General features: G+C 42.2%; 3 protein-coding genes across 11 annotated transcripts in view; 1 reads left to right on the plus strand and 2 right to left on the minus strand.

Annotated features, from left to right (window-relative positions):
* PDCL3 (phosducin like 3) overlaps positions 1–1,719 on the minus strand; it is an 8,479-nt gene extending 6,760 nt beyond the window's left edge. The window contains exon 1 of the mRNA XM_045771744.2: positions 1,580–1,719. Within this exon, the coding sequence (XP_045627700.2) occupies positions 1,580–1,585 (6 nt within the window). The 5' untranslated portion in view covers positions 1,586–1,719. The remainder of the gene's footprint in view (positions 1–1,579) is intronic.
* Positions 1,720–40,111: 38,392 nt separating this feature from the next.
* On the minus strand, positions 40,112–84,812 carry NMS (neuromedin S). 4 transcript variants are annotated; one of them, XM_045771823.2, is made up of 18 exons: positions 84,493–84,801; positions 74,897–74,921; positions 72,450–72,634; positions 68,397–68,597; positions 66,978–67,214; positions 57,173–57,230; positions 56,240–56,327; positions 55,738–55,904; positions 50,280–50,627; positions 47,835–47,890; positions 47,491–47,529; positions 45,727–45,750; positions 45,577–45,630; positions 44,172–44,249; positions 42,923–42,958; positions 42,293–42,334; positions 41,171–41,220; positions 40,112–40,270 (listed from the first exon to the last, which is right to left on the minus strand). In XM_045771823.2, exons 9-17 carry the CDS (start codon positions 50,416–50,418, stop codon positions 41,182–41,184), a joined length of 507 nt encoding a protein of 168 aa, XP_045627779.1. In that variant the 5' UTR covers positions 50,419–50,627; positions 55,738–55,904; positions 56,240–56,327; positions 57,173–57,230; positions 66,978–67,214; positions 68,397–68,597; positions 72,450–72,634; positions 74,897–74,921; positions 84,493–84,801; the 3' UTR covers positions 40,112–40,270; positions 41,171–41,181. The 4 variants fall into 4 exon arrangements, 1 of the variants encoding a protein (XP_045627779.1); XR_015725121.1 differs by having other exon boundaries at positions 42,293–42,958; positions 84,493–84,806; XR_015725119.1 differs by lacking the exon at positions 74,897–74,921 and having other exon boundaries at positions 42,293–42,958; positions 44,115–44,249; positions 84,493–84,812.
* Positions 84,813–84,838: 26 nt separating this feature from the next.
* CHST10 (carbohydrate sulfotransferase 10) lies at positions 84,839–114,693 on the plus strand. Of its 6 annotated transcripts, none has more exons than XM_087863292.1 (8): positions 84,839–85,074; positions 87,003–87,072; positions 96,145–96,243; positions 96,805–96,932; positions 103,077–103,168; positions 108,709–108,943; positions 111,236–111,341; positions 112,832–114,693. In XM_087863292.1, exons 3-8 carry the CDS (start codon positions 96,197–96,199, stop codon positions 113,367–113,369), a joined length of 1,146 nt encoding a protein of 381 aa, XP_087719418.1. In that variant the 5' UTR covers positions 84,839–85,074; positions 87,003–87,072; positions 96,145–96,196; the 3' UTR covers positions 113,370–114,693. The 6 variants fall into 6 exon arrangements, with proteins under 6 accessions (XP_087719418.1, XP_045627714.1, XP_045627715.1 ...); XM_087863293.1 differs by lacking the exon at positions 84,839–85,074 and adding an exon at positions 85,109–85,322; XM_045771758.2 differs by lacking the exon at positions 96,145–96,243 and having other exon boundaries at positions 96,801–96,932.
* The last annotated feature ends 29,486 nt before the right edge of the window (positions 114,694–144,179 follow it).

The following is a 144,179-nucleotide window of genomic DNA, read 5'->3' on the forward strand; positions in this document are numbered from 1 at the left end:
CAAAGGGCCCAAGAGCAGAGATAGGAGTATCTCTAAGTTCTAAGTGGCTGCAGTAGAATCAGCAGGAGGAGAGCCAGAAGCTATACTGACAAATTCTCTCATGGCCCAAACCTGAGAGGGAGAACTGAGCCCCCGAAGAAGCGCTCACAATGCCTAACACTTACTGAGTACTAGGTGCTGGACGCTCTGAAGCCCTTTACCTATACCTACTTAGTTAATCCTCACAAGCCTAGGCAAAACATGACATTTAGGAAGACGCTGCCATGTTGGAACAAGACAAATTTACCAGGGTCAAATGTCAGAAGGATAAATGTCAAAGTGGGCTCTAGCTCCCGAAGCCAGCTCGCCGAACACTGATTTTGCATGACTTGGCAGGAATACTGCTAATGCACCTGGTTTGGAATAAGAAATCAAGGAGAGCTGCGGAAAGGGCACTGGGACAGCCAGGCTCCAGCCCCAACTCCATGTCACTGTCTTGCTGAGACATATCAAAAGAAAATGAACAGAATCTTTTCAATAGGGTGGTGAGGGAAGGCCTCTGAAGAGATGACATTTCAAAGCAGGGTCCTGAAGGATAGAAAATACAAAGGAGGCCAGAGCAGCCCTGGAGCTTCCTCTTCACCATTCAAGAGTGTCTGGCTTCTGGCAGACACACTGTATTTGTAGATGCTTATCCTCTCCAGCTCCCAGTGCCTCCTGTCCCAAGCAAATCCCCACTAACTCCATTTCTCATTGGCCACTTCGCCAGAGACGATTTAATCAGAATTCCTGCCTACAGCAGTGAGGTCTGGGAAGCAGCAGAATGACCTCTGACAGAGGGTCCTTCGACAGTGACAGAATTTAGTTGTCACAAATTTTTGTTAATTCCCATGACGTCTTCATTCATTTTCTTTCGCTCTGTTTTAGTCCAATTCCATTAGAAAATTCCTAATACAAAAAAAGGGGACAAAACTAGGGGATTCGGTTTTAACTATTTTAAGACAGAAAGTAACACAGGAGAGGGACCCTAGAGATGAGCTCTGGGAGCCACGGAATCCAAGAGGGAGCGCACCTCAACCCGAACATAAACGTTAGGGGTGAAAAGGACGTAACTAAACCCTCACCCAGCTCTAAGTGGAGTCAGGAACACAGGTTCCGCCATTGTTTTACATTATGGGACCTCCAAGGGGGACCCTTCCCTTCTTCGAGCCTCAGCGTCCATATCCACACAACGTGCCCGTAGCACACCTGCTCAGGAGCTAAGATAATTAAGGAACAGAAAATAACTCTGTCAGGTGGGTTGCTGCGAGTCCTTCACAGACTTCAGGGATCCGACCTTAAGGCGGGATGGCCCCAAAAGACTGAGATTTGGGGGGTGAGACACAGAGAGGTGTGGAGACCCAGCCCGCCGGGTCTCGCCGGACCACGCCCGCCCTCTCGCAATGCGCCTGCGCTGGGCCTAGACTCGCGTAATCTTTCGCGTGCCGGCGGCACCCGGCGGTTCCCACAGTTCCAGCCCGGACGGTCCGCCGCTGCCACGGACCCAGCGGGGCAAACGAGGTGCGGCAGACTCCAGGCCTCGGACCCCCAGGTTCTTTACCTGCATCTTGACTAAAATCGCTCAAGCCAGGCCGCAGCGGCGCCCCCGCCCCTCAGCTCTTTTCCGCGCACGCGCGCAGCCGCTACCCCGCCTCTTCTCCCAGCCCGGCCTTCGCCCCGCCCCCTAAGAGTGAGCAGGGCGGAGCCAGGGAGTGAGCGAGGCCTCTGAGTCGGCCCGCGCCCGCTCCTCAAGAAACGGGGCAGACGCTATGCGCATGCGCAAGAGGGTGCTGCCTGCTGTCTGTTGGTGCCGCCGGCTTCACGTGATCCGGAGCCAACTCTCGTTGCTACCTTATTAGGGCTGGTCTCCGTGCTTGGAAAGGTGGAGCTGGATGAAGGAGGTTCTCTGTGCTATAGGCCATCTCCTGCCGCAGACCCAATCCTGATAAAAGAGGGCTTGGCTCAAGAAGTCAGAAATAGAAATGTGTTTCAGTGATCCAGTGTTACAATTAAAAATGATGCAGGGTCATCCGGAATTCACTCGCAATCATTTCAGCGTCCGATAAAGCAATTAATTCATAAGACACATGTTTATCAAGAGCTACTACGTACCAGGCACTGATCCAGGCTCTACGGATACAGCAGCGATCACAACAAAAACAAAAAGTGAAAGTCATTTCACCTGGTTAAGCCTCAGGCGGTCTATATTTGCAAAAGTGCTTAGCCCTATCCAGGCACACAGGAGGCAGGAGTAAAAATCAGCGGAAGCTGAATGGTAAAATGCAGGTGCTGGGCTCCAGGCTTCTGCCTACACAGCGCTCCGATTTGAGTTAAGAAAGCAATATCCCGCCAGGGACACCTGGCCTAACTTGCCGCCCCTTGGCAATGAAGCAGACACAGATAATACACATCCGCACATCTGTGGAGTAGGCATACGGCTCCCAACGTTGGCAATGAATTAGAACCACCTGGAAAACTTCAACCACTGCAGTTATGCTGGGGCTCCATCCCCAGGCAAATTAAATTCTTGGAGAGGAAGCCTGGAACTGGTATTTTCTTAAAGATACTCAGGTGTTGCTAAAATGCAAAACCATTGATACAGAGTGAATAAAATGATTCCTTGAGGGCAAAGAGCTTTGATTTTATAATTTATAAGGATTCTTAATATTTACCTAACTACTTACCACAGAATTACAGGTCTCCAGAAACATGTGTTTATTCATTTATCTACAGCAAACTGTGAATGAATTGTCCCTGGTCTTACTTCCAAAATCAGGACCCAGGCTAGTTCGGGGTGGGTTTGGCTCTCTGCTAAGCTTTGTGTCCCCTCCACAGTAACAGAGTGGGTGCTATTACATCCTTTCTTCATTCCAAGCGCTAGCTATGTCCTGAGCCCAAGACCCACCCCCACCTCATGATCCCTCTCTCCAGAGGAGATTGACAAGCCAAAGTCTCAGACTCTACCACCTCCTCTGCAGAAATATGCCTCTCCCACTTTTGTCAAAGACTCTTCCATTGCTCTAAATCAGTCTCTCCCACCTCCCTAAAGACCTCTGTCCATCATTCCACCCATGACTCTTGAATCTGGAGAAAATAATTAGGGCTCAGGAGAAAAAAATTAGAGCCATAAGATTTGGAAAAGAAAAGAATTGGAAAATAATTTACTGTTTGTAGGTCATATGACATGAGAGCATGCTTGGAAAACATGAAAGAATTAAGTCCAAAATTCGTACTACAATATGAGAATTCTATATAGGAGCAGGATATAAAATTAACATACAAAAAATAGCCTTCGTATTTACAATGACAAACTAGAAGATATAGACATTAATTACAATAACAACACAAAAGAAAAAAGCACTTAGGAATAAACTCAAAAAGTGTACAAAAACCTACATGGAGAAAATTATAAGACATTGCTGAAAACACAAAAGTAGACCTGAACACATGCAAAGAAATATCTCCTTTTTGGATAGGATGACTCAACATCACAGAGATGTCAATTTTCTCCAAGTTCATGAGTAAAATTTAACACAATCTTAATTTTAAAACCCAAATATTTTCTGAGGCTTGACAGGTTGATTCTCAAGTTTTTATGATGAAATAAGCAGCAGGAATGGCAGACTGAGGGGACAGCCAGCCTCTACCAGATAGTAAAACAATGTGGCATTGGTGCGCGAACAGAGAAATCGATCAATGGAGCAGCACGTTCAGAATTAATCTGCGAATAGAGCCAAGTACGTACAAACATTAGTGTATGCTTAGGATGACATCTCCTCTGCTGGGGGAAGGGGTGGCGTTTTTAATAAATGGTGTTGGGGCAATTGGACAGCTATTTGAAAACATAAAATTGGATATGTACTTCATGGTGTATATCAGGTTAAAAATTGAAAACTTAAAGTGCTAGAGGAAATAATGAGATAATTTCTTTATAACCCAAAAGGGGAAAAAGGCTTTGATGACTATTACAATAAACCCAGAATATCAAATGAAAATAATGATAGATTTGACAACTTAAAAATTGTTTTCTGCGTAAGAATAATGAACACCAGCATGCCACCTTTGGTGTAAAATAAAAGGTTAAATAAGAATACTTATGGGGGTACCTGGGTGGCTTAGTCAATTAAGAATCTGACTCTTGGTTTTTGCTCAAGTTGTGATCTCAGGGTTGTGAGATCGAGCCCCACGTTGGGCTGCATACTGATCCTGCTTAAGATTCTCTCCCTCTGCCCCTGCTCCCCTGCTCATGCTCTCTCTTTCTTAAAAAAAAAAAAAAAAGAATACATATGTGTATATATTCATATTTGGTTAATTTTGCAAAAAGAATCACAGAAAGAGGAAATCCAAAATTAATGAAATGGCTAATTGTGGCAGTAAGATGGGATGGGGGTGGAAATGAAGTGGTAGCAACAGAGAATTAGGAGTAAGAATCCTCTGGGAAACTTTTATTTAGGGGCAAACAAGTTTTGTGGGGCCTGAAACACATTCAGTCTTGGAGAATCTCTTTAAGAATCTATCGCTTATATGTGGAACCTAAAAAAACAAAACCAAAAATTCATAGAAAAGGAGATAAGATCTTTCTTGTAAGGAGAAAAGTTTTTTCCTTTTTTCTTTTTTTCTTGTTGTATCTGTGATAGAAGATGGATGTTGGCTGAATCTATTGTGGTAATCATTTCACAGTATATGTAAATCAAACCATTGTGTTGTACGCCTTTAACTTATACAGTAATGTGTGTCAATTATTTTTCAATAAAACTAGAAAAAACTACAGGGAAAGAAAGAGTGTAAAGGGGTCCTGAGACCCCATTTGAGAGATTTTGAAAATTTTTGTTTAGGGATTAAATGAGATTTTCTCCTAGAATAATGACTATACAGAATAGGCAGGCATTCAACAAATTTTTTTTTTAATGACGTTGACTGTGATGTGGCAAGAACAGTAAGTTTATTATGCTATCTTTCCTGTCCTTATAATTTGTTAAGTAATACAATGTAAACATACAAAAAAGGAAGAAATATTGTTTCTGTGTTGAGTAGATGTTGGCCTGTATAAATATTATCATGACATTTGACCAAATAAAAATAGAAAGTTAAAAAACACAAAATTATGACTATAAAAGTGGGCATGAAAGCAGACCTTTATTTAGAATGGAGAAATAGTAACAAATTACCAATTTTAAAAAGCTGACAAATGCCATAAACATCACAAAATCCAGAGAAATATCATAATATTTCTATTAATTAACTCTGACCCATCTGTATGATATCATAGATTAACTTCTGGCTTGTGTATATTGTTGGGGAGAGAATTCCTTCTCTACCCCACTTCCCAGTGTTATTCTCCCTAGTTTAGGAATTAAATTGACATGAGACAGATTAACAAGAAAAAAACCGAAGTTGTATTAAGTGCGCGTGAAGGCCCAATATTGAAATTGAGACCTAAAGAAATGACCAAGGCCGGCAGTTTTTATACATTTCGAACCAACAGATAATAAATTTGTAAGAAATTGACAGGATAAAGAAAACAGATGTTTGGGAGCTATAACTAGTAAGGAATTCTAAGCAGAATTTGGGCTGAGGTAGTCAGAATAAAAAGTAGCAAGGTTGGGGTGCCTGGGTGGCTCAGTCAGTTAAGCATCTGACTCTTAATTTCGCCTCAGGTCATGATCTCAGGTACATGAGATCGAGCCCTGCATGGAGCCCAGCTTCAGGCTCTGCACTCTCCACAGAGTCTGTTTGAGATTCTCTCCCTCTGCCCCTCCCCCTGCTTGAACCCTCTCTCTCTCTCAAACAAATAAATAAGTAAATAAATAATCTTTTAAAAAAAGTAACAAGGTTTATTTCCACAGTTTTCTCAGCTTTAAAGTCCCTACCTCTGGTGATAAGGATGTCATTTTACTTCTTAGCTTGGGGAGGGTATTTTTCATATGGGAGATTTATTTCCCGCTATCAGGGGGACAAAGGAGGGTCAAAATGTCCTGGTACTGGCTGATTCCTAAGTAACTTTCACTTAAAATAATCAATATGCCAAAGGGGCACATTTTGGGGCAGCCTGCCCTTGGCCCCTACAATATTAAGCCCTGTTTCTACCAGAACTATCTATATACCTCATTCAAAGATAGACTCCATAGGGGCACCTGGGTGGCTCAGTCGGTTAAGCGTCTGCCTTAGGCTCGGGTCATGATCCCAGGGTCCTAGATCGAGCCCTGCATTGCACTCCCTGCTCAGTGGCGAGCCTGCTTCTCTCTCTCCCTCTGCTGTCACTTCCCCTGCTTGTGTGCATGCGCGCTCTCTCTCTCTGGAAAATAAATAAATAAAATCTTTTTAAAAAAGATAGACTCCATATATTACATTTATATCACATTACGTTCACTGGCCCTGCAACTTCATGTCACATCACTGGGTGAGAGGCAAGTATTCCGGCAAGTCATTTGTCTCCTGGATGGCCAGCAGTAACTATGGGTGGAAATGACTGCAGGTACATAAATGGATATCAGTAACTATATCCCCCATTCAACTTTCCCTTAGCCAAATTCCAAAAATACGTGTGACTGCTCTAATACCGTCTGACAAAGAGATGTCACTGTGACTACAACTGGTACATATGTACACTGATACTATATGTTGCCTTGGTAACTGAACTACAACAGGCAGAGTGAGGATTTTCTAAAATAGTGAACAACTTGGTAAAATTCCAATCAAAACAAAGCACAGTCTTCCCTCAGTTTAAAAAAGAATTGCCATCCTAGTAAATTTGGTGTATTCCTAGAAAAATTCAGCTAAAACTGGACAAAAATATATGCTGAAATTTAAGTAGATTTCACAGCTATGTGACAGTCCTATGCCTCGTAGAACATCTAGCTTTCCTGAGCCCCATGGATACCAGCAACATTCCTTTCCCCATTCAGTCATTGATGTGACCAAAAAATTCCCAGTAATTTCTGCGATGTGTCCTAGGGGCTGTCCCTGCCCTTCTTGGAAATCATTGCCAGAACCCAAACTTGTCAAGCTGACATATTCTAAATCAAGTTCACTGATATTAAGGTCAACAAAGAGGACATTTCTTAAGTATAAACAAATGCTAAGAAGGATATGATATTTTCCAAAGCACAGGATCCTTATCTCATTGGTGTAATTTTCCACAAAATGAACAGCCTACCCCTTCCATAAGCCCTTTTCTACTACATACAAGGAGAATTTTGTGCCGTATCGTCACTATAAGACTACTTGCAAGAAACAATGATCATGGCTTGTACATAAGAATTCACACATGGAAAAAGCCAGTTAATCTCTTTTACCAGTGTTCTCAACTGCAAAGTGAAGACAACAACCTCATGGGGTTGTTGTGAAGATTCAATGATTTGGTATATGTAAGGACTGAAAACAGGGCTGTTCCATGAAAAGGGTGTGCAAAGTGACCTCCAAAGGCCAAAGGAACCATAGGACTGAAGGAAAATGCAAGCCCAGTTTGATAAGAAATGGTTTCTTAAAGGGACCGATACACAGAAGCATGTCTTGGGCAGCTGTCAGACCAGGAGATCTCTACAACACCACCTCTCGTAAAACCTGCTGTTATAGCCGTAGAGACTGGGGAATAGTCAAGGAAAACTACTGGGAAGAAATGTTTGAGAATCATAGATATATCTCCAGAGCAGATCAAGGACATTATTTTCCCAGGGTGTACTTCAAGGTGTGATTAAACAAAAAGAAAGAATGGTGGAGGGGATGCTGTGCTCAAGAACACCTCAGGTCACAGAGCGGTCATCATGGCAGACTTGTCCAAGTTGGCATTAGGTTCACGCAAATGCCCAGCATGTGGTAGGTGCTCAGTGTTAACTGTTTTTATTATGCCTTGCTACAAGACTTACATTACAAATAAACAGGTTGAGGACTTCTTAAACATGAAGTGGAATATCTCATGGAATGCTCTTGGCTTTATATTGTCTGACAGGCTTGAAAGACACAGAGCTTCCCCTGCTCCTTGTAAGATGGCCCCCCTCACCCATACCTCACCCCAGACTCAAGCAGGATCTAAGTTGGCCCAGAGAGCGCTACTTCCTGAATATCAACTCTTACCTTTCCCTTTTGTTAAATAATAAAAATTCAACCAAGTAAATTTGATGATCTAATTGGCTATATTAAACAATTTGTGTATCAACAACATCCCATCTAGCAAGTAGAGGGGAGCTCTGAGGAGGCATACAAAATGGAAGGTCTTTCTAGAATAAGGATGGAGCAAGAAAGTAATTAGTAGAAGAATTATTCCAGGCAAGGTCACTTTCCCTTAGGGGGAAGAACAGAGGGTCTTATCAAGCTGATTACCTTATCTTTCTTTTCTTTTTTTTTTAATTATTATGATATGTTAGTCATCATACAGTACATCATTAGTTTTTGATGTAGTGTTCCATGATTCATTGCGTATAACACCCAGTGCTCCATGCAATACGTGCCCTCCTTAACCCATCACCAAGCTAACCCGTCCCCTTACCCTCCCCCCCTCTGAAACCCTGAAGTCCACAGTCTCTCATGTTTCATCTCCCTCTCTGATTTTCCCCTCTTCAGTTTTGCCTTCCTTCCCCTAATGTTCTCCGTGCTATTCCTTATGTTCCACATATGAGTGAAACCAGATTACCTTATCTTTCTTTGGGGGATGAAGAGGGTCCATGTGGCAGACTTACTGGTGCCTATCAAAAAGATTCCTGACTGGCCTAGTAAGACTACATTTTGGGGGAGGTTGAAACTGCAATTAGATTATGTACTAATTCCCAGTTTGGGGACTCAGCCTAAATGGCACCATTTTGGGACTCTGGTTTTCTTTTTAACACTCTGCTATCTGCACTCCAACCATTTTGGGTCCCTTGGCCTGTCACGTTTTTGCTGTTTCTCAGGTCCTTCAAGCTGCAGGGAGGAAAGTGAAGATTCATGTTTCGTGACCCTTCATTCTGATCACTCCAGACTCCTTTGCTCTCTTATCAAACTTTCACACCATACCCCAGTACTAGTTACATCCCATCCCTTGCCCACTTGGGGCCCAAACATAGCTGTAGAAACACATACCACCAACCCGATTTGCTTTGCTTTACATTTATAACCACGCACTGCCAGTAGGTGCCCAGGACTTCATACCCTAGTCTATTCACTTTCCCTTTCATTAAAAAGGAAACCACAGGCCCAAAATGGCATCACTTAGATTAAGGCTCCAAGTCAGTAAACCAAGATAGTACCTAACCCGACTGCAGTTTTCACCTCCCACAAATGGGACCTTTAGCCAGTTAACATGGAATTTCCTGGTCAATACTAGGAAATTTACTGATCGACCCCCTCTGCTCTCCTCTGGAGGACAACCTTGCCTAAACAATGCATTCCTTGCTGAGAAATTCTTTTTCTTTTTTTGTGCCCTCTCTCTGCCTTTAAAAACCTTCTTTTATTTGGCTCAGAGAAGCTCCCTTCTACTTGATAGTTGGGATGCTGCCCAATGTATAAATCATTTAACAAAGCCAATTAGATCTTCAAATTTACTTGGTTGAATCTTGGTTTTTTTTAATGCCCTATTCTAGAGAACTATTTTACACCTCCTCTTTTCTCAAAATCGCATTGCCCTGTTCCTCTCCTGGTTCTCAAAAGATGATGTTGAATCTGTTACACCTAGGTAAGGAAAGAAACCAGAAAAGAATCCCCATGCTCCCACTGGCAGCTCTACTGAAAAAGGGACGCACCCTCACCCCCACCCCTTTGTGCAGTGGAGCCGCTGCCATCTTTTGTCCACAGCTGGACTTTGTTCCAGCAATATCCCCCCTCCCACTCCTGTGCCCACAGTGGATTTTATCCTCCCTGGTGGCTCATTACATCAACACATAAACTTGCTGAAATATTTCTAATGTTAAAGACAAAAAACCCTTCCTTGACCCCACATTCCTCTCCAGCTACAGAGCTTTCCAGCAAAGCTCCTGGAAGACTATGTTCATTGTGTCCATCCCCTCCCTCCCATTCTATTCAACTCACTTCTGTCAGGCTTTTGTTCACCCGTTAAATATGCTTTTGTTGAGGTCACCCTTGACCTCCATGTCAGTCATTCTCTATGCCCTTCTTCTTCAGCTTTCAGTAGACTTGACTCTGTGTTTCTCATTCTCTTCTTGAATCCCATTCTTTGCTTGGCTATCCAACTCTCTGCTGTCTTGATTCTCCTACCTTACTGGCTGCTCCCCTTGCTAGTTCCTCTTTTCTTCCTAAACTCTCAGCTGGGATTTCACAAAGACTCTGTCCTCAGCTCTCTTCTCTATCTATAAAGATGGGGGATCTCAAATGGTACAGTGTTATAAATATAAATGCCATCTATATGCTGAAGGCTTCTGAAATGAACTCCCCACTTCATCTCTCCCCTGAACCCCAGGCTCATAGACCCATGGCCTACCTGGATGTCTGTTGGGTGTCTCAAATTTAACAAGTTGACCCCAGAATTCGGGATATCCAACTCCCAAACTTCTCCCTCTAGTGTTCATATCCTGATAGCGTTAGGCTCAGCCCTAATCCCTCAATTAATCCAGCCTTAAATTCTGCCACCCCCTCTCCTTCCTTTACCCCTCTTATTCCTATCAAGCCACATTCATGATCTCCTGGACACTGCAATGTCCCAGTGGATTTCCCTTCTCCTACCTTCACTCTACTTCCTACTCCATGGTCAGTTCTCCCCAGAGAAGAAAGGGACCTGTCCTGTTATAAAGTCAGATAATACCACTTTTGTCAACCTTCCTTTGGCTCTATGTCGTAATTAGAATAAAGGCCAGAGTCCCAATATGCTCAGGCCCCTGGCCCTCCCTGACATCTCTGCCACTCTCCCCATCTTTATGCTCCAGCCACACTGGCCTCTTGCTGGTCTGCATACATGCCAAGCATGATTCCATCTGGACTTTTGCATTTGCTATTTCTACTTCCTGAAAACCTGGTCCCAGATTTCTGTGTGGGTCACCTCCTCACTTTTTTTAGTTTTCTGCCCAGATATCGACCTAGAGAAGACTTCTCTGTGACTCTACAATTGCAGCTTCCCCCCTCACCATCACACCTGGCTCTCTTTTACTTGTCTTCATAGAACTTACCTGCCAGTATGTTTTAGAGTAATTGATCCAGTGGTTTTCTGTGTCTTGTGGCTGTCTTGGTAATTGTGCCCCTGAAACCTAAAACAATACTTGGCACATCACACTCGTTGGTAGATGGGGATTCAAAGTGACGGTGGCTTTCCAGTTTGGTTTTAACATTGAAATCCTTTCTTTCCTTCCACATCAAGGCTGTCTATCTGGTTGACTTGGGATTTTCGCAGTGGCTAGAGGATGGGGTGAGGGTTCCAGTGAACAGGCTAGGGCCTGTGTGGTTTGAGCTGCCTGCTGGTACCAAAAAAAGAGAACGTTCAGGCTTTCTTATCAGCTTGCAGAAGTGCGAGGCAAAAGGGGAAGAGGAATGGATGTGGCTTAAATCCCTTAGCAGTCAAACATAAAAAATGGAGTCAGACTCTTTATTATAGGGGAGAAGAGCTGTTCACGAGGTAAGACTGGCAATTTGTCCAAATTAAAGGTAAAAGTCCTTGGATTTCAGAAGCACAGGGAGTCCTAAGCTGGAAAAATAAAGATAAATCCACACACAGAGATACTATAGTAAAACACACAACACAAATATGCTAAATAGTACGTGTTCATACTCAGACTCTCCCACTACCCTTTCATGAACTTACCTTTAGCACTGGGGTTGGAAGGCTGGAAACTACATTTCACATTTCCGAAACTCTCTTGCCAGCTAAGGTTCTAAGGAGAGCCTCCCAGTCTAAAATGGGAGGCATAAGAAGCTCTTCTGCTTCTGGTAGTGCCTCTGTCAGTGTTGGAGGCACTGTTTCCCACTCAGTAATGGCAGCAGTACCTCCAGCAGCATCAGTGGAAAGTGTGGACCAGGGGCTCCAGCCCAGGGGTGTTAGCAGCTTATGATCAGGGGGTAATACCCCCTTACCCTGTTGTTCCCTTTCCCTTCTAATTGTTTTGTAACCAATTCTCTGTTTTAAACCCTTTTTTTAAGGGGCACCTGGGTGGCTCAGTTGTTAAGCGTCTGCCTTCAGCTCAGGGAGTGATCCCAGGGTCTTGGAATTGAGCCCCACATTAGGCTCCTCTGCTGGGAGCCTGTTTCTTCCTCTCCCACTCCCCTGCTTGTGTTCCCTCTCTCTGGCTGTCTGTCTCTCTCTCTGTCAAATAAGTAAATAAAATCTTTAAAAAAAATAAAAATAAACCCTTATTTTATTGAAATATCTAGGACAGTGGTATCCAATAGAACTTTCTACAATGATGGAAATATTCTGTATCTGTGATGTCCTATACAGTAGTTATAGCTACTGATGGCCATTTAGTACTTGAAATATGGCTCATGTGTTTGAGGAACTGAACTTTTAATTTTATTTAACTAAAAATTTTAATATAAATAAGCACACCCAACTAGTGGCTACTCGATTGGACAGTACAATTTCAATGAAACATGCTGTGTTATTATTGCAATGAAAAGGTAGAATATGGGAAGACTCCCTTCTTGAGTCATAGGACTTATACAAAAAGTGGAAGACATATGTTAACAACTAGAGAGAAAGGATCTATAAATCAAAGATGAGAGTCATAACAAACACTTTAAAACCCCCATGACCATCTTCCTAGGTTAGTTTCCTGTCATGCACTTAGCTCAGGGTCCTGCACAGCCCAAGGTGCTCCCTATCACAGGCTGGAACCAAAACCCATGTTAGAGAGACCTATGAAGGGCACGGCAGTTGACACTTGGCCCAGCCAAAGCTGAATCAGGTGGAAGACACTTGGCTTTGTCACCTGGCACCAAACACCTGTGTCATTGGTTGGAAGGGTGAAGATTAAGAGGGTAAAGAAGGAAGCTTGCTGAAGAAATGAAATATGTGGTTGCCAGTGTAAGCATTTGTGCCAACAAACACTATGAGATCTCTGGTGGGTGAGGGGAGGAATTGAGGAAAGACAATTCACTATTAAACTATTTTGAATGATATATGTATTTATTGTTTGAGATGAACATGAAGGTAACCTAGCTGTTTCCCCTCATGTCAGTCATCTCAGACAAGGCTTTTAAATCAATGGAAATTCATACCTACTGTGAGAATTTTAACAAGCCATGTTCACTGCTTTGCAATTCCAGTTTACCAGGAGAATGACTTAAATGTCTCTTACTCATTTGTTGTAGCGTTTGTGCAGATTCAATAAGGAAATGTGTTTAGTTGCCTTTGAGAAGGAAGAAACACTACTTGGACTCATCATGTCAAAATTTGAAACTTTTCTCAATATTCTTAAAGCACATTTCCATTCTATTCAAAATAAAGGTATTAAAGGGATTAAAATAAATTTTGCTCATTTTTGAAACAAGAGTTTGTTACTTCTGATTTCTCTTTAAGTGAATGAAATAAGAGAGTCAGAACAAGGATGTTTATCTGTCTATCCTGACTACTGGATTGAGAGGCCAGAGGCCTGCTGGAGACATGGCAGGGCCTTGAACTACATGTTGGAAGTTGTTGCATCAAGTCTACCCTGTGCTGCAATGGACTGCAGCAGTGTTCTATGGGATGGGGGGTCTGAGCCAAAGTCAAAGCGTTTGTGAACTGAAGGAAGCTGATACTAGGGAAGGGTCCAGGATCTGGAGGAAGTGGAGGAGTGTTCTTTCTGAGCCAAATGCACCCATGACTGCTGCAGGTTTTTCTGTGATGTCCCTGGCCAATGACATTGGAGCACCCAATGACATGGAGCAAGGGTGGTCCAACAGAATAGACAGATATAACCAAACTCACTGGGGGCCATTCTTTTTCAAATTCTTAGTTCTTTTGTAGAAAACAAAATCTGGAAATTTAGAAGAAAGAAAGGGAGCCTTAAGTGCTGTTTTTCATCTTTGTATAACAAATCACCTAATCAATAGCTAATTGATTAGAAAATTTCCATGCTCCTTCATTTAAGAACATAATGAATATTTATTGAGCTCAACATTTACCAAGCTTCTACCTGCCATGTGCTATACCCAGTGGTAGATGCTAAAAATCCAAAGATGACTAAAATACAATCCCTACTTTCAAGGTACTCACTATCGAATAGGCAGTCACGTAAATGAATAACATCAGAATACTGGTATTTTGTAACGTAATACTATTAGTTCAGGGTTTTAAAAAACTAAAATCTGATTCATTTAAATCATTAAATCTTGAGACCTACTTAGAGTTTGGGGTTACACTGACACTTAGAATAAAAAGATGGCCTTCGTCCTTCTCACCTTTTAAAACTTTTCCAAGTTTTCTTATTCCTGAGTCAGATCATCCTTACATCCTCCAGGCCACCTTTGAGGTCAAGAAGGGACTGTTTGAGAAGGAAGGGGATGTGGGAGGGGGCTGGGAGACTAGATGGGAGGAACAGGGAAGCAAAGGTCTCAGGCCCAGTGGTGCACATGCCTCTATAACCACCTTTTTCTCATCAGAGTTAAATTGCTCTTCTTCCTCAGCCTCTTTGTCTTCTAAGGCCAAATTCTATTCTCTTTATTATTTTTAATAACAATATTTTTTATTATATTATGTTAGTCACCATACAGTACATCCCTGGTTTCTGATGTAAAGTTCGATGATTCATTAGTTGCGTATAACACCCAGCGCACCATGCAATACGTGCCCTCCTTACTACCCATCACCGGTCTATCCCATTCCCCCACCGCCCTCCCCTCTGAAGCTCTCAGTGTGTTTCTCAGAGTCCAAATTCTATTCTCTTTAGCAGGGCTTCTCAACCTTTAAAGTGTATGCAAACCATCTGGGGATCATGTTAAAAGACAGATTTTGATTCAGCAGGTCAGAGGTGGAACCTAAAACTGCATTTCCAACCAGCTCCCCGGTGAGACATGCTGCTGGCCTCCAGACCACACTTTGAGTGGCAAGGCCAGCCCTTCTCAACGTTGACTGCCCATTAGAATAACCTGGAAAGGTTGAACATGTGCAATGGCTGGCATCTATCCCAAGGGCTTCTTTTAATTGGCTTGGACGGGGCGGAGGGGGAGGTAGTGATTGAGGCTGGCATTATTTTTAAAACTCCTTGGGGGGGGGGTCAAAATGCAGCCAGGGTTGGGAGCCACTGTTTCAGAATCCACCATCTTCCTGTAGTGTAATAAGATTCACTTCCCCAATCATGCTGCTTGGAAAGACTCACACCAGAAGACACAGGAACCTACTTCGGGGACACTGGCCTTCTTTTAGGTATATCAGCAACCGAGAAACAATGTATAAAGGAAAATATACTACTGTTATGTGAAATAAAAACCAAGAAAGGTATTGTCATTTTGGTGTGTTATTGCAGTCCCTAGTGATTGACTGAAAAACTGTTTGTGCATATCTGGGTGTGTGGTATGATGGAAAGCAGGCAGAAGTGGAAGACAAGAGACCTTTCCCACTTTCTGGATTCAAGCTGCTTCATGGTAAAAATTATATGATAAATTAAGGACTTTGTAAGGCTCAGAAAGCTGTGTGTGTTTGGGTCATTGGCTATTGTCTGATGCAGGATGTGTGACCATTCTTCAATTTTGTATGGGATTTGGCTTTTAAAGCATTTTCAATAAATAGTAAATATGATATGATATTCCATCACAGCAGCCATGTGAAATAGGTATTTTCATTTTATTGGGTTACTGGTCAATGTCTCGCAGCTGAGGACAAAAGATGGGGAGTGGGAAGAAATATAACATCAGGGTCTTCTGAAACTAAATCTAGGGCTATTCTCACCATGTGATTCTGTCACTAAAGTTCCCTGTGAAATTTGTTATTGGCTCAAATTTATACAAGAACAGTGGCAGGACTTGTCTGGGGTTTTTTGTTGTGGTTTGGTTTTTTTGAGAATCTAGAATCCATTTTATAATAATGAACACAAGCCCCTTTGTTGCATGAAGTGATTCTCAAAGTCTCACAAGTGCTTAATATTCCATTATCAAGCCCTGGGAATTGAGTGCAAAGGCTTCGTTATAACTTAACAAATCAAGATGAGTCATGGTAGGATAGACAGCAGGAAGGCAGAGAATCAGAGATTATTACTGTAAGTCAGTCTCAAAATATAGTTCAGACCTTACCATATCGAGCTCATCCCAAGCACTGATTCCTTGTTAACCCACTTCTTTAGACTCCCAAGAAGACTTCCTCACAGCAAGGATAAGTCATGCTAGGTTCTGACTGCTCCCCTGGCAGTGATGTTTTCAGTGCAAGAAGTGGAGTGGGACTTTTCCTGGTGTCTAGAGATTGGTGCTTGAAGCCCAGACAAAGGCCAGAGGGAAATAAACTCCTCTGGTTTAAAGAGCTGATCAGTTGGGGCCGGGCTCCTCCCTTGGACTTTCTAAGATGTGGGTTACCTGCCTTTGCATTTTATTAACTAGCTAGATATCTGCTGACACTGTGGACAAGCATGTTTGCCCCTATGCCACTCTGAGCAGGGAATTAGAGAAGCCTATATGGCCATCGTTTGGTTGCTAAGGAAACACAAGTTTCTGGGAGCCTGGAAATAGCCAGACTCAAGTCCTTGTGCTTGAGGAGTCTCTGGAACTTAAGAGGTGCCCAGGCTTCTGCTGGGGTGAACAGACCAGTAGGAACAGAAGTTGAGCCAGCTCTCGGGGAGCTGTTCAGAAAGGCTGTTCACCATAGATCTCTGAGTTTGTGGGTGACAGAGAACACTGGCAGGAAAAGAATGAGAGAACACCAACTGCTGGTTGTTAGGTAAAAAGAAGTTTACCCTTCCCCCACTGTCATTCCAAAACCCCAATGCTGGAGTAGTTAGGTGCTATTAATGAGGAAGAGGTGGTATCCCAGAACCAGGCCACCTTCTCCCCTTTCCCAAGGCACCTCCTCATGCCTGCACTTGGAAAAAAAAGAAAGGTATTGTAGGCTGCACTGTGTCACCCCCTCCAAATTCATATGCTGAAGTCCTAATCCCCAGTACCTCAGAATGTGACTGTATTTGGTCATAGGGTCTTCTAAGAGGTCATTAAGGTTAAATAAGGTCATTAGGGTGAGCCCTAATACTCTATGACCGCAATCCTTAAGAGAAGAGGAGAATAGGACACAGACACACACGGAAGGAAGACCACGTGGAGACACAGGGAGAAGATGGCCATCTACAAGCCAATAAGGGTAGCCCCAGAAGAAACCAATCTTGCCGGCAGCTTGAGCTCAGACTCCCGGCCTCCACGATCGTAGGAAAACAAATTTCTGTGGTCAAAGTTGTTCAGCCTGTGGTACTTTGGTACAGCAGCTTGAGCAAACTCATACAGAGCATGTGGGATCTAAATCAGAGGGGCAAGAGTTTAACCAGGCTGGATTTAAATAGCTTGGTATATCTAGAAAAAGTATATTTGCCCAAGAGATAGGGAAGGGGAATTTGTAAGAGCGCAGTTAATATCAGTAATTGACATGCAGTAGTTTGAGTTGTTTCAACCCCCCCCCCCACTGAGTTTGGACAGCTCGCTCCCCACTTAAAGTCTGGCTTCTCCTGTGAACTGAGGCAAATGCTGCTTTCTTTAAGACTGGTGGGGAAACTGGGTCTGTGCTCTCTGCTAGTCCCCTTGTTGAGAGGGCCCAAATGTCCACCCTGGGCTGGTTCAGGTGTCAGAGATGCAAGGCGAGAGGACCAGCAGAACAATGTCTGGGGTTCTTGAATGGTTCCCTGCTTTTTCTCTTGTCTGCTTTGAGGGCCGACCCTGGCCACTAAGGCACCTGAGTCTTTGGGCCAGCAATCGGCAGGTAGGCGAGGAAGCAGCTGTCATCTATCCCTGTCATCAGCTCATACAATGGCATAACACAGAGAAAGTGCTCTGTGCCCTGAGATAAAATACCCACATCACCTTGTGAGCTCCAGTCCCCCAAATAGATTACACCTTGAATATTATCTTGTAAGTGACTGACTTTATCCTTAATTTTCTTGGTGCTAATGACTAAAGATATGTGATGGCCTTTGTAGACATGATCATTTTGTGGGAAAACCACAGGAGTCTCCTAGTTTTCATTGGAAGTATACTTTTAGAAAGTATGTTTTTGTTGAACTGTAGTTGACACAGTGTTACATTAGTTTCGGGTGTACAATATAGTGATTTGACAAATCTATTCACTATGCTGGAGAAAACCACAGTTTTTTGCTACATAATCAGAAATTTGTGTATGTGTGTGTGCGTGCGTGTGCGCGTGTGCCCGCACAACCTGTGTACCGTTCTCTGAGCTTCACAAATCTGTCATTAACTTTGGAAAATTCTTGGTCTCCTTTTTGTCTCGGTTTCATTTTGGATGGTTTCTCCCTCTATGTCTTTAGACTTTCTCATCTTTTATTCTGCAACATTAATCTCTTCTTAACCTCATCTAGTGTATTTTTCTTGTTAGGTTTTATAGTTTTCATCCCCAGAAATTTGACTTCAGTCTTTTTTTTTTAAGTTATGTTATGTCAGTCACCATACAGTACTGCTTTAGTTTTTGCTGTAGTGTTCCATGGTTTGTTATTTGCGTATAACACCCAGTGCTCATTGTAATATGCGCCCTCCTTAATACCCATCACTGGGCTAACCCATCCCTCCACCCACCTCCCCTCCGAAACCCTCAATTTGTTTCCCGGAGTCCATAGTCTCTCATGGTTCATCTCCCCCTCTAATTTCCCCCATTAGTTTTCCTTTCCTTCTCCTCATGAACTCCATGCTATTCCTTATGTTCCACATATGAGTGAAACCATATAATAATTGTCTTTCTCTGCTTGACTTATTTCACTAAACATAATCCCCTCCAGTTCCATCCATGTCAATGCAAATGGTGGGTAATTCATCATTTCTGATGGCTGAGTAATATTCCATTGTATATATGAGCCACATTTTCTTTATCCATTCATCTGTTGAAGGGCATCTTGGCTTCTTCCACAGTTTGGCTATTGTGGACATCGCTGCTATGAACATTGGAGTGTATGTGCCCCTTCTTTTAACTACATCTGTATCTTTGGGGTAAATACCCAGTAGTGTAATTGCTGGGTCATAGGGTAGCTCTATTTTTAACTTTTTGAGGAACCTCATACGATTTTCCAAAGTGGCCATCCCAACTTGCATTCCCACCAACAGTGTAAGAGAGTTCCCCTTTCTCCACATCCTCTCCAACTTTTATTGTTTCCTGCACAGAAATCAGTTGCTTTTCTATACACGAACAATGTAACTGTAGAAAGAGAAATTAGGGAATCGATTCCATTTACTATAGCACCAAAAACCATAAGATACCTAGGAATAAACCTAACCAAAGAGGTAAAGGATCTATACTCTAGAAACTATAGAACACTTTTGAAAGAAATTGAAGAAGACACAAAAAGATGGAAAAACGTTCCATGCTCATGGATTGGAAGAATAAACATTGTTAAAATGCCTATGCTGCCCAGAGGCATCTATACTTTCAATGCCATCCCGATCAAAATACCAATGGCATTTTCAAAGAGCTGGAACAAACAATCCTAAAATTTGCATGAAACCAGAAAAGACACCGAATCACCAAGGAAATAGTGAAAAAGAAAAACAAAGCTGGGGGCATCATGTTGCCTGATTTCAAGCTACATTACAAAGCTTTGATCCACCAAGACAGCATGGTATTGGCACAAAAAAGGACACATAGATCAATGGAACAGAATAGAGAGCCCAGATATGGACCCTCAACACTATGGTCAACTAATCTTCGACAAATCAGGAAAAAATATCCAATGGAAAAAAGACAGTCTCTTCAATAAATGATGCTGGGAAAATTGGACTTCGGTCTTTTCTTCCCTTCTGGGTCACTCCATTTCTCTACATATAATGCTCAATCTTTCCTCTTTCCTTGTGGTTTATCCCCATTTGTCAGTCCTTTACCAGCACAGTACTTAGGGGAAGGGGCACTAAACACAAGTGTTCAAATTACCATGTTTACCAAAAGCCCAGACCTTTTGATTTTGAATTAGAAGGCAACTGATTAATTACCTGATTTCTCAGCCAACAATAGAACAAAGAAAGGAGGTTGCTGCCATTGCTGCAAAAGTGACTGAATGAGTAGAGGGAATTCTTTCCTCCTCCATGCAACTAAGAGTGACACAGTCAAGACTAGCCTCCTGTCCCAAATCTTGCTACTTCTACAGTAAAATCACTTGGTCTTTAGTCAGTTTTATAAAGTCATCACCCAAGTGGTCCAGTCTTGGAGAAGGGTCAAAATCCAAGAAACAGAGTCAATATACCAAAAAGGAAATCCAAAATGACGTTGCCCTTTCTTGTCCTGCCCTGCTGACCACAGGGAAACTTATAAAACACCGTTTTCTCTCCCATCAACTGCTCTACTTTTGCAGCTGCACCCACAACTCTGTCTTCAAAGTAGCATGGAAAACACCCCACCCAGCCTCACTTTAAGATTTTTTGCCTTTTTCTTCCCCATTTCCTTCCAATTCTGTATCCCCAAAAACCAAGAGAATAAGTTGAAAAAGGCAGGACCCTCCTTAGGCTGGTTAACTAAGGAGTCTCTTTACCGTAACAGCTTCTTGTGGTAACGGTTAGATGGAAGGTGGGGCAATCAGAACATAATTACATTTTCTTTCCCCAGCCACATAAATATTCACGGGGGTGAGTTTACTTCCTCTAATTCTGGTCCTTTGGAACATCCCTTCAGTCCCTTCATGATGGCACTTCTTCCAGGGCCTTCATGTTTTCATGCTTGCACCCCCGCCCCAAATAAAATCCCTTTTACTAAGTTATATGTGAAGGATAAGGCTAATTATCTTCCAGGGGTATTTACATTTTCAGGGGCAAAGCTTTAATCCAAGGTCCCCTCTGCACCCAGCAAGCCTAGGAATGGGGCAGAGATATCATCCATCCCTAGAAGAAATTAGACCATAGAAATATCCATCCACCAAGAGACATATGGAGAACTCTGCCTGAGGTGCCCCAGGGATACATAAACTGGAATTAGAAAATCATGTTGAAGGAGCAATGGTTGAGCTCCTTGTGCTTCTTCTCCAGAGAAATAAAGCTCCTGAACTCAAAAGAGCGTGACATAACTTGGAAAGAGCTGCTCAGCATTATGCTTGGAGAGACAGCTTCTATAAGTTGCTCAATGACTGGTCAAATTCATGTATCATTTATTTTCATCTTCCTCCCATCCTACAGCTTAGCGAGGTCATTTTATTCTCTAAAATGAATGAGGAATGAAGATTCATTTTGTCTTAATGTACAGAGAACCTGGGTAAAAACCTCCTAGGAATTAAAATAAAGCAACCTATTTATTGTCAAAGACACCATAGGGAATTAGATGCAGGTATGAGTAAAATAAAAGTTCAGAGCTCATATTTTAAAGACACAGGCGTGAGCAGGAGGCAGAGCTATTTCACAAGTCAACTAAAAGGAATTACATACTTTAGATACTTAGGGATGCAATCCTAATTTAGGAATGAGCTGCTCCTTATTTAAGAATGAGTATCTGCCAAGTATCATTCTATGTGTTTTTACAAATGTCTTTAAACTATCAAAGTTATTGTACAAAAACAGGTGATCTTATCCTTCTTTTGCCTATGAAGAAACTGAGGCACAGAGAGGTCAAATGACACCCCTAGGTCACACCATGGCTAAGGAGATCTGTGTTCCAGTCCATGTTTTCTGAGGTTAAAACATGGGTCCTTCGTCCTACATCATTAATCCCACTTAATGAAATCACTATCTGAAAGAGATATCTATACCCTCATATTCATTGCAGCATTATTCACAATAGCCAAGACATGGAAACAACCTAAGTGTCCATCAACAAATGAATGGCTAAAGGAAATGCGGTATATGTAATGGAATATTATTCAGCCATAAAAATGTCCTTTGTAATAACATGGTTGGACCTTGAGGGCATTATGAGTGAAATAAGTCTGACGAGGAAAGACAAATACTGCATGATCTCACTTACAGAACTCACAGAAGCAGGGTAGAATGGTGGGTGCGAGGGGCTGAGGGGTGGAGGAAATAGGGAGATATTGGTCAAAGGGTATAAGATGAATAAGTTCCAGGGACCTAATGGAGACTATAGTTAACAATACAGTGTTGCATTTTTTAATGTTGCTAAGAGAGTATTGTTTTAATGTTCTCACCATAACGACAACAGAACAGCAATTCTGTCAGGTGAAGGATGTTACCTAACCTTACTGTGGTAAACATTTCACAATCTATACATGTACTAAATCATCACATTGAATCCTTAAACTTACATGGTGTTATATATCAATTGTATCTCAATAAAGCTGGGAAAACATACAACAAAAAATATGGGCCCTTGCCATTCTACCATCCTACCTTGTCTTTGGTACCTAAACATCCTAGGGGTCCAGAAATATGTTAATTTAATTCATACTTATCAGAAAGGACTTCTCATCATCTCTAACACTATTAAAAATTATAGATTACAGGGGCACCTGGGTGGCACAGCGGTTAAGCGTCTGCCTTCAGCTCAGGGCGTGATCCCGGCGTTACGGGATCGAGCCCCACATCAGGCTCCTCCGCTATGAGCCTGCTTCTCCCTCTCCCACTCCCCCTGCTTGTGTTCCCTCTCTCGCTGGCTGTCTCTATCTCTGTCGAATAAATAAACAAAATCTTTTTAAAAAAATTATAGATTACAGGATTTGGGGCTATGATTAGCTATGTTTTATTTCTGTTTTTGTAACACATATACTCAGATCTACATTGTATCTACCAATTTCTCAGGATTGTGGTAAGAATTGTAATTCTATTAGCATCAAAGAAAAGGAATATGATTTTTAAGAAGCAACTTGACCTTTCTGTGGAAGAGTTGTTCTTCTTAAGAACACTGGTGAAAACACAGGGCTAGTGCTTACCATTTAACATCTAAAAAGAAGAAATAAATGTATTAACTCTGCCTTAACTACCACGGCAGGCATATTTCATTGTTCAGCATTTCTTGAAGTTGTAGAAGCATTTTTTAGGCTGATGGGACTTACTTTATTAATGGAGGCACTTTGATTCAACTCAAGCACATGGCCCTGAAAAATGACACTGTTGTTCCTAACTGCTGACATGAGACCTTCTTCCCTGTGTTAACCACAGAAGTGGTCTGAACTCAGCTCTGAGGCTGCATTAATCTGTGAGTGGAGAAGGGGAAAAAATCCATCATGGGACCTGAGAAAACTGCAAGATCACTGGGGACCCTATGATTATTTCTTAATAGTTAAGACCCAGAAAAGAGATAGGCGCAACAGAAGATAAAGCAATGCCTGGGGCCCATCTCTCTCCTTCCAGCCTTTCCATAAAAATGTGTATGTGTGTGGGAGCTGTAAATGATTTACTAAAGCTGAATGAGTCTGTATGCACTCTGTTCTATTTTTCACCTCCACACCGGGCTCACTTTCACCCTTCTGTCACGAATCCCTTCTTCATCTCCCAGACCCCCTGCTGCTCACCTTCTCCACCTTTGCTTGGCCGACTCCCATCCAACTGGTCCACTTTTCCAGAAGCTCCCACTCAAGTTGAGACTGTGCTTCCCTCTATTTGAGTGTACATCTTATCTCTGCCTCATTGCCATATAGTGTGTATCTGTCTCCCACACTGCAATGGGAATTAATTTGGGACAAGACTGGGCTTCCATTTGTTCTTCAAACAGAAAGCATAGAGCTTGGCATGCAATCGGTGTTCAGTAAATATTTTGAATAAATGACTAAATACATGAGTAAGTCTATTCCAAAGCTAAACATCAAAGCTCGTTCAAAAATGTCAATCAAGAAGGAATCGACATGGTTTTATTTCTGGATGGGAAACTGCCTGACCTGCAGGAAAAATGGGGCAGGGGCAATCTAAGAACCTGAAGGTATGTCTTTGCAGGAGCTGAGTCCCAGGGAAACAATTTGAGTCCAGTGCTCTAGCTGTCCTTCTAGGAAAAACTGAGGCTGAGTGCGTGCACATGAAATTATCCAAGGAGTTTCAAGGGGGGCAAGAATAACTTAATTGATTTAGAATAAACTAAATGTTGATGTCACCCTTAAAGCCTTTCTAGTTTCCTTCCCCAGCAATTTGTTCACCTTGTCTTGCTGCTCGTCAACAGATTGACCTGCTTTCTGTCTTCCGCTGCTCTGCAGCAGACATTGTGTCCCCTTGTACATCCTTGGCCCCCAGCTCCTTTAAGTACATAGCACTCAGGAGAAAATGAGTATAAAGCACCAGGTATGACTGGGAGTCGTAGCTGGAGATTCATGTCCAGTGATCTTGATCCCAAGTGTGCAACTTTCCCCATCAGGTCAATAATTGAAAATATGTCTATCACCCAGAAAGATATTAAAAATCAGAGATAATCGTCATTCTACCTTGGTCAAAAACCTTAATAATAGAAATGCTTAATGGAGTGTTGGGTACTCCCTTTCAGAGAAACATCATGGAAATGAAGTGAATCCAGAAAAGGGAAACAAGCTGACATATAAGGTTGTTGTCAAGCCACATTTCCAAAGCGTATTCCAGAATGCACTAGTCCCTTGAGATGCTATATGAAAAAAAATCCCCCAAGTCAAATACATTTGGAACACTGTGGGCCATATTCCTTATCTGACTATTCATAATGTATTTCAGTCCATTAAAGGTGCCAAACTGTTCTTTAATAAAAGAAACCACTATTGTTTTATGTAGCACTTGCCAAATTGATTTAGCGATGGAATCTTGGTTTCTCATAAAAGTCTATTAGGACCCCAAAATTACACTTTGAGAAATGATGTATTACAGAGACAAGTCTCTTCTCACTGTAATCATGACTGCAAATATACCTCACGGTTAAAATCATGGACTTTGGGGCAGGTATATCTGGGTTCAGGTCAGGTTCTGCTGCTTAATAGCAGTGTGTCTTCAGTAGTCAATAAATATAGAGTGCCCAGCACGGTTTTAGTACGTAGTCGACACAAACAAATGATAGCAGCTTTCATTAAAACTGTATGATGTTTAGACAAATGTTAACATATCGGGAAGCAAGGAATAGGGAGAATCTAAGTGTGTTCATCAAATCCACATCAAATCCTAATACCAAGCTTGGAGAGACAAGTTTTCAGATAATCAACAAGCAAGGTAGGGATCTCTAGGAGCTCTCCACAATGGGCTTGTGCGATGCGGGAGATAGAGGTTTCAGAAGATGTGGTTCCTGTTCTGGGAGATGTACTGGGAGAGAAAAGAAACAGCGAGTGATAAATGATGGCACAAAGGGGCTGATAAGTTTCTCAGAGTGAAAATTTGCCATTTGGGTTTAAAGCAGAAGGAAATCAATGGACTGGAGCTCAGTTTTCAGAGACAGGGAAAGTGTGGAATTTCAAGAGAAGAGGCTGTCCAAGGAAGAAAAAGTGTAAGTGGAATAGGGTTTAAAGTGGGGATGAGCTCAGTGGTGAGAATGCAGAGCAGAGGGGCATGGAGGGGAGTGGGAGTCAGGTGTGGGATTAGGACAGATGATGGAGAGCTTTGAAGGGGCAGACAGAACTGAGATGTGAAGAATTGAAAACAGGGAGCCATTGGAGGTTTTTGCGGAGGGAAGTGGTGTTATTGAAATAAGGTTTAAGGCAGATGAGGCCGACAGCTGGGTGCAGACTGGGTAGGAAGAGGAGAGATCAGGGGGGTTGCACTACAGGTTAAAATAGAGTAAAACCACCGTTAACAAACTAGTGAGCATGATAATCCTAAGGGATGGCTGAGGCACAAAATAACTTCTAAAGGTTTTGGTTATAAAGTTAAAATGTCAGGTCCACAGTGGGTTGTTTCAAAAATCAGTTCCTTGGATTCACACCTTCAGCATCCCCCATCTGAACACAGAATTGCAAATGCTAAGTGTGTGTTCAACTTCCACCTTCATAACTTCGATGTCTGTCTTTCTCTCAATTGGTTCAGAACTTATGAGGAAAATAGAGAATCGTATATGTTGACCCATGCTCCCTCAAAGGGAAGCATCATGCTCTTGACCATTTTGTAGGCCTGGTTCTGGAGCACCGGTGAAAGCCCAATGTGGTCCCCAATCTTGGGGATCTTCCTCATGGTGATGCTCCAAGGACAGAGAGGAGGGGTGTCACATTGAAAGACTCTACAGACCTTCCATTTCACAGCTTCAGGCTGGTAATGGCAGCTACCTCACACCTCAGCCACTTCTAGAATGTACTATCATGGCTTTGCTGTATTAGGATCATGGAGGAAGGAAAGGAATTTGGTAGATGAAAGTAACTAGCACCCATCACATTCTGCTACACAGAGGAAAGAGGGTTGTGAAATAAGGTTTCCAGATAAAAATATAGGATGCTCACTTAAATTTGAATTTCAGACAAATAATAAATTTTTTTGGAATAAGTATGGCTCAAATGCTGCATGTGACATACTCACACTAAAAATTATTCATTGAAATTAAAATTTAACTGGGTGTCCTGTATTTTATCTGGCAATCCTGGTTTGGAGTCAAAGTCCTGGTTCTCAGAGTCAAACTTAACACTCACCTAGATGTATGGACTTGAACAACCAGGTAGCTTCTTTAAGCCTGTTTTTGCAAGGAACACATAGATGGAAAGGCATCTTGTAGGTTTAAAGTTCTGTAAATGTATTTGTTGTTGTTGTGCTTTTGTTATTTGGCCCTTCTACTTTGCAAGCTTGGTGAGAAAGGCCATGTGTTATTCAGTTCTGGCTCCTCAAAGCACTCCAGAAGGGCCTTGACCTGTGGAAGGAAGTGTCACGTGTTTATCAAGACAATAACAACATTATTTTCACCTGCAGTCTATCACCTGTTGGAGTCTCACCCCAGATGCTCTAAAGACTCAGTCTATCTGGCAAAGTGAGACAGGAGCTGTCTGTCCCCAGGTAGCAAGACATTGGAAGTCATGCTTACATGAACCCAGGGAGGAGCTAGAGGTAAGACTGTAGAAAAAGTTGGAGACACAGCTGCAGGTTTCAGACAGTGAGATCATGCAGAAGTGTGTTTTACACCAGCGCTTCTCACACTTACATGGTCATAAGACTCACTTAGGGATCCTGTTAAAATGCAGACTCTGATTGCAGAGCCAATCTCCACTTCTTCAGGAGAGGAGGATCTAACACAAAGTGACTATGGCAATCAGTGTGGGCTATTCACTGCAGTGTCTCTCCAAATGAATGATGACATTATTCACAGGGGAGTTGAAGCCTGTGATCCTCAGGAATGACTGCACATTGGAGTCACCTCAGAGCATTGAAACTCCACCTGTGCTCAGGCTCGTCCCCAACCAATTTACTCAACCTCTGGGATGGGACCTGGGCATCCTTTCTTTGTTTCTGTTGTTAAATCTCCCCCTTTTTAAAGCTTTTTATGGTGATGTCACCTCCCTTCCCAGGCATTGATTTGGACACAAGGTAGGATTCCATTCTGGCCCACAACACGCAAAGAGCTGGGTGGTTCGGGGTAGGATTTTGGTGTTGACAATATAGGGAAGGAAAGACTGTTCTTCAGCTCAACATTGTCCTATCTGCTTTTGATGCCATCTCTTAAACCCAAAACGTAAGTCTCAACACACTGAGGATAGAAGAACCCAAAAATCCTGGGTCTTTGAGGTTAAACTTTAGGACTGCTCTTCTGTGAGGCAATAAATGTCCTTCTGTTGAGTTTTCTGCTACTTGACAGCCAAAAATATTTATCTACCAAGCACCGGACTGAATACTTTGTACACATCATGTAAGTTAAGCCTCACAATAGTTCTTCAAGATAAGGACGATTATCTCCATATTACAGCAAGGAAATGAAGGCCCAGAGAAGAATGAGCTGTATGCATACCTCAGATTTAGCTGGTGTCATGGTCATGGAGAAGGCTCAATATTTTAGCAAGGGTGGAGCTATGGGATATGTAGAGTGTTTTCTCTGCACCTGGATCTCCTCTTTCATCAGCCCGAAGAGCCAACAGATGCTGACCTGAACTCCTTTACCTGTGGTTTTCACCCCAGGGTGCACATTGACTCCCCTGGGAAATATTTTAAAATTCCAATTCCCAGGCTTGAATCTTTTTCAATAATTCTAGAAGTTTGTCGATAGCAATGATTTTTTTTTAAAGAGCCAGATTTTTGTTTCTTTTTGTTTCTTTTTTTTTTTTTGCCCACTTTTTGTTTCATTAATTTTCTCTATTTTTCTATTTTCAGTTCCATGATACCTCTCCTTTATCATTTTCTTCTTTCTCCTTGATTTGGGCTTATTTTCTCTTCTTTCACTATGTTCCTGGTTTCTTCAAGTAGAAACTTAAATTATTGATTTAAGGCCTTTTCTCTCTTCTAATCTAAGTATTTAGTGCTATAAATTTTCCTGTTAGCTTTGCTTAAGTGCATCTTAAAAAATTTTAATATGTTGCTTTCATTGTCATTTGGTTCTATTTACTTTTTTATTTCTTTTGAGACTTCCTCTTTGACCCATTGATGATTTTTTTTGAGTAGGCTACATGTCCAACGTGGGGCCTGAACACATGACCCTGAAATTGATGGTTGCATGCTGCTCTGACTGAGCCAACCAGATACCCCACGCATTGATTAGTAAGAAGCGTTGAGGTCAGACACTTGGTTCCTGACCTGTTTTGAAAGCATAAGCATAACAATGGTTGTGTTAGGTGCATTATTAACTTAACGCCACATTCTATGTACCCCTTAACCTCATGCTTGATCAATCATTACCCCTACTCATGTAGCCAGTGGTTGTAGAAAGCTAATGGAAACAGGATGGTATCATTTGTCTTGACATATCTGATCTTACCAGGTCCTAAATAGTGCCCCATTGTCCAAAAGAATGCTCATCTCCAGACTGTTTCAAACTGCTCCCTTCACCTCCAGTTTCAAGAAATCCCTTACTTTTCTCTAATGTATGTACGCTGTCCATAGGCTCAACAGGGCAAGACAGATTTGGGAATGATTCCCTGCCTTCTCATTGGACTGCTTTTCTGATAATAAAGCTTTCTTTGTTTCAAAACTGATATCTCAGACATTGCCTTATTATGCATCAGCTGCACAGATAAATGTGAGTTTGGTAAACATGTGTTGTTACTTTTTCAAGTGTTTGGAGATTTTCAAGTGCCTTTTTTATTATTTATTTTTAGTTTGATTCCACCAGGAACAGAACATACTCTGTATAATTTCAGATTTTTAAAATTTGTTAAGGTTTGTTTTATGATCCAGGATATGGTCAGTCTTGGTGAATGTTCTGTGGGCAATTAAAAAAGGTATTTCAGATCCTGCTATTGGGGAACTCACTCGTGACTGACTGCTCGACCTGGATCCTCCTTATGTAGCAGGAGCCGTGTGTACTGACAGTGGGGAGTGAGTGCTGGAAAGTGGCCCCTTGCCAGGCTGCTGCCACTCCCAAGTTTGTCCCCAGTATGGATCTTCTGCAACACAGGTCCAAAGAGGATGAGATCTGAAATTTACTGGTTGCCGAATCTACCCAGAATAGGTCTTTAGTCCTGGGAAGCTAGGGAAGATGGGAGCTATCGTTCATCTGCTGAGCCCACCAAAGCATCTCTTCCTCAACATAGAGCTGTGTCGGAAAGGCAGGTTTTACTCTTCAATAGCTGCCCTGCCAGGATTTTCTCTACATAGTGGAAGTTATGAGTAAGAAAATGAATGCCACCTAACTGCCACCACTCACTTGCTATAGACCCTTTACAGCACGGAAATATAGAAAATGGAATCTGTCCATGTTCACTGCCTGCCAAAAGCACTGTGAATATCTGTCCTAACCCAGAGAGCTGGGAGAGACGTGAACTGCCATGCGATTGCTGAGTTCCTCCAACAGTTCTTTCATGAGGCAGAACTGTGGGAAGATGGGCTTGAATACCATGAATTTCTACTGTTCCTGCTAAGTTTCCACAGATTTTGTTGAATTAATGTTTCTCCATTTGTTGTAAACCCCTCCATCTCCAGAGATTTTGAACAATTGAATGTATTAATTTGGACCAGCTTAATAAGGGTCTCTTTTGGGGAATGGTTGTCCTGAACACCTGATACTACCATTCCAGAGGTCCTCACTGGGGTCATTTGTCACGCAGTAATAAATAACTAATAACAATGGCCAAGAAGGAGGTATAACAAATCAAGACAAGCAATCCATTGGATGAGAGCAGGGAAGGCGTTTCAAGCAGAAAGAACAGAAAGTGCAAAGTACGGAAGGTGGGAGTATTGAGGAAGCTCTGGGTGAGAGAAGATGTCCTCAAATGTGGTCCCTGCACCAGCACCATCAGTATCAACGGGGAACCTGTTAACAAGGTGAATTCTTGGGCCCTATTGAATCAGAATCTCCACAATCTAGGTTTCAGCAAGCCCACACGTGTTTCTGAAGCACATTAAAGTATGAGGACCACTGGAATATGAGTTGTTTTTCATCAGCCACGATAGCTGGGCTCCCCTTGTGTCCAGATTCTAAGTGGTTTTCCTTTTTTCCCTTTTTCTTTAAGAAGTGAGAGAGATAATGAGCTATTAAGCACTTTCTCTGAGCAGATGCTTTAGGGCCTTATTAGAGATAACAATTTCCTGACACTAGTCACAGGAAGTTGATCGTGCTACAGCAAGCAGATAGTTCACTCCATTTTTTGCTGGGAATAAGTCACCTCTGATTTGAGCCCGAGTTTTATTTGACTCCAATTGTTTTAATGAACCATCCTGCAGGTGCCCTGAACATGGCTGCATCAGGCTTTGTGGGGCCTTTGATCCCGTGTGTGGTTGGTGGTCATCATGGCAGAGGGAAATGTGGATATCTGACTTAAGCATGATTTAAAAGAGAATACTTCAATGGGCAAAATCCAGTTACCTGAAAGAGTTAAAAAAATATCCAGGCCTAAAAGAACGAAGATAAGCTCAGACTGAAAAGGAGTAAAAGCAGCTCTACTGTTCTCCAGGCTGGCAGAACAGACCCAGATAAAGCCAAATGCAAAGTTCATAGAAAACCACAGTTCTTCCAAAGTCTGGCTGTGGCTGTAAAATGCCATAACAACCCTTGCTTTGAATGGCCACTGCTTTCTTTCTAGTGATGCCCTTAGATCTATTTTATTACACCCATCTTTTACTAGGGATATCCAGACGCCAAGTCATCCTTGCTCACCCCAATACCCAACCTCTGCTTAATTCTACTTTCTCCTAATCCTGCCTCAGAAACTGCCACCAGCACAGACATGTTCCTTCTCTTCCTTTAGGCTCTCCTAAGATCCTTCAGTAGGAGCCTTAACCTTACAAACCTCATCCCTCTTATTGAGCTGAGTTCACAGCTTCTTTGAATTGCCTCCCTCACTGCCTCACATCGATAAATCTGATTTTGTTGGCTTGTCCCTGGAGGACTTTGTCTGAAGAAGCTTTAATAGAGGGAAAATGGCCCCTTGGCCCTATATTTGGTGGAGGGGTTGGTGGTGATGTTTGTTTTTTTTATTTAACTTCATTCCCAATTTTAGATCCCAGGTTACAGAAAGGAAGCCAGAAGACTAAAATTGTCAATGATGACTTCTCATCACCTTTCAGATTAGACCCTACCTCTGTCTCCCTTTATCATTAGTATTTTTGTATAACAGTCCCACACAAAGATCTAATATTATCAGCTCTGTGGATGAGGAGGTCAAGAATTCCGAATCCTGAGTGTCAGATATTCACAGGGGCTTTGAGGATGACACAGGACAAGAGGTGGGGAGGGAGATTGTGAATGCATTCCTGTATCCCTCAAGGGAAGAGAAAAGCGCAGCTGGTGTATCTGTAGATGACAGAACTGAGGAGGGGCGGGATGGCTTAGCGGGAAGAAACAAGCTGCCAAGAAGTACTGAGTTTTAGGGGAGGATGGAGGACGACTGGTCTGGAATTCTAAAGGTAGTGAGGAGGACCTCCCCAAGAGGCATCCCGGAAAACCTGGTGCTGGACACTAAGCAGTCTCTTCCACTTCACTTTCTGTCCAGGAAGTCCTCAGGGAAGAGAAGGGAAGTGGAAGTACAGAATTTGAGGAAGAGATTGTGGATAAAAAGGGCTTTTTATCCTGGTGCAAAAGTGCAAAGAGCACAGAGGGAGTGGTGTCCCTGGGGGACAGGGAGGCAATGGAAGACAGCTGGGAGAAAATTCCAGGGTGCTGTGATGCTTGTCTCCTCTTCTGTGAAAGCTACTGGCAGCATGTGCAGAGACCATGTATGTGGGGAGGGAATGAGTCCATTGGGTTGGGCTGCTCTGAGAGATCCTAATGGCTGAGACACTGGGCTGAGTAGTCATGAGCAGCTAGTAGTGACTGGCCTGAGTGGGTGCTCAAGGCCTCAGTAGATCAAGTACCCTGTCTAATGTCCTGAGGTTGATGTAGGGAGATGCCAGAGGTGGCTCTGAATCCCTGGGAGGGATCTCAACTACATTAAACTGTAGTCCCTCCATTTGTATTGTTATAAGCCCTTCCCTTGTTTGGCAACAAGCCATAGGGCCTGGAAGAAATTCAGTTCGGTTATTAACTGAGCACCTACTATGTGTTGAACATGTATTAGGAACTTTATGTACAGCATAGACCTAGAGAGTTGGGGTCCATGCCCTCAGGCCCTCGTGCCCTCATGGTGTTTTAATATCTGGATGAGAAGACACATTAAATCAGGAATTATGAGTAATGAATCATTCAAGGGTGAAGCACAGCCTATTAGAGGAGAATGTCAAAGAAAATCTGCCTTGTGTGGGCCAACAGAGTCCCCGTAGAGAACCTTCTCACTAAGCTAGAGAAGCATAGCCCCACACTATGCTCCTCCCACCCCCATTACAGTAGAAGAGAGTGGACCAGTCCATCCCTAAACAAGTCACTCAGGGTCCAGAAGGATCCTTTTTCACTTCAGCCATGTCTTCTCATCCTTTGAGAGAATATTCACAGGAATGTTTGGGAAGAGAATCTTTTTACCACTCAACTTACCTTCTCTTACCAGGTATCTCTTCAACAGACACAGTTTTCACTTCACTTCTGGGGCAGCTCCACATATCCATCCCTTCTTGTAGCCACTGCATCATTGACCCCTCCCCTTTACATCCTCTCTCTTCCCTTTTCTGGGTGGGTGATCTTGTCTGCAGAATCCCACCTCTCCTCCTTGACCTCCAATTCCAGTAGACAGCCATTAAATTCATCAAATTCCACTCAGGTGAGGTGGAGAAGAGGGCACGTTGGATCCTACTGGTAGAGCACCTACCAGCCTGTGACAGGCTTTTGCACTATCGACATTCTCTTCCCCCTCATATATCACAGCATTAGTACTTTGCTAAAAGAATCACTTCCCTCTCCTTGACATAGGGTCCTGTGTTAGTCAGCTGTTTGCCCACAAGGCACCCTTCTTCTCTTCTTCTAAATCTAAGGCAGCAGAGTTGTAGTGGGACACGGCCACCCAGGTATGGACTACATCCCCTGAGTGTGGCCCTTTTGCTGATTTCTCTCCAAGGGAGGGAAGCGGTGTTTGCCATTTCCAGGCCCAGGCCTTAACACATTGTGACGTACCTCACCAAGCCAGAGCACAGACTGGTGGCAACTCAGCTTTGATAATGCTCGGTATAGTGCGGCAGTGATTTTCAGGGCCCTGTATCTCTGAATGGCTCACAGAACAGAGTTGCTCCACAGATTTGGGTCATCCACTCTGAGTCTGTAAGCTAGAGAGAAAAACTTTCTTGTTCTTCAAATCACAATACAGTTGGGTCTCTCACTTTAAGTAAAACAAGTCTCATTTACCCAAAGGTCCTTGTTTTCTAGTTCAGTGGGAGTGGTCCCTATCCCCTGATAAAGAGGTAAGTTTTGCAGGGCTATCCATCACTTAAGCACCAATCAAGCACAAAATCTAACTTTCCTGTGGCTTTCCTTCCCACAAATGTTCCTCACACTTCTTTCACTGCTTGAGGTCATGGTGAGTTTTCCTCGGGAAATGGTGACAAGTGGTAACTTTTCCCTTTGGCCACCTCTCTTTCTGAGTCTGCAGTCACATAGCCTGTTGCCCACTGCCCAGTGCTCCAGCATCCCTGTAGCTGCTTTGCAGCGCAAGCCTCTTCTCCTGGGCTCTGCTTTATTACAGCAATTTCCTAAGTTCCATTTCGCCAATGTCTGGAAGACAAAGACTGAGTATAAATAATGTAAGTCCTATTACCTTCTCCTTCAGGGTTTCTATTGATTGTGACTTAATCTCTTGAGGCAAATTGATGGTTTTAATATTAAACTGAAATGCCAAGAGTTAGCAAAGAGATCAGAGAATCAAACAACAACAACAAAAATTGTCCAGAAGTGGAATTTTTCCAACTCTCTTAAGGGGTTTGTTTGGGCCAGCCACATCTGTTTCTTTCAGGGATTGAGATACACAAGAAAAATAACTTTATAAAGACTAATAAAGCCAGAGTCTCTAAACATCTTGAATTGGGAAAGAATTTGAGAGCCCAAGCCAAGGTGGGGAGGTCCCTGCCCAACCTCCCCCAATTCACCCAGATCCCTCCCTCGGCCCCTAATCAGACATGGCCCTGGAATTACTTGGCTGCAGTGAACTCAGGCTTCACTCCGTTTTTGCACTGGGCACATCATCTCTACCTAGCAAGTCAAGCGCTGAGGTAGCAGCAATTATAGCTTTGTAACTTCATGTACAACTAAACCCTCTACCCTAAACCTACCCCACTCCTGCACCCAGCCAAGCTCTAATACTGTGTCCCTGAGAGACAGCCAGCAATGGTGAATCATGAGCTATAACTATTGGAGCTACTTACTCCTGGGTTTGAATTCTGAATCTGCCATTTAGTGAAAGACCTTGGGCAAGTATTTAATATCGATGAGTATCAGTTTTCTCATGCCCTAGAGATAATGTTTTTACTACAGCAGAAACCGAGCAGCTGCTTATCAAATCTTACCTTCTTCTTCCAGGCCACTAAGCTAGGTTACATTTTCAGCCTCCTTTCCAGTCAAGCATGGTCACATGTCTGAGTTCTACTAAAAGGAGTGGGCTGGCCCCTAAAAATCCTCCCTCCTGTGAGCCTCTTATCTTTCCTCATCTACCCATGGAATAGGCCTAGAGGCCCTTGAGTTCATCCTAGACAAAGCCTATAATGGAGGAGAAACCTGGAAGAGTCCAATAATAAGGAGCACTTGCAGTGGACTAAGAGTTGGAAATGAAATTCTACTGGATTAAGCCAACAAGTGTATAAGATTTTTCTGTGGCAGTAACTAGCATTTCTCTAATATACTACTTTGTGGGACTGTGAAGATTAATATAAAGTACCCACCATAATGCCCTGAAAGTGTGCATACTCAGGAAATATAACTATTTCAGGTCTCCACAAATGGAAATGCACTGTACAATATCTATGATATAACATTAGCATGTACGTACATGTTTGTAAACTGTGCGTGCACTACACTTACCAAGACCTTACGCTCATTCCTATGTTTAGTCGCAACAGCACAATTACATAGTAGATTCTACCATTTGTCCCATTTGACAGATGAATAAACTAAGGCTCTTAGAAGTTAAGTAAGTTATCCAAGATTGTAAGAAGATATTATACACAGGGAGTAGCTAATGACAGAGCTGAGCCCTTAACCCAGTTCTCAGTTACTCAATTTTTTTAAATCCAGAAAGGAGAAATCTTTAGGGTACACAAAGGCTAATCACTAATCTGATGTAGGAGAGAGATTTTAGAGCCCAGTCAGGGTGACTTCCCTGGCGTCGGGTCTCAGACAGTCTCCTTTGCTTGTGTTGTAATAACAAAATGAAGATAAATAACAAATATCAACAGAATACCTGTGAGATATCAGGCACTGTTCTAAATTCTTCGCAAGTACTAACTGATTTAATACTCAGGACAACCATACAGCATAGGTTCTATTATTGTGCTCACATTAATGGTAAGGAAACTGAGGCACAGAATGGTAAGTAATGAGCCAAGACTACACAAATAGTGAGAGGCAAAGGTGGAATTTGAACCCAGGCAGTCTGGCTGCCAGGCCATGCACACTGCCCATATAACTCATCTATGGCTTGTCATAGCACCTCAACATGGGCCATAGCCTGATCTCCCAGTTGCTTGAAATCTCGCCTCACACCAGTTTCAACAAGTGATACATCGCCTAACAGGAAGGTTGTACATGTGTGTGGGCTGGGGTGGGAAAGCAGGAAGATACCATCCTGCTACTTGCAGTCCCTTGAACATGCACTTTCCCACGTATGTTTGTTTTTCTTTCTGTCAGGGATGCTTTTTTCCATTACCATATAGAAATCTTACAGATGCTTCAAGACCAATTCAAGAACCACCTCTCTCCTTGATTTCCCTGGACACAAACAATCTCTTCCTTCTCTGTGCTTCCACATAAATTCATGTATAAATTATTACTTTTTACACAATTAATACCCAACATAAAGATTACCAATATAGTTGAAACCCTACTGTGGCTCTCCTGGCTTGTGTCAGTCTTCCCACGCTTAGGAATCACTGGTCTCCTAAATTTGGTATTTGTTCTTACCGTAGTATTCAACTTATATGTTATCTTGCTATAAAAAGCATCTTGCTTGTTTCACTCGATTCACGATTTTAAGACCCTTCTAACTTTATGCAAGTGGTTCATTCATTTTTGTTGCTATATAAATGTCATTTATATGAATATTATAATATTTCTTTCTTCTCTTGTTAATGGACATCTGGGTTCTTTCCAACTCTTTTGCTCTAAGAAACCACGTGAATACTCATATCTGTGTCCTCATAGACTTTGAAGACTCTCTGGTACATAGGTATCAGGAAGGATAATGTGGTGGTTAAAACTTATAGGGCCAAGATCTGATTAAGATTTAAGCCCAGACACAGTGGTTAAGCATCTGCCTTCGGCTCAGGGCATGATCCCGGCGTTCTGGGATTGAGCCCCACATCAGGCTCCTCTGCTATGAGCCTGCTTCTTCCTCTCCCACTCCCCCTGCTTGTGTTCCCTCTCTCACTGGCTGTCTCTATCCTGTCGAATAAATAAATAAAATCTTAAAAAAAAATATTTAAGCCCAGAAAGGTAAAATAACCCTTTGAGGATAGTATATTTCTTATATAAATACCTGAGGGTTTCAGGAAGGCAACTGTGAGACTGAAAAACTGGGCAGCAGTCTTTGTCATCCTCTACGGACCAGGGGACAAAACTGGAGTCTAGGGTGTGCAATGGAGGAGCCCATGAGAAACTCTTAGCTATTTCATCAGGGCCCCTAAGAACTATACTGTAGGAGTAATAGTGAATAACAAGCAAAAATCAAGATAAACAGCAAACAGTGAAACAGACATAAAGGGAACCTAGATAATTTACTCACCAGAAAGATTCTAAAAATATCTATTTTCACTATGTTTAAGGAGAAAAATGACAAGGTTGAGAATCTCATCAGAAAGCTAGAAAATAATGAAATTAGCAAATAGAAATTCTGGAACTGAAAAATATAATAACCAAAATTAAGAACTCAGCTGGTGCCTTTAATAACATAAGAGATACAGCTGAATAGAGATAGATCAAAAGAAAATACCCATAATGCACACCAGACTGACAAAACAATATGGAAAATCTATAGACTGCAGTGAAAAGAACTAATATAAATGTGATTGGAGAAGGAAGAGTAAGAAAATGTGTGTCAGTATCAGTGTTTAAAGAGTATCTGCATAAGGGAAGAGAAAGGGAGAAGACAAAGAAGGCAGGCCACACGAGGACAGAGGTAGAGACTGGAGTGAAACTGCACAACCAAGAGGAATACCTGGAGCCACCAGAAGCTAGAAAGGGTGAGAAAGGATTCTCCGCTATGGTCTTCAGAGGGAGCGTCGCCCTAACGATACCCTTATGTTGGAGTTTTGGCCTCCAGATCTATAAGCGAACACATTTCTGTTGCTTAAAGTCAGTGAGCTTGAGAAAATTTGTTATGGCAATAGTAAAGTCAGAGTGAAGAAAGCAATTAGGCTTTATTTTTTAAATACATTCTATTTATTTATTTATTTGAGAGAGAGAGAGAGCACAAGCAGGGGGAGCAGCAGAGGGAGAGGGAGAAGCAGACAATCCGCTGAGCAAGCAGCCTGATGCGGGGCTCGATCCCAGGACCCTGGCATCATGACCTGAGCCAAAGGCAGATGCTTAACCAACTGAGCCACCTAGGCACCCCAACAATTAGACATTAATGGAAAGATGTGAGCTTTGTTCTGGACATGCTTCCCAGTAGCCTTGCGGCCCTGAGTCAGTCACTTGGCCTCTCTGGGCTGCTTTCCTCAGCAGTCCACAAGAAGGTGGGCCCGAATGATCAGCGAGGCCTCTGCCCACTCCAAGGTTCTGAGAGTTCCTTTCAAATTCTGTTCTGACTAGCCTCAGACCCCTGATTTTCCTGAGGCTCTCAGGGGCCTGGACAATGGGCTGAGGCATGGTCTCTCCCTACAAAGTGACCACCAGGGCTAAGAAGGTGGGCATCCTCCCTCTAGAGACCAACATTGGGCCTAGGACTCGGTCTTATTTAATGGGACACCTGGATAGAGTGATATCATAAGGCTTCTTTTCATAGGACACCAGGCTAAAAATAGCCCAGCACTGTACATAGGGAGGACCAGTTGTCACCGTGTGGAAGCTGAAGCTTAGATCACAGTCTACTTTCCTCTCTGGATTTACTGGCATTGGTGGTGCATCACTGGTCACTGCTGTGGGGGAAAGGAGTGAGGCGATGTCTGAGATTGCAGTCTGTCTCCATCTTCCCATCATCAGAGACTGGCTTGGCAAAGGAAGAGTTTTTAGCTCAAGCTGTGTTCCCTAGAAGTAGTGGCCCTCTTTGTCCACCCCTCGCCCCCATTACCATCGTCTTCCAGGCTGGCCTGTGGCAGTCCTGGGCTGAGTGTATGATCCTCCATGGGGGTGGAATCAATTCTCACTGATTGAGTGAAGAGGATTCTGGGGCTTGGCTTGGGGTAGAAACAGCCATTCTTGGTCACTTCAAAATGGTGAGACTGTTCCTGCAGACTTGTACTGGAGCATTGCACACCAACGCTGTGCTCTGCTCCCGCTATTACGGAGGTGTGAGGTTGAGTCAGCATGGCCTGCGCTCCTAGGACCTGGGATGCCCCAGGAGGCCAAACCCGCCTTGTCTCCTACCTCCTGCAGGGTCCTGGACCAGTGCCTTGATCCCTCTGCCTGCAGCTGGTGCTCAGCAAAATGTCATGTGGAGTCAGGTCTGCTCAACTTATCTCTGCGGGTAAGATCTACTGAGCAGTCTTAAAATATCCTATTTGAGAGAATAAGCTTGAGAATTATTACAAGGGCGTATAAATGCTAAAAATAAAAACTAATCCTAAAGCGTGACATCTACGTTACATTTTAAAAGGAGGGCTTTTCAATTTGATGAGAAGCTTAAAAGAAGGATGTTTTAATGCAGCTTGGGTTCCTTGCCTCTATCAGTAGGGTCCCTCCTTGTGTTGCTGCCCGTCTTCTACGCCATCTACTCCTTCGAATGATCTTTGGAGGTCTGGAAGTCAAATACTCTTTACAGAGGAGGAGCCTGAGAAGGTAAAAGGCCTACGTCTCCTGGTTTCCTGAGGACTCTGGAATTGTTATACAGTAACTTGGTGTTGTAACCTCAAGTCCCTGGTCGGTGAGACAGAAGCAGCTGTCATTAGGGCAAGTTGCTCTGGTAATTTTTGTGTCATGAAAATCATTTCTGAAGTGTCATTAGAGCCAATGCTTATTGAGGGCTATGTATGACCATGCTAAGCCCTTTCATAGATGGTCTCCTTCATCATCACAATAATTATGTGACGGTACTACTACTACCAACCGCATTTTACTGTGGAGGAGAATGAGGCACAGGAATGGGAAGTGACTGGCCCACAGTCCCCCAGCTACAAGATGAAAGAATCAGAACATGAAGCCAGCCAGTCTCTCCCTAGCTCGGGCTCTCAGTTCTCAATAATAACAAGATATCTGGGACATGCGAAAACAATACCAAACACAGCACATTTTATCTATCTATCTATCTATCTATCTATCTATCTATCTATCTATCATCTAGCTAGCTAGCTATATCTCATTATTTTAAAAATACATCTAATCCCTCCTGCAAGACTTCCCAATAAGAAATGAAAATACTGTCTCCATGCTACTTTATTTTTTATACAACTGAATAGTCTAGTGAATATAGAGCAAGAGAATTATCTTTTGTTGTTCACTGGAAGAAAGTTGATATGTGTTCAAAATAATTGCTTGGTTTCTTTATCTGATGCAGTTTCTCTTTGCCACTGAATTCTGAAAAAGAAGAGAAAAATGCACCGCTTGGATCAAATTATTATCAGAATCGAGATGAGGCCGGTGGGCATGTTATTGTGCAACATGTTTTAAAATTATGCCTCATTTTGACAAGTCATAAATGCCCCAAATTGGTACTTATTTATTTTTGCAGTATCTAATTGGGCCATTCGGGCTGTGTGAGTGCTGTGGTCTCAGGGAAACGCTTCCCCTGTTTTCACCTGGGGAGCTCTGTCTCCCTGCATCTGGACAGCTTTCTCAGGCACCCTGACCCGCCCAGGCTCTGGCTGCTGCCAGCAGTTCAGGATCAGGCTCCAGGAGGGAGGCTATGACACCTCCAAAGGACTGCCACTTCATGTCCCTGGAACCACACCATCATGAGAGACTGAAGAGGCCCAGAGCTGCCCTCATACATGGACTTCACCTCCATAGGTCTGAAGACCAAGGAATCTCCTCAGATCTAAACTCTGGGTCTCAGAACACTGTTGAATGGAGAGAAGAGCCTTGCCTGGTTGTATTCAGAAATGTTCCCACTATAAGGCACTCCTCCTCCCCTGCCAAGCCTGCACGGGTGGCTTTTCCCATCAGAAGGGTCAGGTGACAAGTCCTGAGGATCAGCTGGGCCACAGGGGGCTCTCATTCCCTCATAGCTCCTGCTGGAGACACCTGCAAGGAGCCAGCATGGGCGCAAAGGCTGCATTGTGTGCTGGGGACAGGTTCTACCGGGCTGCGGTGGGGGTCTCTGTGGCATGGAGAGCAGGGAAGGGAGGGGGTGGAGGGCCCTCAGAGGTTCCACATGGCCCCCCTCCTTTTGAGCTACCACCCCTCTGGCTGCCTCTCACTCCCCCTCAGTCAGACAACGACATTTGTTTGGAGGAGAACAGCTGCAATGGTGCTGACCTTGGACTGTCCTAGTGGGTGTTATCTTCAGTGTTTCTTCCATTCCTTGGCTGGAAAAAAAAAAAAGGAGCAGCTTGCAGATACTGAGACAACACTGCCTGGAACCTGTTTCTGGGCTCCAGATTCTTCCTCAAAGGGGCCCTAAGGCCTCGTTCTCCCAGCCGGGATGTCAGCAGCCTCCTTGGGAGCTCACCTAGGAAGCCCTCGCCCAGGGCTAGTATGTAGGCCCCCTGTGGCAGTGCTCCAGGACCCTTGCTGCCCCCTACCCCACCCCTCCACCCTCCAACCTCTATTTATGTGGCAGGACGGTCTTCAAACCATTTATCACAGGACTCTTCACCCTAAGGACATCGTGAACACCCACTGTTTCTCAGAGTACTTTCTAGAGAACACCACTAATAGGTCATACGGGCAGCATGGTGGTAGAAGAACTTCCATGATCAAACACGGTGGGAACTACATAAGAAAGCTGAGAAGAACAAGTTGTTTCCTGTAAGACATGCTGGTGTGCACTGTGAACTTTTGAGAGTGTTGGGTGCAGTGTTTCCCAAGCTTGTGTGATCTCTGCAGAGTAACCTCTTAGCACCAATGACTCACAGAACACAGTTTGAGGGGCAGGAGTCTGTCGGATTTGAAGTCTGATTTTTTGGATGCAAACACTCAAGGAACTAGGGGATGAAGCATAGCTAGTGAGTGGTGGATCACAAATTAAGACAGTTTCTGATTCTGTGACCTTTGCAAGAATCTTGGAGACCCCAGGGAAGGAGGAGGGGATGGCGCCTATACTATTTGGGGGCATGTATCCTGAACCTTCATGCTCAGGAACACAGACGCCAATTCTGGTTGGCCCCCATGTCTGTCCATCAGCAGCATTCCTGCTTCCCATCCATGCTCTTAGGGCTCTGGTTCTCTCAGCCTATGCCCTTTTGCACCCTTTCTTTTATAAACATCAGGTTTCTAGGAGGCGACTTTGAAAGTCACCCCTAAGGAAAGGGTGCGAGAGTCCCCATAATTATTCACCAGCTTGCCATGGGGTGCTGGGCTGTGCTCATTCTGGTGGAATTCACAATTGCATGGCAGGAGAGAACTGGGGTTAAAAACAGAGAAAAAGAAATGCTATACCCTGAAAAGGAAGAATGGTCGTCCCCGGGGGGCAGTGTGATCCTGAAACAAAAACACAAGCCATTACGCAACCACTTTGTGCCAAAGGTCTTCTGAAGATGTCTATGACCTGCAGTTTTCAAAGTGTGGTCCCCAGACCAAAAGCATCAATGACAACTGAGACTTGGCTAAAAATACAAATTCTCAGGTCCCTACTGACTACCTGGAGTGGGGGCCCAGCCATCTGAATTTTAACCAAGTCCCGAGGTATCGATGACACATGGCCAACTTGGAGACTCGCTGGTGTATGGGGCTTATGCACTCGCAGCACCTCCCCCAGGTTTGCACAACTGCCATGTAGGCCCCTGAGCCACATGAGGCTAATCCTCAGGAACGGATGGCTCCGGGTGACTCATCACAAGGCTGGCGATGAAATAGAAACAGCCGGAAGTACTGCCCTGTGAGTCCCTTCTGCCCCGGGGACAAGCTCGGGAAAACCTGAAAGCCAGTGCTCGGCCTCAGAGATTTTCAGGGGCATACTGCGGGACCAGTTCTTTCCAGAAGTGATCTAAAGGGGCGACAAGATTGCCCAGCTCCAAGCACTTCTCTTGTATATCTTCGGGAGTTGGGTTCTCCCCAAGGCTTCCATACCTTCTTGGTGAAATTCACCACGGCAGTCCCCGGATCCTGTGAGGCAACAAGGCACAGGTTTATGTCACAGGAACCGCATCCCCCAGGTTTGCAGTCATTCCACTGTGATCCTATGCCTCCCTGGCTCCATGGTCAAGTACCAGAAATCAGGTGCAAAAAAGCAGTTCAGGGGAAAGGCTAACCATGTAGCCAATTATAATTTCCTATTCCGGAAGACAGGCATGGTTGCTTGATTGAGGTACCATTTGTGAACAGGACAATGTTAAATCGGCTTGCTCTTCCCAACGGCGTCAACTTGAAATTGACCCCCCACCACCACCACCAAGAGTTTGCCCTGGCAGCTTCCTCAGCTTGACTTTGTGGGTCTGGCCTAACAACGGATCAGACTCAATCTGGAAGGCTGTGGGGAGCAGTTGGATCAGACAGGACACACGGCTGCCTGTGCTTAAGACGACTGACCCGTTTTCCAGGAACTGAGCAGCTTCCTGGGGGTCTTGGGATTTTCAGAGCTAAAAGCAAGAATGTCCTGGGCAAACTGGGATGAGTTGTCAGCATTCGAAAGAAATTTTCTTTCTTTCTTTCTTTCTTTCTTTCTTTCTTTCTTTCTTTCTTTCTTTCTTTCTTTCTTTCTTTCTTTCTTTCTTTCTCTCTCTCTCTCTCTCTCTCTCTCTCTCTCTCTCTCTCTCTCTCTTTCTTTCTTTCTTTCTTTCTTTCTTTCTTTCCCACCATGCAATAAAACTTCGATTAGCATTTTGAACTATACCTATTACTGAAGCTGGGAATTTCTAAACCCAAAAAACAAAAACAAGACAAAAAAAGAACTGTTTTTAAAGAAACAAAATTCTGAGATAGGACAAAAGGGCAGGTGGAGCAACCACGGGGAGCCCAGGAGATCACCAAGACAATGCCCATGTCAACAGGAAGAGGAAGTGAAAGTGAAAAAACAGCATGGAAACTAAAAGGAAACATGGAAGATGAGAGCGGAAGAGAAGAGGAAGTCTTTGTCCTGGGGGCCTTCCCCGGCCCTGCAGCCAACCCTTCCCGGGGTTCAAGGTAGGGGGCTGTGGCGCAAAGTAGGGCCAGCTCTCCTTCCCAAGGTGGAGGCTTAGATTCAAAGCTGCCATGCAAGGGAGCCCCCCTTACCCCTGCTCCCCCCTCCCCCCAGCGACCACACGCATTTACCAGCATTTACCACGGTTAAGTGAACTTGGGGTGGCATAAAAACACAGCCGAAGAGAAAAGCACCTACTCGCTGTTGCGAAAATCTTTTCACCATCTGGTTGGCGAGCTGCGAGGCCAGGCGCATTAATGGGTGCACAGGCGGAAACTGCAACAGAGGGAGCAGGATGGGGGGCGGGGGCGGACGCCCGCCAGGACACAGCCCCGCTATGCTGTCCTCTCCACTCCCTCCCTTAAATGGGTTTAATGTCCAGAATAAAATTCACGTCCACGCCTAAGCTTGAAACTTTAGGTTTTCAAGAACTGCTTGCCTTTATAGCAGGCTACAATTCCAACACACCACTTACAAATATTCCCTTAGGGTAAATCAGACTTTTCTCTGCCTTATTCCCAAGTGTTCTGTCCTTCTAGGGTGCAGTGCCTTGTCTTTTTCCGCCCCAGGTGTCTCTCCTAGTCTAGGCAAGGAGGTGGAAGGACAGCATCCAGAATCCCCTCTCCCTAATGCATTTGATTTTGCTGCACTGCTTGTCCGTGACTGCCCCGCACACACTCAGACACACATACCTTGTTTTTGTGAATCCTCCGTCAGTATTTTGGCTCAGAGTAAAGGTTTGTTTGTGTCACAGAGTTTATCTTTCTCCTTCCATTGTCTTTTCTCCCTTTGTAGTGCCCTTGGCGCTTCCTGATACTATCCTTGTCCTCATCTGATCCTCATTCTTAAACCCATACTACAGATGAGTCTTTACCTCTTAGGGGAAAAAACACTTCACTAGGTGTTTTTTTGTTTGTTGTCTGTTTGTCTGTTTTCTTAAAGGGTGTTCTTGAAGACTTGGAAAGCCTTGATTATATAAATAAGTGACTTTCTAATGGTAGAATTTCAGTTACTGTAACAGAGCCCCTGAATTAAAATTTTTATTCTATGACCTTCCTAATATTCCTCAAATCATACCCTGCAGAAATTCACTTACACAACCTGCTTCTGAGGGTAACTCTAGTTTATAATAACAAAGTAGAGGTGATATATGTTACTCCCATAGCATATATACACAGTGATGGTTATAGAAGTGCACCTCCATGGGTCACTATTGGGGATACGGCACATTACACGTCACAAAGCACTTCTTAAAATTTAAAAAAAAAAGTAATATGATAAATGTAAATTGAGCTCAGTATTTATCAGGTCTTTCAAACATCTGTTAAAGTGCATAATAAAAAGTTACTCCTCACTTATTTTTCCTTTTCTAGAATATATTCTCTAAGTTTTCAGATCTGTCAGCCTCCCACCACCCCCAGTCCAGACCAGGAGAGAGAGAATCCCTGAAGCCCCAGGAAGAAGCTCTTAGAAAGCTATTACACAGACAGTGTCTGCAAGCCCCCTGCTTTTCTACTTATCTGCACATATTAATTAGGACAGGATAAAAGATAAGTAGAGGAGAGTCACTTTTACAGAAAGGTGAGCATGGTAAAATACTGACCCCACTTTTAACTGGAAGTGTTGGCTTCTGAGTTCTGGAGTAGTGAAATAAAAACTGAATAAAAAAAAAAAAAGTTGAGTTTAGTGCGTGTGTCACTCGCTATCAACCTGAAAGTTGCATGCCTGCGTTGCCGGACTGGGTGGTACTCACCCTTTTGTATATGTCTTGATTATCCTAGAAAGAGAATTGGGAGGGTAAGTTACATGGAATTTTACTGGGGTGGGCAGTTGATGAGGCTTTCAGTATAAGTTACACCAGGGACCTTGCTGAATTTATCTGAAATTATGAAATAAATTGGCATTCTAAAAAGCAATCCAGACTTAATAAGACTCTGGTTGATGCAAGGTCTTACAAAAAAGCAAGTTGCCGGCAATACATCATTATTTTAAGACTGAATCTCATTTTACTTTTCCAATCTTGGGACAATTGTTTTCAGACATGTGCATAAGGATAAACTGAAAATAAGAAGAAATAGGCATGATATATTTATGAAGTTTAAGAGAGAAAGTAGGGGCGCCTGGGTGGCTTTATTGGTACAGCATCTGCCTTTGGCTCAGTCATGATCCCAGAGTCCTGGGATCATGCCCCGCATCGGGCTCCCTGCTCAGCGGGCAGCCTGTTTCTTCCTTTTCCTCTGCTGCTCTCCCTGCTTGTTCTCTCCCACTCTCTCTCACTCTCTCTCAAACAAATAAATAAAATCTTAAAAAAAAAAAGATTTAAAAAGAGTAATGTTTGAGTCTTGAGGAATGGCCACTACTTGCATCAGGGACAATGGTAGCAGTTGGCACTTAAGTGCTGTCATTTATTGTGTTCTAGACACTGTTGAAAACATTTCACAGAGATTCAAGAACTCAATCTCCACAATAACATTATGAGACTCATATAACTATTATTCCCATATTACAGATGGGGAAACCAAGACACAAAGAGATTAAGAAACTTGCCAAAGTTAAGGAGATCTGGGTTTTGAACCCAGGTACTTTGGTTTTAGGGTCTGAGCCGCTAACACAGCCTGCAAAGGCATTTTTGGCTAAGGAAAAACCTGTGCAAAGATATAAGGGCCTGGTGCCTTTGGGGAATAATGAGAAGTTCAATGTGGCCCGGATGCAGTATGCTGTGGCTTGGGAGACGGGAAGGAGGAAGAAAAGATATAGCTCAAGGTGAAAACATGATAAACATGAAGACATTCAGTTTACACTTAAGAATCATGGAATCCACCCTAACACCACCCTCTTGCACTTTTGATTGAATCAACATTTACGTTGTATCCACTGAAACATTTCTGTTGTGGTTACTGTCACTGTTGGGTCCTTTACATGAGATCTGTTGTTTTGAAGAACTATAATATTATAGTATATCAATTTGTAACATATGTCACAATATATCATAACATACATAATTAATGTAATTCTACATGTATATATTATTATGATAAAGAATATACATGAACTACCAATATTTTATGGTATTTTATATTTGAGAGATTGACTTGTTATTTCCTAAAACTGCATTCTTACCCGTGTACTTAGACATACACATGGATTTCTCCTGGAGGTGGCAAAAGAGTGTGCTTATTACAGATATCAATTATGGTATAAATATGTGCACTTATAAGATTTATTATATGGGGGTGCCTCGGTGGCTCAGTCAGTTAAGTGCCCGACTCTTAATTTTGGCTCAGGTCATGATCTCAGGGTCGTGAGATGGAGCCCTGCAGTCAGGCTCCATGCTCAGTGGGGAGTCTGCTTGAGATTCTCTCCCTCTGCACCTCCCTCCCCCACTCACACACGCACTGTCTCTCTCTCTCTCAAATAAATAAATATATCTTAAAAAAAATAAAGATAAAAATAAAAGAATTATATATATATATATATATATATATATATATATATATATATATATATAAAATTTTACCTTAGGTTGCCTAGAAAGAGTTGCCCAATATGCCAGCTGCTAAAGAAAAATACAAAAAAATGAATCAAAGATCAGTATAAATTTCTTAGTCACTAACAATCTATTAAAACACTATAAAATTCTAAAATTGTCCCATTTATGAACCTTGCATTATCTTCTCACACTGTGGCAGTGAATTTCAACACAACTCTTAGGATGCCTTAAATGAGGCCATGAAAATGGCAACATGAGTTCCTACTGCAGCCAAGAATCTGATCTTAAAATAGTTTCAAGTGAATATTATCCACATGATATTTTCAAGGCCAAGACTAAATAAAAATCTCACATACTGAACAGCAGTATACCTCAAGCTTCGTGATATCCGAGCCATCTGGGGCATTAGCTAGAGGTCGAGGAAATCCTATTGTGAGAAATCATAAAAATATTAATTAGGGGGGAAAAAAGGTCATAGCATTAACTTTTAAATCTTTACCATGAAAAAACATACAGAGATTCTAGAAATACAATATTTTTAAAAGGATTTACAAAGAAAACACACTTCTACCTACCAATAATAATTCGAGATTTGTACCAAAATTAATTAAGAACAGTGTTTTTTTTATTTACCAGGAGTTAACAGTATAAAAGTTAGTAACTCAAGAAAGAGGGAAAAGATACCTGGGTAACAACTTAATTTGTATTTTGATGGAATTTATGAAGATAGAATATCAGGAAATCGTGTCAAGAAAGTATGTCCATCAGAATTACTCTTGGAAAGTTTAAGAAATTCAGATACTCGGGGCACCTTGGTGGCGCAGTCGTTAAGTGTCTGCCTTTGGCTCAGGGCATGATCCCAGCGTTATGGGATCGAGCCCCACATCAGGCTCCTCCGCTATGAGCCTGCTTCTTCCTCTCCCACTCCCCCTGCTTGTGTTCCCTCTCTCGCTGGCTGTCTCTCTCTCCGTCAAATAAATAAATAAAATCTAAAAAAAAAAAAAAAAAGAAATTCAGATACTCATTTCTCTGCTTCATCAGACTCTTCAGTGGTAGGTTCTGGGCAAGGTTGTTACCAACACGCAGCTGTACCCTATGCCAGTCAATCTTTATCTGGCTTAAATGAAGTCTTCATCTCATTTGTGCATGATACAACACTTGGGAGAATAGCTAATACAGCAATTGAAGGAATCAATTGGATAGATGAAATTAAATGGGGTACATGTAAAACTCTGAACTTAGAGTTTTTAAATGTGGGACGGGGAATATCTGGCCCAAGGGTAGTACATATATGTTTTTAAAATACTGATATTTTGCTTCCTGTAATCTATTAGCTAAGAAAAAGCTAAGAAAATCTTGTGCTATACAGAAATAATAGTGTCCAAGCCTTGAAAGGTAGTAATCCTACTTGAAATGATAGACTATGCAGTAGAGTTAGAGGAACTGAGAATAGTTTTCTTTGGTAAAGAGGAAAATTAGGAAATGTATGTTAACTGGCTTCGATTATTTTGAGAACTGTCATAACAGGTATTAGTCCTATTCTGTATTCCCAAAGGACAGAACTAGGGCTAATGGTTAGAAGTTACATGTGATCAGATTTCAGTTTAGTGTAAAGAAAATTTTGATGATTGGAGCCATTCAAAATGCAAAATAAATTGAACCAATCCTATAAGGATTTATTAAGAGGTTCTGTGTTAACAGTACAATGATAAAGACCATAGGGACCTACCCTCAGGAAACATAAAATCAAAGAGGAAAAGGGGGAGGTGGATATAAATATATAGACAGATAAAAAGTAATAACAAATTCCCAAAAGTGTAACACAAACAGATTGGAGCCCAGAAGAGGCAGCTACCGGCTCTCAGGCTGGTATTGAGTTGGGTGACACTGAAAGTAATCAAATAGGGAAATCATAGATGCCTGCTCTCCATGAAAGGTTAGATGACTTCCAGGGTTCCTTGTAATGCCTAGGTTTTGTGATTACACTACAGGACACAGCAAAACAAACATACTGTTTGAAATATATTTTCTGTTTGAATATACTTTCAAAGATTTTCTACACCCCTAGATCAAAATTCTAATGAAAAAAAATCTGAAATTTTGAAATAGTCCCTGCTTCCAATTGGAGCTACCACCACATGCTTCCCTGCATCATTTGGCGAATCACCTTGAAATGGACGATGCATTCCGACTACTCAGCCCATACCCCACCCCTGGTTCCAACCTGCCATCATACTGGTTCTCAGAAGTTAGGGAAGCAAAGCCCCTGTTCAGCCAGCACCTCGGACAGCGCCCAAGCCCAGGAAGACTTGGGGCCTCCGCAGCTCTGTCAGGGATCCTGCCTCCTGGGAGCCCACAGAAAGGCTATGAAAATATTCCATTTTTCCTGTTTCTGCTCCCTCCCCGCCCCTTTCCAACTGTCCCTCAATCTTCAGTCTTGGGTCTGTAAACTCAGTTTCACCATCTCTGTTCTCTCTTCAGAATTCTGGGAGTACAGATGGCTAAGACTTTGGGGTCCCCAACTCATATCCCTCACAGTTTTAGTGGCACATCTTTGGGACAGCCCTGAGTCAGGAATTGTTTCAAGAGTTCCACAAGGGGAAGTTGCCTCCTTTGGTAAAAGGCTGCAGCATCTAATTCTGTCCACCCTCTCTTAAATGTTAGAGACAAATGGGAAGCCATTTCAAAAGGGTGGAAATGGGGTAGGTGAGGGGATTAAGTTTGATTCCCTCCAGAACCGCCCTGAAGGATCAAGGTCTGTCTCAGTCTTCCTTAGAGTTCATGCTAGCTGGGGTCTGATGAAGCGGTCCCCTTACCTGAAGAGGGAATCTGTAGCATGCAGAAGCAATAGATGACCAAGATGGAAGGGCATTGAGGAGCAAGGTGTTTCATCTTCAAAGTCCAGTTTGTCTTTGCTGACCACAGATGTAGTCTGCTAGCACAGGGGTTGAGCATTTCCTGAAGTTCCACAGGCAGAGGCAACACTCTGCCCTGCTTCTGATCAAGCCCAGTGGAGAAGGTACCTTTATTTGCAACACTCCGGAGCCCATTGGCTGAGCACCAATCAGTTCTGCGCAGAAGGACCCCAGCTTTCTCATAAATGTCACGCTGGGCCCTTATTTGTAGAATAATATCCTCCTGGTGTAGGCATTGTAGAGAGTCATCTTTTTCAATCCAGCAGTAAAAATAAAAAGTGGAGAGTCATAATTGTTATTCTATAGTGGTTTGAGAAACATTTCTGACTCCAGAAAGGCTTTTTCTCTTTTTTTAATCAAAGAACTGGACATAAATCTATATACTCTTGCATGACGAAGTCTTATTTCCTAAGAAGCTGTTTACTTTCCACCATTAACAAAGGATGTTTTATAGCCTTTGGTGCATGTGAGAACAAAATTTGGAGTCCTGGATATAAAATTACAAGAAACTCAAAAGTTCAAGTAGATTTTTTTAAAATCATGGTTGGAAATTAGACTCCTTAAGGTTTTTCCAGACTCATTTCCATGAACAAGTTAAATATTTCAAGTTAAATCAGTATGAAAGAAAATATGACAGTGTTTAATAATAATAATATAATAATAATAATACTATTTCATCTACAGAGTTCCTATTTAGGATTTCACATAAGTTATTTCATGTAGTTCTCACAGAAAATCCATGAGGAATATATTATTATCCTAATTTTATGAATTAGGAAAATTGAGGATGAGAGAGAATAAGGAACTTGCCAAGGTCACCAAGCCATAAAGGTTGCAGAGCAGGGATTTGAACTTAAGGGTATCTGAGTCTAGTTGTGCCTGTAAGTCTGAGATTTTAGTCAAGGTATTAATTTTTTTGTAAAAAGATCCTCTTTGATAGGGAATTCATTCAATTTCTGGATCGCTTTGCATAGCATGGACATTTTAACAATACGGTATTATCCTTGGTGAAATAAGTCAGACAAAGACAAATACCATATAATTTCACTTATATGTGAAATCTATAAAACAAAACAAACAAACAAGTAAACAACAACAACAACAAAACCCAGAAACAGAGACTTATAAATAAAGAGAACAAACTGGTAGTTGCCAGAAGGAAGGAGGGTGAAGGAATGGGAGAAACAGGTAAAGGGAATTAAGAGGTACAAACTTCCTGGGGGCGCCTGGGTGGCACAGCGGTTAAGCGTCTGCCTTCGGCTCAGGGTGTGATCCCGGCGTTATGGGATCGAGCCCCACATCAGGCTCCTCCGCTATGAGCCTGCTTCTTCCTCTCCCACTCCCTCTGCTTGTGTTCCCTCTCTTGTTGGCTGTCTCTATCTCTGTCAAATAAATAAAATCTTTAAAAAAAAAAAAGAGGTACAAACTTCCAGTTACAAAATAAATAAGTCATAGGATGAAAAGAATAGCATAAGGAATATAGGGAACAATACTGTAGTAATGTCGTATGGTGATAGATGGTACCATGGTGAACATTGTGTAAGGTGTAAAGTTGTTAAATCACTATCTTATATGCCTGAAACTAATATAATATTGTGTGTCAACTCTACTTCAATAATAAACAATTTTTAAAGAGCCTCCTTGAGATTGGATATGGAGTAGAAAGGAGAAAGAATGGTTTTCTGTCTTGCAGAAAGGGTAATATATCAAACAAATACCCTTTTATCATCATGCATATCTTTAATTTTTGCTCTTTTATGGATTAGGAGGTAACTAACAATTGTTAAATGTGTACGATGTGCTTAAAACATGTTAATCCTTTACCTAAGCCATCTTATATCATTTTGTTCAATGAATGAAAGTTTTAAGAATAATTTTGGGTGGGAGTTGCTCAGAATGGACTGTTTATTTATGACTTAAAACGTGGTATTTTGCCAAAAATTTTCTAATTCATAAGAGAGTGGGAATTATAAATTACTCTATAGCCATAATATTTTGCCTACTTCCTTGAGATTGCAAGAAATAGAGATTTCTATTTATTACAGTATTTACCACTTTAGTTCAAGGAGAATAACCGAAGGTCTTCAAACACTAGGAAGAGATGATATCTTTGTATTGAAATGCACCCACTGTCCAACTGCAAGTGTTTATTAAATGAGTAGGAAAAAATGAATGATTGTTTTTTGAACATAAACCACCTAGATATGGTATTAAACACAATTACTTATGGACATTTTAAGACACAACACACGCATAATAGCAAAGGTTTGTGGCAGTTCTACTATCAATAAGTATTTTTTAAACATTCGGTCTGTCTCCACCATGAACTAGGTGCTCTATGCACAAATATACATTTTTCAAATAAACCTATGTGATAACTCTGATTTATATCAAATTGATTTTGTTTCTTTTGCACATTTTGCACACATGATTGCTCAGATATTCAGAATGGAAAATAAAAATATTATTTTTTAAATCATTTTTTTAAGATTTATTTCTAAGTAATCTCTATCTCCAAAGTGAGGCTTGAACTCACAACCCCAAGATCAAGAGCCACATGCCTCAGTGACTGAGCTGGCCAGTCACCCCTAAAAATATTATTTTTAATGCTAATTCAGAAATAGGTTATGTTGCTATCCCAGAAATGGAATTTGCTGAAGCCCTGATCCCCAGTGTGACTGTATTTGGAGATTTGGCCTTTAAGGAGATAATTAAGGTTAAATGAAGCATAAGGATGGGGGCCCTAATCTGTGAAGACTGGTGTCTTTATAAGAAGAGGAAGAGAGACACCAGAGCTGTCTCTCTGAGCACACACAAAGAAAGGGCTAGTAGAGGACACAGCAAGAAGGCATTGTCTGCAAGCTGAGGGGTGAGGTCTCATCAGAAACAATCTTGTTGGCACCTTCATCTGGGACCTCCAGACTCCAAACTGTGAGAAAATAAATTTTTGTTTAAGCCACCCAGACTGTAGTCTTCAGTTATGACAGCCCGAGCTGACTAATACAAACACACGGGTTTGTAGCCAATTCAATACAAAAAAAAAGTAAAATAATGAAATGAAAGGTAAAATAAAAGTTAGAAACTTTCATGGTTTTATTTTTTTATTTTTATTTTTTTTTAAAGATTTTATTTATTTATGTGACAGAGAGACAGCCAGTGAGAGAGGGAACACAGCAGGGGGAGTGGGAGAGGAAGAAGCAGGCTCCCAGCGGAGGAGCCTGATGTGGGACTCGATCCTGGAACGCCAGGATCACGCCCTGAGCCGAAGGCAGACGCTTTAACGACTGCGCTACCCAGGCGCCCCATAAACTTTCATGGTTTTAAATAAGATTATCTACCCAGAAAATCCAAAGGAATCAAGTGGCAAATTCTTAGAATGAATGAGTTTATCAAAATTTACTATAAATTTAAATGAAAACTATTTTCAGGAATAATTGTCTCGAACATGAGCAAAAATAAATTTTAAAATGTATTAGAAAATGTAAATAACTTAAAAAACCATGTAATTCTGAGAACTAAACCAAAGAATAATCATGTAATATATTAAAAAAGACAACTATACTGGGCGCCTGGGTGGCTCAGTTGGTTAAGCATCTGCCTTCAGCTCAGGACTTGATCCTGGAGTCCCAGGACTGAGTCCCACATTGGGCTCCCTGCTCAGCAGGGAGTCTGCTTCTCCATCTGCCCTTCATCCTGCTTGTGCTCTCTTTCGCTCTCTCTTAAATAAATGGATAAAATCTTTTTAAAAATTTAAAAAATAAAAAAGACAACTATAAAATTTTACCGAAGGACACAGGAAATAAGTGAAAAGGCATATCATGATCATTGTCAAGAGTCAATGTTGTTAAAAGTTCAACTGATGGCAAATTAATGTATAAAGTTAATGTAAGCCTTATTAAAATTCCAAAATGACTTTTTCATGGTTTAAAACTGACTCTGAAATTATTTTGAGAGAGAAAATATTGAAGAATATTCAAGACATTTTTGAAAAAAAGAAAGATACTTTTGCCACTGTCAAAACTACTATAAGTAGCAGTAATTGTTACATTGTAGTGGTCATTTTGTTACTGATCTCGTAACAGGCAAATAAATAGATCAATGGAATGGAATAGAATCTTGAAGCAGATCGTCTAAATACAGAGTGGGGGTGGTATCTCCCAAATCAGTGCAAGATGATGAACTACTCTAAATGATGTTTAGAACATTTGGCTATCCAGTTGACAAAAATATTCACTATTTCACACCATAAATTCAAATAAATTTCAGAGAATTAATGAATTAAACCTACCACACCCACACATACACATAGATACTTACATAAAATTCTGTATTACAAAGAAATAGAGTATATGTATGGTTAGAAAATTGCTCTTGAGCAAAATTCAGAATAGGGAAGCTACTAAAGAAAAGATTGATACATTTTACCAAATTTAAAAAATGTCTATCAAAAAGATAACCCATATTAGCAGAGAAAAGACAGAGTAGGGGAAATATACAACTATAGAGATACTTATAATACAGTAAAAGAGGGGAGACAGAGAGAAGGAAGGATGCAGGCAGGCACAACCTAAATGTCTGGCATAGAGAAAATATTAAACTGTAGAATATCCATAATATGAAAATTCATGTAACTCTTAAAAAGAAGAAGATGGATCTTTATGCATTGACAAGTCAAACTCTTTATAACATAGTGAGTAAAGAAAAAAGTATATACTATACACTATACAGTCTAGTATCAGTTTGCTTCTGCTCATAATACAACCAGTCCCCACAATTAGTTGTTTAAAGCAACCATTTATTTAGCTCAAAATTATGCAGGTCAGTAATTTGGGCTGGACTCAACTGGGTACTTCTTACGGTTTGGGTGGGGCTCAGCTAATCTCAGGTGGGCTCACTTAGATATTTACATTCATCTGGTAAATAGACTGGGGTGTCTGCGACCTCTTTCTATGTGGTCTTCTGGTCTCCAGATGGCTAGTCCAGGTTTGTTTCCATGCTGGTTTCAGAGTTCCAAGGCAGTGAGAGTAGAAACTATGAGGCCTATAGGTTTGGAACTAACACAACATCACTTCTGCATTATATTGGTCAAAGCAAGTCACAAAGCTAGCTGGATTCAAGGGGTGGGGGAAAAAAACTCCATCTCTTAATGAACGGAGCTGAAAAGTATACAGCCAATTTTGCAATCTACAGATCTCCACTTCCGTACAAGTTTTTTCAAAATATCCCATGCAATTCCATGAGTGCATATGTAGGTAGCACAGAGAAAAAGGGTTAGGATGTCACACAGATGCACAAATAGCAGCGGTTCTGGAGAAATGGGACTGTGAGGGGGTCATAAAAACCTTTTATATTGGGGTACCTGGGTGGTTCAGTAGGTTAAGCAATTGCCTTCAGCTCAGGTCATGATCCCAGGGTTCTGGGATCGAGCCCCACATTGAGCTCTGCATCAGGCTCCTTGCTCATCAGGGAAGCTGCTGCTTCCTCTCCTTCTGCCTGCTACTCCACCTGCTTGTGCTCTCTCTCTCTCTGTCAAATAAATAAATAAATAAATAAATAATCTTTTAAAAAAGCCTTTTACATTATCTGTACTTTTGAATTATTGCATTGGCTATCTGTGAATTACCTGTATAAGTAAAACTAAATTTTAAAAATGTAATAAACTCCAAACACTATTATGAATATATGGGTTTATATTTAAATATTTGAACTTACATATATGAAAGAGCAACTTCTTTTTTTATTTCATTACATTTATTTCTCCAAAGTGTTTCCTTTGTTAGGCATTATTGAAAAGGCTGTGACCAGTGGATTTGTCAGTGCCAAGCCAATTTAATATCTTTTTTAAAAATACATGAACTCACCATGTGAAGCTCCCACACCATTTGAAACAGAACTGAATGCTGAGAATTACACTGAGGATTCCTCTTCCTTCCCACATCAAATTAGCTCCTGATTTGTAAATGGTTATTACAAAAAAAACAGAAACAAAAAACTCAGCAGGCTTTTAAAGAACTGAACTTCAATCTATAGGATATTTTAAAAACATCATTTCAAAATTGATTATAAGTTTCTGTGTTCAAAGCATAACTTTCTGAGTTCTGCAGTGGCATCCAACGTCCTTCAAGAACCCTCTGATTCTAGAGCAAGTGAAGATGCATGTATGCGGATTAATGTCTGAGGGCTTCTATCACTAGCAGGGTTTCACAGAGAGTGGTGACAGGTTCAAGAGGCTGGCTGTTAAATCCCCAAAAAGCTGTTTGGTGACAGAAAAAGCCAGCCTCCCACATCTGCTAGCACTGTCCCCACTCCCCTGAATATACCCTCTTTTGTCCTCCCAGTTTCTGAGCCTATATCCTGTGCTTTTCTCCTGGCCTTTACATCTGCTCTTATGGTGGGCTACTTAGTGACGGCAGCGGATGGGAGAGCCGAGTAACCCCAGGAGAACTGCGATATGCTAATAGACCAGATCTGTGAAAGAAAGAACCATGGCTCTTCTTACTGTATATTTTCCTTTGCCCAGAGTAATATATCAACAGTTGGGCTAGTTACTTGTCTGTTGGCCTTCAGCTCCATAAACACCTTTCCTTATTTCCCCTCTGATCATGAAGAACTAGAAACCTACAAAATAAACTCTCTTCCCAGCCTCCTTCCTTTAATTTCTGTCAATGGGAGAAGAGGATGGGAGGAGTTTGGAAGACGGAAGGGAGAGCCATTTTCTTTCTGGTTTGAGTGATGCCTCCAGCAGAGGCAGCTCTCCTGGGCTCCACAGTCGCTCCACAAGCAGCAGCACTTACACATGACTTCACACTCCCCAGGTCCTGCAGTGTAACGAGAGTGTGTGCTCCTGGCTTCCTGCAGAGAAGCAGAGGTGGTAATTGAAACAGCAGTTCTAGTAGAGATCCCATTTGTCCTAGTGGCCAAGAAACATGGGCTCTGTGAACACCATTTTCCCCTATAATCCTCCACCCCTAGGGATAGATGGGGCCTCTCTGCAGTTGCTAATCACTTTTCAATTCCAGCCTCCTTTTGAGACTATTTATTTACACTTTTTTTGAGCTATATCACATGTATTAGAACTGTATAATCAGATAAACTTTAATGTAAGTATGTGATCCCATCATCACAATAAAAATAACACGTTATTTCTCATGCTCCAAAAGTTCCTCATGCTCCTTTGTAATCTCTCCCTCTTCTTCCCCCAGATGACAGATCTGCTGTCATCATAGCTTGCCTTTTCTAGAATTTTATATAAATGGATTCATACAGTATGTACTTCTTTCTTTAATTTAAATTCTTTTAATCAGCATAATTAAACTGAGCCATGTTGCATATTTTAATCGTTCATTCCTTTTTTATTGCTGTATAGTATTCTGTTGTATATATGTATCACAAGTTGTGTTTTTGTTCACCAATTTATTTTATTTTTTTTAGAGAGAGCAAGCATGTACCTGCAGAGGTGGGGGCAGAGGGAGAGCGAGAGAGAAAATCTTAAGCAGGTTCCACACCCATCACGAGCCCCACAAAGGGCTCGATCTCATGACCCTGAGATCATGACCTGAGCAAAAATCAAGAGTCAGACACTGAACAGACTGAGCCACCCAAATGCCCCTTCATTCACCTTTTGATGGACTTTTGTTTCCAGTTTTGAGCTATTACAAATAAAGCTGCTGTGATCATTTGTGTACAAGTCTGTGGATGAATACCTGATTTCATTTCTCTTAGGGAAATACCTAAGCTTGGAATGATTGGATTATAGGGTAGTTGTAAGTCTCGCTCTTTAAAAACAGTAAAGTTAGAAAGAAAGAAGGAAAGAACAAAAGAAAGAAAAAAGAAAGAGCAAAATAGTTTTCCATAGTTGTATTATTTTACATTCCTACTAGCAGCACATGAGCATTCCAGGTGCTCCACATCATTGTCAACACTTGCTATGGTTAATGTTTTTAACTTTAGCCATTCTACTCTTTCCAGCACTTTTGTAAGCAATTCTCTAAATTACGATACCTAGAGTGATTTCTTCTTTTTTCTAGTTAGATGCTGATTCAATACAAAAATTAAGTGACTCAACACTCAATATGTATTAGATGAATGAATGAATGAATGAATGAATGAATAACTTATTGAAAGGAAAGCTCTCAGGGCTATGAAAGGATGAAAAATCAAGAATCATGTCTAAGCAGGCAGAGACTAGGATGAAATGGGAATATAAAGACTCTCTTTGAAGTGGAGGCACAGGAGGGAAGCAAGAAAGAATCTCTAGCAAACACAAAGGGGAAGGTTCAGGGGTATTGGATGGGAAACATTTAACAGAGAAGAGTAATTGCTAGTGTTTAGAAATAGAGACTAAATAAAGGAAGAGTATAGATGAGAATCAGTAATTTAGCAAGCAAGAAAGAGTAAATAGGAATGGCAATCAATAGAAAAGAGAATGGCTTATGTTGAGTGGAGTTCTATATAAGGACAAATTTGAATAAGAAGGAGGGGCTTCATGGGGGCCAATTAAAATGACTGAACACAAGAAAACATAAACAAGCAGCCCACATGCCCCAGGGCAGGCTCAGGAGATCGGAACAGTGGATCTGACCATGACGTAGGCACTGGCTCTAGCGGCTTCCTCAGCCTGTGCCTTCTGGACAGGTGACTGGGGTGGGTGGGTGGGATAAATCAATTTGCTGTGGGCAGGCACAAGGGTCCATCTAGCCTGATGATTCAGGAGCTGGAGGAGAAGGGAGGATTACCAAAGTGGGAAAGAAGGGATGACTCTTGCTTAGAACGTTGAGCAACCTGAAACTGCCTCTTCCTCTCAAGCTCACCATTTATTAGTTCATTCCACTGCCTAGTCTGTCCACAGCACGTGGAACAATGATAGTCATTCACTCACTCACTCACTCACTCACTCATTTCTTTATACACTTACTGAGCTCCAACTATATGCCAGGCACCAGGGATAGGAAGATGAGTAAGAAAGAATCTCTGAGCCCAAGGTCATGCTGTAGTGGGAAAGGCAAACACATCAATAATTCCTTAAGAGCACGAGAGAAGTGCATCCATTGCAGTGGAAGCAGGGAAGACTACAGTGGAGCTGGCTTCGACAGGGGTTTTGAAGGCCAAGTGAGTCTGCCAAGCAGAGCAGGCAGAAGAGGGGGAGTAGCCATATGAAAGGTACATAGGTGGGAAAACATCAGACAAAAGTAAGGTTTGGTGTTTCCAGAGGCTGGGACAGAAGTATGGTTGATAGGTAGAGTAGGAGGAGAGATAGTTGTGGCATCTTTTGGAAGGTTCTTATGACAATGACAAAGATGTTAAGGGAAACAGAGGAAGGGTGAAATAGAAACAGGTTGTCAGGTTGCAGGCTTGTAAAGAGAGTAGGAAATGAATGGTGTCATTTTTATAAGCTTACTCTCCTCATCTGCAAATGGAGTACCTACTGCCAGCTGGGTACCGCTGATGTTAGAACTTGGCCTCACTTCTGCCATCAGAAGGGAAGGGAGAGGGAGAGAATCACACTGGTTAGAGACGTGGAATGCTGTACTGGAGAGCCGATATGCCATTTCAGGAGTGGGATGTATTGTGTATGTATCAGGAAATCATCACGGATTAAAGGTAGGGGGTGTTGGGATCTGACCCAGCTTTGGCTACAGAAAGAAGCTTACATGAGAAAGCTTACGTGGAAATCTACTAGGAAGCATCTGCAGGGGAAAAATAATGAGGACCAGACCCAAGGTAGTGTCGGCAGGAACAGAAAGGAAAGGGCGGACTCAGACATTTTAACCGGAGAATTGGCAAGAATTGGGGATGATTATCTGGAGGCTAAAGGAAAAGAAAGAACCGGAGGCTAAAGGAAAAGAAAGAAAAGAACTTCCAAAAGATGCCACAACTATCTCTCCTCCAAGGGGTCAGGCCTGTGACGCAAGAGCGGAGAGTGTCCGTCTTCCCAGAGACTGGGAATGGACAGAAAACAGTGGGTTGATGTGTGGGATATGTGCCTGTGGAGGACGCAAATGGAGGTGTCCAGGACATAGCTGGAGATGAGTGGCTCATGCTTAAGAAGGAAACTGAAGTCACGTGTATAGATTTATCATCAGGAGCACGTGTGTGGTGGCTAATGTCACAGAGAAAATGAGATCACTTCGGGAGAATGAAGAGAGTGAAGGAACATGAGACCCTGGTGAATATCAGTACTTGAGCAGAAGCCAAGAAGCAATTGTCAGGGAAAGCACCTTGCAGGAGAGAAGTGGATTTAGGGGTTAGGGTGTCACTGGTGAGCAGCACTGGTAGGGGCTGGGTTGAGGGTGTGCAGACGAGGCAGATACAGATCAGGCTTTCAGGCAGGACAGAAGGTGAAGGGCTTGGGAACGCGGGAGGCTTTATAATAAATTCAGGGTGAGAGAGATGTGAACATGTAGATAGGCAGAGGAGAGGAAGTGGGGGAGACAGGGAAGAGAAAGGAAACTGAGGAGCCATAGTCATGGAGTAATCGAAAGGGATATAATCACATGCCAAGAGGAGGGATGGGTCTTCTACCCATGAAACAGGAGGGAGGGAGGTAAAGACACACAGATCTGGAGGTGGTAGGAAGTAATTTAAGCAGGTCACATGATGAGGAACCTTTTCTTCTATGTAAAGAAAAGGCTAAGTTACTTAACTGGAGGCTGGCGGGAAGAAGCTGGGAGCTAGAAAGGGTAAGCCGCACACGCTTCGTATCTAATTTGTTAAATTCTCTTTCTACCTTTTCCTGCTCTATGTTTTAAGGTTTTTAAAAAGATTTTGTTTATTTATTTGAGAGAGAGACAGTGCCAGCATGAGTGGGGGGAGGAGCAGAAGGAGAAGCCGACACCCCCTGAGCAGGGAGCCCGATGGATGCCGGACTCTATCCCAGGAGCCTGGGATCATGACCGGATCCGAAGGCAGATGCTTAACTGACTGAACCACCCAGGTGCCCCTATATTTTAAGTTTTTAAATATATTAATAAAGCAGGTCTGCATTATTTCTCACAGTGCTAAGTAAAGGAAATCAAAGTCCTGAAATAACAGACCCTTCTAATTGCGGGTAAGAGAAATCTGTTAGTTAAGAAAATAGATCTTCTGGCTGAAACAAACAAAACAAAACGAAAACACAAAGACATATTCTTTGATGTCTTTAACTACACTCGTCAACGTTATTTCTAACTCAGGAGTAATAAAACATCTGAATTTTGGGATTGTTGCTATGGCTTGTGGAGGTAACTGTAGCTTCCAGGAAGGTGGTAATCCTCATCGGTCTTATTTAAAAATGTGTGGCTTATTTAAAAACATGTTTTTCTGAAAGGCATACATATTTGTGAGTCTCCTAAGTCAGAAGAGGGTTATGGACACTTCTCTCATCTGTCATTGATGCAAAGGTAAGAAAATAATAACTCTAAGATTCTTTTATCTTGTTTAAACAGAGTTTGAAAGAATAATTCATGTAAATTAACAGTAAAAAATGCTTGAGAAGTCATGTGGTAAATGAAAAAAAAGCCTAAGGGCACACTTAAGGTTAGTATGGTCAATGGGGATGCCCTGTGTAACTGTGGGCTGTTCTTCGCAGTTTTACATAGCCTTAGGGACAGGAGAGGAAGGTTCTAGAAGCTCAAGGAGCCGTGGAGGGGGCTCTGGAACTGAAGCCAGAGGACTGGAAAGACCTCTTTCTAACCAGAACTTTGGCTCTGAGGGTCCTTTCCCAGACCCTGACTGAGGAGAACCAGCTCCTAGGGGAGCTCCATGCTCCTCTGGCTATCTTTGGAAGCCATTAGCAAGGCGGTCTGGTGCACAGAACTGCACTGCTATCTTTGTTTGCAGAGACAAGCTGCCTGTCCATCTCAGTAGGATGTCCCTTTGAATCACATTCCCAATAGTTACAACAGAGTCACAGAGACCTGGCCATTCTCTGACCAGAACCCTCTCAGGGCCAAATATGTTCATAATTCTGTGAGATGCTGGATGGGTTTGGGAAAGTCCTCTGAGGTTGAAGGTGGACAGAAGTTAAATACCTTCTGTGGAAATAGAGATCCGATCATTAGCTTTGTGGAGACTGTGTGCTATCATGGTGGATAACTACTGAGGGGACATGGGTCCTTCCGAATATGTGAGGGAAGGTATGGATTTTCAACTCTGAAAAATGCACAGGCACATCTGGATGTCTAAGTTTTCATACTGTTTTGGGGGGTTCAGGTGCATGATTCTTTTCCACAATCCTTTTTCATGAACCCCCACCACAACCACCCATCCATGAGCAGTAGAGGGTTTCCTCTGAATATAGTCTCCAGACCACATGCTTCAGAAACGCCTGGGATACACAGGTTTCTGGGTCCCATTCTAGACTCTGAACCTGAATCCTTAGGTGTGGGGCCAGGAATCTGCATCGTAATCAAACTTTCCAAGGGATTTTGCACCAATCTGAGTTTGAGAACTCCTACCTATGGGTTCAGACTCTAGGTTGAGAATCTCAGTTCAGCAGAACGAGGCATTTTCTCGTTTGCTCAACAGCTCATTCTCAGCCCATTTTGGGCTCTTTCTGCACTCTCTCTAGCCAGCATGATCCTGGACTCTCCCCTCTCCATCACCTTAGAGATGCTCAGGACATGCAAAGGTATTTGTATATTGGTTCTTGAAAAACAAGATAAATCTTATTACAAAGATAAATCTTATGCCCCCAAATAAATGAGTAATAGAGAACTCCCTGGAAGCCACGTGGACTGTCTTGGGTGATCCGTGCCACAGCCCGGCCCCGTCACAGCTGCTGCCGTCCATATGATCTATGCACAGCCATCTGTACATGTAAAAATATCATTTGTGCACTTGCCTAAGCAGCCCTGGTGAATGGAAAGTTTCAAGAAGACTTTGATGACTACAATTTGTCATTTAGAGAAGCAGTATGCAAACAACACCCGAATATTGCTGGCTGCTCTGCTCGGTGGGCATTCTGGCCTTTCCATTTTATGACCCAGTATGAATAATTCTCACTATGCTTCATCTCCCTATTAGTCAGATGTCACAAGCTCATTTTTTTTTCATCCCAGAGCCATATATTAATACCGTGTAGCGATATTCTTCCTCAGGATTCTGTCTTTATTATCCATCCTGACACCATAGCAGCATGCTTCCCAGAGGGCATTGAGGCACATATTGACCTCTAACAAGGAGGCAATCGGTTCACAGGAAATTAAACTGAACTATAACCACATATTTATTCCTCCACTTCTCATGTTAATAATTTTCTTTGTGGAGAGTTTGCTGACCAATTCAGGGACTGACTTAGTTCCCTACTGTGGGAAGGCGACAGAATTATTGCAATTATAATTACCTGGCTATAATATCTGACACCACTGTATTTATCAGAAGGCACAAATCCAAGTCCTAAGCCCATGTCATACCATTAGGCATCTGTATAAAGAGGCTCTGGATGGTGTTATGAATCTTTAAAAACTGGAATGTGTCATCAAAAGGAAAATGAGGATTTAGTTTTCTTTCACTTCAGCTCTAAACCATTTGGACTTTGGACATTTAGAATCCACAAACCAAAATCAAGATGGCCAAAATTTGAAGTTGTCTGTTTTACATAAACATTAGCGATTGTATTATATTATACAATTATATTAGCTATTATATTAGCTATTATATTCACAGAGAGACATTGGATTTTAGGGGTATTTGGTGTGGGAAATGTTACCAGTCATGGGGAAGGACTGGTCAATGAATGGAGCTGGGTGTTGTCTCATGGCACCAAAATCTCAAGGAGGCCCAATTAGAAATGGAATAGAAGGTATGCATTGTACCAATATCTTTATGAGATCACACGGTCCTCCTTACGTGTTGATGTGACACCCACCACCAAAGCCCTCTCAAACTCCGAGATGATCTAAAAGGCAGGCTGCCATGATTCTGTAGCCTCTGGCACTTTTCTCTCCCCACAGTCTGCTGAGACACCCCCCCCCCCAATATTCAGATGCACTTCCACACTGACAAAGGAGATTTTGGAGAGCTGTTTCCTCAAAAGCATGCCCTTAACCTCCTGTGATCCTTTGTCCTAGTTGTTGACTGGCTCAGTAGTAAAGAAGAGAGAAAGTAACCCAAGCTAAGTGAGGTCACCATTCTCACCAGTCCTCTTACCTATACCAGCACTTGTGGTTTGGCCTTGCTCAGCTCTCTACATGGAAAAAAATTAGATGTATACTTTCTGACACCATATCAAAGTGAACTCCAGGGAAGCTAAATATCTAAATGTGAAATTCAAAATTTTAAAACAACTGGAAGGAAGTATGTCATAATATTATTTGAGAGAAAGATGATTTCTTTATAAAGACAGCAGATGAGGTGCCTCGCTGGTTTTGACTCTTGGTTTTGATTCAGGTCATGATCTCCTGGTCAGGAGATAGAGCCCGGAGTTGGGCTCCCTGCTCAGCGGGGAGCCTGATTCCCTTCTCCCTCTCCCTCTGCCCCTTCCTCCACTCATGCATTCTCTCTTTCTCTCTCTAAAATAAATAAATAAATCGGGCGCCTGGGTGGCTCAGTCAGTTAAGCATCTGCCTTCAGCTCGGGTCATGACCTCAGGGTCCTGGGATCCAGCCCCACATCAGGCTCCCTGCTCAGCGGGGAGCCTGCTTCTCCCTCTGCCTGCCACTCCCCTGCTTGTGCTCTCTCTCTCTCTCTGTGTCAAATAAATAAATACAATTTTAAAAAAATAATAAATAAATAAATCTTTTTAAAAAAGACAGCATAAAGTATTTATATTATAAAAATGTTAAATACCTATATGTTAAATATGTCATAAATTAAGTTTAAAGATAAGCCATGTCAGAGAGAACGTATTTATAACAGAACAGATGGGAATTTATATCCAAATACAAATTAATATATATGCTATGAATTAATAGTAGTTAACACACTTGAAACAAATGGAAAAAACAGAGTCCCAAGAAAGAAATAGAAAGTCTCAAAAAAGAAATAGAAGATATATACAGGAGGCAAATAGAAATTTTAGAACTGAAAAATGTGATAACCAAAATTGAAAACTCAATGGATGGAGGGGAAAAAGGAAAGAATCAGTGAACTGAAAAATACAACAATAGAAATTACCCAATCAGAACAACAGAAAGAAAATAGACTGAAAAAAAAAATGAGCAGAGCCTCAGGAATCTGTGAGACTATAACAAAAGAACTAACATATACATAGAACACTTAAAACTCAACAATAAAAAAAAACATCCAGTTAGAAAATGGGCCAAGTATTTGAAGAGTCATTTCGATGAAGAGGGTATACAGATGCTAATTAAGCACGTGACCGGTGTTAACGTCATCAGCCAGAAAGGAAGAAAGGAACTATGTACTGAGGACTGAGGCGGCAGGTATTCTATGAGGCATTTGTGGGGAATGCTTAAAGACTAAGACAAGGATCCTTCTTTCAGGGTATTTACAGTCTACCAGGACAGGGAAAGTCTCAGATAAATATTATGTAAAGATATAAAGTGGTAAGTGTCCCACTAGAGAGAAAAGAAACCTTTTGGGGTTTAGAGCTTCTAGCCAACAGGTACTAAGAAAGATGTTGTGTCATGGCTGACACTTGACATGAAGAATGAGTAGGTCTGGGGCAAGAGGAAACGTGGGAGAGAAGACATTTCAGGTGAAAAGAGAATCAGAAGCAAGCCTTGGAAATTAGTACAGTGTAGAGGGTTCATTTGGGCTGGTGCTGCCAGGATGAAAAGGAAAATGACAAGGAAATGCTGAACCAAGGAAGCGAGGCTGGAAAGGTGGGGTGGGCTAGAGCCTGGAGGACTGTACAGATATTAGTTAGAAATGTGCTCCTTGTACTAAAGTTGGCATGATCTGTGTTGGTTATGTAAAATAACTTGGTTGGTTATGAAAATAACTTCCTTTGGTAACTATTCCACAGTAGCAAACTAAATGGACCTTCTACTCTTAGGCTACTCTTAAACTTTGAGAAGAGAGGTGCCAATCGCTGATCCTATTGCTCTAATGACAAATAAAATGTGGAGCCTGGAGCTAATGGAGGCAAGCAAAGGACACAAAGAATATGTATCCATCTTCTCAAAAAATATACGCTGCAGCAAATAATCAAAGTGTTATATATCATTTGATTTCCAAGCTCCTCTTTTAAAATGCAAACACCCTCAGGACTTTGGGATTGGAGGGATGGTGGGTTAAATAATTTCTTGAGTTGGGCTTTGTCTTCTTTGACCAATTTTTTTTCTAGTGACCAGTTCCATTTGCATGTTCTTAGATAATCCATCATATTAACAGGTAAGAAAAAGATCACAGACAGCTCTCTAAAAGGAAATTCAATCACCATGATGCCCATGTCCATGGAACCTTCAATCATGTAAGCCCAACATAAATTTGTGTAATAGGTATGCTACTCTGAGCACACAGGGGAAATAGATGCTGTTCTGGAAGCTTTAGGTTAATCACTGAAAACCAACAAAGCCACCTTCCTATCAAGCCTAGTAAATAATTCGTTTCAACACTGAATAGAAGAGTATTTGATCTCCCAACACCATTTTGTGGTGCAGAATAGTACTGTATGCATAACAGTGCTTCTCAAACTTTAAGGTACATGCAGATTACCTGCTGATCTTGTTGGACTGTAGATTTTGATTCAGTAGGTCTGGGTAGGACCTAAGATTCCACATTTCCAACAGCTCTCAAATGCCGGTGCTGCTGGTGTGTGGACCACACTTGAGCCCCGAAGACAAATCCTAGGTTTGGGCACCAAGCAGAACTGTCCAAATTTCAACTACACAACTTAGGAGTTTTGTGGCCTTGGGGAAATCACTTAACTTTTCTGAGGCTTCATTATTTCATCTGTAAATAGAAATATGAATACTTATCTTGCAGAGTTAGTGAGAAAATTAAATATTATGTATTAAAGCCATTTGGCCAGAGCATGACACATAGTAGTGACTCAACACATGACAACAGGTAGCATTTAGGCTCAGTGGGCAGCATTACTATAAAAGACAGTCTTCTTGCTATAAATTTGCAGCTTGGTGTAGGAGATAGTTGTGAATTATTGTTTCAGTACACAGATAAGAGACATGTTATCATTGTTTTCCACTGGGGAGAAAACCTCAAGGTACTCATTTGCTTGTTAGGAATATTGACATACCCTTATGAGCTATTCTCAGCTTATATACATGTGCTTCTGTCTATAGAATCTTAATATTTTATGCATTTTAATAGTTGGCTTAACAGTAGGAAGGTCTATGTCAGAGAACAGTGAACATAAACTTAAAATGATGATCTAAAATTAATCCTAACATTCACCCAATAATTTTATGTCAAGTCTTTCTTATCTTTACACACACACACACACACACACACACACACACACACACACACACACACACACATATGTACAAAGCAAAAAGGGGCTAGTGTTGGGTTTTTTGTTTGTTGTTTGTTTGTTTTTAATTATATTGGAGAGGTTTGGAGATCCATACAGGATAGACAACTTGTTTATGGTCCTCCAGTGGGTTAGTAGCAAATAGAGGCCATGGTAGCTTGTACTCTATCAACTTGGTTCAGCTATGTGGCTAGACTTCCCTTTCCTGTGTGGCACAGGACAGTCTTCTGTGGGGCTCGAAGTGAAGCAGAAGCCATGTTTATTTATACTCAGAAGTGTACTTCTGCTCCATTTGGGTGTACCAGTTGACCCTTGAACACAGCAGGGACATTGACACACCTCCCATGTGGTCAAAAATCCACATATAATTTTTGACTCCCCCAAAACGTTACTAATAGCCTACTATTGATCAGAAGCATTACTGATAACATAAACCATTGGTTAACACATATTTTGTATGCCATGTGTATTATATACTGTATTCTTGCAGTAAAGGAAGCTAGATAAAAGAAAATGTTATTAAGAAACTCGTAAGGAAGAGAAAATACATTTACAGTTCTGTACTGTAAAAAAATTCCACGTGTAGGTGGACCCATGCACTTCAAACTCATGTTGTTCCAGGGTCAACTGTGTGTCTCTACCTGGTTTGTGAAGAGTCCAGTGTGGTTGCAGACCATGACTGAGACTGCACATCTGCCCCCACCTTGGTGTGAGGCAGCAGCCAGATCCACGGCTCTTCCAGCTCCAGCTACATTCCTGCTCAGGCTTCTGGGCGGTCTACATCCTGCCAGGTGCACATCAGCTTTGTGACAACGGGCACAAGTATCTTCTCCAGGTCATCACTGAAGTCAGAAGAATGAAGGCAGTGAGAGGCTGATATGGGTTTTATTTTTTTCATTTTTTCATTTTTTTTTAAGATTTGATTTATTTATTTGACAGAGAGAGACAGCCAGTGAGAGAGGGAACACAAGCAGGGGGAGTGCAAGAGGAAGAAGTAAGCTCCCAGCGGAGAAGCCTGATGTGGGGCTCGATCCCAGAACGCTGGGATCACGCCCTGAGCCGAAGGCAGATGCCTAAGGACTCTGCCACCCAGGCGCCCCTGATATGGGTTTTAGTTCATCCTTGCAGGTTCAAGTTTGTCCCTGCTCTCTCTCATTTCATGCCCTTTCTTTCCTGACTGGCTTCCCTACTGACATCAGGCCCAGCTCCGGATACGGAGGCTGCTCTGTATATAAGCTCTTTAATTAGCTCCCACAATTGTGTAAGACCAAATCCCTATAATAAATCCCATATGCTCTATCACTCCTACTGGTGTGCTGCTCTGATTGAACTCTGATGGAAATATCCAGATTTTTCCACCTTCCATAACTGTAATCATGGTTAACATTCTGTCAAATACCTTCCTATTTAGGCCTACAGACAAGGTAATCCAAAAAGAATTAAACGCTTGGTTTGCCTGGGTGGCTCAGTCAATTACGCGTCCACTCTTGGTTTCGGCTCAGGTCATAATCTCAGGGTAATGAGACTGAGCCCCACACTGGGCTCTGTGCTCAGCACAGTCTGTTTGTCCCTCTCTCTCTGCTCCTCCCCCCGATCGTGCGTGTGCTCTCTCTCTCTCTAAAAGAAAAAAAAAAAAAAGGAATTAAACATTTTTAAAATGTCACTCAATGTCAGATATCTGGAAATTCTCACAGCAAGGGTCCATATTCATTCATCTCTCAATTGCTCTAAAGCAATTTATAAAGGAATAGCTTCTGTTTTCCAATATCACAAACAGAAGGCAGGTACTTTTTTTTTAGAAGTTATTTTAAGCTGCAGAGAAGCCAAAAGAAAATATAATCACCTACAATCCCCATTCTAAGAGATAACCACTGTCAACATCAGGTATCTATCCCTTCTGGTATTTTATCAATGCATATAGTGTATAATATACCATGTGCCCTTTTAAAAAAAATAAAAATTGAATTACATCTATATAATATTTTTTCTTTAAAATATAGTATGGATGTTTTCTATATCATGAAATATTCATTGGAAGCATCATTTTTGGCTTTATCATATTCCAATATAATAAACTTCTATTACCTAATTGAGAATACCTAGGCTTTTTGCAGTTTTTATAGAATTCTAAGCCACATTATTATGGACATCCTTATAGTTAAATCTTTACACACATAAATAGTTATTTCCTTAGGCCAAATCCCTAGATATGGAATTGCTGAATCAAGGGACTGCAAAATGTTGTCTTCTGAAGCAAATTCTCTTACTTCCAACAACCAAGACCATGTCCTGCTCCTTCCTAAAAATTGTGTATTGCAATTAACTGGGCCAGTTTTTATGCTACTGGTGCCTTGAGTAAGTGATGTCTATGTTTCAGGATTTCCTTTAGTGCCCGAGCTTCGAAGAATGAAGAGGAAGACCAGATGAAGAGTGGTGGGCAGCAGTGCAAAGTGTACTGAGTGATAGTAGAAGGTTCCTGAAGAGGGAGGGGACCCGAGAGGGCTGCCGTTAGAGTTTCTAACTCTAGGGTTTTTATGAGATTGTTGGCGGGCTGTTTTAATCTGATTAACCCTCCATCGTCTGTCACCCAATCAGGTTTTTGTCCACATACTCCTCTACCTGTGTGGTAGCTGTCACGTGGGAAAGGGTGGCGAGCTTCTTTCGGGGTGGTGCAGACTAACAGGACGGGGTCTTTTTCCTTTTAAGGGTGATTTCCTCTTAGGATGGGGCACCCCTTGTCCCTGCCTGCCTTTCTTCTGACTATTCTCTATTATCTTTATCAGGAGGTAAAATTATTCTTTACAGGGCATTCCAAACGTGAAATAATGACTCAGAATTATGGAGGCAAAACAGACCAGCTCCACATTCCATTTGCTAATAATCCTATTCTGCACTCTTTTCATATTATAAATTTTGAGTCTCCAGGGCTTGCCTTTTTCTCTCAGCGCTAATGTAATTCTAGTGCTTAGCCCTGAGAACGCAGGCCCTTCTAGCAGTGGGTAAGAGACATCACAAGAAGAAAAGAAGAAAGCATCTTGTTTGTCTCCCACCCCTCTGGGTAAACGGATTGTTTTGCATAATAAAACTGTTCTTACAGGGGTGCTTGGGTGGCTCAGTTGGTTAAGCACCTGACTCTTGATTTTGGCTCAGATCACAATCTCAGGGCGCTAGGATCCAGGCCCATGGCAGGCTCCGCACTCAGCAGGGAATCTGCTTAAGGATTCTCTCTCCCTCTGCCCCTCCCCCTACTCATGAGTGCACATTCCCTCTCTCAAATAAATAAATCTAAAAAAAAAATAAAAAGCTGTTCTTACAGATGTGACTGGACTTCAGAAACTGTTACTGTGAAAGTAAACTTTTATATAAAAATGTATGTAATTCCAATGGGTTATCTTAATAATGTTTTGCCCTGACTATAATATTTAGCATTTAATTTTCTGGAAAGTTTAAATACATTGAGTTTTATTAATTAAGACAAAAGAGGATCATTGTCATGTCCTTATTTGCTCTAAGAGGTTAAAAAGAAGCAAAACTTAATAGTTCATATTTTAAAAGTGTTTGAGAATAGATTTTATAGAAGCAGGGAAGAATCAAAATGCGCTCTTTGTAGAGGCTACTTTTAAGCAGCAGGCTTGAGCAGTGGAAACCTGGGTAGGGTAACAGGGCCTGCAGTGACCACTAAGCTGAATGCAAACAGGTTCATTCCGTGACCCACCTCAAAATAGCCATAGGCCCTAGCTGACCAATGGGTTACTTACAACTGGGCATAGTTACCAAAAAAGTAAAATTCCATACGTTTCCATATCTCCTCACTCCCTCCCATAACTACAACCCCCCCCCTTTCTGGCAGATAGTCTCTTCTTTGCTGTCCTGCCCACTGCTCCCTTACAGTGTATTCAATATACTTCTACCTACTTGGTTCTGCCTTGGATGAATTCTTTCACTAACCATGCTACTGGCCTCCACCTGATTGGGTCACCCCACACTCCCCTGATCAAAGCCATTTCATAAGATTCAATGCCAAAACATGTTTTGTTAGATATTTTTTAACTAAAAAATGATTTGGGAAATTGTGTGAATATTGTTCGGATGGTCACAAAATTATGCTGCCATACTCAAGATCAAACAGAACAAGCATCTTGCAGGACCGGACAAGAGGGTCCTTGGCTTCACTGAGGGTGGAAATCCAACTCGAGTCAACAGGAAGTGAGAGCAGAGTTTACTGAACATACAGAGACAGCAGATATAGATGGAACTCCAAGAGACTTGGAAAAGAAAGGAGCATGAGTCTGATCTTTGTTCGGGGTATGGGGCTTTTTACTGAGGATTGTAGCCTGGTTTATGTGTCCTCTAAGGCATCTAGAAGCTGGTTAGAATAAAAACAGGGGCCCGAGTGTTACTCCTTAGGGACAGGGGGCCTTGGCATTGAGATGTCTAGCACCCGGTGGTCTTGAATACACGTATGATGGCTTTTGTCCAGGCATTCCCACCTGCCCTTCCTTAGATGTTATCTATTCTATAGAAATCATTAACTCCTTGTCCCTTACAAAGAGGACATACACTGTTTGCATGATGAGGCATGTGTAAAGTGAAGGTGCAGGTCCTAGCAAGAATAGAAGCAGGAAAAGGAGCAAAGAGCAGGTTTTTATGGAGTCTTTCTGTTTCCCGGTCTCATTATGACCTGGAATACTTACATGTCCAAAACTTATAGAATGTAGGGGCACCTGGGTGGCACAGCGGTTAAGCATCTGCCTTCGGCTCAGGGCGTGATCCCGGCGTTATGGGATCAAGCCCCACATCAGGCTCCTCCGCTGGGAGCCTTCTTCTTCCTCTCCCACTCCCCCTGCTGTGTTCCCTCTCTCGCTGGCTGTCTCTATCTCTGTCAAATAAATAAATAAAATATAAAAAAAAAAACTTATAGAATGTAAACAAAGTTGTACTTAGAGGGATATTTACAGCTTTAAATGTAAATATTAGAAAAGAGAAAGGTTGAAAATAAATGATCTAAGCTTCTATCTTAAAAAGAACAGCAAATAGATAAAAAGATAAGAAAAAATATAAAAGGGGAAATCAAAATAGAAAGCAGGCATGCAACAGAGATCAGTAAATTGATATCAATAAATCAACACATTTTTAGAAATTAATAATAAATTATAAACATTAGCAAAACTGGGCAAGAAAAAAAGAAAGAAAACACAAATGATCAATATCAGGAATGAAAAGAGAGACATTAACATAGATTCCACAGATATTAAAACAAGATAAGATACTATGTATAACTTCATGCAAATAAATTTGAAAACTTAGATGAAATGGAAAACCCCCCCAAAAAACCCAACCAACCAAAAGACAACTAACCAACTTACATAAAAGAAAATTAAAATTCTGAGTAGCCTTATGTATGTTTGAAAATTGAATCCATAAGTAATACATATTAATGCTTCTAGTAATAATGTTCTACATCAGTGGCTTTAAAACTGTTTTGACCAAAAAAAATAGGAAATACATTTTATATTGTGACCCACTGGGCATAGATGCGTGAGTGTATATGTATATGAAATAAAAGTTTTATGAAAATTCTTACTGTTGTTGAGGAGGAAGAATTTCCTCTGCCCTTCAAGACCCTTCTACCTGGACTAAGAATCAAGTTGACTTGACACAGATTAACAGGAAAAAGTCAAATTTAATAGTGCACACACCAGGAATCCACACAGACATGGAAATTCCAAAGACAATGAGGCAACATGACACTTACATGAGCTGAGGAGAGGGGTAGGGGTCTGAGGATACAAAGGGAGAAAGACCATTAGCAGGAAGGAGATGTTTGGAAAACACAGGGGCCCTGTTATGCAGGTAAGTTTCTTAGGTAAAGAAGAATCTCTATTGATAGCCTCTTCCTTGTACTAGCAGGCAGTAAATGGGGAGATAAAGAGCTTTTCCTGAATCTGCTGGGTTTTGATTGCTTTTAACTCAGAATAATGTTCATGCCAAAGTGACCCATCTTGGGGAAGCTGGCCCTAAGCCCTACAATCTTAATATGAGGGAACCACTCTGTTATTTCAATTCTCTTCTGTTCTTTTAAATGATGGTTCTGAAGCAGTAAATTGATTTTGTGGCCCACTAATAGGTTGCTATGTGCAGTTTGAAGAACAGTGCTTGCATATAGTAGTCACTATACAAATGTTTGCTATGATTACTATTATTATTCATCTATGGATCTCCAGCACTTGTGCAATACCTGGCACATAGTAAGCATCTCATAAATGTCTGTAAATGAGTTAATTTGGTTATTAGCGGTCTTTGAGAGAGTGGTCTCAATAGAGAGTTGGGAGTAGTACACCCTCTTTAGACATTCTTCTTCACTTTTACTAGGAGCTAGTGTATCACCGACATCCGTGTCTGCCTCTTATAACTAACAGCAAAAGAAATTTGCCAGGCACCAGAAAGAAGAGCTAGGGTATCACCGACATCCGTGTCTGCCTCTTATAACTAACAGCAAAAGAAATTTGCCAGGCACCAGAAAGAAGAGGAGGTTGTCATGTAGTCGTCATTGGCTGTGCTTGTACAAACTCACTCATGCAGGCAAGGCATCTGTTCACCCCATTGTCATCGCAGGTAAATTACTTTGGTGGCCCCAAATGTGGCTGATTTTAACTTGAATTTGGATTACCAATTTTCATTAACAAAGAAAAGACTTACCACCATGATGCAATATTGAAACTGGGTCTTTGGGTATACAAAGCAAGTCAATTCAAGGCAGAGGGAATTATCAAACCTCTCAAATCACAGAATTCCCAAAGCTAGGTAAGGTAATTGTAACCAACGCATACATTGCAATAGTCTATTCCAATGCCTTGAACTACTCTCTGCCAAAAACTTTGAACGATGGTAACAAAAATAAAGCATTTGTGTGGTGAATCTCCAACTTTCCACCTGATGTAGAATTTTTCTGATAACAATCCTAAAACAATTTTTAGTCATAAGACAGGAGTTTGTTACTTCTTGATACTTACGGTCTATTCATGCTTTATTATTAACACATCTTAATCTGAGAAGGATACATTTTTCCATGCTTTGTGAACTCAGTATTAGAAGTGAGGGCGAATTTTTCAAAGGGCCACCCTAGCACTATCTTACTTACCACACTGCCTTCTGAGCAGCATTGCCTGTTATGAAAAAAGATAATAGTAACTTTATTTTAACTGGCAGTTTCCTTATCATAAGTAAGAGACGTAAAAGTAGGTCCCATCTTGCCATGATTGAGAAGAAAATAGTAACTATATTTTCAACCAGCTGGATGGATAGCTAATTATGTAACTGGATGCCACATACACAAAAAATTTACTGACTTGTTTTTTTCTTCTCCTTATTTCTCCATATTATTTTCTTCTTAGATGAATGTTTCTGACATTTTTCCTTCCACACTTTGCTATTTTCGTTAAAGGACTTAAACCCAGATATAAATGTACATCCCCCATAACAACTCTGCACAGATTCAGATCTAGCTTTCACAGAATAACTGGCTATTAGAGCTGGAGGGGAACAGAGCAGTCACTCAAAATAACATATTGATTTCATATTAGAAAATTGGGGCTCACAAGTTAAGTGATTTACCAGACTCTACACAGAAGCGTGATTAGAAATCACATCTCCTAACTATTAGCTGAGCATTTTTCCACCTACCATTCTGTTCAACAGATAGATACAACGAAGCAACCACTATATGTGAGGGTATTTTTCTAAATCACTACACATTCACATTTTTCATTAACATTTTTATTGAGATATAATTCACATATCCTAAAATTCACCCATTTAAAATTCAATGGCTTTTTTTTTAAGATTTTATTTATTTATTTGAGAGATAGGGGGAGAGAGCACAAGCAGGGGGAGCAGCAGAAGCAGAGGGAGAAGCAGACTCCCCACTGAGCAGGGAGCCAGACACGGGACTTGATCCCAGGATCCTGGGATCATGACCTCAGCTGAAGACAGACACTTAACCGACTGAGCCACCCAGGTGCCCCATAAAATTCAATGGCTTTTAGTATGTTCACAGAGTTGTGCAGCAATCACCACAATCTAATTTCAGAAAATTTTCATCACCTGTATCTATTAATAGTCACTCCCAGTTCCTGACCTCTACTCCAGCCCCAGGAAACTACTATTTTACTTTTTGTCACCATAGACTTGCCTATTTTGGATATTTCATATAAATGGAGTCGTAGGATACGTGGTCCTTTGTATCTGGCTTCTTTCAATTAGCATGATGTTTTCAAGGTTCATCCATGTCACTCCTTTTTTTTTTCTAAGTCATATTCCACTGTATGGGTGTACCACATTTTGTTTATTCATTCATCATTTGATGGACCTTTGTTTCCACTCTTAGGCCATTATAAATAGTGATATGAACATTTACATACAAGTTTTTGTGTACACTTAAGTCTTCATTTCTCTCAGGTATACACTTTGGAATGAAATTACCAGATTATATGATAACCCTATGTCTAACATTTGAGGAACTGCCAAGTTTTCTGAAGCGACAGCACCATTTTATATTCTTATCAGCGATATATGAGTGTTGCATTTCTCCACAACTCTTTGTTTTAATCTTTTTTGATTTTAGCCATTCTAGTTGGTATAATGTGGTATCTCCTTCTGACTTTGATTTTCATTTCCCTACTGATTAATGATGTGGAGAACCTTTCATGTGCTTATTGGCCATTTGTTTATCTTCCTTGGATAGATGTCTAGTCAGATCCTTTGCCCATTTTTATTGAGTTTTTTGTCTTTTTGTTACGGAATTGTAGAAGTTCTGTATATATTCTAAATACTAGTCCCTTATCAGATACATGATTTGCAAAATTTTTCTCCCATTCTATGTATTGTCTTTTCACTTTCTTGATAGTGTTCATTAAAGCACAACATTTTCCAATTTTGATGAAATACAACTTAGCTCTTCTTTTTTTGACCTTGTGCTCTTGGTGTCACATCTAAGAAACCATTGTCTAACTCAAGGTTACAAAGATTTATGCCTATTTTTCTGCTTGTTTTTTGGTTTTAGCTCTTGCAGTTAGGTCTATGGTCCATTTTGAGCTATTTTTGAATGTTATGATGGAGGCGTTTAAATCCATTCTTTGCATATGGATACCCAGTCATCCTGACAGCATTGGTAGAAAAGAAAATTCTGTGTTCAGGGGCACCTGGGTGGCGCAGTCGTTAAGCGTCTGCCTTCAGCTCAGGGCATGATCCCAGCGTTCTGGGATCGAGCCCCACATCAGGCTCTTCCGCTGGGAGCCTGCTCCTTCCTCTCCCACTCCCCCTGCTTGTGTTCCCTCTCTTGCTGGCTGTCTCTGTCAGATAAATAAATAAAATCTTTAAAAAGAAAAAAAAAAGAAAGAAAATTCTGTGTTCATTAATTGTCTTAACAACTTTGTCATAAATCTATTGACCATAAATATGAGGGTTTATTTCTGGACTCTCAATTCTACTCCACTGATCTTTATGTCTCTTCTTACACTGGTACCACACACTCTTTATCACTGTAGCTTTGTAGTTAAGTTTTAAGATTGGGAAGTGATTCCTCTGACTTTGATCTTATTTTTCAAGATTTTTTGGCTACTCCGATTTTCTTGAATTTCCATGAGAATTTTAGGGTCACATTGGCAATTTTTGCAAAGAAGCCAGCTGGAATTTTGACGAAGATTGCAATGAATCTGTAGGTCAATTTGGAGAGTACTGCCATCTTAACAGTATTAAATCTTCTGATACATGAACATGGGATATCGCTACGCTTATTTAGGTCTCCTTTAACTCCTTTCAGAAACGTTCACAGTTTTCAGAGCTTAAGTTTTGTACCACTTTTGTTAAGTTTATCCCTAGGAATTATATTACGTTAGATGCTATTATAAATGGAATTGTTTTCTTAATTTAATTTTTGGATTGTTCATTGCTAGTCTATAAAAATACAATTGATTTGTGTAGGTTAGTCTTATATACTGTAACTCTGTTCAACTCATTTATTACTTCTAATAGTTTAGTGAAATCCTTAGGATTTTCTGTATGCAAGATCGGTCATCTAAAATAGAAACAGCTTTGCATATCCCTTTTCAATACAGATCCTTCTATGTCTTTTTCTTGCCTAACTGTCCTACCTAAAAGCTCCGGTAAAATGTTGAGTAGAAATAATAAAAGCAGACATCTTGTCTTGTTCCTGATCTCGGGGGGAAAACTTTCAGTCTTTCACCATCAAGTATGATGCTATCTGTGGGATTTTGTAGATGCCATTTATCAGGCTTAAGATGTTACCTTCTCTCCCTAATTTATTGCATGCATTTCTCAAACAGGAGTTGACTTTTGTCAAATGCTTTTTCTGCTTCTAGTTAGTCATGTGATTTGTCTTTATTCTATTGACATGGTGTATTACATTAACTCACTTTCAGATGTTAAAGTGATCTTGCATCCCTGATGTATATCCCACTTGGTCATGGTGTATAATCCTTTATATATGTTGCTGGATTCAGTTTGCTTGTATTTTGTTCAGGATTTGTGTGTCCATAGTTATAAGAGATATTTATCTGTAGTTTTCTTGTGATGCCTGTCTAGTTTTAGTATCAGGGTAATACTGGCTTCAGAGAAGGAGTTGAGATGTATTCCATCCTCTTCTATTTTTTGGAAGAAGTTATGAAGGATTGGCATTAATTCTTTAAATGTAGAATTCAACAGTAAAATCACCTGGGCTTGGATTTTTCTTTGTAGGAAGTTTTAAAACTACTAATTCAATCTTTTACTTGTCATAGGTCCATTCAGATTTTTTTCTTGAGTCAACTTTAGGTAGTTTGTGTCTCTTCAGGAATCTGTCCATTAAGTTATCTAATTTGTTGATCTATAATTGTTCAAGTATTCACTTATAATCCTTTATATTTCTGTAAGTTTGGTAGGTATGTTCCCCCTCTCATTCCTGATTTTAGTAATTTTATTCCTGTCTCTCTCTTTTTTTTTTTTTGGTCAGTCTAGAAAAAGGTGTATCAATTTTGTTGATCTTTTCAAAGAAACCAATTTCTTGTTTTGTTATTCTCTCCATTGTTTTTCTATTTTCTCTTTCATTTATTTTCACTTAAATATTTATTATTTCCTTCCTTATTCTTGCTTTGGGTTTAGTTTGCTGTTCTTTTGCTAGTTTCATAAGGTGAAATGTTAAATTTGAGATTTTTTCCTTTTTAATGTTCTCATTTAAAGTTATAAATTTCTGAGTACTGCTTTCAGTGTCTTCCATAAGTTTGGGTATGCTGTGCTTTTGTTTTCATCCATTTGAAAGTATTTTCTGATTTCTTCTTTGACCCATTGGTTATTGTGTTATTAATTTAATTTTGTATATTTCTCAAATTTCCTCCTATTATTGACTTCTAATTTAATTCCACTGTGGTTAGAGAGCTTTCTTTGTATAAATTCAACCCTTTTAAATGTATTGAGGATTATTTTATAGCTTAGCATACAGCATATGTATCCTGGACAATGTTCTGTGTATCCTTGAGACAAATGTGTATTCTGCTGTTATTGGGTGGAGTGTTTCATAGATGTCTATGAGGTCTGATGTTTGATGAGAAAAATGAGATACAGAAGGGATTAGTGGATTACTCAATGTCACAAACCTACCTGGTCACAGAGGTGGAAATACTAGGGTGAATCATGTGAAACTGCCATTCTTGAACATCAAAAACTAACAATTATCAGCAATTTCTTATTGCTCAACCTCACACAACTTAAGTCTCCTAACTTTCAGTCCAGTGTTCTTGTCACTTAGCTAGAATATTATATTGGGATAGGCTGTGCTACATAAGGCATATACCCTGAGCTATTCTTGGCTTATCACAATGAATACTGATTCTGTGCTCAACTTAGTCTATTCAGGTACTGCAAGTCTCCACCAAATGGTGACTCAGGGATCACAGCTGCTTCTATTTTGTGTGCCTGCCTTCCAGGGCACATGTTAGGGGAAGAAAACTTCAGGATCACCTGGTATGTTCTGAATGGTGAGCCCTACGGGTGGCTTAGATCATGTCTATGTACATCCCATTGGCCTAGTCACAAGGCCCAAACCTACTCTGTGCGGTCACCTTACTTCCAATATAATTTTCTATCCTTTAGCCAATTACATGCAGAATGTAGTCTAACCTGACAGTGGGGTGTGCCTTCCCATCTCAAGAGTCCAGCACCTCTCTGGCTTTCCTCATTTTAATTATATTTAAAATATATTTTCAACAATTCAAAATCTCGGTCTTAAAAATGCCTCAGAATTAAAATATGAAATAAATCTTCTTGGCGAACTTTTCCTAATGTGAAGCCCTATCACATTTAGAAGTTATTAACAAGCCAAAACAACCCCTCATAAAGACCATAATAAACTCATTGGAGGCTTTCTGAGGGCCAGAGCATGGACTCCAGCCTACTTCATTCCACTGTCTTCTGGTAAACAAACAAACGAACTAAAAGTGTTTGAATTACAGGGCCATCTATAAATTGGATAGGGACACCAACTTGTGTGGATCTGTATAATCCCTACCTCTCTACATGTCTACTGAGAAGAACCCTCTAAGTAACTGAACATTTCTAGAACTACATAGAGATGCCTGGTTGTGGCCACTACAGCTCTTCTAAAGCCTCAACCTGGGGGGAAAAAAATATCTCACTTCGACTCTGTTTAAAAAATCTCATTTCAACTCTCCTCATATATCCACCAAGGGACCCAAGTGCAATTTTTCAGTGGGCTCAGGAAAAGGAACTTGGATGTGTGCTCTCTGTATGCAATTTCCCATTGCTTTTACAGTCCAGGGTCGCTGAGAAATAATATCCAAACACATTCTTTTAAAGAAAACCCAAGGAAGTCTGTGAATGGCTGGTGTCAGTTGTGAACACTGAGATGAGAGCACAGGAAGGTGACAGCCAGTATTGTGGGAACTGTCTCCTGTCTGGGCTGACATAGAGAATGCATGTGGCATAGTGAGGAGATGGGGAAGTGGCAAGAAGGAAAATAATGTCAATTTCTAGTACTTGACACTTGGACCCCAAGTCCACTTGTGCTTAAGCCAAAACGAAGTACTGGAGAGAAATTTATAAAATCTTATTACCATAGGATGCTCAGAGGAACTGGCAAATTCTTACTCTCATAGGATGGTTCTTCATATAAAACCCATATTCCCACAAGGGCATCTAGGTTTCTCTAGATGATCTGTTTGCTTATTCCACTGGTTTGGTTCAAACAGATGGAAATATTTTGGGTCAGTGGTTAACTTCCATTATTTCATATCATCTCCAGCCTTGACTTTAAAGATATACACTTGGCAGCTGTGGAAGGTGAAAGAATCTGGTACATTTTTCTTTTACCATTAAGAATTTGGGTTTCTTATATAACAGCAGTTCTCAAACATTTTGGTCTAAGAATTCATTTACACTCTTAAAAATTATCAAAGAATGCAAAGAGCTTTTGTTAATCTGGATATCTATCAAACTTATAATTAAAACTGAGAAATTTAAAACATTTATTTATTCATTCACTCAAAAATAATAACATTCCCATTATATGGTACCATAAATAACATATTTTCAGGAAACATAGCTATATTTTCTAAAGCAAACATTTAGTATTGTTTATCTTTTTGCAAACATCTTTAACGTCTCGCTTAATAGAAGATACTTGTTTCTGCATCAATCTGTTGCAATGTTATTTTGGTCAAAGAATATGAAGAAAATCCTTCTTCATGCAGGTAAGTAGAAAAGGAAGAAGTATTTTAATAATCTTTTCATATAATTTTGGGTGTTTTTCTTTAATACTAAACCCAAACTCAGTAAGTGGTAGTTTCTTAAAGTTTAGTACAATGTGGAATCTAAAACCCTGTCAACGAACTTTCATACTCTGTGACATTAACACTCGTCAGCCTAGGTGTTTTCCAACACCAAAAACCAATTCTCTGATTCTCCAGACACTAACTGAATATCCTACAATTCGATTTTATTCTGACACTCCCTGGAGTTAGCGGGGAATTAAGGGCTCAGTCCCCCAAGGATGTTCCCACTTCAGATGTCAGTCACATATATTCAGTCCCCAAGCTACCCACACTCTGTCTGACATGGCTACAAATCAGAGGTTCCCCCAATGCCCTCTCCTCGGTTTTGATTATACTGGAACGGCTCGCAAAACACAGGGAAACAGTTTACCTATTATTACCTAGTTATTATAAAGGACACAACTCAGGAACAGCCAAATGGAAGAGATTCCTAGGCCAAGTTTATGGGGGGCTGTGCACACAGCTCCCATGCCCTTTCTACATGGCCACCCTTCCAGTACCTTGATGAACTTACTAGTGTGGAAGTTCTCCAAACCCTGTCATTTAAGTGTTTTTATGGAGGTTTCATCACATATGCAGGATCGATTATTAACTCATTCTCCAGCCCCTCACCTCTTCTCAGAGGTTGGGGCGGGGGCGGGAGGTGGTGGAGCTGAAAGTCCTAGGCTTCTAATCAAGGCTTGGTCTTTGCATTGATCAGTCCCCATCTGAAGCTAGCTAGAGTTGCCTCATTAGAACAAAAGATGCTCCTATCGCCCAGGAAATTCCAAAGGTTTTAGGAGCTTTGTGTCAGGAACCCGGGAAAAGGCCAAATATATAATATATGTATTTCTTATTGAGCCACAATCTATCAGCATACAATATACTAAGAAAGAAAGAAAAAAGAATGAAAGAAATGGTTGTTAGCATCACCACTGATTTCATCGGAAAAATCTTTAAATATTGGGATGCTCTCAAATTCCTAGTATTTGGCAGACACATGTTTTCCAAAAGCTTGAATTTTCACTTGAAACCCTGAATTTTATCACTGGCAACAGACACCATCAGTTGTTTTGCTGAAGTGACAGGCTCATTTCATTCATTTTGGAGAAAATGTCTGCCAAACACCCAAGTCTGTGTAACCACAGTTTGTCTGTCAGTTCTTTAAAGTAAAAATGGTGTTCCATGAAAAAAAAAAAAAAAATCCCGGGTGGGTGGACCGGGCGCGGAGGCCGCTGGCGGTGGCGCCTAGGCCTCCGAGCAGGGCGGGCCTCCTGCGCTCCGGATGCCTGACCCCGCGCTTCGACCCCAGGCCCCCATCACCCAAGAGCTTTGCCTCCAGACAACCGCCATACTTTCGGTATGCAACAGGAGGCCTTGTGCGCACTTCTCACCCCATTCCAAAGGGTATGACTGCTTCATGGAGGACATTCTTCAGTGACATTTTTTGTTTGTTTTTACTGCATTACTTGGTGTGGACAAATGCAATGCCCACCAATCCCATTTTATTCCACTGCCTAGATTCATGCTAAGTGTCATCAATTTTACCCACCATTCCTTTTGTGCCATCAGGACAAATGTCTAAATGGTGAAGACAACCAATGTCCTGGCATTACTGGGAAAACAGTCTTGACATTACAGACCCAGGGGTCCAAGGACCACATTTTGAGAACCACTACATAACAAACTATCCTCCTGTTATAAAGACTAAATATTAATACTTTTCCTTAAGTTCACTTAGAGAAACAAAAAGAACTAGAATAATTTGGGAAATACTGTAAGAAAAATACTCACCAATGTGTAAGCCCCTAGAAAGAACTATATTTTTAATATTTGAACAGCATCTTAGGAATGCAATAAATATATAATAACAATGAAAGTAGTTTATGTTTATTGTAATATTTACCACTGGGAGAGAACTGTGCTATGCATTTTAAATGCATTGTCTCCAATATTCTCTAGTACCATATCCTCATTTTACAGATGAAGAAAATGGGGCACAGAACAATAAAAGAATTTGACAGGGTCACAAGCTGTACGTGGTAAAGATTTGAACCGGCAAGGCCTAAATTCCCAGAACTTGGACTCTTAAACCCTACATTATGTTTTATGTCTCATCTGAACTCCAAATTTACTAATTGTGTTTCTCGTGTCTGGGTGTCCATTCAAATCCTTAACAAGAAAGGAAACGGTCTTATGTCAACCATAGTGCCCAAAGAAAGGGCTTAATGAATATTGGGACGAGTGGCCAAAAGACCAAGTAAACCACCTTGCCATCTCTAAGCCACAAGGGTTAGTAATCATGTTAAAAGTGAAATTCTGAAATGGCGAGCCCCATCCATATTATGTTTAACTCCTTAAGAAGGGAACCAACAGGGTAGGCAAAAAAACAAAACAAAACGAAACAAAAATACCTGGTTTCTTGAAAGCTTGACAAGTTTTATGTGTGCATGTGTATGCGTGTCTGAGCACACATATCTTTATTACTTCGTTTGCTAAATAGATACAGATACAGCTAGGTAGTTAACAACCATGTAGGTTAGACAAAACAAAACTAGTTTACCTTTCCCAGGGCAATAACCCCCCTCCCCAACAGCTTTGTGACTGGCTTCTCTACCAAACTCTAAAACCCCAACGTCTTACTTCTGCAGGTTAAGCAGACACAGCGCTATAGGGCAGCAAACTGTTCCTGCCTCTATCAGTTGTACATTAATCCACTACACCTGGACAACAAAGTTACATCCCCCAGACTGTCATCGAGGGGGTCTGAGAGGGTCCTGCTTTTACTAGGAAGGGTGATCAGAAAATGCTGAGCGGTACCCCAAACTCAAGCGGTTTTGCCTTTTTCCAAGTTTGGATTTTTTTTTTTTCTTCATTTTTCCAAGTTTGGGCTTTTTTTTCTTCTCAAACATCATACCTGTTTTCTGAATGGAGACCTGGAGGGGTCTGGTTCGGCCGCACGTCTCTCTGTAATTTCCTGGGATGGAGTTTCTTTCCGGGGCGGGGGTGGGGGGAGACAGGAGGCTTAAGGACTGGGCGCAGGATCAGACCGGCGCGACGCACCAGAGTAGCCCCAGTACTAGGGCCCCTCGGCCGCGCCTCGCTGCGCCGCCCCGCGCCGCCCCGCGCAGTCCCGGGCGGCGCGCGCGCGGTGGGGGGACGGCGGCGGGAGCGCACACAGCTGGCCAGGCGGCGCGCGCGCGCGGGCGGGCGAGGGCTGCGTGGGGCGGCGGCGGGCTCGCCCCCCGGAGAGGGCCTCGCGCGCCCGGCTTTCTCCTTCCGGCGCGCCGCTGCCACATCCCGGGCCGGGCCGGCCGCGGTGCGGCGCCAAGGCCGCCGGTGGCGGCGCCGAGGCCTCCAGGCGGGGCGGGCCTCCCGCGCTCCCGGGACTCCGGGACCCCGCGCGCTTCGCCCCCAGGCCCGGGAGGCCCGGGTTGCGCTTCGCCGCCAGCGGCACGGAAGGGCCCAAGGACCCCGGCGAGCTCCGGCTCCACAGTGGGTGAGCTCTGGCACGGGCCGGTGCGGGTTTCGTAGACCCCTGGGCCCCGACCCCACCCCCCATCCCGGGTGAATGGGAAAACGGGGCGAACCGGCGTTTCTTTGTGAGCACCATCCCAGTGTTTTTTGGTGACTTGAGGACCTCTCTAGTTGGTGGGATTAATGAGAAGAACCTCCATCACGTTAATTATGCAAAAAGGCGGTGTCCTTGCTGCGGGATGGTGTGACGAGGGGAATGATTGATACTTGGTAATCTATAATTTACTTCTTTCATCTTTGGCTGAGAATTTGCATTTGTGATTCGGTGCAAAGAAAAAGAAAATGTTCTACTTGGGTGCAAGGAACATGCAGAGAGAGAGGGCAGGGAAGAAGGAACACGTGCACCCTTTCCTAAGTGCACAGTTAAGTATGTCTTGGGTGGGTGAGAAGGGAAAGGATGGTTGGAAATGCGTATTTCCTGCCAGACAGGCTGCAGAGTGCTTTCAGCCCTGATTTTGACAGTCAAGAGGCTGGTCAGAAGTTGGAGGTTGAAGTATAAATTTCTGCGCTCTGGCTGGGAAGATGAACCAGGTTTTCCAAAAGCTGTCGTTTTTGTTTTCCAAGTCTCTAAAGGCAGGAAAGGGCTGGGCAGTGAAGAGAAAGCAATGCAGCCAGGTTCTGTCTGGTTAGCTAAGGGGGAGGACTGCCATAAAGGGCTTTTTTGTCTGAAACACCCAGAGTCTGGGGCTTTGGGCCATAAAGAGTTGGGTATTGGTCAGTTTTAACTGCCAGGGTGAGAAATGTCTCAGACATTCTTAAAATTAGGCAGCTCAGTTTAGGTCCAGCTTGCTGATCTCCAGTACCTATTCACTCTGAAATTTTCAGTGACAGGGTGAAAAAGAAGAGATAGAAAATAGTCTTCTCCCTTTTCTACCATTGTAATGAGTCCATCTTGGCTCAAAATTGGAACTGGAAAAATCTTTCCATCTTTGCTTTTGACCCTGAAGAACAGAATCTCAAGGAAATACCTGAGAGAAAAATTCTTTCCGTTCCCGAAATGAAAACTGCAGTGTTTGCAAAACTGAACAAAGGAGGGAAAGAATCAGGAAATATCCCAGGCAATATGCAGGTATATTCAGATCAGTGTTCAAATGCTTGAGGTTAGACAATAAAAAGGTGGGAGAGAGCCAGAAATAGAAACAGGAGAGAGGTGAATTCAGGACCTTCAAGATTGCAGAAACAAAGAGTCTGTTTTTTTCTGATACAGGTCTGGAAGAATCGGGATGTGAGTACATCAAGCTTAATCTTTCCATCTGCATAACATGAAATTGCTTTTAGTTTTAACGTTGAGCTCTTCAGAGTAAAAGGAAACACAGCTAGACTGTACTACATGCATCCCAGGCAGTTTGGGCTATATTATGTGTTAAATGAGTTGTATTTATATATTTATTTTGCCAGCCAACTCTGTTAAATATGTAATCTCTCTAATTCCACGAGTTCAGCTTGTTTCCAATTATTCATTCATGATGTGTCGTTTGGCTAGAATTTGCCAGGGTGTTAAAACCTAAAGAAATGCAAAATCCAGAGAACATCTTGGCACTGGAAGATTTCATCATCCCATCCTCCTCCACAGGAATCCTTTACCCAATGTCAAACATACAAAATAGATATAGTAGGCTTTGATTCTTTTTGCTACAAACTTATTTCATTTTTCCTTTGAAGTTACAGGGAACAATCTTTTAAACAGCTACCTCTTTGGCACTGTTAGAATATTTATTCATTTGCCAGGAATCCCAAATATAACCCACCTCTGTAAGAGACCTGTTGTGCAAAACGTACTTGAATAATCAAAGTGGTTAACTGTTTCCCAAGTATAAACCAAGTTGTACTAAGTAAGTCGATCTTATCACTTCTAATGGTGCTTATTGTTTTTTTAATAACCCTGTACAGTGACAGGAGAAACCAAGAATCTCAGGCAAAGCAAATACTGCAAGCAAATGTGGACCCCAGGCCTCAGAAGGTATGTGAGCTCACTAGTTATTTGAGATTCATGTCATTTACTAATCTCACTGCCTCTTCTTGCTTGTATGGAGGTTTTAGGAAATTTAAAACTCTTAAATAGGAGTGTGTACACTTATACTCAGAAATGTTTTCTTAAATGTAATAGTAGAAGCACCCTCCCAGGCTGGGGATTAGGTGAGTTTGCTTTGCTAAGAGCAGTGCCTGACGTGTAGGTAACCCCAGGCAGGTGTTTGCTGTTCTTTATTGTTACTCTTGAAAATCTGTCCTTTTTTTTTTTTAATTTATTTGACAGAGAGAGCAGAAAGAGAGAGAGCGAGCAAGATTGGGGGGGAGGAGCAGAAGCAGAGGGACAAGCAGACTCCCCACTAAGCAGGGAGCCTGACATGGGGCGCCACCTCAGGACCCTGGAATCATGACCTGAGCCGAAGGCAGTGCTCAACCAACAGAACCAGCCAGGCGCCCCCATAAAAATCTGTCTTAAGCTCAGGTATGTTCTTCAGCCGGACAGAGTAAGGAGTGTGTTTTCATGCTGGTACCTAAGGATGATCAATCATTCTAAGACAGTAAATTGTAATGATTATGACCAAGTAGACAAAGGACATTTCTGAACTTAGATTGAGAGAAACCCTACGAATTTAAAAATCGCCAGAACTGTTGTGGCACTTTATATATATTATAAATTCATATGCATTGTTTTATTACATTGTTATATAATTTTATTGATGAGGTGATAACACTTTAGTTCAAAATCCAAAGATACGGAAGGTTTGGTTATAGAATGTCTCTAGTTGCTCCAGCCCTTAGCTACTGAGTTTCCCTTCTTCCTGTTAACCCGCACCCCCTGCCCCCACCGCCAGGGCTACCAGCTCCTTGTGCATCACCAGGCTTTTTTTTTTTTTTTTTTAAAGATTTTATTTATTTATTTGACAGAGATAGAGACAGCCAGCGAGAGAGGGAACACAAGCAGGGGGAGTGGGAGAGGAAGAAGCAGGCTCATAGCGGAAGAGACTGATGTGGGGCTCAATCCCGTAACGCCGGGATCACGCCCTGAGCCGAAGGCAGACGCTTAACCGCTGTGCCACCCAGGCGCCCCATCACCAGGCTTTTTTTTGTGAAGTTTCCTTTAGTTCCTGGCAGTGTTTTGAATGAATGTTAAAAACTGAACCCTGGACACGTGATTCTTTCCCTGGAGTATGTATGTGATGGGGGTGGGGCATCCAGGAGTTTCCAGCTCAGTAAAGGACCCTTGACAGGTTATCTGGGCCAGTTCCTAGACCTCTAGGTCACTCAGCACGAGGGACACTGTCTCCTTGCTGCTTTTGGGACACTGGGACACTGACCAAGCTGTTGGCTTAGGTGCGGCATGATTTCCCTCACTCTGTTTCGTCTCTTTTCAAGATTCCCCTTACCCTTCTTTATTATTAACTGTGGCCCTTCACACTTCGTGTGATCATGTATGTTAATAGCTCTATTTGTTTATCGGCCTGTCCACCTCTATAGAAGCATCATGAGAGCAGGGAGTATATGTTACCATATCCGCAGGGCATGGAACAACTCCTGGCTCAATGTGGGCCCTCCGTCAGTATTGCTGAATGAATGAAGGACATTTGGAAAAAAGCTATTTAAACAGAGTTAAATGGGCTTATTTACCACAGGACTTTTCAGAACCTTTAATAAGTGAGTATGCATAGCAAAAGAAGAACAAGGCAGGTGGAAGTCAAGCTCTTCAGCACAAACCCAGAAAGGTTTTGTGCTTTTGGAGGACAGCTCAAACACAGGGAAAAGCCACTGGCCGGAATATTATTGGCAGCTGACCAAAATGGATTTACAAGCATCTTTTTGAAAATGCAGGGGACAGAGAATTTGTACCAAAAGATGGTGATAATACCAAACCCATTGTTAGTCATTACAAACATGTAAAATGTGTGCTGTCTTTCTTTTAGTTTAGAGGAGAAAAAAAAAAAAAAAAGACTGAGATTTCTGGTAGGTTCAGCTATGTTCTTGCTTCCCTAACCCTGCTTTCCCCATAAGAAGGGAAACCACTTTAAGCACCAGCTCTGACTCGTGGGTTTTCTAAGACTCCAGCCCTCTGGCTTGGTTTCAGAACCCAACATGTCCAGGTGAAAATTTCATTTAATGACTGGAAATGGGAAAGCTCTGAAGACAGGTATGCTGACTCCTGGGGGCCCAGGGGCTCAGTTCAGGGCAGCACACTGTGACCATGCGGGGCCTGGGGCACACTCACGTTTGCCACCATTAGCTGCAAGAGGCAACTTGGGAGTTGTCTTGGCTCCTCGAACAAAGGAGAGTTAATTACAGAAAATGTCAGGATTTTTAAAGGCCATTTGTCACCGGGCTGCAGGGAGAGCAGTGGCCCTTGGCAGAGCCATGGAGGAAGGACTTCATTTCAGGCCCCAGTGTCTCTGCACACAGAAATTGTGAGCCTTGAGGGTGTCATCCTTGTACAGGAGGCAAACCCCATGGAGAATTGGTATATTCAGGGAAACAATGCAGATAGTGGGGTGGGCTTAGAGGAGCTGGGCCCAGGGGAATTTGGAATGCCTTTCATTTTGTTTCACAAATAGGGCAAATCATTGTAGTTTTTCTGAGGTCAGACCAAATCCTACTTCTACAGAGTCTAGTTACCGACAAGTAGGAAGGCTGGAAAGAAGAGTAAGTGGGAATAGGGATGGAGGTCTTTGATTCTATTTAAACCTCTTTAAGCTGTTTTTTCAGAGCATCAGTGGACACTCGTTGACAGATATTCTTTTGAGACTAGTTTTCATTCTTATAATGGAAGGAAGTGGGAGGAGAATGGCTATTATGTCAGAATGTCTAGAATCTGTATTTTAAAGGACTGGGGGCTGGGACCAGCAGTTCTCAGCCCTGGCTGCTCATTAGAATGTGCAGAGGTTTTAAAACAAGCTCTGGATCCAGTGATATTTGTTGTCTTGGGTTCAGTGTTCTTGGGGCCCAGGGCATTGCTATATTTTTTAAAAGCTTCCCGGGTGATTCTAATGTGCACCCAGGGCTGGAACCACTGCCCTAAACATAAAGTCAGCTATCATTAGGGAGATACTTAGATTCAGAATGCATGAACTTCCAAAGCAGAAGCATGCAATGGCTAACTGGAACCCGTAGTCTTTAGGATTCGTGAAAACCCAACCTGTCAGATATTGTGGATCTTACTAGTTTATGTGCTAGTTTTTAGAGGCCTTGATGGTGATGCTGATAATTATGGCGGTGGTGATGGTGATGACGGTGGTGGAGGGGGTTGTCGTCATCGTCTAGGATGGTAGGTCTAGGTGGTGAACCCTTAGCTGTGTTAGAACACTCCTGCTGCCCTTATGGAAATGATGTTGAGGCTGGGGAATGGCCACGTGGATAGTGCTTTACATTTTTGACTGTGCTCTTGGAAGAATAGCTTCAAAATTTAAATCAGAGCATGACACTGCTACCCCTCTTCTCATGGAAAACTGTCTTCAGTGGTTTTCCACTGCTCACAAGGTGAAACTAAATTCCATAAATGCTCTGTAAGATGCAGTGTTCTCTGACCATAGCTGCTTTTGCTCATCTCTAACATTGATCTGGAAACTCCAGCCACTGGGGCTTTCCTTTGGTTACTCAAGGGCCCCTGGCTTCTCCTGCCTAACCCCCAGGCCTCCATTCCCTACTGGTCCCCTGGCCTGGGGACCTCCTTTCGTAACTGCTGTCCCTGATCTCTCCACCCAGGTTTTGTCCTTTTGTATTTTCCTCTCACAGAGCCATGTCTCCACCTCACGCCACTTCTAGGATAGACTCTTTCATGCATGTAGGTCTCTCTGTTAGACTGCAGGCTCTATAAAGACATAAACTGCATATGTGTTTGGTTTGGGACTTAAAGTGTTGTATCACATCCCTGGCACCTATCTTGTTGGATGGATGAATATACCTTTTCATGATGAATTTGGCAAGTAATTATTTTTAAGTTATTGTGTCCTTAAAAGTATATGCAGATAGACATCTATTCATGTTTGTGTGTGTCATATGTTTTAAACTGTAGAGATATTGGGCCTGAGGGGAGGGGTACTTGAGAGGGACCAGGCTTTAGTCTTACTGGTTCTGGTTGGCGCTCATAGCACATGACTCAGAGAATAAGTCCTGGTTTATCTAAATTTTCTCCTCAAATTCTTTTTTCTCTAAAGTCTGTGTGTAATTTGTGAATTTCTTCACTATAGACCATGAGGAAAAAAAGGTAGGCGCTTAAAAATAGTGCATCTCTCCACCCCAGGCTTTCCCCGCCCGGCAGGAGCCTCCCTGGAAAGCACCCATATGTGATGTACTGTTTCCTTTCAGGCCCTGGGTGAACACACTTTCCCACCACCTGCAGCCAGCCCCGCCTTTCTCTGTGCAGGGAAGACCACCTTCCAAAACACTGCTGCTGCTTCTGTCAGAGGACTTGAGGCTGACAAAGTGTAACGCCCTGATGGAGGAGTAGTCTGGGGTGCAGGGCGATTAGAGCCAGGTGGGGGCACCGAGGGGCTCCAACCTTATTTTTCTAACACTTTCTTTCCTTTAAAAACATTCATATAAGTACAGCAAAAGTATTAAAGCCAAGAATCTGTTTTTGTTATATTCGTCTCTGCACTTTATGCTTTAAGTATTAAATCATTTTAAAAAGCTAAATGAAAACTAATGAAGACAGGGGCACCTGGGTGGCTCAGTTGGTTAAGTGTCTGCCTTTGGCTCAGATCATGATGCCGGGGATCAAGCCCCACATCAGGCTCCCTGCTCGGCGGGGAGTCTGCTTCTCCCTCTGCCCCTCACCTCACTCGTGTTCTCCCTCTTCCTCTCTCTCAAATAAATAAAATCTTAAAAAAAAAAAAATAATGAAGACAGAGATGTATTTACTAAATATTCAGATACATGTTGATTTTGTCACTTAACCACATTTTCTCCCAGCTAGAAAAGTATTTACCATCCTTTCCACACCTTACCAAGTGGTAAGGAAACTGCAGTCAGTAGTGGTCAGGTAGAAAAAATAAACAGCAGAAATAAAAACACCAGGGGGCATGTATATGAGTGGCATCTTTTATATTTTATTAGTTTTTACTATAAAATGGAATCATGTTTGTCGCAGAAGTTTTTTTAATATGTAAGTGTACAAAGCAAAAAATAACTGCTTTCATTGTCTCAAGATTTTATTTTGTGTATTACATGCATGTATCTGTTTGGATATGTGTATAATCACATACATTCACCTATATAACTTTTTTGCAGAGAGGATCATACATTCAGTTTTGCAACTTGTCCTTTTTGTTTACGGATTTAAATTGACATTTTGGATCTCTGTAATTGGCCTGCCCTTCAGCACAGAGTTTTATTTAAAATTAAAAAAAAAAAAAATGGTTGGACTCCAATGAGATTTCTTAACCACCACCCCCCCAGTCAGTATATTTAAGTTGTATATCTGTTCAAATGCATGTTAATCGCTGTGACTTATAAAATGTAATTTTATTTTCAAGTAATACTGAAGTCCTGGTAGCTTTTAATTGTTTTCTAGTCTCAGGCAATAGGTATTAAATATATAACTACTCTCATGTGGATACTGGAGAAATAAGGTTGAAATTGGGGGCCTCATCCTTTAAGGAGTTTGGGAACTCTTGGGTAAAAGGTTGGGAAAGGTGCTTTCAGAAGTACCTTTCAGCTCTCCTGAGTTTTCCTAATTAGTTTCTAGGTAGATGTAGGCATTCAGCAAATAGTGTTTGTTGTCTTACTGAGTGCTGGGCACTATTCTAGTCCTTGGTGTACTTGGGGGCACTTATATTCTACTGGGGGGGCAGATGGCGAATGAGTAAAAACGTTCAGGCGGTGGTAGGTGCAGTGCAGGAAATGAAACTAGGTGGGGTGAGTGGGTGTCAGGGAGAGCTGACTCTTCTTCTGTTGTGCACAGGAGGGGAGCAGGCCCTGCTTACCTCCTATTTACAGAAGCCTGCTGGCCAGCAGAGAGCATTCCCTCCCGAGCTGCCTTTCACAGTGACCACTGCCAACAGGGCACAGGGTCATTGTCAGACCTCAGTCTAGTCTGGGCGGCTCTACCCAAGACGCTGGTGAAGGCCTGTGATTTTATATTCCTTTTCCCAAGAGAACATTTTTTGGTAGGGGCTAGGGTTTATGCACATGAAACTTTCCACATCTGCAGCCCTCATCAGGGTCCCCAGGTGTCTTGGGCTGACCCTGCCCAGTCCAGGTGGGCTGTGATGGGGATGAGAGGGAGTGGGGGCCTTGCAGACCTCCCTTCTCTTGACCTAGTGCAGCGGCCAGGCTCAGAGCAGGAAAGGGACTCTAGATGTTCTAGGTAAGTAGGGGTTTAATTAGAGTCACTTTCGAAGTTGAACATGTTTGAAGTAAAATTCTCCATCAGAAAGAAGACATTGGCTGATGGATTGTAGGTTGTTGAGGCAGGCCATGTCTCATGGGGCCCTCACAACACACTGGTAGGTATGCAGTGGTGGTTTTATCCTTACAACTGAGAAAATTGGGAAGATTTTCTGGGAGAAGAGAATAGACCACCCCCCCACTCCCACCCCCAGCCTCAGGCCTGGGTAAAAGAGTAAAGCATTTCTGGCTTGAAATTAAAATCTAAGCCTTCGGAAGACAGGCATGGCCTCAGGATAATGCAGGTCTCACATCTCACCTAGCCCAGATGTAGAAATCCTATCCCTGAGCCACTGGGCTTCCTGAAGAGCAGATGAGATGACCCTTCATTTTCATGTACGTCTGTCTATTCATCACCTTCCTACTATTATGTAGAGGTCAGTGGACAGACTCAAATTAGATCCCTTCAGAAGACTAGCTCCCACTGGGAAGATTAGATTCTTCAGCCGTAAGAACCTCCCAGCTGCCAGCTTGATGCCCAGGAGGGTGCTCAGGGGCCAGAAGCCTAGGTCTGAGCAGAGCAGGGCACCATGAGTGAGCAGTGCTGGGAGGTTCTCTTGCTGTGCAGAGTAAGCATGTGTGAGGGAGGCAGCCCCAGGTGGCTCCCCTCATCTGTATTCGCTTGTCCACAGCACTTCTCTTAGCAAAGCATGAGTTGCAAGCCCCAGGCCACTCAGCGCCCAGAGTGTTCCTCAGCCTCTAAGGCTTCCTGAAAACTGGTACAAAGGAACAAATGCCCCTCTGCTCTGGGTGCGTATCTCCTGCCTGGTACTTGTCTCCTTTCTCTTTACTCCTTCCCCAGCCCACACTGGTTCCTCTGCCCCTCTGCCCTTCTGTTAGAAAAGGCTGCAGTTGGGGTTTCTCAGTGGAGTGCTCCCACTATAAAATCTGAGAATCACTGCCTTGTAGGGACAGGACTGCAGTGCCCTAGGCTCCCGGGCACAGTGTGTGCCTCACCTGTCTCTGGAAGAGAAGAATTAGGAACTTGAGTCCCCTGGGATGAGTCTGGATTTCACTTCCCCTCTTCTTGGGGCAGACCACATTGTCACATCCCTTTCTGGCCACTACACTTAGAAGGTTGTTTGCAGATCAAACTGGAAAGTCAGAGAGGGCCAGTTTATGTTTATAGGGGCACGGCTGCAGGCCATTTAGTCCTCACGACCACCCTGGAAGGAGGAGGGCCTTGTCTCAGAGGTGGGAAATCAAGGCTTAGGGAGGTTAAGTGACGTGCTGAGTCACAGAGCTGGTGAGTGGCGGAGCCATCTAGGTGCTCTCTGTTGTGCTGTGCTGCCTCAGACGAACAGGACTGAGGGAGAAAGGGAGACTCAACTCAGGCAGGCCAGCTTCAGGCAGCTGAAGAGGGGTGGGCATGCGCCATGTTGGCAGTGCAGCCGGATAAAATACAGGACTCCCAGTGAAATTTGAAACTCAGAGAGACAACAAATCACTCTTTAAAGTGTAAGTATGTCCCATATAACATTTGGAACATACTTCTACTAAAACATTATTCACAGTAGGCCCCCTCATCTGCGACTTCACTTTCCATAGTTTCAGTTACCCGCGGTCAACCGTGGTCAGGAAGCAGATGATCCTCCTTCTGACGAGTGGTCAGAAGGCCAATAGTAGCCTTAACACTACGTCACTGTGCCTGCATCATTCCCCTCACTGCGTCTCCTCTCATAAGGAGTTCACCGTCTCACAGCATCACAGAAAGTGTAAGTACAGAGCAATAAGATTATTTAGAGAGAGAGTCCACATTCGCATAACTTTTGTGATGGTATATTGTTGTAATTGTTCTATTTTATTATTAGTTATCATTGTTAATCTCTTACTGTGCCTAATTTATAAATTAAACTTTTCCATAAGTATGTATGTGTAGGAAAAAACAGAATATTCAGGGTTCGGTACTATTCCGTAGTTTCAGGCATCCACTGGGGGTCTTGGAAAGTATCCCTGCTGGATGAAGGGAGACTATTGTTTATCTGAAATTCAAATATAACTGGGTGTCCTACATTTTTATTTAGTTAATCTGACAACCCTCTTTGAAGGCCCCAGGAAACACTGGGTCTAATGTGTGAGCACATGAGGGTGACAGAGGGTGGCTCCCAAACCACATTTAATCCTGCATCTCAGGTGGCTGCATCTTTTACCCAGCCTCAGGCCTGGGTAAAAGAGTAAAGCATTTCTGGCTTGAAATTAAAATCCAAGCCTTCGGAAGACAGACATGGCATCTCAGGTGGTAAGCTCCCCATTGCAGGATGTATTCAAGTATAGGCTGGATAACCACTTGGTGGAGGGAATTCAGGTTTCAGATGCCTGGTTCCAGTGAGATTCCAGGAGGTAAATGTTGAGACAAGGAAGAGAGTTGATTACCTAGGTCCCTCCTGAGCTCTGTCCCATCCAGCGTTCAGAAGCTGTCTGAAATCATATGTCATCAGCACTTTGTTGAGAGGACCAGTTCTCCCTGCTGCCCAGGAGTGATGGATGGCCTCAGCCAGCTAGTAGAAACCAACCCAGCCCAGCATGGTGTCTTTAAGTGGTTTGGTTTGGCTTGAAGAAGCACTGTGTTAAAGGTGAAATGAAACACGCTTTTTCTGGTCTCTCTTGCCAAGAATTGACTGTGACTTCCTGGCTCTTTATGTGTCCCCTGCAGCATGACCTGCTGAGGATTGACATGCCCTGCATCACTCCCGGGCAGTGACAGCATGAAAAACACCCACCCCCAAGCTTCTGCGCAGACGCTTGCAGGCAAGTGAATGGAGACCAGGAAACCCGGTGTTCGTTCTCACTGTTTTAGCAATTCTGTAGGTGTGGCTGCATCTGTCTTGTCAGCATGTCAGGGTTTTACACAAGTCCTGCTTATAATTGCCTCAATATGGCAGAAGCCATTCTGCCCTCCGCAAATTACCACAGCCAAGGTCTGACCCTTGGTGGACTTCCTCCTGCCCACCTGCTTCCAGGCGCTGGCTACTGCTGGGGACCAGGAACATGTGTGGATGATGGCTTGGGCCAGAAAGAAGTTACGAGGCAAATCTGCAAAAATCTAATCATGTATTCCAAAAACAAACAGAAGTGGCCCCTCTCCATTAGAGCTTTTTAAAATTTGTTTGAATTATCAGATCGATAAATTCATATTATTAATTAAGAATAAAATTTAAATACTCAGTCAAAATACCACTGTATCAATAGAAACATTTTTTTCAAGTATTTGTATTGATGCTATTAACTAAAATCACCTGTTCTTTTTATTACCTTCCGTTTAATTGATTTATTTATAAGCGCCAGGGGCATCTCACTTTTGTTTTCCAGGAAGAATTACTGAATGGCTGACATTTGACAACATGCACCACCAGTGGCTTCTGTTGGCCGCATGCTTTTGGGTGATTTTCATGTTCATGGTGGCTAGCAAATTTATCACGTTGACCTTTAAAGACCCCGATGGTAGGTATGCTTTCTCGTGGAATGGATTTCTGCTAATCCAGACAATGCTGTGGTATTGTTCCTGGGTATATGCACAGATGACCTTTGTCACAGAGTCGAAGGAACATTAATGCCAGAAGTGACCTCGAAGGTCATGGCATCCAGTTCCTTCGTGTTAGGTGCAGAAGACGAGGTGGAAAAGGACAAAAGTGTCTTCCCTGCATCTCCCATGGGGGTGGGTGGAGCACGCTTTCTCTGTGGGACCATTTGCCAGGTCGTCTCCTGGGCCCCAGGCTTGGGAGTTCACCCTGCTTGGTGTCACCATGAGACACTGCCATGATTGACCAGCGTCCCTGTGTCCTAGCTGGTGCTGCATACTGGTAGCCACGCGTTTGAAAGTCACCCGCAGTTCACTGGGAGGAAGGTGGTTTAAATATCGTGTCTGGTACTCTTTGAGGGAACTCCCCTTGACTTGATGTAGGTGTTCAGATGAAGACATATAAAGAGCACCAAACTCAGAGTCAGAACTTATTTTAGTTTATGCCGTTGACCTTTGCTTACCTAGGCATTAGTGGGTTTTTTTCTACAGAATGGACATGCTCTGACAGCTCCAAGATTGACCTGAGTACAGTGAGGCTCTCTGATCTGTGAGGTTGCTGGGTGTATGTAAGGAGGTGCACCTGGAACCCCAAGGCGACTCCTTCCATGGCAAAGTGAGGCAAGGCAAACGGGAGATGTTGAAAAGGCTCGTGAGCAGCTTCAGATTGGCCTGACGACGTCTGCCTGATAGGGAGTGTGCTTGCAAACGTGGGTGTGCACGGCATCTTCACTCTGTACAACCCTGCACACATTCTCCTGCAGGTGGTGGCCCTTAGGAAGGAGAGATCAGGAGAGGATCCATCCAACCCACTTTCTCCCAGCAGCTGCATGAACGGTGCCCTCTGAGTGGCCAGTAGGCTCGGGCTCCACTCCAGCCCAGAGAGCTCCCTGCTGTGCCGAGGGCTGCCCAGCGCCCCACTCCTCCTGCCCTCATTCATTCTCTCTCCCTCTCCCTCTCTGATGCTGTCTGTAGAGGAACAACAAGGCTGGGAGGCAGATGTGCAGGCCAAAGAGGCAGGCCCTGAAATTAGCCCCAAGAGGTGGTTCTCAGCGCCAGGGTTTAACATTCAGTAACAGCTCCTTCTGCTCAGGCCTGACAGGCCGTCATTACAGGTATCACCCCCACCTTACAGGAGCTCTTATGAGAACCTGAGAGGTCTTCACCGCCTCGGGGTGGCTGCATTAACTGCAGGTATAGGGGTGGCCAGGAGCATCACAGAGCATTGTGGATAATCACAGGTAATCATGGCTCCCACCAGGGACCAGGGCCTCTCAGAACAGCAGGCACTGAATCTTAGGGGGTCGTTGGAATCTGAGACAGTGGTCTCAGCTTGACCATTTAGCTGTTTCTCCGGCTGCTCCAGTCCAGGTGCACTTACCTCTGATGGAGATCCCTCATTAAGAGTTACAGCAGGGGTTCTCATCTCCGTGGCACTTTAGAACTATCTGCAGGACTTTGTAAACCTTTCTCTGCTGGCCCAACCAGAGACTGAATGAGTTAGAATCTCTGGGAGTGCAACTCTAGAGAACCGCAAATGTAGAAAGAGCTGCAGCTGCAGAGAATATGGATTTATTGTTACAGTGAGTCTATACCTTTTACTCATGCTTCCCTTAAATGTCACCTCCTGGTAAGGAAGACACTTCAGAGACAAGTCATGAGGTTAAATTGTTTATGGTTTACTTTGTTCCAAAAACTAGGAGTATAGGTAATGTATTTTATGAGACTTCCACCAAAAATAATTAAGTGAGATGTGTGCCTTTGAGTTGTAATATTCTCTGGCAGAATAGCCTCTGAAGAGCATGTCAGTCCTCAGTGGTGTCTGATAAGCGACATTTCATTCTGCTAGTCATTCTGCTAGCATGCGGCAAGTTTTATGCTGCACACTTTCAGGAAAGTGTAGAAGCTCTACAGGGTTTCGTAAAGTGTGGAGCAAACAGTTAAAGAGATAGAAGGTGAAACCTACAGGGAAAGATGAAAGACTTTAGGATTTTAAACCTGGAGGAAAGATCTGCGGTTGTCTTAGGTGCTGCTCGTCAAATAGTTCTTGCACCCTTGGCTGTCTGGTGTGTTTGCTGTGGTTAGTGAATGGGAGTGCCGTGGTGCGGACGACTTCTGGTGGGAACCTTAGAGCCAGTGCACACCTGGCCCCACTGCCCCTCTCCCACCTCCGGGAAGCAGGGGGGGCCACCGGTGAGGACAGTGTCAGCCCCACACTGTGCAGGAAACTTAGAGTGAGAACCTTTTGTTGTCAGGCCCAAAACATAACCCAGCCTTTCTTGATCACACAGAAACTGATCTAATTGTCCCTAAGTACCGGGTTGGGATCACAAAGATGGATGTTCGCTGGCTGAGTTCTGAGTGAAGGAAGTGAGCTCACTTGCAGGGTATTGTGCCAGTCTGGGTGACCGAGCAGGGGTGGAGCACCCATGAGAAGTTAAACACACAGCCTCCGAGGACGTCGTCCGAAAGGGCATCCCCTGCCCCTCTAGGGCTGTGGTCTGGTGGGTACAGTCACTTAGCCTTAGGGTGTCCCCTTTGTCTAGGGAGACATTGAAACCCCCCTGGTGGATCTCCGAGCTGTACAGGAAACTGAAAGAGGTTTGTAAACATGTGGCTGGGAGAGATTTTTCTTAGGTGCTGGGGTTTATTTCGCTCATGTTCACAGTGTTTTAGTTTTTGAACCAAAAGCCCAATGTGAAGTGTCATCACAAAGAAGTAGCTGACAACACAGTGGTCTCCTACGTGATGAAGTTCCATTTCCCGTGAAGCAGATGGCAGATCGTTGGTCCCAGCATCTCATCTCCCAACATGACACACACCAGCAGTCATCCACCAATTTTTATCATTTTTATGATTTTAAACTTCTTGATATTTGCTTCCCTTCTTCCCTGGGCCCTGATTCCAGTAGCTTCAAGTAAAACTGGTAACACGGTTTACGTTTGGTTTTGTTTTTTCTGTTGCTCCGCTGACAACCATTTATTTTCAGCATTTTAGATGCCAAAGCCCATTCTCTGTGCTTCTGAGCATGGGAAACAGGTTGCTTCAGAAATTCATTGATAAGTTAGCTGTTTAGAATTCAGGATACATCTAAAATGTTATTAAGGAAGCTTAGGATTCTGCAAAACCCATTCAACCTGGGGCAGAGCTAAGCATTGCAATGCTAGCCTTAGTAGACACTGTCAGAACACGCAGTGACCAGACAAGCGTAGAATGTGAATTTTCTGGTTAGCGTGTGAGTGCTCAAAGATGACAAGGTTGCAGAGGAGGAGGATGGATAGAGGGTGGTCTCTTGGAGTCCTCAGAGTGCATTGAGGAGCTCTGGGGGCTGAGAGCACTGATGCTTTGTCTGTTTCATACCATACATAGGGCTCTCCGACCTTGTTCCAAGTACAGAACAGCTCCTGCGCACAGCTTTGGTTAGGATGGCATTTTAAATCACACATAGACTAGAAAAAAAGATTGTAGTGGCCTTCCTAAAGGTGCGTGGCAAAGAGGGGGAGTCCAATAACTCGAAAGTGTGTAACAGCTGAGGAGATGGGATTATTATTGTTGTCAGGTCCTTGGAAGACGTTTTTACCCACCCCAAGCAGGGAAGGCACCAGGCCATGGTGCGCACAAGCAGCGTGCAGGCTGGGGCCTGGGGGCGGTGTAGCAGCCTGACCCGTGTGGGTGGAGGGCTGCAGTCCAATGTGTGTAGTGTTGCTATTCATATCCCAAGAGGAGTAGGTTTTGATTGTTTTTTAAATGAAATAAATGTGCCTTTGTTTATGCTTCATTATGCTGATTTTTATGCTTTTTTTGCTATCTGCTTTTTCTAATTATGTTTTTAGACTAAACAGAATTTTGAAAGTAAATGTTTCTTTGATTGTAGAGATCTGAAAATTATCTTCAAATTCTACTCAAGGGTTTCTCCCAAAGCAGGTTTTTTGTAAATTATTACTCCGGACTAGCATTTTGTGAGATTGGTCTGGTCTCATCTCACTTCCCATGAATTTTTAAACTAATATGCAAATATGAACTTGATTGCTAACTTGGGTTTTTGTTTTTGTTTTTTTAGATTTTATTTTTTTATTTTTTAATGATGTTATTTATTTATTTAACAGGGAGAGAGAGAGAGCGAGAGAAGGAACACAAGCAGTGGGAGGGGAAGAGGGAGAAGCAGGCTCCCCACTGAGCAGTGAACCAATCTGGGGCTCAATCCCAGGACACTGGGATCGTGACGTGAGCTTAAGGCAGACGCTTAACTGACTCAGCCACCCACGCACCCCAGATTTTATTTGAGAGAGAGTGTGAGTGATTGAGAGAGAGTGAGAGACAGAGAGAGAGGAGTGGGGGAGGGGCAGAGGAAGAGAATCTCAAGCAGACTCTGCACTGAGCACAGAGCCCAGCTCGGGGCTCCATCTCACAACTCTGAGATCATGACCTCAGCTGAAACAAGGAGTCAGATGCTTAATCAACTGAGCCACCCAAGCGCCCCTAACTTGGTTTTTTAAAATTACACCTTTAATTTTGAGATCACTGTAGAGTCATATGCAGTTGTGAGAATGCAGAGTTCTATATACTCTTTACTCAGTTTACCCCAACAGTAACATGTTCCAGAACTAGAGTGCAGAGTTGGAATCACAGTATTGACATTGATACAGTCAAGATGCAGAACATCTTCGTCACCACAAGGAGCCCTGGGTTGCCCTTTTTTTTAAAAAAAAAATTTATTTGTTTATTTATTTATTTATTTATTTGAGAAAGAGAGAGCATGAGGGGGGAGGCAGAGGGAGAGGCAGGAGCAGACTCCCACTGAGCAAGCAGCCCGATGCGGGACTCAATCCCAGGACTCTGGGACCATGACCCGAGCCAAAGGGGGACACCCAACTGACTGAGCCACCCAGGCGTCCCATGGCCGCACCTACCTCCCTCTCCTGCCCCCAACCCCCATTGGAAACCACTAGTTTATTTTCTCCATAATTTGTTTTTATGAATGTTATATATAGTATATGACCTTTTGGCCTTGGCTTTGTTTATTCAACATAATTTCCTGGAGATTCATACAGCTATTACTGTGTGTATCAATACATTGATCCTTTTTTATTGCTGAGTAGTATTCCATCCTATGGATGTCCCACTGTTGTTTATCCATTCACCTGTTGAAGGACATCTGGCTTTTTTCCAGTTTGGGGCTATTACAAATGAAGTTGCTATAAACATTTGTGTATAGGTTTTTGTGTGGATACAGATTTTCTTTTCTCTGGGATAAATGCCCAGGAATGCAATTACTAGGTCATGGGGTAGTTAAATGCTTAGTTTTTAAGGAAACTACCAAACTGTTTTCTAGAGCGGCTATTCCATATTACATTCCCACCAGCCATGTAAGTTCTTCAGTTTCTCTGCATCCTCATTAGCATTTGGAGTTTGTGCTATATTTTATTTTAACCATTTTGTTAGGTGTGTAGGGGTATCTCATTATGGTTTTCGTTTGTATTTGCCTCATGGCTAATGACATTGAATATCTTTTCATGTGTTTATTAGCCATCTATAGAGTCTCTTTGGTAAGATGTCAGTCCGTGTCTTACCTGTTTTCTGATTGGATTGGTTTTTTATTTTTTTTTCTGTAGAGTTTTGAGAATTCTTTACATATCTAGATATTTGATTTGCAAATATTTTCCCCCAGCATGTAGCTTGTCTTCCCAGCCTCTTCATAGGGTCTTTTGTAGAGTATAAGTTTTAAATTTTGATAAAGAGTCAGGAAAAGATGGAAATCTTTTCCAGAGATTTTTTTCCTCTCTTCTTAAAAAAGTTTTACTACATTGAAGTACTGTTCCATTTTGAGTTTGTTCTTGAGTAAAGTGTGAGGTCAGGTAAAGCTTCTTTTTTTCTGTTTTTCTATAGATGTCTAGTTGCTGGAGCACCATTTGTTGAAAGGACTCTCCTGCACTGAACTGTTTTTGCACCTTGGTCAAATGTCAGTCGGGCATATTTGTGTGGGCCTCTTTCTGGGGCCTCTGTTCTGTCCCGCTGGTCTGTGTGTCTGTTCTTCCATGAGAAGACGCTTTAACCTCTCTGTCTCCTAGCATACAGCGCCAAACAGGAGTTCCTGTTCCTGACAGCCATGCCAGATGCGGGGAAGTTGCCCAGACAGAAGCACTTTCCTGAGGAACTGAAGGTGGGCACAGCAAGGCAGAGGGCACCATCCCCTCTGACTCAGTCAGCCGGGGAGGGCAGGGCTGCTGCTTCCCGATTGAGTTGTGGTGTCCCCTTCTCACCCCCTCTGGCCCCAGTGGGTACCCCCATCCCATGGAACTAGCCTCCCCTCTGTCCAATGGTCACATCAGCTGGTATCCTCTGACCACCACATTCTGCTGTGGAGTTGTGGCTTGTGTCACTTCGGCACATTTCCACTCATCTTTTTAGCTTCTCTTTGGAGGTGGCATGGTCGCATCTATTTTTATGTTCCTCACAGCACTTTGTACACCATGGATCCTCTCTAAATGTTGATTGCGTTGAATTCCTGAGCAGTGGAGAAGGAGCCTTGCCAGGGGAATGGAGGATGTTGGGCTAGGTCAGGAGAAAACCAAGGGAGTGGGGAAAGGTCTGTGACCCAGAATCATGGACTTTTAAAGGTAGAAGGGTTCTTGGACAAAAGAGCAGCTAATCTCACCTCCAAATGGCATGGTTGAGAGGACAGAGTTTAGGGAAAGGGCTAATCGTCCCAAATCACAGGGGAGTTAGTGGCAGGGCCTGAGGCTGCTGACTTTTACCCAGCGCTCACCTTCATTGATATTCTGACTCTTTCTCCTCAGGCTCCTTTTACACAAAAATTCCCTAATCGTTCTCTAGCCGTGATGGGGAGCACACTCTTGAGATTCCCCTCTCACTTGCTAACCCCTGTTCTGGGTCTGGAGTTTGGGTTGCAGGTACACCACAAGGAATGAAATGGTGGACCAAGCAGTAAGACATTAATGAGCCCAGCATTAAGCCATAGTGAAAGAGACAGTTCCTGTCCTTGATTTGCAAGGTAAAGACAACAGATTAGATCCCAACAAAGTCTAGAAAGTGTGCACCTGGTCAGAGTGAAGTGCTATTGGAGTTTACAGGCTGCAAGACAATGATTGATGGGTCAAGTCTGCAGAATTCTCTGAAATGCTTTTAGGTTGAGGCTTTCCAGGGCAAGGAAAGAGAGTGGATGGACACCAGAGACAGGAAACCAGAAAAACCTGTAGGAAGTAGGAGGGTGGCCTTAATAGAAGGAGGTAAGAAAATAAATGTTTAGCTACTGGGATCAGTAATGACACGGAGGTGGGGCGAGAGTTTCGCAAGAGGAACGCAGTTGCTCTGAGACCGGGTCCTGTGAGGATGCCTGGCTTGTGAAGAACAATAGTGACCATCTGAGGGGGCACTGTTGAGGGATGGAGGAGTGCTCTTCCCACAACGACCGTGGGCCTGCGGGAATTAACCATGGTTGGAAATGCTGCAGCAGAACATGCCTTGCAGTCCACAGAAGACTTTACTGGGTTTTATAATCTTACTGGTCCTCAAAAACAGCCCTCTGAGCCGTAAGTATTTTTGCTCTCACTGCGCATGTGGAAAGTGAGGCTCACAGAACAGAGCCAGTATGTCAGGGACAGCAAGTAGTGGGCTCGGACTTTCAACTGCATGTCCTCTGCCCCCTGCTCTTGCTACCCTGTCCCCTTGATGCTCAGGAAACTCGGATGCAAGGTAAAGGGAGTGGGAAACATCGGTCAGACGTGATTCTCTGAAACCTGGAGTCATTAGATGTTTAAACTCAGCATCTGTCTTCCCAAAAGAAGGGTGACTTATAAATGCGATCAGGTTGTGTAGCTCACCTTTCAAAGTTTATTTCGTGCAGCTGTTGAATCAACATGTTGTACGCCTTAAGCTGATACAATGTGTTTCACTTATACTTCAGTTTTTAAAAACTGCAAAAGAAAGTTTATTTTGTGCGAAATAGAGCTGAATTTTTTAATGGAAAATAATGGAAGATAGTATCAGTCATTAAAATTGGTTTAGTGTATTTGCAAAGGAGGAAAACAGAAAACTGTGCCAGTCCATAAGCACAATTGAATGAGAAATGGTTTTTCTTTATATACAATGCTTACGCTTGAAGACAAATGGATTTGAAAATGAGGGAGATTTTTCTGCAGTTTCTCAAGAGAACTTGTGCCCTGTGATGTACGGCTCTTGAGTGTCATCCGCAGTCCAGGTTAGACCTGAGGTTTAAAGCAGTTGGAATAGAGTGAGGAGAGGAGAGAGAGACCATGTCGATAAGTGAGCAAGAGCTGGGGTCGGGGAGGGAATGAGGTTAAATTAGACTCCACTTATGAAAACAGGAAGGCAAGGGCCAGGGTAGCAGTCTCATGCTCGTGCTTGTGCTCCCTGGGGAGGAAGGGAGGTCTCTGTGAAGGATCAGAGCTGGGTAAGTCTGCAGGTGCCCACTCTCACTTCCAGAATGTGTTGACCTCAGGGAGCAGCCCTTAGGAATTCCCAAGACACTTCCCTTCACCAGGGAAACCCAGGAAATTCAGTCAAACACGTGAGGAGGTATGTCAGGGAGTTTGGTTACGGCAGATCCATGAGGAAAGAGCAGGGAGCTGGGGTGCTGGGGTGGAAACCTCTGTTGTCCCAATATTTCCAGTGTCCTTGTTCTCATATGTTCTGGAAGGGCATGTCCTCCTCCCCATTTTGTAACTGACCCAGTCCCTGGGGGAGGACTGGTTTTACAACTGCCCCGTAAATGGATTGCCTGAAAACCCTAGTGCATTTTAACAGATAGAAGGGCATTTTGGTCCATTCAATAAAGTTAAGTTAGGAGACCGTCTGGTTTGAACTCTTGGGAAGAAGTTCTGTGTAACTTAAAGGGAATGAATAGACAATAAACAGCAGCAGAAACATTTCAAAATGCTGTGGAAAAGGGCCACAACTAGAGGTGGCCAAAGGAGTGGGGTTGGAGGAACAGACTCTTTATTTAGAACTGCCTTTGGGGATGCTTCTTGAAAAGCCGGGCGATGTCTGTGGGCAGACATTCCACCATGATGTGAACAGGGAGGGGTTAATAAGCCACTGAGGACAGGGTATCACCGAACTGCTGGCATGCCTCCCTCTGCCGGCTCTGTCTCCCTCACCTCCTGCCCCCCACCTCTGCGTGTGCACACACACGTACGTGGCAGTGCCACACACGTTCTTCCTCAGCTGAGGCTTTCCCAGTGTCTCCACAGAACACTTGCAACTGCATCCAAGCACAGAGTAAAGACTCGATAAATATTTGTGAAACAGTTCATTCTGCCGAGTGACAGAGCAGTAGAATTTTGAAACGGTTTTTTAACAAAAGCCCTTTTCTGTTACAGATACTGTGTTAGGTTCTAAAACAGTCCCAGAGGGTATGTGTCATGATTTGGAACTTGAGCTTTTTCATCTTTTTTGGTTTTTTAAGTCAACTTTCTCTTAAGAAGGAAAGTCAAATGAACCCATTTTGCGTCCACTTTCCTTGCCAACCATACTGACTCAACTCAGATTTATTGGGTAGTGGAAAGGCCCTGAGGCCACTTCAGGAAGTGGCTGGAAATAGTGGCTGTCACTTTGTAGAAAAGGAGAGGAAGGAAAGATGAGAAAGGACCCATGCTGGTAAGAAAGGGACAGGTGAGCCCTGGAAGGAAATTCAGAGGGGGTTCTGGCAGAGTTGTGACTTTTGGTTAGTGAAGATCGTGCTGAAGGAAGAGAGACAAAAATGTGCTGTATTTGCAGAGCCAACTTTGGATACAGATAGTACCCAGATGTGGTAGAAATCATCCACAGAGGATTTGGAACAGTTTTCTAGAACTTTCTAGAAGTCTATATAGGTGCTTCCCCACCAGCCAATATTTTTAAATGATGTATTTTATGAAGAAGGAAGATAAACTCATGTATTTTAAAGAAATATCCAACATTAAAAGGAAAAAAACAACTACGGCCCATCACAATCCATAACTCCCTTCAACCACTGTCAGAACTTTTGTATGTTTCCTTTCTTAAGACATTCATTGAGGTATAACAAATATATGGTATAAGACTCCCATCTCATGAGTGTTAAGCACACGATATTTGTAAGCAGAGGGGACGGGTTCTACTTAGTGGTGTCAGTCGTACCTAAGTGTAGCCACTGTGAGCAAATGCTGGGGCACGTCAGCGCTGGTTTCTGCTCTAAGGAGTCCTCCCACCAGATGGGAAAAACCCATGTGAGCTGTGGGGTGAAGACTCTGATCCAGAAACCCCTGCCCACCTTCTAACCTCAAATGACTTTCACCCACTGTCGCACATGAGCTCCACCCCTACTTAAGTGTCCTGAGGAAAAAGGACATTTTCTGAGCCGAGGATGCAGGTAGGAAGGGCTCCCGGCCTTCCAGGCAAATCAGCAGAGAAACTCAGACTGACCTAACCTAAAAAAATTTGTAACGTGCTGGAACGTTATGGAAAAAATCTGACCAGCACCCAGGTATTAAAAATGGGTTGTCTACAAAGAGTGGCAGTTGAGGTAGGGGTGGGTAGGGTGGGCCACGGGCTTCTCCACAGCGTTCGGTGCCAGCTCAAGCTGATGTAGGGAGAGCGATGACTCAGTATTCACACTCGAGTCGTATTCTGTGTGTGAAGGCTACAGAGGAACCGTCCTTGCTACACACAGGCTAGAAAGTACACTGGTTTTGAGAGGAAAAACTGAGAGACCTGTTCCAGATAACTCTGAGGTGATCAAAACAAACCCTTCAGAACTGAGACGTCACAGAGTAAAAGCAGCCGCAGCAGTGCCCCTGTGCAGCTTGCACCCCAACCTTAGAAACGCAGCCGGAGGCCATGTCCCCCATGGTCCCCGTGGTCTGTGTCCGCTCGCTTCCAGGCCTGCTTTCCTGGCAGGCAGGGGTGTCTGGATCAGAGCCTTTGCCCAGTGCTCACATGGATTTTCCCGCCTGGTGGGAGGACTGAGCAGAAATCAGCGCCAACGTGTTCCAGCGCTTGCCCACAGCCACGCTTCCAGTACAACAGATGCCACTACCACGCAGTACCCGTTCCCCTCTCCTTAAGCCTCATGACAGAGAAGCATAGCCACGTGCCTGTCACTGAGGAGATGGAGTAATGGCTTTGGCATTTTTAAAACCCATACTGAATGACCTAAGGTATGTTTTGCTAGTTAATAAACAATTCTCCCGTATACCAGAGTATCTCTGGACCACTCACCATGTGTGTAGATGACAGGTCCCTAGGTACTGTCCACATAAGTACACTCAGAATTATGTGGAGGGAAATGCTAGGGAGAAGGAAGGGGGCAGAAACTGGCCTGCACTAAAATCCCGGAACGCAGGGTATCCTGCTGTGTCCAAGACACGTGGGCCCTAATGCCTGCCATCGCAAAGTGACAGGCAGGCCTCTCTCCCGTGCCTCCTCCTTGGTCAGAGTGGCTGAGGCTGAACAAACATCCTCACATCTCTGACTGAGCTTTGGTCCAGCCCATCCATGTCACCTGAATCCCAGGCCCCTGAAGGTGAATGGTGCCTGCAGAGTCCTGCCCTTCCTGTGAGGCAGCTCTGGTTCTCGCCCTCAGCGTGTCAGCACACAGCATGAGGTCAGGGGAAAGGGCGTCCCAGGTGGCTCCTGCGGGGTTCACTCCTGTTTTCTATTGACAAAGCCCTTGTTCCCATTCTGCCTCCTTGTTGCTTGCAGCCAACTGGGAAAGTGCTTTCAGACGGCCGGCTTGTTCAGCCCCTGGTCTATATGGAGCGCCTGGAACTCATCAGAAACGTCTGCAGGGATGAAGCCCTGAAGAACCTCTCACACACCGCAGTCTCCAAGTTTGTCCTAGACCGGATATTCGTCTGTGACAAGCACAAGATTCTTTTCTGCCAGACCCCCAAAGTGGGCAACACCCAGTGGAAGAAAGTGCTGATTGTGTTAAATGGTGCGTGCAGTGCCCCGTGGATGTCTGTGGTCGGTGGACAGCAGGGTTTGCCTGGGGGTGGGGGGAGAGGGCTGTGGCCTGGGCAGGGGAGGTGGAGGGGGGCAGCAGAGAGGAGCCAAGGCAGGGACAGTTGTCCTGGAAGGGCTTATAGACAGTTCTCTGTTGGGTTTCCCGTGTTGGTGGTGTACTTTAAAAGCCGGTGGCTTAAAAGTTTTAGATACTAAAGTTTTCAAAGGGCCCCACCTGTGGTCAGAATCTCCTGTCCTCACTTTCCAGAGTAGAATCCCTGTCTCAAGCAGCCTACTCACCACCCCCATCCCCACCCCCAGGCTGATCCGTTTTCTTCTCTTCAGATGCACTGCCTTGCCTTTTACGGGCCACTAGCTCTGTCCTGGTAAGTCGAGGCTCCACACACACTGGCCTCCTGGCTGCCCCTCTGTAGTGGAAGGGCCTGCACCCATGCCTAGGAGGAGAGCCCTGCCAGGTGGGCCTGGGGGCCCTTCACCCACAGATGAAGTATTCTGTGCCACTTGGCTAGAAAGAAGGCGTCCCCATTTTACACTGAGCTTCCATATTCAGAGGATTGAATCGACTTGCTTCAGGAAATCGGATGTTTATTTGGGAACAAATTAGGTCACTGAAAAGTGACCTCATACTCTACAGGTTTTGATTAGTCACTGCTCTTTTCGGATACCATGTTTGTTTGTTTAAACTCCAATTACCCTGAATTGGTCCAAGATAATTATGGGCTCTGTCTGTTAACTTCAGCTTCAAAAGAAACATAATTCCAGTCGACAGCAGTGTGGCTCCAGGACCGGGAATCAGTCCCCAGAGCTCCGTGGCAGGTGGCCCTGCTGTCTCTGCCCTCCAGCCCACCACTCCTGCTGCTGTTCTCAGAGTTGGTGGTCAATGGGCCTTTTCATGCTTGCTTCATTTGGCCTTTTCGTGGTTGGTTGGAGGAAGCAAGGGAGACACTTGCCTCATCTTACGCTGTATAATTAATGGCTTCTTGAGTAATCTGATAGTAAGTTGGATTTTTGACATCAAAGAGTGAGGTCACAAATCAAATTTAAGACAATAAATACACAAAAGTCTTAGAAATATGCCACCACAGTACAAAGTATCAGACCTTAAAGAAGTAAACACCAACTTACAAGTGCAGGATAAAAATGGCAGCCCGTTTGCCAGGCCATAAAATAGAGGATGTTCCTTGTGGCTATCTTCAGTCGTCCCTAGAGACACCTGCACAGGAACAGTTACTTGGGCAGGTCCTGGTACAAATCTTCAGAGCTGGTTCTTTCATTATCCCCTCGAGAGCAGACGTTCATCTTTCTCATTTCGCGGCCATCCATAGCACTTAGCACAGAGTTCCAGACTGGTGCTTACATACTTGGGGAAGGGATAAATCAGACAGTCAAGCCAGTGGCCACTGTGTAGATGGCCCAACAGAGATCCTTTCCTGCCAGACTCTAACATGACAGGATTAACCCAGTGATGGATGGGAAGGTTTGCTGAGGCTTGGCTAGAACCTTCATAGATGATGACGCTTTGTTTCTATTTGTCTTAAGTTGAGAAGAGAATGAAAAACCTGCCCAGTCCACCAACCTGAGAATGGGGTGCATCCAAGGTTCCATTTGGCAGCCCTGACCTGGGCACTGTGGCTTTGAGTCTGTCCTGCCTTAGATTCTTTTTGTCCTCCTTGTCCCCTGCTTCAGCTGTATCACACTGCTCCCACAGCATTGGCCAGGTTTTCCCAGAACCAGTCAGCTTTGCCACTTGCCAGTCTGGCATGTGGCGAGGCTGCCTAGGAACCACCTTAAGCTTAGGGATGTGGAGCTGGGAGAGCCAAGCCCGTTGGGGATAATGGGCCCCAACGGGCATCAGCCAGCAGTTTATTTCATGGTCCTACTCCTTTGGTATTTCCCCCAATTTCAGAGTAGAATGAATATTGCTCATTTTAGGAATCTTTTCTACACGCAGGGATCTTTTTTAAATGTCAGATTTCACCTAATTTAGGTGTGTTGCCAGGGGTAGGTTTTGACAGTGTTTCTCCCCCATGTTCCCCCCCACCCACCCCAACTCGTCTGTTTCTTCTAGTTGGCTTATGGATTACCAGAAGCTTTTCTTCACTCTCTCATCCTGCTGGCAGAAGCAGTTGGAATTCAAAGACCTGAACTGGGATTTAAGGGATGGGCTTGTGGGGATCATGGGGCCCGAGTTAAGAGAACCAGGCATCTTCCTTCAAGCGTCGCACTGAGGCAGCCAACCTGTCCTCCCTTGTTTCCTTCCCAGGGGCTTTTCCTTCCATTGAAGAGATCCCCGAAAATGTGGTTCATGACCATGAGAAGAACGGCCTCCCTCGTCTCTCTTCCTTCAGCGATGCAGAAATTCAGAAGCGGTAGGAGTAGGTTCCTAAGGGGAGGGGGATTTTGGCAAAGCCTGAGGCTCAGTTCTGTCTTTGCCATGCGTCTCAAATTGCTCCAAGGACTGCTGGGCGCTTTGGTTTACGTTGGCAAGAGGCAGCCGAGCATAAGCCCAGTGTTCAGTGCATTTAAATTCACAAACCTTGATGAGAATTGCAGAATGTCTTCTCCACCCTTACCTTCATGCAGTCCTTTCAAACAAAGATTACATAATTTTCTTAATAGAAATGAGTAGTTCATTTTTGTTCTGCTTTGGTTCTGTTAAGTTTTATGGATTCCTTACTGAATATGACCTTTAGGTCACAGGAAAGGGATTTGGATTACAGGGGAGCCCCACTTAATTTTTTAATTTTCTTTCAGAGGCCTTACACCTGCTTCCATATTAGCTGCCTGGAGGGGAGGTGGTGGGGATGGGGCCTTACACAGGCAGAGAGAGTCAGACCTCACTGATCACAGCAAGGGTGGAGACTGGGCATGTTAAAAATGACTTAGCTAGTAAATTGAAAATTCCTTTCTATTAGCTGTGAAATGACCCCGCAGAACAAGACTCAGAAGGAATCTGAACACATGAGCAGCAAGTAGATGTCAGGGCACCAAATGAACTTTGACCTCCCTTGCTTTTCGGCCATTTGATTGTTGTTACTTCTGGTGCTGGTTAGTCTTCCCAGTTTGTGCCAGACCTGTAGAAGGCAGGTGTTAGATGCGGGATCAGAGAGCCTCCCAGGTAAGTGCGGTCCTGTTGTCCGCCTGAGCACGGATCTCATGGGGGCTTTTGTGAGGGAAGACGAGTTCAGGTGTGCAGGGCCCTGAGCCGGTTTCTGGCACAAAGTAGGCACCATAATTACAGCGGTGACCGATGTCGTCATTGTTCTGTCAGCACCGTTACAGGCCCGTCACGCGGCTGCCACTGCGCCATCCCCGCCACTGCTGGCAGCCCCCCTGGGCCGCCTTCCTGGAGCTGGAGCCGCAGCCTCGCGCCCCCCCCCCCCTTCTCTTACCTGCACCCTGCTCTGGCTTGGCCTTCTCCTGGAGACTGTGAATTGAATTTATACAGAGGTCCCCTAAAGGAACTTCTTCTGGCCTCTGCTGTTCTCCCTCACTCAGGGTTCCTGCCCAAGAATAAGACTTTCAAACGCCCTTGAAGTTTTGAAATATTCACGTATCTGTTGAGCTAAGTAGATGTCCCCACAGTGGCCCTCTGGGATGATGAGTCCTGTGGCCTGGGGTGGTTATGGTTTCTGAGCCTCTCTTTCCTCACCATAAGATGGGTCAGTAACAGGCTGTGCTTCCAAAGGCGGCTGGGTGGCTTCAGAGATGCGTGTAACTCACTCCTCACAGGAGGCCGCGTTCTAGCTGCCATGGCCACTGCCGTTACAACAGGCACTCTGCCCTCGTCCTACCTCACCCTGGTTCCCACCAGTGGGCCTCAGCCTAAATGCTTGTTGCTCTTCATTTTTCTCCTTAGCTTGAAAACATACTTCAAGTTTTTTATTGTAAGAGATCCCTTCGAAAGACTGATTTCTGCATTTAAAGATAAGTTCGTTCACAATCCCCGCTTTGAGCCATGGTACAGGCACGAGATTGCCCCTGGCATCATTAGGAAATACAGGAGGAACCGCACAGAGACCAGGGGCATCCAGTTCGAAGATTTTGTACGGTACCTGGGCGATCCAAACCACAGGTGGCTGGACCTTCAGTTTGGGGACCACATCATCCACTGGGTGACATACGTTGAACTGTGCGCACCCTGCGAGATAACGTACAGTGTGATCGGTCACCATGAGACCCTGGAGGACGATGCCCCATACATCTTACAGGAGGCCGGCATAGCCCACCTGGTGTCTTACCCTACCATCCCGCCGGGAATTACCGTGTATAATAAAACCAAGGTGGAGCGCTACTTTCTGGGCATCAGCAAACGAGACATCCGGCGCCTGTATGCACGTTTTGAAGGGGACTTTAAGCTCTTTGGATATCAGAAGCCAGATTTTTTGCTCAACTAATGTGTAGAACTGTGAATTCAAATATCTGTTAGACCAGAGGCTAACCAGGTGGGAGATGTGAGCACAGAAATGACCTGTCCTCCGTTCCATTCTTTCCGGAGATGCCGCAGCCTCCCATGGACCTGGGCATGCCTCGGCCGATGAAGCTGGACCCTGACCGTTACAACTTAGTTTGGACGTAAGGTGCACTGAGGGCCCTGGCAGATCCCCCTCGGTCCCCTCCCCTATCAGTGCCATTAGGCCTTTACTCTCCTCAGGAGGGGAAAGGGGCGAAACATTTGCAGTCTGACAGTCTGGGAAGAAAAATGACATGGTGTGGAGTCATTTCCCTCAGCTGTCAAAAAGGTAGACACACTGGCGGCACCCCTGGAGGGTGGGGTGGTCCCGCCTGTCACTGAAGGATTGCAAGAATGGCACCCAGCACTTTGAGGAGAGATGGAGAAGCTAATGGTCTGCAAAAATCGCATGGGGCTAATACAGGATCAAATCTGAGTAATAAAATGACACCTCTGGCTTTCATCTTGGCGCTGCTATAATCACAGAGGCAAACCATTCTTTCCATGAGTCTTGTTCCTATGAAACTCAGAGGTGACCCGAGGGTACTTTTCGGCAGTCCATCTTTCCAGGGTCTGTGCCTAGGTACTTCTAGTCCGTATTTCTGTGCTGCCTGCCAGACAGTTGTCTCGCTCAGCCCAAGAGATGCACCTTTGGAAAGAGAGGAGTGTACATTCTTTCCCCCCGGGAGAGGGAACATCTTGAGGGGCCTTAAGGGACACGTTGCATGGGAAGAGGGAGAGCTGGTTGGGCTCTGGCGCTCCGGCTGCTGTGGTTTGAGCACATCCGCCCGGATTACTGTTCGCCTCTTTGTCCCGTCCGGATGGACAGCGCCCATCTCCAGGGCCCTCCCCTGCGGCCAGAGGCAAGCCCGGGCCACAGGATGGCGCAGCAGGACCCGTGCGGGGTACACATGGCAGTTTCCTTTCACCCCTGCAGAATGCTCACCACTGAACCCATTTCTGATAATGCCATCATCCTGGACTCTAAGTTGGATAATCAAGTTCACCAGCAATAAAATCCTGGGCCGAGGCGTCTTCCAGGCACGGAGGAGCAGGCCACAGCTACTATTTCAGATGTCGCCCGACAGTGAGGGCCCTTGAGATACAAGCCAGGTTTCCCTGTGAGAAGTCCTAAGTGCCCGACTCTGCACGGTGCCCATGAGCCCAGCTTTTCTTCCAGGCAGCCTCAACCTCCCCTTTCTCCAAATGGCTTCCTGAGTTTGTAAATGTGAAAGTAAAAGAAAATAAAAAATATGTGCCAAACCTAACATGTGCTGCAGTTCCAGGAAAGGTGCTCCGTGACCACGTGTGGTCCTTGAGGCCTGGCGACAGTGAGGGGCGGCTCGGGCCTGCTTAGACGGTGGCCTGTGACAGGACTGTGGAGGGGAAGCCAGGCTCAAGTGTGACCGTTGGCAGCGTTGATGAGGGGCGGCCAGTGTGGTAGCCTTTCCTCCTCAGCTGACACACAAAGGATGTGGCACGAGTTATTCTTCTATAAAGTTTTAGCAGTCTTGTTAAAATCAGTTCATACCTAATGAGCTGATTACCTCTTTTCTATTTGAAACGTTAATAGTCTGAATAACGTATGTGAATTTAAGGCCTTAAAGTTAGTCCTAATTTAAAAAGATGGCATTTTCTTTCAGAAACAAAAGTTTGGACCCTGGGGTGCCCGCCCCCAGCCTCCCCACCCCCCACTTCTGGCATTTAGATCTAGGTCATTTTTCTCTAGCCTTTGGTTCATTTCCCTAACATTTTGACAAATGAGTGGAGACTGCCACCACATCATCTGGGCATCCCACAGTGTGTCCAAAACCTGCGTTCCCATAACTATCCCGACCCACGGCCCCTGACCCTGCGTGGTGGCCCCCTGGAATTGTGCAGCCCCTCACCCCCCACCGAGGTCATCTGACTTGCTTCCATCTCCAGAACCCACTGCCTCCCTTCCGGGCCTGAGCAGGAGGCCATGCCTCTGTCTCCTGAAGCAGTTTTTCCCCACACTGCTGCTCAGAGGGAGCTTTACGGAAGCAACCTGGGGCAAACCTGTACTTCCTGCCAGCACCCAGGACCTCCCTCTCCCAACAATCCCAATCAGCAGGGGCCTTCTACACTGCTCTCAACAGCCCCCCACCCCACCAATGCTGTGGGGTGGGGCAGGGCCGGGCCAGAGAGGTGTCACCACCCACCCAGGAGCACAGCCTTTTCCCTCGGGGAAGGAAGAGACGGGCTGCTGGAACGCAACTCCTGGGAAATGTCTAGGTGAGAACTCAGAGGTAACATTAAGCCAGGATTTAAAAGAAACAAGAAGCCATTCTGCCTCCCAGGAGTGGTCTGAAGACGGGGAGGGCAATCCCTAAATTTAAAAGTTTAATGATCATAGGTTGACTTAATAGGCTTGGATCTTAAATTGCTTTCTCTTATTGGATTTCTCTCCTCACACATTTTAGTTTGATTGGTCTTAGCCCTGAAAACCATTACAGCCAAGATGAAATTTGATTAGTGGCTAACTGTACACAGAGATGCGGCAGATCAGCACACGCAGGCACTCAGCCTCCAACTCGGGTTCGTGGGAGGAAGAGCCGCTGACCGGGGAGGGGTCCCAGAAAGTTCTCAGGGATGTTGGTTTCCCATCCCCGACACTCGACCCTTCACCCTACCCCCACCCCGCTCCCCCTCTAAGCCCCAGCATGGCCTGTTGCAGTTGGAATCTCCAGAAGCAGGAAACAGCAGAAACCTGGATTAGGAGAGGGGAATAATCAAGATGGCAGCTGTGTGAAAGGAAGCAAACCTCACCACCCATTGGATGAAATTTAAGTTACTCAAGGTACGTTTTTCAAGCCTTGCCACCAGGGTTGCTGCGTTCCAGACCTAAACCTGGAACAGCAAGCTCACTAGAGAGGAGAGGCGTGGGAAGTGCTGGAACAGGGCTGCACAAGCCCCCTGGTAAGTGGGGAGGATCGGGGAAGGTGTAGGGAGCAGGAACTGCAGCTGTGTTTCCTTGCCCCCAAGCCAGTCTCCCTGTCAATAGTAGTTACCCTAAAGCCATCTTGAACAGGGCTTGGATGAGAATACCACAACCATTATCTTTCTTTTCCTCAGGCTGAGTCACTTTACCTGACAAATCTTAATGGGCTTAATTTGCTTCAGGTCTTTTTCGATCTTATTTCCTATTGTCTGGAATCTTTAAACACTCAATTTTTGGAACAAAACAGTCTCTGTTTTCTCTTTGTCATCCTTATCCCAGGTGACAGTTACACTCAATATTATACCACAGCAAGACCCGAGTCTCAATCCCTCTAGTCTACAATATCTTTTTTTTTTTTTTCCGGCTCAGCACCCAACTAGTAGGTCATGTATGTAAGTAACTAGCTCCAATATCAAGGTATCAGTTTCTTTGTTAGATGGGGTAACAGTAGCTGTTGTAACAAATGGACACCAAGATTTCAGTGGCTTAAGACAGTAAAATGATTTTCTTGCGCATATAACAACCCAATAGTCTATTCGTTGTAGGCAGGGATTTTTCCATCATATAGTTCCATCATTTCCAGGGTCTTATCCTCTGCTTCTAAGAGAACGGTAAAGAGCATGGAGGAGCACTGGGGACGTTATTATGGACCAGTTGTGGACATGTCTCCTACTTCATTCTTTGGGCACAGAGCAATTTCAGGGGAGCTAGGAAATTTATTCCTGGCTTAATAGGTATTTCCCGGTGACACCTCCAGAAATTTGTGAGGGATGTTGACAAATTGGTAATAACCCCTAAGTAACGATAGTGCTTTACCGTTTCTAAAGCATTTTAATGTAAATGATGACATGAAGTAGGCCTGAAAGTTTTATTATCTCCATGTCACAAAGGGAGAAGTGGATTCCGAGAAGTGGTTTCAGAGAAGTTAACTTGTGCAAGATTATCAACTAGACTTCTGTTTTCAGATCCAATGTGTAAAGAGCTTGGAAGTTATCCTTATCCTATACTCCTATCCTTACAACAACAAAACAAAAAAATTGAAAGAAAAAACAAACCCTGAAAACCAATACCTTTTCTCGTACCCCTCAGAGAACTGAGGTTGCGAGACAAACTGCTGTTCTGAAATGCGTAGAGAAGGGTGAATACAGAGATTCACAGCTGATCCATCCTTACCTAGGGTAGAAGCTACTGGAGGCAGAAACTGGTGGCATCACTCAGATGGCAGTTTTGACAAATTACTGGGTACTGAGCATGGGCTAGCCTGAAAGTGAGAGACTCCTGGAGGCCACAGTCATAGGGGATTTTCCAGAGTTTCAAGGGTTTTTACCTCCAGGAACCCCATCAGTTTCTTATGGTAAAGAGTCAAGAGATATCTCCTGCTGGCTCTGGCAGGTGGAGGAGAAAGATAACCATTTTGAGATATGCTGTAAACATTCTCCATAAGAAAGGCCTACTTTCTAGGGGAAGAGACTTTAGCAGAGCCTTATCTCAGGGGAGAAGGGCTTTTACCCAAATCTGCCCACCCCCCAAGCCTTCCTATCTCACCCTGGGGGTAAAAAATAATAATAATGCCAAGAATCTCTTGTGAAGGTCACAGCCCAGAGACACAGGTCCAGTAAAAGACTGAGATTTAATAATTAAAATTCTATAACGCTTCCCCTCCCCTACACTTTGCCTCCCCTACACATGCCCCTATCAACAGGAATCAAATATAATTGAGTTACAGTTGAAAGAGCAGAAAGAGCAAGGTGCAGACTCGGAGGAGGAGTTCTTAGGGAAGCCCTAAAACAGCAGAGGACACAGAAGCAGGGACCCTGGAGGAAGCAAGCCTCTAGCACCTACAGTTACAACAAACAGCCCAACTCCTAGCCAGATTAACATAAATCCTCACGCTAAAGGCCTTTTACCTCAGTTCCTGATACCTTAAGGCTGGAATTTGACCAAAAAAAAAATTGCAAGGCATGCTAAAAGACAAGGAAAAAAATCTGAAGAGCATTGCCACCAGACTCAGATACAACACAAATGATGGAATTATCAAACAAGGAATTTAAAATAACTGGTTAATACATTGAGGGCTCTAATGAAAAAAGTAGACACCATGAACAAAAAGATGGGTAATGTAAGCCGAGAGATGGAAGCTCTAGAAAAAATCTGAAGAAAATTCTAGAAATCTGCAACAATGTAACAGATTAAGAATGACTTTGAAGGGCTCATCAGTAGACCAGGCACTGCTCTGCAGCAGTATGGTGCTGTTTGAAGGGGGACTTAGGTCATTTATTCATGTATATGCAAACCCAAGAGCAACTGCTAAACGGTATAAGGACTGTAATCGATATTCTAAGAGATAAAATGGAGAGAATAACACTAAAGAATTAGCCATAAGCATATTGCTCTGACAAATTATCTGGAAACTAGAAGGATAATAAAAATAGTGGTGATGTATTCTCTAGTCTCCAGTGAGTCAGTAGATGTTAGACAGTTGTGACCAAAAGCTGTGGACTTCCAGGACAAGGACCACCCCATAGGAGGGCATGGTCACCCCTATCTAGGTCAGGAAGTCGGGGGAAACGCCAGGACCTCCAATCCGCTACAGCAGAAAGAAATGACAACCCGTTTCCTCCCTCCCCCAATATATATGCATGAAACCTCATGATTCATTAACTTCCTGATGTTTCACAATTTTGGCATTCCCATCGATGGTATCTCTTACTGATCTTAAAAATACTCAAATTTGGGAACACATAAAATTTTGGATAAATTGAATGTGGTTCCTTGAAAGTGTCAAGGGCCTCTGACGGGCATGGTAATATTACACTATCAAGTATCAGAAGATGAACAGGAAGACGGATGTGAGAGTACCTATTTTACAGTTGGGGACATTAAGGAACAGCAGCTACACAAGTTAAGGGGGCTTCAGGGCCATCCCTCATTCACGGGCAGTTTCTCTACCAGCTTTGTTTCACCATCTTCCTCCAGGGGGCGCTATTTTCTATTCTTGCCCCTGTTAAACCTAGGTACCCTTTATGTAAGCAGGGAAGTTCACGAAGATATTCTTCATAGCAACAGTGATGACAGCACAAAACGCTACTGTACAGAAATTAGGCCCAGGATGTACATGGAAAGATTTTTCTCTGCTAAAGAGCAGGTAAAGAATAGGAGATCAAGTCTACAGAGGGATTGCTGAAAATCTCTGAGCCAAGGAAATAGAAATCTTGTCTGTTTCATTAAATGGTAAGCTCTAGAAACAAACACTGGAAAGCTTCCCTTCTCAGGAGGTAATTATTAGTAAAAGCTGCTAAAGCTTGCAGTTTTGGGTATTGCTGTTGAGGGTGGGGAGGTGATGGTAATGGTTTGTTTTAAATCTGGAACCCCTTGCTTTGGTCTTTATATGATTCCCCCATGATTGTACTCATGCTTACCCCAGTGATAGTTGGAGCAAATGAAGGTAACTCTATGTCTTGTTCTGAAAGGAATGGGGACCAACTGTGGGCCCAGAGCAGCTGTTCTGTTTATGGAGGGCGGTCTTCACCTGCATGGAGAAATCAACAGTCCATCACGAGGGCTCAACCTGCCTCTGCCTGTGCAGACACTCCTCAAGGCTTTGGTGTGAGTTTCAAAAGAAGACATCTTTCCCCATGTCTGTCAGGGATTGCACACTCATTGACATCTATCAAACCCAGCTAACTGAAACCAAACAATGGGTAGGCATGGAGCATTTGTAAGCCATTTCTCTATTCAACAGCTGCTCAAACTTGCAGATAAACTAATTATCCTACAGAAGCCTTTCCTGCTTAACAAGAGCCCAGCAACCAGTAAAAATAAGATACGCAGTAAAAATTTTCTGTGTGTGTGTACATGTGTGTCTATCTATACATAGACACACATCCGTATATCTGTAGTCACACGTCGCTTAGGTTCATTTCAGTAAGCCCACAGCTTCCAGTCCTGGCAGACGGATATGAAATGTATGCTTTACGTTCATGTGCTCACCGGGGTTTTCCTTCTTTAAAAGCTCTGTGCTCCATACATTGGCTGGTTGTTGCTTCCCCTGTTACCATGTACACACTTCAGGGACGACCTTCAACCTATATCACCTAAGATATTGTCTCCTGTGCACAGAAGCCACAGCATCCTGTTGATTTTGCCTTCCCACTGTCAATGGAAGGTGGCTTTAAAGATGTAGGTGGGAACCTGCATGTGAATGCAGTCACCTGGAGAGGCCTGGTGGACACACTCCTTTAATGCGGTGGGTAAAGAGCAGAGAGGTGTAGAGTGAGTGAGTCCCAGAAGTGGGTGTGTGGCCCTTTCAGAAAGAGCAGGGAGTGCAGACAATGCAGAATAGGGATGATTGTTTGATGTCCTTAGTTTCTCCTGAGCCTGCTTGCTTGCTCTTTTACCAGACGAGTCTGGAGAATGGAAACCAATTGCTAGGTGATATATGAAACTGAGTTATATATTTAAGGACTACTTCGTGAAGAAAATTTGCCAGGACATTGTGGAAAGGATCTGTGGAGAGGAATGTCCATTGTAATGGTGTGCGTGCTCAGGCTTAGGGAGTTTCCGAAGAAGAAGGAGGCCACAGAGCTTTGTTCCGATCAATAGCCTCATTACCGCTCAGCCAACAACTCCATTAACACCGAGAGCTGGTTTCCGCTTCTGGCAACAAGTTCCAAGCTTGAAGAATGACTGGTGGTCACCTTCTACAGAAATCCACACCATCTCTTGTTCACTGTGCGCCTGTGTCACCATTGGTTGCAATGTCTCCCGTAGTTTATTTTTATACTCTAGGAAGCCTATAAAGTCTGTGCCTGATTTAAAAAAAAAAAAAAAAAAAACCATCTGCCAAGGGCCAATATATAAATGCAGCGATGGGGGATGTCAACCGTGTTGACCAGCTTTCACATCACCATCCTATAGGAATTTCTCATCTGTCATACAGCTTTAAGGCACAGAGAGTCCTACTCATTTCAGCATCAGCATGTTTTCTCAGTACAGTTGTAGTGTAGGTATAATGGTGAAAATAAGAAACAAGTATACTCAGGGCTCATCAAGGGCTGGCATCAGAGTCTATTGGGTAGTATAGGGGTTTCCCCATACAAAACATCTTATTTTGCTCCTTTCCCTGCCTTAGCATATGATTAATTACTTCACCACTGTGTGTTCCTTAGTTTTTTTGTTTTTGTTTTTGTTTTTTTTTTTTATTCAGTAGGAATAAAAACACCAGCTCCTATGCTGGGATGTGATGCTATAAAACCTAATGACATTTCCTCAAATTTTAGTGTCTAAGAGGTGATACAGGCTAGAAATGCTTAAGATCAGAAAGACCTTAGATGCTTTAGTAAATAATAAAGCTATTGAATTTATAATGGAAGTATTCTTCACTTTGAGGTTGATAAATGGACTCCAGTAGGCTTTCCAAAAATACTGTGAGCTCAGTGACCCTGTCAGAAACAGAAGGACCCATTGAATACAGCATCCCATTATCCTCATCATTGTTACCATCAAAGAGGAATCATTTTGGAATGCTCAACATAAGATCCATAAAGAGCTTGTAATCTAGTGATAGGGCCTATCTCCAGGATAGGTATATATACCAAATTATTGGTATATGGAACAAACACTCTAAAATCAACTAATAATGTCCTTTGGATAAATGAGAAAAATGTAAATTTAAGCAAATATATTTTTGGAGAAGTTGAACCCCTTATAGGAAGTAATCTCAGGATGACTATTTAAATGCTGGCACCATAAGTCTGTACTGAGATGAAGTTAAGGTAGTTGAAATTAGAATAAAGATTGGATCGAGAGGGCTGGCAGCACGCACACTTACCCCTCCTTCCCACTTCTTTCATTATTTCTTTCCAACTTTCTTCTTGCCCAACTCCCCAGGGAAAGTTTTCCTCCTCCCTCTAAAATACTGGAGGCAGGGTACTATAAACAAGAACAGCAGCTACTGACATGTGAACATGGAAACCTAATGATGAATGAGCACACAATCAAGAAACATCAGACACTTGGAAGAAAACAGCACAATCAAGGGGAAACAAAATTCCCTAGCAATAACAGAAAAAAAATGTATATATTTATAGACTAAATCAATAGCAATGCCAGAGAGAGCACATGAGTGGGAGCAAGGGCAGAGAGAAAGAGAGACTCTCAAGCAGGCTCCAGCATGGAGCCCAACACAGGGCTCAATCTCACAACCCTGAGATCATGACCTGAGGCGAAATCAAGAGTCAGATGCTTAACCAACTGAGCCACCCAGGTGCCCCTGACTGCTAATATTTTTAAACCAATAATTGAAAATGAGAAAGATAATTTTCTTATCTTTCTTTGTCTCATCTGAGTGTAGAGCAATGCTGCCCATTATTTTCTGTGGCCTGGAACAGTTTGTATAAGATATTTGTTGCACTGGGTGTTATATACAACTAACGAATCATTGAACTTTACATCGGAAACCGGGGATGTATTGTATGGTGACTAACATAATATAATAAAAAAACATTAAAATAAAAAAAATTTAAAAAAAGATATTTGTTCCCCAGAGATTTCAGAGACTACACCTAAACCACTAAATGCCCCTTAAACCTTTGGCAGGGAGAATAGCATTTTTAATTTCATTTCATTTTTTTCCTATGGTTATTGGTATATGGTACAAATTTTTCACTTTACTTTTGGCCAACTTCGACCATTTCTATAATTATATATCTATTTCATCTAACTTTTAGACTTAATGAAGTAAAGTAATATCAATTTCTAATTTAAAAATCTTTTCTGTATCTGTAGTTAAGCCTTCTTTAATTCCTTTTGTTTTTCATTGCTATCTTCTCTCTGTTTTTCTTGATTATACTTTTAAATATTTATTGAATATATTGGTCTTCTCGAATTATCCATTTTTGATTTGTATTAATCAACTCCACTCATTTAATTATCTTTTATATTAATATTTTGCTTTTTCCTTTATGATTACTTCAGTTTACTTTCTTTAAACTTATCCTCTTGAGTTTTTCCCTCCCTCTTTTGAGTGAAATTTATTAATTTTTCAATCTATCCTTAAGGCTCTAATTTTTTTCTTTCAGCACAATTTTTGAGTTGTAGGTCTTTTATTATTATTATAGATGCAGTTTTTAAATTACCTTTTAACATAACCATGTACAATTACTAGAATTTCATATTTTGTTTGCTTGTTCAGTACTTTCAGTGATTCTCAATGTCATCACAGTATGTCTAGTGAATCTGAACTGTAGGACAATTTTGAAATTTTTGATGAGATTTCCTCTGTGAATTTTTGGGAATATTCATTGTATGTTTGAAAAGTATGTGTTTGCTTTCATGGAAGGAACAATTTTTTTATATTCTCTATTTGGTGAAATGTTGTTCTCATACTTTCCTTTAGTTCTTTAGATATGGTTTCCTTTAGTTCTTTGAACATATTTAAAACAGCTAATCTTTGTCTAGTAATCCAACATCTGGGATTCCTCAAGGACATTTTCTATTGATTGCTTTATTTTCCCCTAGGTATGGGCCTTACTTTCTTATTTCTATGCATGTCTTACAATTTTTTGTTGACAACTGGACATTTTAGAGAACCTAATGTGACAATTCTGGGAATCATATTCTCTTCCCTCCCCAGGGTTTTTGTTGTTATTGTCATTTGTTTGTTCAATAACTTTTCCAAAATAATTCTATAGAGACTACTTTCTGTCATGTGTGGCTGCTGAAGTCTCTGCTTGGTTAGTTTAGTAATTAATTAGACAGAAATTTCATTAAATGCCCTGAACCAGTGAGTCTTCCAATCTTCTCCGAGGTGCTCTTTGTGTGTTGGGGCATACTTTCGACACTTAGATAGGCAACTGACAACTCTGACTTAGCTTTCCCTTCCCCTTTTCATAGAACCTCAAGTTCAGTGAGTGTGAGAGTGTAGGGCCTTCTGAGGTCTTTCCTGAGTGGTATGGTCTGAACGTTTATATACCCCCAACCCAAATTCACGTGTTGAAATTCCAATGTCCAATGTGATGGTATTAATGGTGGGGTCATTAGAAGGTACTTGAGTCAAAAAGATGAAACCATCATGGATGGAACTAGTGCCTTGTGAAAGAGGTTCCAGAGAGATCCCTTGCCCTTCCACTATATAAGGACACAGCTAGAAGATGCCATTACAAACCAGGGAGGGGGCCCTCACCAGAAGGTAACCATGTTGGCACCTTGATCTTAGATTTTCCAGCCTCCAGAAGTGGGACCAATAAATTTCTGTCATTTGTATGCTACCCAGTCAGTGGTATTTTGTTATAGCACCTGAACAGAACAGCCCTGGGCATGCGCACAGCCTTACGCATGTGTGTAGCCTTTTCAATTCCCAGGAATACATGGGAGCTTTTAAAAAGCCTTATGGATATCTCATTCACCAGGTTTACTCTTTGGCTTTATGGTTGGTCTGTTGTTTTCTCCAAATACTACCCACCTACTCAGGCAGCTGTTAAGTTGAACAATTGCTTCTAAATACTTTCTGCAACTGCCCATAGAGGAGAGTACTGGAGGAGCTACAAATCATGTCAAGTAAAGATAACCTTGCAAGTAGGATCTTCTAGAGAACCACCAGACTTACTGAGTAATGACAATTCCCTGTGAATAAGGCTTTAAAGGAACTCCAACCCCATTCTGCCTTCTTCAATGGCTGGCAGGTGCTGGGTTTCACCATGATTGTGGGCTCTATGCTTTTCAAGGTTACTCTAGGGCTGGCAAGAGGGGAGAGGAGTAGGGGCACCTGGGTGGCTCAGTCACTTAGGCATCTGCCTTCAGCTCAGGTCATGATCCTGGGATCCTGGGATCGAGTCCCAAGTCAAGCAGGGAGCCTGCTTCTCCCTCTCTCCCTGCTCCTCCCTCTGCTTGTGTGACTTCTCTCTCTCTCAAACAGATAAAATCTTAAAAAAAAAAAAAAAAAAAAAAGAGGGGAGGAGAGTAGACCAAATGAAAACACCAAAGAACTCACTGTTCTTACCAAGATTCCAACATTTATCTTAAATACATGCTGGATTGCTGCAAAACCTTGCCAAAGTTCCGAAAAAACATTGATTCTTAAATTTTTTTGCCAGTTTTCTCATTGCTTTTATGACGAAGATAATGTTATGTTTGGAAGTCCTTACTATGATATTTCCCCTCATGTCACCCTCTTACTAGCTGTTTAATGGCTGTAGGATCTGTAGAATAGTCCCTTTTTAATTTCTGATGTGTGTCTTTTTATTGTCGTCGGTCTTGCTAGAACTTTATTAATGTTAATGACTTTTTTCAAATAGTTTTTGTTTCATTGATTTTTCTCTTGCTTTCCTATTTTCAATTTCATCATCTTCTACTCTGATCTATGTTTTTGCCTTTCTTATACTTTTTCTGGAGTTATTTTTCTTTTCTTTCTTTCTTTGTCTTTTTTTTTTTTTGAGATAAAAACTCAAATAACTGATTTGAGAACATTGCTCTTTTCTAGTGTAACTATTTAGTACTATGAAATTTCCTCTCAGAACTGTTTTCGGGGTACCTGAGTGGCTCACTTGGTTAAGTGTCTGCTTTCAGCTCAGGTCGTGATCCTAGGGGATCGAGCCCCACATTGGGCTCCCTGTTCAGTGGGGAGCCTGCTTCTCCCTCTCCCTCTGCCTGCTGCTCTGTTTACTTGTGCTTTCTCTCTCTCTCTCTGTCAAATAAATAAAATCTTTAAAAAAAAAAACTGTTTTCCATGCATCCCACATATTTTGATATGTATTTTAATTTATATTCAGTTCTGTGTATTTATTTTAAATTTTCTTTGAGACTTTCTCTTTGACCTATAGATTATTTAGAAGTGTATTGTTTAATTTCCTCATGTTTATAACTTTTTCTGTTGTCTTTCTATTACTAATTTATAGCTTGATTCTATTATGGTTGGAAAATATACTCTTTATGATGCAATTTATTTTAATTTTGTTGAAATTTGTTTTATGACCCAGGTTATGGTCTATCTTTTTGAATGTTCATGGGGTTTTGGGGGGGGGAATGTATATTCTGATGTTATTGGGTAGAGTATGCAAAATATATATATATATCTATATATATCAGTTAGATTCATTGGTTGATTGTGTTGTTCGGATTTTCTATATCCCTGCTAATTTTTAGTCTGGTAGTTCTATCAGTTGCTGAAAGAGGATGTTGAGCTTCCCAACTCTGTGTATTTTTCAGTTTTTTTTTTTTTTTCCAGCTCAATAAGTTTTTGTCTCATTTCTTCTAAGGCTCTGTGTTTCGGTTGATACATACTTAGGATAATTACGTCTTTCAGTGAATTGATTCTTTTATCATTATGCAATGCCTCTCTTTGTATCTAGGAAATTTCTTTGCTCCAAGTCTACTTTATCACATATTAGTAAAATCCACTGTCTAAAAAATTAAAATTCTAAATTAAAATAAGAAAATTTTAATCATTTTAATTTAATACCAAGAATGAAATAGGAGATATCACTATATGTTTTTTAATAATCTTAATTCTACATTTTTTATTTTTAAATTGATGTTTCCATGGGATATATTTTTATATCCTTTTACTGTCAACCTGCCTAATGTCATTGAATTTGAAGTGAATTTCTTTTAAACAGCATATAGTTAATCTTTTTTTTCATATGTTCTGCCATTTTCTGTTCTTGGATAGTAGATCTGCTAGTGACAAATTCCTTTAGTTGTCCTTCGTCTGTGGTCTTTATTTCCCCTTTATTCTTCAGGAATATCTCACTGGTGATACTGAACTTGCAGTTGACTTCTATGTTCTTTCATCACTTGAAAAATATGTGCCACTTTCTTCTGGTCTCCATGGTGGCAGATGAGACCCACTGTCATTTTAATTGGTCCTCCTCTATAGGAAGTGCTTCATTTATCTTTGGTTTCAATATTTTTTTCTTTGCTTTTGTTTTTCAGAAGTTTAATTATGATGCATGTGGTAGGCAAAATAACAGCCCCAAAGACATCCAGGCTCTAATGCATATTACCTGTGAATGTATTACCCTACATGGCAAAGGGAGTTTGTAGATATATTTATTTTTTTTAATAATATTTTTTATTATACAAATATATTTATTAGCTTAAGGTCTCTGAAATGGGAAGATTATCCTGGTTTATCTAGTTGAATACAACCAGATTTTCCCAGCTATAGTCAAAGAGCAATATGACAGCTGAAGAAGGCACAGAGAAATGTGACATAGCTGGCTTCGAAGATGGAGCCAAGAAACACGGGCAGCCTCGAATCTGGAAAAGGCAAGGAAACACAATCTCCCCCAGAGCCTCCAGAAAGGAATGTAGCATTGCTGGCAGCTTGATTTTAGTCTGATGAAACTTACATTGGATCTCTGACTTGCAGAACTATAAGGTAATAAGCTTGTTATGTTTTTAATTTGTGGTAGTTTGTTATGACAGCTATAGAAAACTAATACAATATGTCTTGAGTTCATTTTCTTTGGGTTTATTTTATTTGAGGTTCATTATGTTTCTTGAATCTGCAAGTTTGCATCTTTCACCAACTGTGCACCGATTCTTTCTTTGAGTATTCTTTTTGTTCTACTTTCTTTCTTGTCTCTTTTTGGGACTCCAGTGATAAGAATGCCAGATCTTCTATTACTCGTAATAATTCTGTAGGGCTCTGTCCATTCTTCTGAGTCACTTTTCTCTCCATCGTCTAGGTTGAGAAAGTTCTATCGATCTATCCTCATATTCATCAGTTCTATCCCCTGTCATCTATACTATTAGAATGTATACTATGAGCTCATTCAGGAACTTTGAGAATTTTCTGTTGTATTTCTGTAGAGATACAGAATGCTAATTGTTTTCGGACCCACTAGTAGAGGTTTCCACACAGTGGGGCCCATTGTTGTGCTCTTCTTTCCCCTCCACAAGCTGCATATCTCATGTGGGACCTGTGAAGGCCTTCTTGTTGGCAGATGGTCTGTCCTACTTATACATACTTGAGGTCTTGTGGGCTTTCTTGTCGCTTAGTCTTACTGAAGATGTGGTCTCTAGGTTTTCTTTTGCTGGCTTCATTTTTCTATCCATTTTTAGGAGGAAATTTAAAGGAGAGAAAAAATTATGATGCCATTAGAATTTTGCTTCAATAAGAAATCCTTCTTTTTACTTTTTCCTCAAATTGTATTACTCTGAACTTAGTCTTGAGTTGGAATTTTTGACTCTGAGATTCAAACCTTAATTCTAGCTCTTGTCCTTCAGACGTGGTGTTTATGTTGGCCTTTCTAGAACCCGAATGTGGCCTTTTCAAATAGACTTGATTTGACCTCATTCTGGATGCTTCTCTTCATCACAGAACCCCAGCTGTGACAGTGGCCATCCTGTCCCAATTCAGCTGTGCTCTCAGGTTCCCTCTGAGTCTCATGGAAGAATCATTTTGTTTATTCTCCTTGTTTTATAGATGAGGAAATTTAAACTTAAATAAATTAGGAAAAATATGCAGATTCCCAGAGTTTCTTCATAGCAATATGAACTAACTTACTGGTTTATCAAATATGCACCCATAATCTCTGGCATTACTTCCCACTGAGTCTGAATAGAACCACAGAATCCCCGTGAACACAACGTGCATGGCAGTCACTTCTAGAAACTCCTAATCCCCGTCCAGTGTTCTTTCTACAATACACTGTGTTCTTGTTCTTAACTTTGGCAACAAATACACTTACCTTGTATCTAAGTGTATCATAATTCTGCCTTATTTTGTGTGTGAGGTTCACTGTGATCCCTAGTTCCTTTCCTTTTGTTATCTCAAATAGAAAGAAATTCCCAATTGTTTGTTGTTGTTGTTGTTTTCAGTTTCTCTTCCTCCCCTTTGTGTGCTTTTTTTTCCTGAGCATTTCTCCCCCAGCCCTTTTTTAACAACAAAGCGAACAATTTAGAAGAGGAAAACTAATTTAAAACCCTAAATGTGTACAAAATTTCCCACCAACATCTATGAGCAGAGCAGCATATTTTTTTCCCAAGGCATTTCATAAAATCTTTTAACAATATCTTCAGCATGATTTACATGGATTTGAGTGTTTTTTCCACCCACTTGTTGAGCCATACTATTTATTAAATTGTACATCTTTATGCTTCAGCGTATCTTGTACTGACTATCCAGTGAGAAGAGGCTTTTAATGTTTTATTAATGCCTCATTCATTTGTGGCCTGTACCTTCCTTGCTCTTGCATTATGTGGTGTTGCATTATGTGCTGCATGAATGAATATTCATTTGGCTCAGCCTGTAGGTTTATAAAATCTGCCACCTAAGTCTTATTTTGTAATCAGAACTTCTCTCAGCAATTTTATTCACCTCTTTTCTTCCAGTTTATTTTTTTTCCTTTCCATTTCACTCAAGACTAAAAATAATACATATGAATTTTCTATCTGCCTCATACACTTGATTTCTTTTCTTTTCTTTTCTGATTTTCTGCTGAGACTTGCTATGTATCAGGGTACCCTGAATCCCTTCTGTATGATCAGGTTAGCTATAAAATAGAATTGAGAGGAGTGTGTCTAGGTCCCTTTGAGCTAAGAAAAAGCAAGTTCTCCATATTAAGCAAAATTGCAGAAAAGATAAATACCTGGAGAAGAGTAAGGGAGTTTCATTTTTTCAAAATTGGTTGGGAGAGAGGATTCTCACTTTTGTCTTGGATCTTTCTGGCCAGTAGAAGGGCTGGGATGGGTTCCTACTCTTGGGCACATTAACCAGAACTCCAGCCAAGGACCTGAAAATGACTCCTTTCTAAAAGAGAATGTTTGATATTACGAGAGAGGAGTTTGTCCTGCATCCTCCCCATGCCCAGGAGAGCAGCCAACCACAGGCCCTGCTAAAAGAACACCATCTCGCATCAAGGAATGAAGGCATGAATAATATACTGTACACTGATGGAGGTGCCAGACCAGGTTGGGGTTTTCCTGCCGTCCTGGATGATTCTCAAACACCCCCTCGAGACTCATATTTTGAACCTATTTTATCGAAGATAGTCAACAATGTTAAAGGCTTGAAACTATTAAGTATTAAGGTGGACAATGTTAAAGGCTTGAAACTATTAAGTATTAAGGTGGAACCAAAATTCAAAGCCAGATCTTCTAATTCCTTACTCAACCTTTTGCCACCACGTGATGGCATCTTCTTGTCTGTTCTCCCTGGTACCAAGAGGACAAACACTTAACAATAAAGTATATAAGTCATTTATTTTAATGTATTCTTGTTCCCAGATTTTGGCTTTTTTTTTTTTTTTTTTGGCTTTGGTATAAATCCTTGCTTCATTCTATACACTCTTGTTCATTTTGATCTTGTTTAAGCGTGTTAGATGAATGTTCCTTTTTTTTTTTTTTTAAGATTTTATTTATTTATTTGACAGAGAGAGAGAGACAGCCAGCAAGAGAGGGAACACGAGCAGGGAGAGTGGAAGAGGAAGAAGCAGGCTCCCAGCAGAGCAGGGAGCCCCATGCGGGGCTCGATCCCAGGACCCTGGGATCAGTCCCTAAGCCAAAGGCAGACACTTAACTACTGAGCCACCCAGGCGCCCTATGTTGCTGTTTTGAAATTAGAATTATTCAGAAACCAGGGTTTATTCATATTAATATACCTTAGAGCTTACTTGGATAGATGGGCTGTCCCACTCAAATTGCCACTGCCCCACTGTTGATAAGGGGAACTTTCCCTGCAGGTAGTCAGAATCCTCTGGATCTGGCCTTGGGAGTGATCCAATGCCTTCCCCTCCATATAGGTGGTAATTGTCTTCCCCTTCATTCCTCCAATGTGCTCATTGTCCATTTGATCTCCTTTTCACACTGTGGGAGATGCTGTCCTTGTATGCTTGCTGGTGCCTCTGGCAACTCCCACTGCTCTCTGAGGGGTGTGGCTTGGTCCAGAACAGAGCTTCTCAAACTCAAAGCGCTGCAGCTCTGGTTAAAATGCACAGTCTGATTCAATATATCTGAGGCAGGACCTGAGATCTTTCATTTCTAAATAGCACCACGTGATGCCAGTGATGCTGGTTGGTAGACCCCCTTCTGAATAGCAAAGTTTGAGAAGCCCCACCCTGCCCTACCCTATAGTATTCATCCCAAGTATCCAGATTACCAGGTGTAAGCCAATTTACAGATAATCAAACATCATGGTGAAAACAAGGCCATAGTTGGCCCTTGATTATCCAGAAACAAATTACCTGTGACAGCTACAGCAGGAACCTGGATCAGAGGGGCCGAGCTCCATAGCAGGTGTCTTTAATTAGGTTGATAATTAGGCAGCAGTTAATTAGAATTTCTGACTGTCACCATCCAGAAGAATGCCAACTGGTTGGGTGGGCAGCCCAGGAAGGACACTTCTTAATGTGGGCAGAGCAACAAGGAGAGGACCTGAAGCCCAGCCAGCCCAGGATGTTGTGGGAGGGAGCTGGAATGGGCCATGAGCACTAACTGGGAAGGACAGTGCTTGCAACAATAGCGAATCCACAAAAGGAGACCTTAAAACAGCACAGAGGTGATAGCACAATAGAATGATATCTGAAGGTTGGCTTCTGAGGGGTCCCGTGACAAAATAGGAGCTCCTGCAATCTGCCTTGGGGTAGTCACCCACCACTCTGCTCAGACTTTATTTGTATCTGAGACTCCTTGTCAAGCCTACTGACCCCTGCCATGTTCATGATGTGTAATCTGACTGGCTTCTCCTAATTGGAAGCTTCACTATGGATGCCCTAAATTACTCCAAAGTGATAGAATCTTGATCATTCTAATAATGATAATCCTTCTTACCTGACCCTTTATACTGTATAAGCACTTCCATGTATACTAACTTATTTGATCCTGAAAATAATTTGGGTTTGGGCAGAACACTGGTCATTGCCTCATTTATAGATAAAAGAATTGAAGCCACAAATTACAGAGTAACAGTTTTTAATTGAAATAGAATCCAAGTTTCTTTATTCTGAAGCTAGTCATCTTTCCATCATGTTGTCTGAGTTGTCATTTCTCTTAACATCCATGCTACACTGGAATAGTTTTAAATTAATCTTACTGAGTGAAGATCCTGAAGAAAACTTTAAAATATCAGTTTCTTTTCTGCCTCCCTTTCTTCTGGAATGCCTGGAGGAAGAAAAGGTGTTTGCTTAAATAGCTTTCTTCCATGGGTTTACTTCACTATTCATCAGTAAGCTTAAGTTTAGATAAACTTAGATCCTAAGATAGCAGAGGGATTATTTTTCAGTAGTAAATACTGTACATATGGGACAGCTTATTCTCTATTATTTCATGCGTGCAAAAAGTATATACATTTATCTCCATAATACTCTAACCATCTACTCCAACTTTTTGTTTGGATCATGGAGCAGGGAGGGTATCCCAAACAAAGAAGAGAATTCTCATGGAGTTTATAGAAGACAGAGATAGGAGTACAGGCCACTGGAGGTTGGAGGGCAGAGTACAAGAGAGAAGAGAGTAACAGAATGAAAGAGACAAAGGGCCACAGAAATTTGCATGCAGAGAAATTTGAGTCTTTCCTGAATAATAAGATAGTATGTACAGGATGAAACTCCATGAGGTAGGATAAATGTCAGAGAGTAATGAGCTGAATGGTTCCCAGAATTCACACAGTTCTAGAAATTATGTAAGTTCACCATTAACCAGAGTGAAGAGTCCTCCTTTATCATTCAAGGCATTCAATAGAAACTGCAAAAAGAGCCACACCTTAGAAGTGGGGCTGCCCTAAAAATAAATAAATAAATAATAATAAAATAGTCAAATAAATAAGATCTTCAAAAAATAAAAAAAAAAATTTAAAAGTGAGGCTACCCTATCCCTAAAATAAAGGTAACTCCAGATGAATCATTTAACAAAGCTTAAAAGAAACATCAAAAGGAGCTGAAAATAATCTATCAAAAAAAATGCCCTACACATTTAAGAACAAACAAAAATCTAGATACTTACCAGAATAAAATTTGTAATTTCCAGCATCCAGTTAAGAATTACTAGACATGCCAGAAAACAGAAAAATGTGACGCATAACTAGGAGAAAAATTAGGCAACAGGAAAAGATCCAGAAATGATAGAAATGATGGAATTGACAGAAAAGTACATTAAAACAGCTACTATAATTCTGTTTAAGTTATTTAAAAGAATATATTAATATAGTAAGGACAGAAGTGAAAAATATATAAAAGAACAAAATGGAATTTCTAGAGATTAAAAACAATCTCTGAGATTACTGGATGGGGAGGGGGGAGAGGCTGGGCAGATGGTGGAGTAGGAGGACCCTAAACTTACCTTGTCCCACGGATACAGCATAACCCCAAAATAACCTCCAAAATGATCTGAAGGCTGGCAGAACGAACTCCACAACTAAAGATAGAAAAGAGGCCACATCAAAGAAGGTAGGAAGGCGAAGACATGGTTTGGGACTGAAACGGACCATGGCTGTCTGTGGTGGGGAGGGAACAGGTGGCACAGAGAAGGGCAAAACACAGACTATCACACCAAGGAGTCTGCACTGGGAAAACAAATTCCCATAACATTTGGCTTTGAAAAGTAAGAGAGGCCAAATCTTAAGAGTTCTTATAACCAGCAGGCCTTAAAGCCTACAATTTTAAAAATCAAAGGGCTTGGGGGGCGCCTGGGTGGCTCAGTTGTTAAGCATCTGCCTTCGGCTCAGGGCATGATCCTGGCGTTCTGGGATCCAGCCCCACATCAGGCTCCTCCGCTGGAAGCCTGCTTCTCCCTCTCCCACTCCCCCTGCTTGTGTTCCCTCTCTTGCTGGCTGTCTCTATCTCTGTCAAATAAATAAATAAAATCTTAAAAATAAATCAAAGGGCTTGGCTCTGGGAGAGCCTGGAGGGCAGTAAGAAGTTGAGACCCCACCCTTAAGGAGACAGCAGGGAAGAAGCAGTTTGAAAAAAATGTGATGGGCAGATAGGAGGGAGAGTGTTTATTACTCATCTCAGAGTGTGGCCCAGAAAGGCAGGAATCACCAGGAGAATCTTCTAGAAACAAAGGAATTGGTAGGTACCTTTTCCCTCCTCTGCCCCCAGCATAAACACAGTCCCACCTGTGGCAGCCAGCATGTCACCAATGCTCCCTACCTAACTTGCTTACATCAAGCCCTCCCAGCATGCTTTAGCAGATCCCCCCCCCTTCCCAGTCATGCTTGACTTAGTCCTGGTGCTGCAGGGTCCCTACCCGAGAAGAACATCACAAAACTTGCCATTACCCTGACTTCCTACCCACAACTTTTGTGTGGCCTTGGTGGCAGTGGCAGTGGTGGCAGGTCTCATTTTGTGAGCAGACCAGAACATACCTTGTTAAAACGTACCCCCCCACACACTTGGCCAGGACCAAACATTGCTCACAACAGGCAAAGAGAACCTCTGCAGACAAATGGACTGAAAGGAAAAGAGGCCAGGACTAAATAGCAGTGCATGGGCAACACACATAGGAGTCACTCCCCAAAGTACCAGGTCCTGGGGAACAGGGCACATTGCACTGCAGGGCACTACAGGACCTCTTCTTCATAAGGTCATTACTTTCAAGAGAAAGAGATGTAGCTGACTTTCTGAATACACACACACACACACACACAAACCAGACACAGAGTTAGACAAAATGAGGAGATAGAGGAACATCACCCCAGTGAAAGAACAGGACCAAACCACAGCAAAAGACCAAAGTGAATAAGATATAAGTAGTATGCCTGATAGAGATTTTAAAGTAATGAGCATTAAGATACTCACTAGACTCGAGAAAAGAGTGGAGGACATCAGTGAGACCCTTTACAAAGAGATAAAAAAGAACCAATCAGAGATGAAGAACATAATAAATGAAATTTAAAATACACTTGATGGAATAAATAGCAGGCTAGATGAAGCAGAGGAAGGAATTAATGACCTGGAAGACTGAGTACCGGAAAGTAATAAAGCTGTGCAAATTAGAGGAAAAAAATTATGCAAATTGAGAATAGTTTTAGGGAACTTGTGATCCCATCAAACATAATAACATGCATATTATAGGAGTCCCAGAAGAAGAAGAAGAGAGAAAAGGGGGTAGAAAATTTATTTGAAGTAATAATAGCTGAAAAATTCCCTAATCTGGGGAAGGAAACCGATATCCAGATCCAGGAGGCACAGAGATTCCCCCTAAAAAGATCAACCCAAGGAAGCCCACAAGACACACAGTAATTAAAAGTAATGATAAAGAAAAAGTTTTAAAGCAAGAGAATAGAAGACAGTTACACAGGAAAAACCCCAAAGGCTGTCAGCAGATTTTTTAGCAGTAACTTTGCAGGCTGGAAGAAAATGGCATGATATATTCAGAGCTAAAAGGGAAAACTCTGCAGCCAAGAATACTCTATCCAGTAAGGCTATCATTCAAAAGAGGAGAGATAAAGAGTTTCCAAGACAAATAAAAGCTAAAGGAGTTCCTGACCACGAAACCCACCCTACAAGAAATATTAAAGGGGACTTTTAAGTGGAAAGGAAAGACTGTAAGTGGGAGTATGAAAAGTAAAGAACACAAAAGCAGTAAAAATAAGTATTTCTGTAAAAATCAGTCAAGGGATTCATAAGATAAAAGGATGTTTAACTATGACACCATACACCTAGAACACGGGGTGGAGGAGAGAAGTAAGAAATGTGTTCAAACTTGAACAACCATCAACTTAATATAAATGGTGATATGCAGAAATGTTCTACATAAACCTAATGGTAACCACAAATAAAAAAACAGTAATACATATATACAAGGAATAAAGAGAAAGGAATCCATGTATATCACTAAAGAAAGCCAACAAAACATGAAAGAAAGCAAGAGAAGAAAGGATCAGAGAAAAACTACAAAAACGACCACAAAACAAGTAATAAAATGGCAATAAATGCATATCTATCAATAGTTACTTTGAATGTAAATGGACTAAATGCTCCAATCAAAAGACATAGGATGACAGTGTAGATAAAAAAAATAAGACCCATCTATATGCTGCCTACAAGAGACTCATTTCAGACCTAAGTCACCTGCAGATTGAAAGTGAAGGGGACAGAGAAACATTTATCATGCAAATGATGTCAAAAGAAAACTTGGGTAGCAATACTTATATCAAACAAAATAGACTTTAAAACAAAGACTGTAACAAGAGAAAAAGAACGCTATTATGTAATAAAGGGGACAATCCAACAAGAAGACATAGAAATTATAAATATTTATGTACCCAACGTGGGAGCACCCAAATACATAAAACAGTTAATAACAAACATAAAGGAACTAATAGATAGTAACACAATAATAGTAGGGGACTTTAATAACCCACTTACCTGGATGGACAGATCATCTAAACAGAAAATCAGTAAGGAAACGGTGGCTTTGAATGACATACCAGACCAGATGGATTTAACAGATAGATTCAGAACATTCCATCCTCGAACAGCAGAATACACATTCTTTTCAAATGCACATAGAACATTCTCCAGAATAGATCACAAACTAGGCCACAGAACAAGTCTCAACAAATTCAAAACGATTGAAGTCATACCATGCATCTCTTCTGACTACAACACTATGAAACTAGAAATCAACCCCAAGAAAAAATCTGGAGAGAGCACAAATACAAGGAGGTTAAATAGCATGCTACTAAACAATGAATGGGTCAACCAAGAAATCAAAGAAGAAATAAAAAATTACATGAAAATGAAAACGCAATGGTGCAAAACCTTTGGGATGCAGCAAAAGTGGTTCTAAGAAGGAATTTTATAGCAATTCAGGCCTACTTCAAGAAGTAAGAAAAATCACAAATAAACAACCTAACTTTACACCTAAAGGAGCTAGGAAAAGAACAAACAAAGCCCAAAATCAGCAGAAGGAAGGAAATAACAAAGATTAGAACAGAAATGAATGATTCAGAAACTAAAAAAACAATAAAACACATCAATGAAACCAGGAGCCGATTCCTTGAAAAGATCAACAAAATTGATAGACCTTTAGCCAGAGTCATCAAAAAGAGAGAGAGAGAGGACCCAAATGAGCAAAATAAGAAATGAAAGAGGAGAAATAGCAATAGACACCACAGAAATACAAAGTATTATAAGAGAATATTATGAAAAATTATATGCCAATACATTGGACAACATATGAGAAATATGTAAATTCCTAGAAACATGTAACCTACCAAAACTGAAGTAAGAAGAAATAGAACATTTGAACAGACTGATTACCAGCAATGAAATTGAATCAGACAGTCTCTTTAACAAATGGTGTTGGGAAAACGACAGCTACATACAGAAGAATGAAACTGGACCATTTTCTTTATGCCATACACAAAAATAAACTCAAAACAGATTAAAGACCTAAATGTGACACCTGAAACCGTAAAATTCCTAGAAGAGAGCACAGGCAGTAATTTCTCTGACATCAGCCACAGCAACATTTTTTTAGATATGTCTCCCGAGGCAAGGGAAATAAAAGCAAAAATAAACTATTGGGACTACATCAAAATAAAAAGTTTCTGCACAGTGAAGGAAATAACAAAACCAAAAGGCAACCTACTGAATGAAAGAAGATATTTACAAATGACATATCTGATACAGGGTTAGTATCCAAAGTATATGAAGAACTTACACAACTCAACACCCAAAAACCAAATAATCCAATTAGAAGATGGGTAGAAGACATGAACAGACGTTTCTCCCCCCACCAAAAAAAAAAGACATCTAGGTGTCCAACAGACACGTGAAAAATGCTCATCACTTATCATCAGGGAAATGCAAATCAAAACTACAATGAGATGTCACCTCACACCTGTCAGAATGGCTAAAATCAACAACACAAGAAAGAACAAGTGTTGGCAAAGATGTGGAGAAAAAGGAACCCTTGTGCCCTGCTGGTGGCAATGCAAACTGGTGTAGCCACTGTGGAAAACAGTATGGAGTTTCCTGAAAAAGTTAAAAATAGAATTACCCTACAATCCAGTAATTTCACTATTGGGCATTTACCCCCAAAATACAAAAATACTAATTCAAAGGGATACCTGCCTTCCTATGTTTATTGCAGCATTATTTATAATAGCCAAACTGTGGAAGCATCCAAGTGTCCATCAATAGATAAATAGATAAAGAAATGGTGATAAAGGGGCACCTGGGTGGTTCAGTCAGTTGAGCATCTGCCTTAGGCTCAGGTCATATTCCCGCAGTCCTAGGATTGAGCCCCATGTTGGGCTCTCTGCTCAGTGGGGAATCTGCTTCTCTCTCCCTCTGCCCCTCGCCCTGCTTGTGCTCTCTCTCGCTCTTGCTCTCTCTCAAATAAATAAATATAATCCTAAAAAAAGAAGAAAAGGTGATGTATAGATACAACTGAATATTATTCAGCCATAAAAACAGAATGAAATCTTGGATGGAGCTAGAGAGTATAATGCTAAGCAAAATAAATCAGTCAGAGAAAGAGAAATACCATATGATTTTACTTATATGTGGAATTTAAGAAACAAAACAAATGAGAAAAGGAAAAGCAGAGAGAGAGAGAGAGAGAGAGAAACCAAGAAAGAGACTCTTAATTATAGAGAACAAACTGATGGTCACCAGAGGGGAGGTGGGTAGGGGATGGGTGAAATAGTGATGGGGAATAAAGGGTGCACTTATCATGGTCAGCACTGAATAATGTATAGAACTGTTGAATCACTATATTGCACACCTGGAAGCTGATATAACACTGTATGTTAAGTATACTGGAATTAAAATTTAAAACTTAATAAAAAATAACTGCAATTGGATTTTAAAATATATGAATTCAAAGTTGTAGTCCCTATTATTAGAATTGAGAACATTTACATTAAAACTGTAAATTAAATTTTTTAAAATTTAGATTACTCACAAATAGCCAGAATAAACCATTGGGTGACCTGGCACTTTTTTCTGTGCAGAAAGTATTTCTAATTTTGTGTTTAAACAATGGGTTTGATTTTATTCAAGCATTTTGAAGCCTGCTTTCTCTCATTAAGAGTATTTCACAGAACTTTCTTAAGTCAGTGGACTTCATGAGCTTTGTGACATTTAGTGGCTGCCTACTTGTTGATCTCTGACTTCCCGTGATATATTAAGGTAATGCCTTCTTGGTGACCATTTAGATTGTCAGAATCAACTTTTCATCCATTAAACACTGTACAGACAAAAGAACATCCTAAAAGAAGCACACAGTTCAAAGCTTCCTTTGAAGTTCTGTACTACTTTTTTAAAAAGAGATTGTCATTCTTACTTTGAGCCCAATATAATGCTCTCTGTAGAAGTTTTGGAAGTAATAACAGTATAAGGAGACCAAAGAAACAATTAAAGTACTCATATAATCCTGTCTCCTGGAAACAACACCCTATTCTTTATATTTGCAGTATTTTCTCCTGGTCATTTTTCTATGCATTTTAAATTTTGAGGTCCATGCTGTATAATTTTGGTTTTTTTAATTTATGCTTTTAGTGAATATATTTTATTGTGTTTCATCTCATAAGCATTTGTCTATGTTATAAAAAATCCTCTGAAAGTCTCATTTCCAATAAGTGCATAACATTCCTTTAAGGGGCAAAAAAAAATCTCTGAAAATTAAAAAATTCACTGGATAGGAAAAAATGTACAGATTAGATCCTGCAAAAGAAAAGATTAGTGAACTTGAAGACATAGCAATAGCTGGTATTAGTATCTAAAATGTATACATAAACTATTCAAAATGAAGCACAGGGATACAAAAAACTGAAAATAAATTAACAGGGCCTCAGTGACCCATGGGACAATATCAAGTACTCTAGTGTACTTGAACTACCAAAAGGAGAAGAGGAGGGACAGAAACATATATTTGAAGGAATAATGGCCCCCAAATTTCCCAATTTGATCTAAACTATATATATTCATTGAGTCTAAGAAACTCAATGAGCCCAAAGAGTGAAAATAACCCCCCTCAAGAAAATACATTAAGACACATCAAATTTCTGAAACAGAAAACCTTAAGAGTGATCAGAAGAACAAAGACATATTACCTAAAGAGGAACAAAGAATAATCATAGACTTATCAGAAGCTATGCAAGCCAGAGCAATGGAAAACATCTTTATATTGCTGAAAGAAAGTAAATTTCAACTTATAATTCTGTAATCAGGGGCACCTGGGTGGCTCAGTTGGTTAAGCGCCTGTCTTTGACTCGGGTCATGAGCTCAGCGTCCTGGGATTGAGCCCTGCATCGGGCTCTCTGCCCAGCGGAGAGTCTGCTTCTCCCTCTTGCTCTCCCTCTGTGCTCTCTCTCTCTCTCTCTCAAATAAATAAAAATTTTTTTTTAAAGAATTCTGTGATCACTAAAAACAATTAAGGGCAAAATGAAGATTTTTTTTTTTTCGGAAAAAATATCTAGGACAGACTAGCACAAAAGGTGGGATGGAGAGTGGAAGTATGCTGTAAGTTTCTTATGTTATTATTGAGGTTATATAATAACCTGCTATAGGTTAACATAGCAACCAGTGTGAACATTTTCAAATGTGAGTCAAACCATGTTAGCCCTCTGCTTAAAACCTTCCAATAGCATCCCAGTTCATTCAAAGTAAAAGCTGAAGTCTACAACATCCTGTGAGTTTGGGTATAATCTGAACCTACCCCCAATTCCCATGACCACTGTGACTTCAATTAATAATATATTGTCAGTAGTTCATGTTTGTGAGTCTTCTTTCTTTTATAAAGTTTCATCATAATTCATGATTCTCTCTTCTATGGAAATTATGAAATATACTTTTTAAGGTTTAAGGCACATGGCAAATAATACCAGTCTCTTTTTCCTTGTCTATAATTCACTCTAACATAACAAAGAATTTCTTGCAAGTTCACATCACTCCCACTTTGCCAAATTGTCCCTTCCTCCTATAATTGAGGTCGGGGCAGAAGTTCCTGCTTGTTGCCTTAATTTTCAAAATGATTTAAAAAAAAAGAAACAAAATACCTTAAAATCACATTCTACTTGAGCAGACTTCAGTAGCTGCCAAGATTTTGCACTCCTATGATGATTTTGAGTTGTCCTAATTTTACAACCTGTACTAGGCAACTATTTATCTATCTGAGCATCTGTTCATGTATCTATTTGCCATCAATATATCTTCGTAGTTAAGTGACTGTTCAAATCTTTGGCCCACTTTTTAAGTCAGTTATGTTTTCCTATTATTGAGTTTCCAGTGTTCTATATATATTCTTGATACAAGTCCTTGATCAGATACATGATTTATCAATATTTCTTCAAGTGTGGGGCATATTTTTTTAAATTCAAGTTACTTAACACATAGTACAGTATTGGTTTCAGGAAGTATAGGGCATATCTTAACAGTCTCTTTTGAAGGATAGAAGTTCTCAGTTTTCATGCATCCAATTTATCAATTCATCAATGCCCCAAACTACCAGGCACACTGTATTTTATATTTTTATAATTTATATTTTGGTTTATTATTCATTGCAGTGTGGGAGAACACTTACCATGGGGAACCATGGGAAGTCTTCGTGAGATGATGTTAGAAAACCTCTTATGGGGTTTCGGCTTTGGTTGGGTAATTTGGCTTTTGGTAGGTACAATTCTATAATTGGGTATCTTACTAAATCTTATTTAAAAGGAGAGCAAACCAGAACGAGGATAAAGCTGCACTTGCTAAAGAAGTAGTAATCATTCATTTTAGCTGGGAGAAGGGGATGTTCAATATTTTGTGGGTTGTACAATGACCTTGATTTTTTTAAAGATTTATTTATTTGAGAAAGAGAGTGTGTGTGCAAGTATGCATGTGCAAGCAGGGGGAAGGGCAGAGGGAGAGGTATATAGATTCCTTAAGTAGACTCCCCGCCAAGTACAGAGCTCAGCTCAGGGCTTAATTCCAGGACCCTGAGATCATGACCTGAGCCAAAATCAAGAGCTGGCTGCCTAACCAACTGAGCTACCCAGGCGACCCAATAGTGACCTTGTTTTTTTCTCACTTTATCATGGTGTCAGGGTGACTTTGTCTGATACTGGTGTTTTATGAGATTGTTTATATCTGACAGGTGAGCAACTTTAACTAGTTGTGAGCATCAGGCTAGCTTTGTAATAATACTGAGGCCTGGCTCTAAGTCTCAGACCAGTTTCCAGATGTAAGGAGCTCCTTTTTTCTTTTTTTCTCTTATGGATTTTGATTTTGCTGTCAAATAGAATACCCAGAGTCACAAAGTTTCTCTTCTATGCATCTTTTCCCCTAGAAGTTCTATAGTTTTACTTTTAGGTCAATAATCTTTGAGTTAATTTTCATATACAATGCTAGGTATAGATAAAAGTTTTTTTCCTTCTCCTTTTCCTCCCCTCCTCCTTCTTTTCCTCCTCTTTTTTGCCTGTAGATATCCAATTAGTCCAGCTTTGTTGATTGAAAAGACTATCCTTTCTTTACTGAGTAGGCTTTGTGAGAATCAATTGCCAATATGCATGTGTGGATTTGTTTTTGGAATCTCTATCTTATTCCGTGGATCTACATGTTTATTTTGACACCAAAACCACACTCTCTTGATTACATAGCTTTATAATAAGTCTTGAAGACTCTACTTTGTTCTTTTTTTAAAAAGTCATTTTGGATATTTTAGATACTGTGTATTTTCATGTGAGTTTCAGAGTTAGCTTGCTAATTTCTACAAAAAGGCATGCTGGGATTTTGATTGAGATAGATTTGAATTCATAGATCAATTTGGGGGAGAATTGACATCTTAACAATACTGATTCTTCAAAATATATGAAACAAAAACAGAAAAAACTGTAAGGTGAAATAAATTCATATAGTTGGAGATTTCAATATCCTTCTCCCAAAAATCAGTAAAACATGTACACTGAAAATCAGTAAGGATATAGAAGACTTGACCAGTATTACCAACCAGCTTGACCTGACTGACATTTATAGAACATTCCACGAAGCAACAGAATACAAATTCTTTTCAAGTGCACATGGACCATTTACTAATATACTACATATATGAACCACAAAACAAGCCTCAATAAATTTTAAGAGATCCAAGAAGTCAAGTCATACAACGTATATTCTCTGACCACAGTGGATTGAAAATAGAAATCAATAATAGAAAAGTATGTAGGAAATCCTGAAATATTTGGAAACTAAATAACACACCCCTAAGTAACCTATGGAATGAATAACAGATTTCTATATACTAGCAACAAGTGGAAATTGAAATTTAAAACAATACTATTTACACTATTACAAAAATTATGAAAAATTTAAGGATAAGTGTGAAAAAAAGTGTAAGACCTATACACTAAAAACTACAAAACGTTGAGAGAAATCAGAGAAGACCTAAACAAAAAACAAAAAACAAAAAACAAAACAAAAAAAAAGAAGACCTAAACAAATGGTGAGACATGTGTAAATCTTTAGTGTTGCGTCTTTGTACTGCTAGTTTAACTACTCAGCTTTTTCCTTCTAGCTTTCTGGTTGTTGGTTGTGAATTTGTTGAATAAGCAACCTTCAAGTAAGTGAATTGTTACTGTATAAAGAAAGTAGTTAAAAACTTAAAAGTGATTAAAAAGAAAGTTTGGAATAATTCAGTAAAGAGAAACACATCAAAACCTACTTTGGGATCCCCTTTCTCCACATCCTCTCCAACAATTGTTGTTTCTTGCCTTGACTGGATTAAGAAGTTGTGGTCCATATATACCATGGAATATTACTCAGCTATCAGAAAGAACGAGTTCTCAACATTTGCTGCAACATGGACGGCACTGGAGGAGATAATGCTAAGTGAAATAAGTCAAGCAGAGAAAGACAACTA

The sequence above is a fragment of the Ursus americanus genome, chromosome 7, assembly GCF_024610735.1.
Source record: "Ursus americanus isolate L20-20 chromosome 7, mUrsAme1.1.p, whole genome shotgun sequence".
In the NCBI taxonomy this organism is placed as follows: Eukaryota; Metazoa; Chordata; class Mammalia; order Carnivora; family Ursidae; genus Ursus; species Ursus americanus.

Bases quoted from the DNA above. Each gene is read 5' to 3' on its own strand.
- CHST10 (XM_087863292.1), top strand. From the start codon at position 96,197: ATGAAAAACACCCACCCCCAAGCTTCTGCGCAGACGCTTGCAGGCAA. The intron at 96,933-103,076 runs GTAGGTATGCTT...TCTGTCTCCTAG, and splicing joins GACCTTTAAAGACCCCGATG to CATACAGCGCCAAACAGGAG. The intron at 111,342-112,831 runs GTAGGAGTAGGT...TTTTCTCCTTAG, and splicing joins GATGCAGAAATTCAGAAGCG to CTTGAAAACATACTTCAAGT.
- NMS (XM_045771823.2), bottom strand. From the start codon at position 50,418: ATGCTCAACCCCTGTGCTAGCAGACTACATCTGTGGTCAGCAAAGACA. The intron at 42,959-44,171 runs GTAGGTGCTTTT...GTTGCCTCACAG, and splicing joins AAAGATTTTCGCAACAGCGA to GATCCGGGGACTGCCGTGGT. The intron at 41,221-42,292 runs GTATAGCATTTC...TTTTTTTTCCAG, and splicing joins GACCATTCTTCCTTTTCAGG to CCAAGGAATGGAAGAAACAC.